Below are 115,948 nucleotides of genomic sequence, written 5' to 3' on the forward strand. Positions count from 1 at the left end.
GCTGGTTCCTTAATATATCTTTTGCTATGCTTTCCTGAACAGAGTGCGGACCGTCTGGCTGCCGGTAGAGTATGCGTTCACTACTGCGCATCATATCTGTATTCAACATCTGTTCACTACTGCGCATCACAAATTTGCTCTGTATTTCAGGAACTAAGGAGGCTAGACAAACCTATGTGGAGCATATTTAGTTTCATAAAAAAGTAACAAAATAATGTGAAAAGAGCATCATTTTATCTCTACACATAAAGGAGAAATTCCACAAAACACACGAAAATGGGATACCCTGTACAGATGTGATGCGCAGTAGTCAGTAGAGAACAGTACTTTGGTCAGGAGAGTACATGAGAGCATTGCAAAAAATAAATTTAAGAACAAGCTTTCTTAAAATTCTCTTTTTTTATATTTTTATTATGTTTAGATTAAATTTGTCAAAAAAGTGTCAAAATGTTCGTTATCGTACGATCTTTCTCCGGGCTCCTTGACGGGCTGGAGTAAAAAAATTACGGATGAAAAGTGGCGCAAAATCGCTATAACCAATCAGAGCCCCGTCGGACCATCGTATCAACGGATAACTTTAGCAGATATTGAATTGTATTTGCTATAGTTTTGTTCCAAACTGAAATGTATTAACCTCTTAAGGTTTTTAAACTCATTATCTTATTAAGAATTGTTTATATTGGAGTGATTGTAACAATAAAGTGATGATATTAAGAAATGTGTTTCATGGCAAAACAAATTATGAAAAGCTTTGGTAAAAAAATTTAAATAAAGTGCCCGGTGGTGTAGAGGTACAGGCTCTCGTCTACCAATCTCAAGGTAGTGGGTTCGAATCCCATACCCGGCATTTCATCAGCGGGCTATTTTTATTAAAGTAAAAATAGTTTGGGTACCTAGGTCGACTCAGCCTTAAATGAGTACTTGGGAATCACAATCCTGAGGTAGTAGTAGGCGGTTGAAGCGTAGTGCTAGCCACATTACCTTCCTTGTATACCGAACGGCTCTAGTATGGCAAGCTGTACCTTGCTACTCCCAAGGCGTTAAACGCTATATACGGGAGCTATTATTATTAAAAAATTAACAAGCATTTTGTTTATTATTTATTTACAATGCAGTGCCTTATGAATGTGGATTGTATCTGCTATAGTTGCTCAAGCTAAAACTCATTAACCCGACCGCTTTTGGCATTAATTGCCACGGCTTTGTTTGCCTCCTTATCAAAAGATGTCTCTATTACTTCTTGGAAACCTCCAGAATTAAACTTGCGTACAGATGGCACAACCACTTGCGCTCAAATATGTAACCAGGATTTATTAACAATCTGGCGGTTAGATTAAAGCAATTCCCTGTTAAACAATTCGATATTTATGAAAGTGCAGGAAACCGAGAACAAGACGGTTTCGGTTCTTCTGTTAGGCGATCTTAAAACTTTGTTGTTTTGATACTCCGGATATTGAAATTTTTCGGAAAAGTTTATAGAGTTGAATATTTAAATATTTGATTGGAGAAAATTAAGAAGAATTAACTAGGTCAAATCATAAAAAATAAATGTACTCGTTAATCTGACAGATTTTTAAATTTGTGTGACTATAAACGTTGCTTAAAAAATATGTTTTTTTTCAAACGTTACAAAGGTATTAATTATTACCATGTAACAATATAAAAAAAAGTTATTTTAACGGCTAGGCATAAAAGTAAAGCACTTTTACGCCTAAGCATAAAAGTACGAAAATATATTATTAAACTGACATAAGTGTCAAATTCAACGAGCGTAACCATAGTTTCTTGATATATAATTACATACCATACACGGTATGACTTTTAAATATTTTTATGTTATTTGGAACGTTTGATATTGTTTAAAAAATTATTTGTGGTTTTTTAGTCAAAGTACAGTCTCGCCACGGAAAGTGTCATTTTTATTCCTAATAAAACAATATACTATTTAGTGTTAAAGATTCAAAATAAACTTATTTTAGATAAAAAACATATCTTAATTATTCATCTAACAACAGTATAAGGATAAAAAGGTCAACAGTATAAGTGTGGAAAAGTATTAAAAGGTTATATGTTAGGACAAAGCCAATATATTAAAACAATACTTCATTAAACAAAGATATAATCCACATAAAAGAAACATTAACCATTATACAGTATCTTTTGTTAACAAAATATTAAACAAAATTGAAACCATATATAGATCATAGGCCTAGATTACATACAATGAAGAAAATACACAATATATAGTATGATCGAAAAAAACATCGTCCAGTTGGTATGGAAATGACGATCCATGACACTTCCCGTATAATTTTACCTTTGAATAAGAAGACTAAGGAAGGAGCATATCAAAAATCTTAGGTACACCGCGATGGGCCTCAAATATGGCCGACTTAAATTCCGGTTTATCAGTGTCGTTCTAATTTTATTTAAAAAATGTAAAACTATGATGTAGGGTAGACGTGGGGTAGACTCAATAATTTGTTGTTTTATTTTACGTTGTGAATAAATGTTGGTAGTTATTAAAATTGTTATAAAAATATATAATTGTAATAAAAATAGATAAGTTATAATAAGTATTTATTAACACAAACATCCGATACGCTACTGAAGCAGGTAAGTCAAATTAACATATCTAAATTCTTTGACATTAAATCTTTGACAAGTAATAAATAAAAGCTAAAATGCAAGAAAAATATATAATTTAGTTAATTTAAGTGAATTTCATAAATGATCGGTTTACTACACGTATGTATATTATACCTATAGTCACTTACTAGCGAAAAGTTGTTCCATTATTTCACTCAATTTTTGCCGAGATCTACCGCACGCTACACAACCAACTATTTTAGAGTCTTTTTCGATAAATCCCGATAGTGTCACTGTTAATTTAAGTTCTGCCACAATTTCCATCTAGATTTACTACCTTTATACAACTATCAGTAGTAGAATAAATAATAAATAATAAAATAAGCTCGTAAAGACTGACAAATCCACAAAATTTCCAAATCAAATTCAAATGTGTCAAATGAATCGTCAAACTAGAACATCAAGGATCCCCACCTAGAGAGCTTTTATGGTGGCTTTTCCGCCCACCATGCATAATACATGGATAGCATTATGCTCCTTCCTTAGTCTTCTTATTCAAAGAATTTTACAGATAAAATGACAGCGATTTTCATTTTATAGCTATCGCTGACGCCGTATTTTTTTAGATCATATTGTACATTTTCAACTTACAATTCCATACATACTAGATGTTTTAGAAAAAATAAGAAGGTTAGGAAAACAATATAATAGAACATTATGAAATCAAGATACACTTAGATCCATCTAAGTAAAAGAATACTAAATAACAAAGAAAAAATGTGATATACAAAATATCATGTGACTAAGAAATATTATGTTGGTGTGCCATCTAGACCATTAAATGTTTGAATTAAAAAACATAAAGATTATATTTAAAAAGAGCGATTTTCGCCGATCTAAGATTTGTTAGCATTCATGGGACACATGGTACAGGGTAGATTATAGCAACACCATAAACTATATTGAAAGAACCGCTAGCCATTAAACGAAAAATAAAAGAGGCTTTTTTTAGTAGGTAATTGTCGAAGTTAGTAATAGCTTAATAATTATTTATTTATTTACTTATTTTGACTAGAACAGCACGATTGCTTACCACGTTCAAATAAATATTATTTTTAGCCAAAAATCACAAATAAAAAACACAAACAAACTATGCATCCGCACTTTAATATTTATTATTTATATTTTATATTTTTTTTTTATTTTTTATATTTTTTTATTTTTTTTTTATTTTTCGTTACATAAAATTATAAAAACGCCTTTAAAAAAATATTCTTTTGAATTTCACAAATTAAATGTTTAAAACATAATCAAAAATGTTAACATGTTTTTAACGCAGTTTTTTCTTAAAAATCATTTTATTTCTATAATTATTTAATAATCCTATCAACTTCCTTTTTTATAAATTTCAACAAGCTTCGAACATTTTACATTTAAATTAATTATTAATTCCCAATGATTTTTAAACACCAAACAGTGTTTTCAAAACCTCTAAAACGTTTTCATTAAAATTTATTCGGAAAGAAAAATTCGTCGCATCGATAACTTCGGCACCCTTGCCTCCAATGGCGTGCATAATTAGGCAAAGAACGTTGCTTACCCCAGACAGAATCATAAAACATTTTATTTTATATATCATTACACTATAAGTCATTACTAATCCAAAAAACATTTGCAATATGTGTTTTTTTGATCATATTTTCATTCTAGAAATTACCTATTATATACAGGATGTCCCAATATTCCGTGGACATAGAACTACTATGTATTTTTGAAATAAAAATAAATTCATTCAACACAATTTACCTCTCTACAAAAGTGCTTCGTTTGTCCGCTGGAGGGCATCAAACTTAAAAACTAAAAAAATAAACACATTTTTTCAAATATTTTAAGAAACATTACGATTTGAATGAGATTTTGGGTGTCTATGTTTTGCTAAGTGTTTCAACATTTGACATTCACAAAAATCAAGAAAAAGTACGGGAAGGGCAAAAGCTACCCCCACCTCTACATAAAGGTTGGGGTAGGTACCCAATGGTACCGACTATTTAGTTATATATGTATATATAGCGGGGGTCCTACAGCTTCTGCCGCATCCCGCATTTCGACTTCCATATCGTTCGATTATACAATTCTTCCTCGCTAATAACTGTATCTGTCATGTACTGGTATACTCCATCTATCCACGTAGTTGTAGATCTGCCTCTTTTCCTTCTGCTTGGGGGACAATACTCCATTGCTCTTTTTGGCCATCTTTCCCATCCCATTCTTTTTACGTGCCCATACCATAGTAGCTGTCTTGATTCGATTTTGTCGGTGCTGTTATATATTCGCCTTGTTCTTTACCTGGTCTCCTCATATCTAACGTGCTCCATCCTTGCTATTCGGCATGCTCTTCTGAGAAAGTCCATCTCCACTGACTCGACCATCCTTCTTTCTTTTGATGTAAATTGGCCAGCATTCGGCACCGTATGTTAGCATTGACTCTACGCTTATAAATTATATTGTTATAATCTATTGCTTTGTAAATCCTTAGCTTCGTTTGAATGGATGTTTTATTTGACCACAGGAGATGATCGACTACTTTCTTGCCTTGTTGAACTCTGCTATGTATTTCTTGGAGTTCCCCCCCTTCTTCGGATATAATACTTCCTAAATATTTATATTCGCTGCATCTTTTAATTTCATATATTGTAGTTCAGGATCTTCAGTTTGTTCTTCTTCTACTTTCAGGTATTCGGTTTTTGTAAGGTTGATATTGAGTCCCCATCAAGTTTCCTAAATATATAGTCGGCATCCTCCTCACAACCTGCAATGATAACTTGGTCGTCTGCAAAAAACAAGGTCGATAGAGAGTGATTGTCAATCTCTATTCCCATATTCTCTCTATTCTATCTCTTCCTTCTCCAGTTTTTCAATACCTCGTGGATATATATTTTAGTATTTAGTTTTCGGTTAGGAAAATTGTTTCTGCTTTGTTTCTGCTTTGTCTTTGGAAGCACCAGTAAACCACGTTATGGTATGATCCTGCCGGTACCGTTGACCAGTACAGTGTTGTCAAATCTGAAAAAAATTCTCACAATTTAGGGTAAAAATTAATTACATCGAATACTTATGCTATTTTAATTTATTACTTTATTATATTTTGGCAATTTTTGCTACCCGCCTCTGCCTGGCTCAGCTTCCCTTTTTTTTGCCAGAATATAAATTGACACGTACAGGGAGAATACTAAATTTCTTTTTGACATGGTCCCGGTCTTATTCTCGCTCTGTGGTTTTAATAAAATTCCCCATCGAATTTTGTTATTTCTTTTTTTCGTCGGGACTTAAAAGGAAAACGTCTCAATGTGATTAAAAGAGTTTTTGTTTTCGTTGGTATTAGGCTGAAAATTACGACAACACAAAAAAATGTACTGTAATTAGATTTTTTCTTTGAGTGGGTAAACAATGGTTTGTATTGATTGAGGCTTATTTAATTTGTATTTGGCAGTTTTTGTTCTCGGTTGAAGCTTTATACCGGGTGTTTCTCAAACGTGACTGACCCCTATAATATGTCAAAAGTTACCATATTTATTTATTAATTTCCTGACATTGTCATTCGTTTTTGACATTTCAGTTTTGTATAAAACGAGTTTTTGATTTAAATAAATAGTGTTGTAATACTTTAAGCTTAAAAATGCTTTTACTAGCAGATATTGCAGTTGAACATTGTTTTTTTTTTTTTTTAGAACCTTGTCGTTGGTGAGGAAGCTCCTGGTCAGGTGCTGGGGGAATCCCCTCTAGCACTTGGCTTGGTCTAGAAGCATCTCACTCATCATCTTGTCCCTTACTGTAGTGTCGTAGCCAGGGAATTGCACCAAGACATATAACGATACCGGGCGGGGCTACGGACAGCCTCAACATTGGGGCACCCCATTGTATTTTTACCCCCTTACTTCTACGCAGGGCTTCCTTTAGAAACGGACCGATTGTCCCTAGCGACTCATAGGGACACTATGAGATCTGGTAATAATAGTAATAAAAACATCACCGATGAAGCTGTGGGGAAACCCCCCTAGCGACATTGGAACAGTAACAATGAAAAGTTCCAAGGGGCCAAACCCAAAGAGAACCACAGGAGAGGTGGCTGACACTTGCGTGAGACCATCCTCCGCAAGTGGCATACAAGCTACCACCTCTCCAAGTCGGGGAGTCACCTTACCTCTAAAAACCCAACAGGCGACATTAAGCTACTGCTCTCTGTCTACCCGGCCTGGGTCGTAGCTCCTCGACTGTGGGGGACACGGGTCTCCGTAGAAAGTCCTGGGACTGTATGATGAGTTATAACCCAAGAAAGGGGACACAATAGATCTCTAAGGTCGTAGAGATTAACCCTCCCACTTATTCTAATTCTAATTCTAGTGCAAAGTGTACAAGAAAGCTTAATAACCGTAAAAAACTCATCGCAAATTTATTAGAATATTTTGAACAGGAAAAGCGGTAGTAATGACCCTTTACGTATTTTAAATGCTGTTAAGAAGGTGAGTTTTGTTGATGTAAATAATAACTGTTTATATATTTATAATTAGTTTGGTTTTTGTTTCCTGCAATATTTCGATTAAAAGAAAATATAAAAAAAAAAAAAGTGGGCAACGCTGTGCCGGTCAAGCTTAAACCCGTGACTAAAAAGTTTATATGATATTAACTGTATAAACTATTATTACCTACTATCTAATGAAATATAAAAACTTGGTCAACGAGAGGAAAAGCCAATAAGGTATTTTAAGAAAACTTTAAAATTAAGAAAACTGCTAAATTCTCTTTTATTATTCCATAGCTTCCATAACACAATTTAAACAAGATATGAATAAAAGGCACTCTAGTTTATATCGACTATAAGGCAATTCCGAATATCGAATCTGATTGTCTAAAGTGCTTCACTGTTCCAGTTTTATATATATTTGGAAATCGAGTACAAAAGCTCGACAAAATCTACACGTTCGTCGGAAAGTAGCTCTTGAGCTCTCGCTATTTGCGTTTAAATTGATTCGAAACCGGGCAATTGTCGTATTCGTATTCGAACGGCGTCATCGATTCGCACTGTGGAACAGTTGCTTTTATTTAATGGTAGATATTCTAAACTCCGCGCTATTGGCAAAGAATAATACCGCCAGAGTTGTTCTTTGCTTCCTACTTTTGAAAGGTATACTTTCTATTCAGTCAAAAATACAATGAACGGCACCTTTATGTTTTCATGTAGATATTTGTTCTGACCACTGGAAAGTATGAAGCAATACTACTGTTATATTAATCAATTAAGGCCGTAAACAAACACATCAAATACAATTTTATATACTAATTCATTATAATAAAAATTAAACCTATAAAAAATATTGTAATTTTTTTTTTTTTTTTTTTTTTTTAAAAAGTTTTACCTTTAAATATAGCAAATAAAAAATATACAGGGTTGTTCACCACATAATACACGTGAGTATTGTAGCTAAACGATTATATTTTTTACAAAATTTCAAGTTTTGGGATCGAAGGATCATTAGAGGCACAATTTAAAAATACTTGATACATACAGAGTGTCCAAGTCTTTTGATTTTTATCAGACACTTTACCCACATTAGGAGTATGTACCAAAGTAGCTGGCAAATAATTTAGAGTCGTAATATTTCGATGAAGCTCGTTGGGAGAAAACCCTGTTGATTCGTGTACTACGGAGTTCATTAGTTCCGAAAAATTTTGTATTTCATACGCCCAGCGCGTATGATGTCCCGCACAGTAGACACGACAAAGACGGCCGAGTTCTCTCATAACTCTCTCGGATGCATTTGCTTGCGGATGACGAACAGAACTAAAATAACTTTGATGCTTAGGGCTTCAAGAGTTTCCCGCCACCGTTTAGCGGTAAACTGCGACCCGTGATCTGATAAGATTCGTACAGGGCGCCAGTTCTTGGGAAAATAGTCTAGAATTAATTTATAAGACCGCAATGACAAGTACTTTTTATGAATAAAGAGCAACGTATTTCGTAAATACATCCAACACTACGAGAATATACGATACACCTCCACGACTTTTAGGTAATGGCCCATACAAATCTAACGCGACGAGATCTCCCTTTCCTTCAGGAATGACAGGATTAAGCGGTGGCTTTGGCATGATGGACGATTTTGATTTTTGGGATGAGTCGCAACAACGTAGTACCTGCTTTATAGTAGAATGCATGTTTGGCCACCAAACCTCGTGTCTCAGTGCCGACCAAGTCTTGTACACTCCATAATGACCCAACATGCTATGAAAAGCTTCAACAAATTCACGCTGTAAATGTTTAGGGACACATACTAAGCATGGTTCGTCCGCTGCTTGACGCTTATATAACGTATCTTCATGGATCAGAAAACGTTTCTGCAATTCCGAATCTACTTCTAACTGTGAAATAATATCCGCTAATTTTTTATCCTCGCGTTGCAGCTTAGAAAAAGACTTTAGTTTGCGCTGAAAATCAAGAGGTAACTTGATAGTAGATAATATTTAAACATCTCGAGTCAGATGACTCTGGGATAGTAAAGGCATCGCGAGACAACGCGTCGGCAATTATATTATTCTTTCCTGGAAGAAACTCGACGGAAAAATCATATTCTTGAAGCGCAAGTGCCCATAGAAATTCGTGGCGATAGAAGACGACAAGATTTTATATAAGTCAGAACTCTATTGTCGGTATGTATCGTAAAGTGACGACCTAAAAGATAAATGCGCCATCGAGTAAGAGCAAAAATACAGGCTAGTACTTCTTTTTCATTACTATGATAACGAGTCTCTCTCGGCAATAATAAACGACTAGCCCACGCAACCGTGCGTTGTTGATTTTCAACAATTTGAAAAAGATGCGCGCTCAGTCCGTATTCGCTAGCATCAACACTAACATGCCAGTCGGATGATAAGTTTGGGTGATACAGAATTGTAGCTTGAGATAATTCATGCTTTATTTTGTTAAACGCTTGTTCTTGTTCGTCTTTCCACTCCCATTTTATCTTTTTTCAAAAGTCTCGACAAAGGTTCACAAAAACCCGAAAAAGATTGGCAAAACGATCTATCAAAATTGCACATCCCTAAAAATCTCTGTAACTGCTTAATATTTTTAGGACGCGGATAGCTGGTTATTGCCGCTATTCGCGTTGGATCCGGTTTAATTCCTTCGCTATTTAACATATCCCAGAAAGGGCAATTCCGTACAAAAATGCCACATTTTTAAGCTTCAGCGTTAATCCTACTTCATTTAACCGGTCAAAAACAAGTTTTAAATGGCTAATATGTTCATTAAATGAATTAGATATTATCAAAATGTCATCAATATAGGCAATTAAAATGAACTCCTGGGGCAAAAGTAGTAGAGAGACCGAAGGGAAGAACGCGAAAAACGTAGGTTTTAGAGTCAATCATAAAACCGGTATATTTCCTTGACTCCGGTGCGAGTGGTATTTGCCAGTAGCCGTTTGTCGCATCTAAACGCGAAAAATATTTACGATTCGTAGTTCCATCAAAATTAAGTGTATTCAAAATTTGCTCTATCGGTCGCGGCGCCTCATGATCCCTCTCCATTTGACTATTCAAGCGTCGCGCATCTAGACACAGTCGTATCGTACCATCTCTTTTTATTACTGCAGCTACGGGGGAGATATACGAAGTAGCGGCCCGTTCGATAATACCGAGACGCTCCATTTCTTTAACCGTTTCATTTACCGACACTCTATATGCAACTGGTATAGGGTATGGTTTAATAAAAAAGGGATTTTTATCAATCATTCGAATTTCATGTAATGTAATTTTTACACACCTACATTTAAAAAACAACTTGCTTTTTTGTTCAATAAATTTTGAAAAATTTCTTGCTCAGTTTGACTTAAAATAAAATGCTTGATAGTGTTATTTGAATCAGTATCTTTTTCCACCGAAAGAGTAGCACAAGCTAATACTTCATATTTGGGTATACACCTTAAGTTAATTTTTTCATACTCTGTAGTTCATGAAAAATATTTTTCTCAGGCAGTTTAACAATGTTACTATTCAACATACAAGCTAAAAATTATCTTTAAATCAATTGTAACTTGATATATTCTTAAGAAATCTATACCTAAAATAATAGGATATATGAGATCGTTAACCAGAAAAAATTCTTGTTTAAACAGATTGCCATTACAAGAAAATATTATAAGAGATTGTAATTGAATTTTTCTGTTTACATTAAATGCTCCTGTTATTCTTACACCTGTGCATGGAAAACATGGTATATCTGCTTTTAAATTATCTGGAAACGATTCCATACATCTCCGAAATAGCGAGATATTTACCTGTATCAACGAGGAAAGCAGGAAAAGAAAAATCCATTTTATAAACTTAATTCTAAAATAGGCGAACGATTTGATACACTGAGATGATCGAAATTACAATTTCCATCGTCCAACAAATCATCCACCGGATAATTTTCTAAATGAATGGCTCTACTTTTGCTATCTACAGGCGAGCCAGATTGCGATAGCATATTTAGTTTTCCGGATTTTCTCCGTCTAAGATTGTATCAGGTGTTTGAATATTTGATACATTTTTATCGTGCTTTTATATGTATAATTCGTATGATTTACTATTTTTTGGCTATAATGGGGTCTGACTATTTGTCGATGAACTTTCATCAGGAGAAAATCTGCAAAATTTTTAGTTGCACCAAATAATATTCTGCTTGGCGCAAGCGTTCCAATACACCTTGAAAAGTTGTAGTTCCTACCAAGGTGCAAGATACACTAGGAGGAAAGTGTCGAGCAATTATCTGAATAAGTTGTCTTTCGGTGCAATGGGGGTCTAAATGTTTTACATAGCTATTATTTATTAAAATGATCTGTAAAACTTAAGCAGCTATTTTCTCTATATACATCAGAGTCTAACTTTATGCGAACTTCCAGCTGTTGACTGTGATTCCAAAATTGTGATAGAAAATGATGTTTAAAATCATTAAATTTGCCAAATGTTGATAGAAATGCATCTGCCCAAGTTCTAGCATTATTTTTAAATATAAATGACCCATTCCATTCAAAATAAATTGATCTACTGGAATTCCTTCGCATCTATAAATAGATTCAATTTGTTTAAAATCAACTGGATGTAAATTACTTTCTATCATCAAATATAGGAAAATCAGACTTTGGTTTTACAATATTGCTATTTTGAAATTATTACTGTTATTTAAATTTAACTGTTGGACTACATTTGTTATTATGTGGCTTAAATCTTCGGCTCTACAAAACATAGTTCGTTGTTCAGGAGCTGCCATATTGACTAAAGGTGGGGGCGGATAGTTTGTGGTGCCTCCCTGACAAATTTCCCATGCTGGTACACCGCTAAGTGGTGCAGAAAACGAAAAAGTTGGATGTATCCTACCTTGATGTAAAGATGGAGTTGTAGGTACGGGATTGGAAGTTGCTCTCTCCCTGCTGTCCTCCGATTGTCTCGGTGGAGCTGTATTCTGCTGGTTTTGGAACCGTCTTTGCAACCGGGTTGAGAATGCCGGTCCACTTCCTGCAGGAGTGTCCTGTTCCATTTCCACGTTCGTTTTTCTGGATGTAAAACCAGGATGTTGTGACCAGTCCCGCTAGTTGGGCGCCAAGATGTAACGTAAGGTTCTGAAGACTGTCAATAAAACAAACTGCTGCAGGAAATATTAGCTTTTTTTATTTTCCACGCTGATGGTTGTAGGGGTGGTTTATAAAAGTTCTAACAAAATTCTAAAATAAACTATAATTAATAGGGAACCAGTTAAGGGTTAAATCAATTTCTTACCTAACACCAGGTTTATACACAAAATAATACACCCAATATATTTGATAATAAATCCAAAACCAAAGGCTGTTAGCACTTGTATGTTATAAGTAAATATGCATCACCCGAATTATTATTATAAAAAAGGAATTTATAAATTGAAACTACCAGGGCCATCTATATATTAGTTTATAAGAAACCTAATGTTAAGATCCAGAAACCTGTTTTACTATTATATTAAATTAATGCATTATATCTAATATTTCCCGCATATTTTATTAATTATGCTACAACATATGCCACACTTCCTAGTGTTCGGGCATGCGTACACTAATTTGGCAGGAAGCAGGTATAAGTGCGGCAATTTAAAATTTAAAGAAATTAAAATAATTAATCTTAATCTAAGAAATTACATAAAAGAAAATAATTTTATAAAAAATATTAAGTTTCCTTAACACTTACTTTCCAGGTGCTTTAAACGCTGGATTGCTGTGCTTACTGATTCACCTAATTCAGTATGATTGCTCTTCAACGGAAGTTGTACTGTGTAACGACCGGTAGTGTCCTGTTCAAAATGTTTTCGAAAATGTATTTCACAATCAAGTTCTTCATTTGATTACTTTGTATTATCAGATGACAGATCTTCAATTTGCCAAAAACGCTCGAGTTGTTCGTTTAGAAGATTATCATTTTGCGTAAAAAGACAATTGGAAGCTACATTAGAACAAGAGATTATTTCAGAAGAGTTTGACTCGGGAATTTGTAATGGACCGGCTAATATCCAACCTAATTTAGTTTGCTGTAAGATAAGACCATATTTATTTAGTTCGATTTTGCCTGATGATAGTAGACAAAAGAAAACTCCGCTGCCTAACAGCATGTCTATCTTACCTGGTTTATTATATTCTGGATCTGATATTTCAATATTGTCTGGAATGTTCAACTCGGAAGGACTAAAATAATAATAAAAAAAAAAAAAAATTATTTTGTTTAAAATTAAAATGACAGATTTGAACTCTACGAGTTATCAGTTGACTTAACTTTGGCAAAACCTTTGGTTAATATTTAATTACTTGATTAATTCCTGTTACCGGTATTTGAATCGGTAAAGCGTCTAGTTTAAGCACTTTGAATAATTCATGAGTCATAAAATTCGATTGAGAACCTGAATCTAATAATGCTCTACATTTGACAGGCTTATTATGTATATCAAAAACATGTATTTGTACGGTGGATAACAATACCTGCTCATTCACTGATTTAGAATGTAACAAATTTTGTTCTAGAGAAGTCACGTTCACGATGGAATCTTCTGAATTTGACAGAACCTGACGTTCTTGTGATATGTGAACACTGGGATGTGATGGTTGAACTGTAGATAATTCTGTGCCATTTGATGTAGGCGATTCTGTAACGTTTTTTCTTTGACAATGTAATTATTAAAATGCAGTACAGTGTTATGTCGTTTATGACATTGCTTACAAGCACTACTACTTCGACATGTATTTACTGAATGTCCGAATTTTAAACAATTACAGCATATATTTAATTTGTTTAATTCCGTATATCTTGCCTTAGGAGAAAGGGCTAATAATTTATCACATTTGTAAATCATGTGATTATCTCTGCAAAACCTACAATCAGTTCTAAATTGATCATTGGTTTTGGTGACTAAATGACTTGAGGAACGCTTAACTCCTACTACCCTATTTGTTTCACGAGTGTCTAATGTTTCGAGCAATTGTGCTTTAATTTAAAAAACGTAATTAAAATTTTTATTAAGAAAATTTAAAAAAATAGTTATGTCTGGTAGCTGATCTGACTTTAAAGATGCTTCCCATTCGCGTCTTGTATGATTATCTAATTTATTGTTTAAAATATAAATCAATAATGTATCCCAGGTACTGACTGGTTGTCCTAATGACTTTAAAGCTCTTTGATGTTTAGAAAAACCGTCTATAATTTTTCTTAACATACCTTGATTTTCTTTCCTCATAACGGGGAGCTCAAATATGCCTTTTATATGATTCTGAACAATTACACGTTTATTCTCATACCTGTCCTTGAGCAATTGCCATGCTATATTAAAATTGTGATCGCTGATTTCTAGTGACTGAACTACCTGAATCGAGCCATTCTTTAAAGCCGAAAGTAAATAATAAAAGCGTTGAATATTGTTGAGGGACGGATTATCAAGAACAAGTGCTTTAAATCCCTCATAAAAGGGTAACCAGTTCTCGTATGTTCAATTAAAATGCGGCAGGTCGATTTGAGGTAGTTTTATGTTCATTGGTGGATTTGGATAATTATTAGGAACTACTTGATTGTTGTTAGAGTGTGTTTTATTAGTGTTAATTAAATATCTGAATCTTGAAACTAAATAAAAATATTTATCTTATAAAAACAATAAAAAAAAAAAAAAATTGTCAGAATTGTCAATTAATTCTATAGAAAGTTGTACAGATTGAAATTCGTTCCATGTTTCATCTAATCTTTGTAAACGAATATCAATTTCATCGATTTTCATATGATTCGCTGCATCATTTAAAAATTGTTCAAAACCGAAATAATCGATTTTTAAGCATATTGCATTGAACTTTTAATGTTTTGAGTTCTTCGTCCGACATTGTTACTATTTATTATAATTGTTTAAATAAGTATGAAGTATGTAACTAATTTATGTTTAAATAATTATATTTCTAATTATTTTACCTATTAAATTAAATTTTGACCCCCCATGCAAACGCTAGCGTGAAAATTATTCGGAAGTCGTTTTGAAACCGACATGTAAACGAATAATATCCAGAAATAACCGGCTAAATTGAATGCTATGATTTTGTTATGATTTTGTTTAAATAATTCACACTTTGTATGTCAAAACTACTGTAAATGCTTGAAATTATGTTAATTGTACAACTATCCTACCTGATACTATGCTAGTTTAACGACTATGTGTTTTCTATTATATATATGAGATTAAATTGACTTTTATTGTAAAATCAAATATTAGCTTTGGTTTAAATTATTGTATGAGCTAGGATATAAAGGAATGGACCTACTTTATGAATTGCTGTGTCTTGCTGAATGAATTCTGTTATGATTTGGTTTCTTTTGATTGTTGTAAAATGTTAGGTTCAACTCCTGTTGTTTTTTTCTCCTCCTTTCAGGCTATTCATCATAGTTTCTGCTGTAAAAGGAATGTTCATAGCTATATAGTACTGATGTCTTAGTACCGTCCATCTTGGACATTCGAACAAGGTATGTTGAGCATCATCTAACTCGTTACAGTATACACAGTGGTTTGTTAGTGATTTCGTTCGATTAAATAGATAACTTTTGAAACACCTATGGCCTGACAAATTGGGTGGTATAATAATCTACTTCACCATATGGCCCTCTATCCATTCCCTAATATTAGGAATTAAACATACGTCCATCTTCCATACTTGCCGTTGACCCATTCTTCTTGCCATTTTATCCATAGTCTATTTCGAGCTTCAGTTTTCAAAGTTCCTTGGTAGGTTTCAACTCGTTCTTGAACCAAGAGATGCATTGGGGGTATACCCGTTATAACGCGAACAGCCTCTGCAGAAATGGTTCTGTAGGCACTGCTGACTCTTATAGCCGCTGTATGCTGTATACTGTTTATTTTCTGCCTATATTTATTATTTTCCATTGCCTTGTATAGTATAGGTGCAGTATATAGAAGTTGAGAGTGAATGACCCCCACTAGAACCCTTCTCTTAGAAGCTCTTGGTCCAGCGGCATTTGGAAGTAGACGCGACAGTACAGCTAATGTTTTGCTTGCTTTGGTTACCGTTTTATCAATGTGCTCGCCAAATTTCATTTTGGTATCAAGCCATACTCCTAAGTATCTAATGGATTTGCTGAGTTTAATTTCCACGTCTTCAAGGTTAAAATGTATTTCTGAAATTTTCCTTTTGGTTGTCAACAAAATTGCCTCTCTTGTGTGGGGGCTAATTTTTCTATTTTTTTCATCCAATTTAAGACTCTAATCAAACTAGTGTTGGCAGTGTTCATCAGTGCCTCTTCAGTTTTTGTCACTTCCACCATTGCCAGATCGTCCGCAAATCCAATTAGTTTTGTATCCTCAGCCATTTTGGTTTCAAGAAGGTTGTCGTATAAAATATTCCACAGGGTGGGACCCAATACCGAGCCCTGTGGTACCCCACTATTAATCTCCAGTTTTAACCTGGTTATCTGCTTCTAGTGTCAACTTCCTGTCTGATAGATATGATGCGATAAGTCGCATTAATCTCTTCTCGATGCCTCTCTTTTTTAATCTATCTAGAATAATTTGCCAAGATGCGCTATTAAATGCGTTTCTTACATCTAGAGTTAACACAACACATAGCTTTCGGTTGTTCGGTGCGTAGTCCGCTGCTTCTAAAGCCTTTTTTAGCAATTCAGCAATTGCTCCAACCGTTTGTCTGCCTTTTCTAAAACCAAACTGATAGTTTGAGAGCCCTCCTGTTCTGTCTAGTTCTTCATTCAGTTTATTTAGTATCAAGTGCTCATATAGTTTACCCTGTGTATTGAGAAGACTAATCGGACGGTAGGCTGCTGGACTTCGAATTCTACTTTCACCCTTTTGAAGTAGGATCAGCTTTGATTTTTTCCATTCCTCTGGGAAAATTTGTGCCATTACTAATCTATTATATACTTTTAATGTATATTCTGGTAGGCATAAAACTGCTTCTTTTAGTATCTCAGCGGGTATATTGCTTGGTCCTGGAGTTTTGCCATTTTTAAGTTTATTACAAGCCCCCAGTATTTCGTCCTTATTAAAGCTTAGTATTCTATCACAGATCGTTTATTATCACTATTCTCACAGTTTACGGTTTGATTTATATCACAGACGTTGTTATCACAGAAGTTATCACGGACTTTTGGGTGTATAGGGAAGAGGTAAGCTACTACTTCTTCCATACAATCCATATCCAAATTTGGTCTTGGTTGAAAGCCATTTATCCATCTCATTGCTATTTTGTAACCATTTCCAAAAATATCTCTGTCAAGATCTTCGCATAGATTTTTCCAGCTTTTTTGTTTTGATCTTTTAATCGCATTTCTAAGATCTTTTTGGATTTTTATTTTCCCAGAGTCTGCTTTTAATAATGGTAAGACTTTTGTGCGCTTTTCTTGTATATATGATCTCTTCCTAAGCACTGACTTCTAAGATTCGCAATCTCCTCATTCCACCAATATACTGGTCTTCTTCTTTGCTCTTTTTTTTCTCTTTGGCATTGTTCTATCACAGATTCTGGTAAGTAGTTCATTGAAACATTTGACATTGAAACATTGTACTTTCAGACTTCTGGTCAATTTTCCCTAATTCATCTTTTAGCTTTTCTTTATTTAGTTTATCAACACGCTAGCCCCTGTTATAAGTTTTAATACTTTTTGCTTGTACATTGTTAACACATTCAAACGTAATATACTTATGATCGCTGAGGGACTCTCTGTCCAAAACTGTCCACTTTTGTATTGAAAAAGATTTAAATATTCCGAAATGTATGAAGATGGATTCAATAGATATTTTTAATTCAATTAAAACTGATATTTTGTGTAATTCTAAAGAAAATTGGAAATCTCGTATCAAAGGAAAAAATTGGCGCTGGGAGGCACGTATAGCTGCCCGTACTAAAATATGTTAATATCTCGAAAACTGCAACTTTGACTGATTTTGATGTTATTACAAATTTTACAGTTGAGCGTTGGAACCTTTGGTGTTACACAGCAAAATAAAAACACTAAATCACCACAATACACCAAAACACTTTTACTTTTACACTGGACGCGCGTTTCGCTAACCATGTTAGCATCATCAGCAGATGATTATAAACTAAAGTAATCTACAAGTTGAGCGTTTATATACCTCGCTCAGTGGGCACCGAATGGACGTGGCAAAATCTAGCTAACCGAGTCAGAGCCAACTGAGCGTAACAGTTAGATTTCCGTCACCAGAGTAGTAGGAACAAAGAACTTGAAGGAATTGACCGTTGACTCTGTTCATACTATCTTTACATTTATTAATTCTGATGCTTTCATATGCATCTAATTGCCTGTAATTTGAGACTTGTTTAATTAATTTTAAATTATTAAGATCTATACAATGTTCTCTATCAACAATATGTTCGGCAACGCATATGTTCGGCAACGCAGTTCGGCAACGATTTATCCGGTCTACTATATCTTATCTGAGCTAAATGTTCTTTAAATCTAGTTAATATTGATCCGAGTATTGATCTTCTAGTTTGCCCAACATATTTCTGATTACAATCTTTACAAGAAACTTGATAACTACCCGACCTTTCCAGTGGAGGTGTTTTATCTTTTGGATTACCTAATAATTGTTGTAATTTATTATTAGCACTATACACAAGTTTATAATTGACATTCTTAAAAATTCCTTTTAGACCACGGGATAACTCTCTATCAAACGGTATCGAAAAATATTTAGACGTATCTTTCTCCACTTGAAAAGTCGAATTTTCTGAAATCATTGGCCTATACCTACGTTTTCAATTAATTTATCAACTAGTGAAGGAGAATATCCATTACACTCAGCTACATTCCTAATGTAACTTCTTCTATTTCACATCTTTCATTGGAAAGTGGGAAACTAAGTAATCTATGAACTAAGAAATTTAAACTAGTCATTTTATGTTCAACACTATATGATGTGATTCATTAGGGATATATCTGCGTGTGGTCGTATTTTTCCTATAGATATCAAATCTAGTAATTATTAGTATTTCTAATAACTAATACATCTAGAAATGGTAATCTGTCGTTGTTCTCAATTTCATGCGTAAATTTAATGGAAGGGAAACGATTATTTAACTTAGAAATAAATTATCTATGGTGTCTGAATGTGTGTCAAAAACAGCAAAAATATCATCCACATACCCAAACCATACTCTTGGAAAATACTCAAACTGATCTTAGCTTCCACTTCAAACCTGCTCATGAATAAATTAGCCAAAATGGAGACAATGGATTACCCATTGCTGTACCTTCCCGCTGTTCAAAAAGTTGTTATTAAATTGAAACAATTTTGTTTCATATAACGATGTAGCTCAATATATTCACTGACAGTTTTGTTGTCGAGACCATTTATTTGCGTTCAGTAATTCCTTAAAGTATGTGGAATTGGAACACTTGGGAACAACGAAGATACATCAAAGGAGACCAAAATTTCACCTTCATGTAATGTTATATCTTTAATTTTGTTAATGAATTCAATATTATTTTTAACTGGGAAAGAAAGTTCATGATTAGGTAAATTTAATAAATTTAATAAACAAAATTAATTATATATCGTGTTAATTAGTTATATATCGTGTTACAGACAGACAGGCAGACGGACAGACAGACAGACAGACACCATGAAAATATTGTGTTTTTAGGTCATTTATGACCCAAATAACTCATTTTGAGTGAAATTAAAAAAAAAATTTTGCCGATCTTAATAGCCTACCATACAATAACGATAAAAGACTTATAGAACTATTTACAAACGATTTATAACTAAGAATTTATTTTGAATTTTAGCGCGTCAACTGCACTGGTATATTTATAACTGCCCCCTGTAGGCCACCGCCGCCGGCTTTTATGCCGACAGGTAAAGAACTCTTGAATTGTCCATAGATCGTTAGGTGCGTAGAGAAGGTTTTCGAATGTTCGCGTATGTACTAGTCCATTCCAGTGGGACTCGATTATTCTCGAACATTCGAATGAACCATTACGGTGTCTATTCTATAATGCGATGTTAAGGTCATCTGAGGCGGGACATATAGTTAGGTTAGGTCGATTCACACGGGTCCGCAACACTGCCCCCTTTTTAGGCACATGCTCGTCCCGAGATGTGCACGGTGAATGAAGGTATTTGCAAATCTGGCCCCTGGTACATTGAAGTCTGGTAGAAATAGCAGTCTACAGTTTTTTCTCCCGATCTCAGCTTTGGTTGTAGCAGCAAACGAGGATCTCGATTCCCGTAAATCTAAATAAGATTTCAATCATGTTCCGGATTGTACGCCAACTCAAACTATCGAGTCCACACGCCAGCTTCGGAATAGCTAATCGTGCAATGTTGTTGTTTAGAAGGGCTTCTCTCAGTTCAATCAAGGTCTTCCATAGATTGAGATAGTCGGCTTACTCGGGGACCATTCCTTAGTGACTAGGTAGAAAATGTGCCTTGCTTGACCATGTTCATTGTCGGTTAGTCTCAAGACGCTTCCAACCTCTGGATCCTGTCGGCGTAGTTCTTCGAGACGCCCAAACCTCTCATTGAACGTCGCAGCGATTCCTCTGAACATCCGCAAATCTCGAGGCACACAATGAGCGAGCGAATCAGGAGGCACGGAAACGAGGTCTCGTTGATCTTCTTTGGTTACACCATAGCGAGCCTTCTCACTGCTGCTGTATCGGGCCATGAAATCGTCAAAGGACATTTCCGAATCAGGGGGATCAAAGCTTCAGGTTCTCACGGTCCCAGCACGATCTTCTATTTCGCCCTGGTAGGGGCTCAAACGCTTGAAATGGACTACCCTCGGTTTTCCTTTGGCAATTTTCTGATACGGTATACGTCATTAATCATATCCATGACTTCGTATGGCCCTTCCCACGAGGATTGAAGCTTCGGAGATAACCCATGACGTCTCTGCGGGTTATATAGCCAGACCAACTTCCTGGTTGGTATCCTCCATGCTCAGCTTGAATGTCGTAGTGTTCCTTCATTCTGTCACTAGCACTTTGAATATTTAGGCGGACTCTCTGATGAATGTCGTCCATCCTTGACGTAGTGTGTGGACATAATCTTCTCCGGCGACTTTTTCTCCCGGTCGGCAACCAAATTTGAGATCACAGGGTAGGCGCACTTCCTGTCCCATAACGATGCTGGCTGGAGTTTGCCCCGTAGATTCTTGGACGGATGAACGATAGGCCAACAGGAACAGGTAAAGAAATTTGTCCCAGTCTCTTTGGCGGTCAGAGACTACTTTGGCCAGATAACGGTTGATAGTTCTGTTCATGCGTTCAACCATCCCATCGGATTGTGGATGTAGAGCAGTCGTACTGGTCTTGCGGATGTTCATGACTTCACAGACGCCTTGGAACAGATTGGACTCAAAGTTTCTTCTCTGATCTGAATGAAGCTCCATGGAACACCAAACCTGCAGATCCATTCTTTAACAAGGACATCAGCAATCGTGGACGCTTCTTGATTTGGCAACGCGTAGGCCTCGACCCATTTTGCTGAAGTAATCCATTACTACCACAATGTATTTGTTATCATCGTTCGTCTCCGGGAAAGGACCAGCCACGTCGATCGCCATTCGTTCGAAGGGACTGCCAACATTGTACTGGCGCATAGGGCTTTACCACGCTTTTATGGCCCATTGATGGCTGCGCAAAAGTCACATTTCTTACACCAGGCCCTCACGTCTTCTTTGCAGTTCACCCAGAGAACCGTTCACGCAGCTTGCCAAGCGTCTTGGTAACACCAAGATGTCCTCCGCTGGTTCCATTGTGAACTTCCTCAAAGACTTCTGGGACCCTCCTCTTTGGAATGACGATCTACCCTCTCTCTTATTGTCCCTCCGGTCTCTCGACCACACGGCGAAGTAGTCCGTTATCTATTACCAAAGAATTCCACTGAGCCCAGTATGACTTTACGTTCGGCGAATATCTGCAAACTTCTTCCACGTTGGTCTTTGGCCTGCGTTTTTCCAGTTAATTACTAAACCTAATTCTGGTCACTGGTTTGGTCATTTGTAAGATCTTCGGGTTGCCAACTATCATTAACCACAGTTGTTCTTAGGAGTTTCACTTCTTTCTCTTCTGCTCGGGAACAATGCTTACAGTCCTTAGCGCAAGGTCTTCTTGAAAGTGCGTCGGCATTTCGATGGATTGCCCAGCTCGATGTTCTGTGTCGAAGTCAAATCTTGTAATCGTTCAATCCATCTAGCTACCTACCCTTCAGGATTCTTAAACTGCAACAGCCATTTCAAAGCAGCATGGTCTGTTCTTAACAAAAACTTCTTCCATTGAGATACTTGTAGAAGTGTTCCCCTGCTTTAACTACTGCTAGTAATTATCGTCTGGTTACACAGTAGTTCCTCTCCGGTTTTGACAAGGTCTTACTAAATAACCAATGACTTTTTCTTGACCATCCTGGATCTGAGACAGAACAGCGCCTAACGCAACATTGCTATCGTCGGTATCCAATATAAAGTTTCCGTTGCCAAGAGGGTAGCTAATTATGGGCGCACTAGTCAGGGCCTTCAATCTTCGGAATGCCTCATCAGAATCTGAGTCCCAAAAGAAACGCCTCCCCTTCGGTAAGTCTGGTTAATGGTTTTGCGATGGTGGCGAAACCCTGTACATATCGGCGATAGTATGTGCATAGTCCCAAAAGCTTCGTAGTTCATGTTTATCTTTAGGTATTGGCCACTCTTCCACTGTCTTGGTCTTCATGGATCTACCGCAACTCCCTTGGGAGGAGACTACATGGCCCAAGTAGTGTACCTTTTCTTGACACAGATGACATTTCTTGGGGTTAAGTTTCAAACCAGAGCTCCCTAGTCGTTTGAAAACTTCTTCCAAATTCTTCAGATGGTCGTCAAAGGATTTCCAACCACTATGATGTCATCCAGGTACACCAAACAGGTAGTCCAGGATAGTCCCTTTAACACAGACTCTATTAGTCTTTCGAAGGTAGCTGGCGCGTTGCACAATCCAAAAGGCATGACGGTAACTTGCCACAGTCCGGAGCCAACCGAGAACGCTGTCTTCTCTCTCTTTCGGCGCCATGTCGACTTGCCATTGACCACTCTTCAGATCTAACATAGAGAATATCGTTGACCCTGCCAGCGTGTCTAGAGTATCGTCTATCCTCGTCAGGGGATAACTATCCTTCTTGGTAACATTATTGAGCTGTCGATAATCAACACAGAACCTGGTGGTACCGTCTTTCTTCATTACTAGTACTACCGGCGATGTCCACCGGCTGTTAGATGGTTCGATGACAACCTCTTCTTTCATTTCTCGAAGGATTTTGTCAGCTTCCTCACGTTTGGCGAGCGGAAGTCTTCGCGGATTTTGTTTGATTGGTCGCGCATCTCCTGTATCAATTTTATGTTGTACAAAATTGGTACGACCTCTCTGTCCTGCTTTTCCTTTATCAAACACATCTTGATACTTGATTATCAGGTTTCTAAATTTTCTACTATTTTCGGGAGATGATCCTTTAACGTTTACTAACTCTTTCACTCATTTTGTCCGAATTTTTGAAGTCGAAACTTGGAGGCTTCCACGCTTCGAATGACTGAGGAGACGGAACAACAGTACCCTAACAAGGTTCCCTTCGCTGACACACACTGTTCATTACTCTCACCGCTACAGTTTTCTTCGCTCGCAGCAGGGCTTTTCCAACAGCGATCCTCGTCCTATTTCGCTGACATGGTTCCTTGGCTCCAACAGAATAATACTCCCATTATTCATTTTACTTTCCAGGCAACCATCCAAAAATATCTCACAGCGCTCAGGGATCGAAACATCTTCTGCTACCAACACGCGAAGCGTCTCCTCACATTTTCGATGAACCACTTTTCTTCATTTATTTTCAAAATTCTGTCGAAGTTTAGTTCAAAACCTTTAGTAGTCATGATGTCCATTCCGAGAATAAGTTCATCTTCGATATCTGCTACTAACACTGGATGTTCAAAACTGGTGCTCCCAATAACAAAAATTAAGGTTTATTTCTCCATGGACAGCAGCGGAGCCCCTCGTAGCAGTACGTAGTCGCCATTGTTTTGTTTTAACCTTCTTCGATGTTTTAAGAATGTCCGATCTGATGATAGTTTTCGTCTCACCTGTATCCAACAGCATGGTCCAGAACTCTCCATCAACAAAACCATCCACAAAAATGCTGTTGAATTTGTGTTGTAGCGAGGCGACTTGAGCAGTTTTCGTTGGGGCATGTTGGGTACAGGTCGACATGTGCCCCTTCATTTCGACCCATAGTAGTTTTCCGACCTCGACGAAGCCGGTTCCTCGTTCTTCTCCTTACAACGGCTTCGCACGAGTCCCACCTGTCCGCAGTTCCAGCAACGAATCGGTCCCTTCTTGCCAATGTACTGGTCCATTACCTTCCGAACAATACCTTCCACGGATTCGTCGGAACATTCGTCGATGGCCCGTACTTTTCCTAAATACCGAGAACTTTGTTTCGAAGCCTCGAATTCTAGGGCACGTACTAAAGCGTCCACCAAGTGCGTTGGGTGTGCTTAGAGAAGCGTTTGTCTGTCTCATTGTCACGTAAGCCATCGGAGAATGCCTATACTGCCAACCGCTCCATAACACTCTCTGGCGTAGCAGGGTACGCAAGGCGAACGAGGCGGGCTATATCGGCTTCAAACTCCTGCAGAGACTAATTTGACTTTTGAATGCGATTTTTTATTTGGGAATGATAGACATGTTCCAAATGAGCCTGGCCGTACCTTATTTCTAAATCTCGTACCAATTGCTGATAATCTCCCTGTTCCGATGGTGACAGTGTCTGCAGGATGTCAGTCGCATCTCCTCGAAGTGCGACAGTCAAAGCGGTAGCCTTTTCAGCGATTGTCCACCCGTTCGCTCTCGCAGCGGCCTCAAACTGGCAAAATAATTGGCCCAAGCGGTTTTTTCCGTCAAACTGTGGAGGTTTAATAACTGACTTTGAGACATACTTATTTTCAACCAGTGTCGGGTTCTCCGATGTTTCTTGACAATTTGCGAATTTGCTTTTGCTATTTGTTCTTTCAAAATTTGATTTTTCATTTACATCGTCCTCAATTTGTGTTTTTTTGTCTTGTAGTTCTGTAGACTAATTATAATCTTTCTTCTAATTCCCTGAAGATTCCTTGTATTTCTGGGCTATCTTTCTTCTAAATTGCTATTTTATTATTAAAGTTGGCCTGTATGTCTTTAGAATTTTGCGCGATCTTCTAAAGAATTAATTAAAAAAAAAAAAAATTTTATAATTTTATCAATGATTTTATCTTCTAAAATATTCATTTTATCATTTAAAGTTTCTTGCAAATTGTCGTTTAAATTGTCTTGCAAATTTGATTTGCAAAAAAATGACGAGTCAAGGTCACCTTCCAACTCGAAGTAAAATGTGTCAGGATCCTCATCTTCCTCCACCAAAACGTCTCTCAGTCTAGCTTGCAAAATGCTTTTTTTCCATCTGTCTCGCACTCTCTCTCTTCCAAGATGCATTTCAGTTCAGACACTTTCAAGTCTTTCAACAATTTTTTCAGAGCCATGGTCAGTCTTTTATTCTTCTAGTCTATCACACACGCCAAACTTGACACCAATTGTTATGTTTTTCGTCGGTTCCGTGTGATAGAAAGTCACAATTTATTTAAACACTATTTATTTAACACTAATTAACAAAAACAATAACGATAAAAGACTTATAGAACTATTTACAAACGATTTATAACTAAGAATCTATTTTGAATTTTAGCGCGCCAACTGCACTGGTATATTAATAACTGCCCCCTGTAGGCTACCGCCGCCGGCTTTTATACCGACAGGTAAAGAACTCTAGAATTGTCCATAGATCGTTAGGTGCGTAGAGAAGGTTTTCGAATGTTCTCGTATGTACTAGTCCATTCCAGTGGGACTCGATTCTTCTCGAATGAATGAATCATTGCGGTGTCTATGCGATGTTAAGGTCATCTGAGGGCGGGACATATAGTTAGGTTAGGTCGAGTTCACAAGGGTCCGCAACAATACAAACAATCTTCCCAGATAAACAATGGTTTAAAAATTTCCAGTATATAGATAGAATTACAACGTTAATTAGAATGCGTACAGGCCATTGCTTATAAAAAAACATTTATGTAAAATTAGAGTGAAGGAAGATCCATGCGGTGAGTGTGGCTCTGTTGAAGACCTAAATCCTATCTTTTTAGAATGTCCTATACATTTTTTGTTTAATTTGGATTTATTCAAAAATTTATTGAAATTTATTTTCCTACCCCACTATCAATATTTACAGTTTTGTCTAAGCCAAGTGAAAAATTAATAAAAACTATTATGATATTTTTAAACATTAATAGAATTAAATTATAATACTCAACTTTCTATTTTTTTATTTTCTTTTGGTTTCAGTTTCCGAATGCAGTCTGTTTGTGTGACCTCTACCCTATGTGCCTTTGTTTGTGATAATCTTCCTTTCAGCACCTCATTTATATATTTAATAAATAATAATAATAACATTTTACAGTTACAGGTTACATTCATAGAAGTTCTTCTTCTTACAGTGCCATACTCTATGTATCGCAAGTACAGGGTGTCCCACTAAGAATAGCTCTCGGCTGTATCTCGGAAAGTATTAGCCACAGGGGCTGCGGAAAAAAATATTTAACTAAAGAGGCTATGAGAAATTGCTGGAAATTATTTTCAAGTTTGTAGAACTATCGCTAGGGGGCGGCAACAGCAACAAAAAAGAAAATGGAGTTTTTACACAATTTTGCCTAGATAAGGTGTACTATAAGTAATAGCTTCTTAATTTTCAGTAAATTTTGAATATTTTTTTAGAGCCATTTTCCCCTATCTACCAAAAAAAAGTGGTGGGGCAAGGTTAGATCTGTTTTTATTTAAATATTAATAACTCTGGACTGGATGATCGGAATCCAACAAGTGAGAAGTCGTTTAAAAGAGCGTTTCTTACTCTATATTATACCATATAAACAATAATAATAAGCTTTTGAAAGTAGACGCTAGGGGGCGTTGTCTTACAATATAACAAGCGCGTTTTTTCAAAAGAAATGAAATGCAATAGTATATGTAATTTTAGCTGATCGGAAAGAGTAGAAAATGCTTAAAAAGTTAGCAAAAACCGCATCTTGATATCTTCTTTCAAACCGAAGATATTAGCAAAATTATAATAAATACCAAAAAATAAGCCTTTAATTACCTTACTTTTACAACACGGTATCAGTAGCCCTCTTGATTATGCTCATTCTAACCTAAAAATAAGATAGAAATAGTTAGTTTATTTTAAATCGACGATATACCAGAATATCATAATATCAGATTTATTAATATCTAATAATTAAGATATTAATAATAGTGATCAAGAAACTATGATTCAGTGAAGTCATGGTAGGCTTTGGGAAAAAGTTGCTTTTGACATAATAGTATAAACGTCAAATTGTTATTAGATCAACATTTTGATAGTGTTAGCAGCGTTTTTGATCTTTTGATTGCTTTGTCAAAATGCCAATAACTTCAACTACTTCAAATAATAAAGGCATTTTGAAAAAGCATTTAAAAGATAAAAAAACGCTTCTAAGACTATCAAAATGTTCAACTTTTTTCCAAAGCCTACCATGACTTCACTGAATCATCGTTTCTTGTTCACTATTATTATTATCTTAATTATTAGATATTAATATATCTGGTATTGTGGCATTCTGGTATTTCGTCGATGTTAAAATAAACTAACTGTTTCTATCTTATTTTTTTGTTAGAATGGGCCTAATCAAGAGGGCTACTGATACTATATTGTAAAAATAAGGTAATTAAGGGCTTATATTTTGGTATTTATTATATAATAATAGCTCACGTATATAGCGTTTTACGCCTTGGGAGTAGAAAGGTACAGCTTGCCATACTAGAGCCGTTCGGTATACAAGGAAGGTAATGTGGCTAGCACTACGCTTCAACCGTCTATTATTACCTCAGGATTGTGAATCCCAAGTCATTTAAGGCTGAGTCGATCTAGGTACCCAAACTATTTTTATTTTAATAAAAATATGTCGGCTGATGAAATGCCGGGTGTGGGATTCGAACCCACTACCTTGAGATTGGTAGACGAGAGCCTGTACCTCTATGCCATCAGGCACCTGGTATTTACTACAATATATAATATACACATGGTATTTATTATAATTTTGCTAATATCTTCAGTTTGAAAGAAGATATCAAGATGCGGTTTTCGCTGACTTTTTAAGCTTTTATTACTCTTTACTACCAGCTAAAATAGCACATACTATCGTATTTATTTTTTTTTTGAAAAAACGCGCAATATTTCTTAAATTGTAAGAAAGCGCCTCCTAGCGTAATGTTCATAACCTTATTATTATTATTATTATTATTAATATGGTATACTATAGAGTAAGAAACGCACTTTTAAACGAGCTCTTGTTTGTTGGATTCTGATCATCCAGTCCGAAGTTATTAACATTTAAATAAAGACAGATCTAACCTCCCCCACCACTTTATTTTAGCTGATATGGAAAAATGGTTCTAACAAAAAAAATCCAAATTTTAATGAAGATTATGAAGCTATTATTTATAGTACCCATTATCTAGGCAAAATTCTGTAAAAAATCTATTTACTTATTTTCCATAGCAGTTGCGCCACCTACCGGCCGTTTTACAAACTTGAAAATAATTTCCAGCAATTTCTCATAGCCCCTTTAGTTATAAATATTTTTTTCCATAAGCCCTACGGCTAATACTTTCCGAGATACAGCCGAGAGCTATTCTTTAGTGGGACATCCGGTACTTGTGATGTGTGTCATCAGTGTTTCACAAGTACACGGGACCTACAGTTTATTGCCGAATCCGAACGGCACTATTTGAGAGGCTGTACAAGGCAAATATACTCAAGGTGGTTTGCCATTGCCTTCCTTGAGGTGGCGGCTCGTTGGTCGCTCTATCTAGATAAATAAATATTTTTATTTAAACAAATAAAGCGACCGTACTGGCTGGGGATCGATCATAGAAGTTAGTTATATTAAAATTTACCCATTATACATTTAATCAGATAAGAATCAGTGGTCTTGATATGGTTTGGAGCCAGTCAACATCGTGGTCACTCTCAAATTGTGCTGGCATGGCGGTTGCCTTGTAGCATAGCCATCATAAAACAAGAAGAACTTTGCTTTTGACAAAGTGGCAAATAAATTTTTCAGAATGTCAGCATGACATGAGTAGAGAAATGGGGGACTGGTATCATAGAATATACTGCCCGAAATAATAAAAATATGTTTTAAATCGTACTCAATTTTATTGGAACCAGCTGCACATAACTACTGTAATCAACTGTCTAAAAACTGGCTTTGGTAAATTCAGAATTTTTTTTCGGCGCTGGCTCTTAGACTATATTATGTATAAGGGTAATAACAAAAAATAGAATACAATCAGTCATGTCGATCGATTTTTAGACCCTAGCGGAAGTTATACAGGGTCGTGGACATAGAATTTCTACGTACTTTTGGAATCAAAATAAGCTGATTGAACACAATTTACCCATATAAAATATAACTTCGTTTGTCCGTTAGATGGCATCAAACTTTAAAAAATAAACACTTTTTTAAGATATTTTAAGAACTGATATTTCTGCGTTTTACATTTGACTTTCATAACAGAAAAAGAAAAAGTACGGGAAGGATGCAAACTACCCCCACCCCTACATACATTTTAGTTGAAATATTTTCCAACTCTATCGACCATCAATTTTTTTTCTTAAAATGATTTCATATTTACTACATTTTTGTCTCGAAAAGAACGTCACTACGCGTACTTTTTTAGAGAAAAAAATGTTTTTCCGAAGCTGACTTGTAGCGAACTATGTAGGCGCATAAAATCTAGTATGCTTTAATAAACTATTTTGGCAATTTTTTGCCAAAATATACGTAATTTTTGAGACTGCTATAAGTTAGGTTAGGTTAGGTTAGGTTGTGATTGTGATAAAGTGTGTTAGGTTCTGATTTGGAAAAAAAAATCTTTAACATTTTTTCTCAAAAACTATGCGATATGGTTTTTTTTACAAGACAAAAAATGTAGTAAATACTAGTAGGACCATTTTACGAAAAAAAACAGTCGTCGGTGGAGTTGTAAATATTTCTACTAAAATTAATGTAGGTGTAGAATATTTAGACACACCTGTATACTTTAATTGATTAATTGAATATGAAATATTGCCTCTCAAACTATTACATAAAATTGTTAATGTTTTATTTGGATTTTTAAGGGTTGTTGGTTACAAAGAAGTGGACAAATCATTTTTCTTTACTATGAGCCGAAAGGGTGTAATGCAGCATTCTGGTGGTGAAGTAGTTTTCACTTCTTTAGATAAGTGGGAAGCAGAATACAAGATGTATAAAAGGCTAGTTCAAATTAAAACGTTTAAAAATTTTAGATTGTGGAAAGTAAGTTACCAGTATAACGATATATGGTAGATTAGATTTTTACACCATACGATCGAAAAAAAATGCATCAAAAAGGGCTGGGGAATGACAATCGCTGATACCTACATTTGGCGAGGTCAATTTCTAGACGTTATTTACTTGGCCCGTACTCGCCTTTACTTTTTAATGGGACTTACGCCAGTTGGCCTTAAGAAGGTTGTAATTTTTTTATAAATGTTACAGCTAAAATGGAAACTTGGCAAGTTTTAAAACTAGCTAGCTATTTTTCAAACTAACTAAAAGCGCTCTTATTTTGAAGGAATGCGCCCATTCTTGCTAAATAGCAGACAGCAAACAGCTAGTTTACAAACTAGCTGGTTAGTTTGCAAACTATATATTCGTATTGGGTAATATCATAATTTTATATTTTTGTTTTCATATTAACCAGTTATTTCAGTTAGTTTGTATAATAATCATTTATAATTTTGGCTAATATGATACTCCATTAGTTTTAGTCACACAAAATAGCAAGATTATTGGGTAGTTTACGAACTGAAATCCTTGCAATTTAAGAATGAAATTATACCAATATATTCTTCAAGTTGAAGAGCTTACTTGTGTTTCTGTATTTGTACGCGTATTTATGTGATTTTGTCAATTTAAGGTGGATTCAAGTAGCAAAATAAAATAAAAAAAAAAACATAAAAAGAAGAAATAATAGTTCTAATATGGGAGCATTCAAACAGCCAAATAAAATAATAAATATACATTTGCAAATGAGTAATACGTTAAAATTGGATAAACATTTAGTTTTCAATTTAGTAGTTTTTTATAATAATTTTAGTATTGCAATGTACCCATTTATTCAACGGCAATGTACAGGGTGTCCCACTAAGAATAGCTATCGGCTGTATCTCGGAAAGTATTCCCAAGTAGCATCTATCTGACTTCGAACTCAATCTGACTTGAACCGACGTCAGAGTTTGTGCAAATTTAGTCGGGTGCTGGTGATGCGACCGGTGACGTCGCTTTCCTATTAAAAGCAACGTCGTTGGATCCGAGTTGGTAAATCCAACGATCTGTCAACGTACAAAATAACAACGTACCATTTTAATTAATTTCCCAACGTCGTTCTCGCGTTGGCATGCACGACGTACATATACTTGAACTAGCCCGACGTCTACCCGTTGTCCGAATAGGATACGTCTCACTGATAATCCCTAAAGTAACGTCCAATTATATTTTGTTGCATTTTATGTTCATATTTATAACCTAATTTACGTATCTCTATTTACGTCCTAATAAAAAGTTTTTGTAAACAAACTTATTTTTTTTATTATGCCTAAAAACACACTAAAAAGGCATTTAGACATTCATCTATACTCTACAGAAAGAGGTCGAGGCTTTTGCAAAATAATAATAGTAGTAGCGATGTGTTGCCTCCACCCATAAATGCTTTTTATCCGGAAGAGATGCTGTATTACACTGGTGCATCTTAATTTCATTTTTTAGCTTAGGAAACCAGCACACCCCATCCTCCTCCCACATGTGAGGTTAGGCTTAAAAAAAGTGGTTGCCCATTTTTTTAAGGAGAAAAAAAACTAAAATATAGTTGCACAAATCCACAAATCACTGATACGCAAAGTGAGGTTACGTGGCGTACGTTGGAATTATATACGTCATAATACGATTGCTGGTCGTCCGGTTTGATGACTTCGGTCGTGTGAGACGACTAATGTTGGAGACCCGGTCAGAATTGATATATTGTTAGTTCATATTAAGTCGGACACAGAAATCCAAATTTTAAGTGACTGAAATCCAACGTAATATGACGTTGTTAATTGGTAGAATTACATTCCCTATTAGGTCATATACCGACGTCAAAGCGACCCGAATCTGTATTCCCCATTTAGGTTTGGTAAATAAGGATCGTCAGGTCGCGCGTCGAACCGACGCGCGGTTTTGGTATTTGTAGAACGACCGCTAGGGGGCGCCAATTGCAACAAAAAATAAGAAAATGGAGTTTTTACGGAATTTTGCCTAGATAAGGTGTACTATAAGTAATAGCTTCATCATCTTCAGTAAATTTTGAATATTTTTTGTTAAAGCCATTTTCCCCTATCACCAAAATAAAGTGGTGGGGGAAGGTTAGATTTGCTTTTATTTAAATATTAATAACTCTGGACTGGATGATCGGAATCCAACAAGCAAGGGCTCGTTTAACTAAACAATGCTAATGAACCAAATAATATAATACCAAACCAAACAATGCTAATGAATCAAATAAAATCAAACATGTTTTGGCCTCATTAATGGTCATAATTGAATTAATAAGATATCTATTGATTTTATGCATATACTCGTACATATAAAACATACATGATCATTGTCATTGTTAGTGGTATATCAGATTTAGAATAAAAATGCTGCCTATTTGATTTAAAGAAATATACATTTGTTTATTAGTGTTTTCCCTTTGTTTTTCAAATACATTCCTTTTATTTCAAACTTTACTCTTTATATTTTCAAATGCAATGCTTAATGATTTATTAATATGTCACATTGTTTAAAGCTTGAGTTGATTTTAATCGAATAGGATCAGTACTAACAATTTAAATGAAATAAATATCAAATTTATTAGGAAAATAACTTTATTTGGGAATTAATCTTTTGGTGGTAAGTAGGTAAATGCAATTGTATTGAATGCCTTCCAAAATAAAAAAAGTAATAGATATAAGGGTATCCTGGGGCGGCTATTCTGTACACGGCATCGAAAATCGTCGGTATCGGTAAGTTACGACAGCTCTCGATACGTATTTGTATATAGTAAAAATGTGTTAATTGTTGTTGTCATAGTTACCGATCGGTTCTATGGCAGATATCGCAAATTTATACCGACGAAAATCGGTATCTCTACCGTGCCCTTGTTAACCTCACGGTAGAGATACCGAGAGTTGTCGGTACAAATTTGCTATATGTCCTATTAATGACAGCTAAAACTATGATAACAACAATCAACACGACACTCATTGGCCGTACGTACGAATAGCTGTCGGTAACTTACCGTTATAAATATTTATATATTTTTTTATAATTATAAAGTATAAAATCTCAGGTTATATCGGTCTGTTTTTTATTCAATGACACTCATTTATTCATTAAACCCTCTATATTTCGTTAGTAGTTACTAACACCATCAGGAGGTACCAAGCTACAAGAAACATTATTCTTTACAACAAAGCAATCCAGCAAACAATACAAATATACAAGATAAGAGTTAACATAATAAAGACGAAAATCAAAGAACAAAAATTTTCGTCACAAAGTACAATGAGATAAAAAACATAATAATATATGGCAACTAATTATATATAAGTAAAAACCAGAAATATTAATTAAATAATCTAAAATAACTTACAATTAGAGTTAAAATATCGGTACGTGCACACCACACATTATGCATTTATTCTGTTAAAGTATGTAGGGTATATCAATACGCCGAGATAAAATTCATTTACATGTATTCAAAAAATCTTTAACAAAAAACCTACTACCACAATCAAAAACACTAATAATTATTTCTTTATTAACAAGTAAAAAAAAATTTTTTTTAACATTATTTAAATTAAGATATATTAATATTAGTATATAACGATATTAATTACTATTAAAAGTACAATTATTATTCTAATTTATTTTAATTATTTTTCAAAACATTGCAATAAATCACACTCAGTTTGTCAATATCCGATCTAAAATTAATGGAGTTTACTTTATTAATATGTGTTATTTCCAAGAACAGTCTTTTATTATAATTAGTTTCACGGTCTAAAACTGAGACATTTTTGTAGTCGAAATTATGGTCTTTATCCTGAAAATGAATTGCTAGGGCACATGAGCGTTTGCCTAATTTGCTATCACTTTTGTGTTGTGCTATTCTTCTTTTTAAAGACTGGGATGTTTGGCCAATGTAGCATCCCTCACAGCCAAGACAAGGGATTTTGTATATAACATTACTCTGATTAAGTATTGGAGTCCTGTCCTTAACGTTCGAAAATATTCTTCCTGATGTTAACATATTGTTACGTTTTTCGTCGGTTCCGTGTGGATAGAAAGTCACAATTTATTTAAACACTATTTATTTAACACTAATTAACAAACAACAATAACGATAAAAAAAACTTATAGAACTATTTACAAACGATTTATAACTAAGAATTTATTTTGAATTTTAGCGCGTCAACTGCACTGGTATATTTATAACTGCCCCCTGTAGGCCACAGCCGCCGGCTTTTATACCGACAGGTAAAGAACTCTAGAATAGTCCATAGATCGTTAGGTGCGTAGAGAAGGTTTTCGAATGTTCTCGTATGTACTAGTCCATTTCAGTGGGACTCGATTCTTCTCGAACGAGATGAATCATTACGGTGTCTATTCTTTAATGCGATGTTAAGGTCATCTGAGGGCGGGACATATAGTTAGAGTTAGGTTGAGTTCACACGGGTCCGCAACACTGCCCCCTTCTTAAGCAAATGCTCGTCCCGAGATTATACGGTGAATGAAGGTATTTGCAAAGCTGGCCCCTGGTACATTGCGAAGTCTGGTAGAAATAGCAGTCACAGTTTTCTCTCCCGATCTCAGCTTTGGGTTGTAGCAGCAAACAAGGATCTCGATTCCCGTAAATCTGAACAAGACTTCAATCATGTTCCGGATTGTACGCCAACTCAAACCATCGAGTCCACACGCCAGCTTCGGAATGGCTAATCGTGTAATGTTGTTGTTTAGCAAGGCTTCTCTAAGTTCAATCAGGGTCTTCCATAGATTGAGACTCACTTGGGGGCCATTCCTTGGTGACTAGGTAGAAAATGTGCCTTGCTTGACCAAGTTCATTGTCGGTTAGCCTCAAGACGCTTCGAATCTCTGGATCCTGTCGGCGTAGTTCTCCGACTCGCCCAAACTTCTCATTGAACGTCGCAGCGATTCCTCTGGACATCCGCAAATCTCGGGCCACACAGTGAGCGAGCGAATAATCAGGAGCCACGAAAAAGAGGTCTCGTTGTTCTTCTTTGGTTACACCATAGCGAGCCTTCTGACTGCTGTTGTATCGGGCCATGAAATCGTCAAAGGACATCTCCGAATCAGGGGGATCAAAGCTGCAGGTTCTCACGGTCCCAGCACGATCTTCTATTTCGCCTTGATAGGGGCTCAAACGGTTGAAATGAATTACCCTCGGCTTTCCTTTTGGCAATTTTCTGATACGGTATACGACGTCATTAATCCTATCCATGACTTCGTATGGCCCTTCCCACGAGGATTGTAGCTTCGGAGATAACCCACGATGCTCAGCTTGAATGTCGTAGTGTTCCTTCATTCGGTCACTAGCGCTTTGAATATCTATGCGGACTCGCTGATGGATGTCGTCCATCCTTGGCGTAGTCTATGGACATAATCTTCTCCGGCGACATCTTCTCCCGGTCGGCAACCAAACTTCAGGTCACAAGGTAGGCGCACTTCCCGTCCCATAACGATGCTGGCTGGAGTTTGCCCTGTAGATTCTTGGATGGATGAACGGTAGGCCAAGAGGAACAGCTGAAGAAATTTGTCCCAGTCTCTTTGGTGGTCAGAGACTACTTTGGCCAAATAACGGTTGATGGTTCTGTTCATGCGTTCAACCATCCCATCGGATTGTGGATGCAGAGCAGTCATCCTGGTCTTGCGGATGTTAAGGACCTCACAGACGCTTTGGATTGGACTCAAAGTTTCTTCCCTGATCTGAATGCAGCTCCATGGGAATACCAAACCTGCAGATCCATTCCTTAACAAGAGCATCAGCAATGGTGGACGCTTCTTGATTTGGCAACGCGTAGGCCTCGACCCATTTGCTGAAGTAATTCATTACTACCACAATGTATTTGTTGCCATCGTTCGTCTCCGGGAAAGGACCAGCCACGTCGATAGCTATTCGTTCGAAAGGACTGCCTACATTGTACTGGCGCATTGGAGCTTTACCACGCTTTTGTGGTCCATTGATAGCAGCGGAAACGTCGCATTTCTTACACCAGGCCCTCACGTCTTCTGTGCAGTTCATCCAATAGAACCGTTCACGCAGCTTGCCAAGGGTCTTGCTAACACCAAGATGTCCACCGCTGGTTCCATTGTGAACTTCCGCCAAGACTTCCGGGACCCTCTTCTTTGGAATGAATCTGCCTTCTCTCTTCTTGTCCCTCTGGTCTCTCAATCACACGGCGAAGTAATCCGTTATCTATTACTAATGAATTCCATGGGACCAGTACGACTTCACGTTCGGCGAATATCTGCAAACTTCCTCCCACGTTGGTCTCTGGTCCGCGTTTTTCCAGTTAATCACCAAGCCCAACTCTGGATCACTGATTTGGTCATTTGCAAGATCTTCGGTTTGCCAACTATCACCAACCACAGTCGTCCTTAAGACTTTCACTTCTTTCTCTTCTTTGTAACGATTTCCCATCTGTCCGCAATTCCAACAGCGAATCGGTCCCCCCTTCTTGCTCATATACTGATCCAGTACTTTCCGCACAATCCTTTCCACTTTGGAATCGTCGGAACTCTCCTCAACAGCCCGTACAAATCCTAGAGACCTAGAGCATTCTTTCGCGGCCTCAAATTCCAGGGCACGTGCTAGGGCATCTCCCAAATGCGTTGGATGAGCTAAAAGAAGTGTTTGCCTTGTCTCGTTGTCACGTAAACCATCAATAAAAGCCTGTACTGTTAAGCGCTCCATAACATTTTCGGGCATAGCAGGGTACGCAAGGCGAACGAGGCGGGCTACGTCGGCTTCAAACTCCTGCAGAGACTCATTTGACTTTTGAATGCGATTTTTTAGCTGGGAATGATAGACATGTTCCAAATGAGCTTGGCCGTACCTCATTTCTAAATGTCGTACCAATTGCTGATAATCTCCCTGTTCCGATGATGACAATGTCTGCAGGATATCAGTCGCATCTCCTCGCAGTTACGATAGTCAAAGCAGTAGCTTTTTCAGCGATTGTCCAGCCGTTCGCTCTAGCAGCGGCTTCAAATTAACAAAAATAATTGTATTCAAACGGTTTCCGTCAACCTGCAGAGGTTTCATAACTGATTTTGAGGCACACCTATTTTCTACTAGTTTCGGTCCCTCCGATATTTCTTGACATTTTGGTGAATTCGACTTCGCCATTTCTTCTTTTAGAATTTTGATTTTTCTGTTAACATCGTCCTCAATCTGTGCTATTTTGTCTTGTGTATCTATTATCTTTTCTTATAATTCCCTGGAGTTTTCTGTTATCTTGTTGTATAAACTTTGTTCTAAATTCAATATTTTATTATTGAAGCTGGCCTGTATGTCTTTAGAATTTTCTGCGATCTTATCTTCTAAATTAACTTCCAAGTCAGTTATTTTACTATTCAAATTGTTCAAGTTGTCGTCTAATTTTTTGAAATTCTCTGTCATTTTATCATTCAAAACTGTCTTCTAATTTTTGTAAGGACGAGTCAAGGTCACCTTCCAGCTCAAAGCAAAATGTGTCAGGATCCTCACCTTCCTCAATCAAAACGTCTCTCAGTCTGGCTTGTAAAAATGCTTTTCTTTCCATCTGTTTCGCATTCCCTCTCTTCCAATACGCATTTTAATTCCGACACTTTCAAGTCTTTCAACAATTTTTTCGGAGCCATTGTCTGTCTTTTTATTTTCCTAATCTATCACACACACGCCACATTGACACCAATTGTTTTACGTTTTTCGTCGGTTCCGTGTGGATAGAAAGTCACTATTTATTTAACACTAATAACAAAAACAATAACGATAAAAGACTTATAGAACTATTTACAAACGATTTATAACTAAGAATTTATTTTGAATTTTAGCGCGTCAACTGCACTGGTATATTTATAACTGCCCTCTCTAGGCCACAGCCGCCGGCTTTTATACCTACAGCTAAAAAAACTCTAGAATAGTCCATAGATCGTTAGGTGCATAGAGAAGGTTTCGGTTGTTCTCGTATGTACTACTCCATTCCAGTGGAACTCGTTTCTTCTCGAATCTTCGAATGAATCATTACTGTGTCTATTCTTTAATGCGATGTTAAGGTCATCCGAGGGCGGGCTATATAGTTAGGTTAGGTCGAGTCCACACCGGTCGCAACACTGCCCCCTTCTTAGGCACATGCTCGTCCTGAGATGTATACGGTGAATGAAGGTATTTGCAAAGCTGGCCCCTGGTACATTGCGAAGTCTGGTAGAAATAGCAGTCTACCGTTTTCTCTCCCGATCTCAGCTTTGGGTTGTAGCAGCAAACGAGGATCTCGATTCCCGTAAATCTGAACAAGACTTCAATCATGTTCCGGATTGTACGCCAACTCAAACCATCGAGTCCACACGCCAGCTTCGGAATGGCTAATCGTGCAATGTTATTGTTTAGCAGGGCTTCTCTCAGTTCAATCAGGGTCTTCCATAGATTGAGATAAGTCGGCTTACTCGGGGACCATTCCTTGGTGACCAGGTAGAAGATGTGCCTTGCTTGACCATGTGCATTGTCGGTTAGCCTAAAGACGCTTCCAACCTCTGGATCCTGTCGGCGTAGTTCTCCGACCCGCCCAAACTTCTCATTGAATCTTCGCAGTGATTCCTCTGGACATCCGCAAATCTCGGGCCACACAATGAGTGAGCGAATAATCAGGAGGCACGGAAAATAGGTCTCGTTGATCTTCTTTGGTTACACCATAGCGAGCCTTCTCACTGCTGTTGTATCGGGCCATGAAATCATCAAAGGACATCTCCGAATCAGGGGGATCAAAGCTGCAGGTTCTCACGGTCCCAGCACGATCTTCTATTTCGCCTTGGTAGGGGCTCAAACGATTGAAATGGACTATTCTCGGTTTTCCTTTTGGCAATTTTCTAATACGGTATACGACGTCATTAATTCTATCCATGACTTCGTATGGCCCTTCCCACGAGGATTGTAGCTTCGGAGATAACCCACGACGTCTCTGCGGGTTATATAGCCACACCAACTTCCCTGGTTGGTATCCTCCATGCTCAGCTTGAATGTCGTAGTGTTCCTTCATTCGGTCACTAGCACTTTGAATATTTAGGCGGACTCGCTGATGGATGTCGTCCAGCCTTTGGCGTAGTCTATGAACATAATCTTCTCCGGCGACATCTTCTCCCGGTCGGCAACCAAACTTCAGATCACGATGCTGGCTGGAGTTTGCCCCGTGGATTCTTGGACGGATGAACGATAGGCCAACAGGAACAGGTGAAGAAATTTGTCCCAGTCTCTTTGGTGGTCAGAGACTACTTTGGCCAAATAACGGTTGATGGTTCTGTTCATGCGTTCAACCATCCCATCGGATTGTGGATGCAGAGCAGTCGTCCTGGTCTTGCGGATGTTAAGGACCTCACAGCCTTGGAACAGATTGGACTCAAAGTTTCTTCCCTGATCTGAATGCAGCTCCATGAGACACCAAACCTGCAGATCCATTCCTTAACAAGAGCATCAGCAATGGTGGACGCTTCCTGATTTGGCAACGCGTACTCTCGACCCATTTGCTGAAGTAATCCATTACCACAATAATGTATTTGTTGCCATCGTTCGTCTCTGGGAAAGGACCAGCCACGTCGATCGCTATTCGTTCGAAAGGACTGCCACTACATTGTACTGGCGCATTGGGCTTTTACCACGCTTTTGTGGTCCATTGATAGCAGCGCAAACGTCGCATTACACCAGGCTCCTCACGTCTTCTTGCAGTTCACCCAATGGGAACCGTTCACGCAGCTTGCCAAGGGTCTTGCTAACACCAGGATGTCCACCGCTGGTTCCATTGTGAACTTCCGCCAAGACTTCCGGGACCCTCTTCTTTGGAATGACGATCTGCCTTCTCTCTTCCGTTATCTATTACCAACGAATTCCACTGGGACCAGTACGACTTCACGTTCGGCGAATATCTGCAAACTTCCTCCTACGTTGGCCTCTGGTCCGCGTTTTTCCAGTTAATCACCAAGTCCAACTCTGGATCGCTGATTTGGTCATTTGCAAGATCTTCGGTTTGCCAACTATCACCAACCACGGGCGTCCTTAAGACTTTCACTTCTTTCTCTTTTTTGCAACGATTTCCCATCTCTCCGCAATTCCAACAGCGAATCGGTCCCCCCTTCTTGCTCATATACTGATCCAGTACTTTACGCACAATCCTTTCCACTTTGGAATCGTCGGAACATTCCTCAACAGCCCGTACAAATCCTAGAGACCTAGAGCATTCTTTCGCGGCCTCAAATTCCAGGGCACGTGCTAGGGCATCTCTCAAATACGTTGGATGAGCTAAAAGAAGTGTTTGCCTTGTCTCGTTGTCACGTAAACCATCAATAAAAGCCTGTATTTTAAGCGCTCCATAACATTTTCTGGTGTAGCAGGGTACGCAAGGCGAACGAGGTGGGCTACGTCGGCTTCAAACTCCTGCAGATACTCATTTGCCTTTTGAATGCGATTTTTTAGCTGGGAATGATAGACATGTTCCAAATGAGCTTGGCCGTACCTCATTTCAATGTCATGTGCCAATTGCTGATAATCTCCCTGTTCCGATGTGATGACGGTGTCTGCGGGATATCAGTCGCATCTCCTCGCAGTGCGATAGTCAAAGCAGTAGCTTTTTCAGCGATTGTCCAGCCGTTCGCTCTCGCAGCGGCTTCAAATTGGCAAAAATAATTGGCCCAAGCGGTTTTTCCGTCAACCTGCGGAGGTTTCATAACTGATTTTGAGGCACACCTATTTTCTACTAGTTTCGGTCCCTCCGATGTTTCTTGACATTTTGGTGAATTCGACTTCGCTATTTCTTCTTTTAGAATTTCGATTTTTCTGTTAACATCGTCCTCAATCTGTGCTATTTTGTCTTGTGTATCTATTATCTTTTCTTCTAATTCCCTGGAGTTTTCTGTTATCTTGTTGTATAAACTTTGTTCTAAATTCAATATTTTATTATTGAAGCTGGCCTGTATGTCTTTAGAATTTTCTGCGATCTTATCTTCTAAATTAACTTCCAAGTCAGTTATTTTACTATTCAAATTGTTCAAGTTGTCGTCTAATTTTTGAGAATTCTGTCATTTTATCATTCAAACTGTCTTCTAATTTTTGTAAGGACGAGTCAAGGTCACCTTCCAGCTCAAAGCAAAATGTGTCAGGATCCTCACCTTCCTCAATCAAAACGTCTCTCAGTCTGGCTTGTAAAATGCTTTTCTTTCCATCTGTTTCGCATTCCCTCTCTTCCAGTACGCATTTTAATTCCGACACTTTCAAGTCTTTCAACAATTTTTTCGGAGCCATTGTCTGTCTTTTTATTTTCCTAATCTATCACACACGCCACACTTGACACCAATTATTACGTTTTTCGTCGGTTCCGTGTGGATAGAAAGTCACAATTTATTTAAACCCTATTTATTTAACACTAATTAACAAAAACAATAACGATAAAAAAAACTTATAGAACTATTTACAAACGATTTATAACTAAGAATTTATTTTGAATTTTAGCGCGTCAATTGCACTGGTATATTTATAACTACCCTCTGTAGGCCACAGCCGCCGGCTTTTATACCGACCGGTAAAGAACTCTAGAATAGTCCATAGATCGTTAGGTGCGTAGAGAAGGTTTTCGAATGTTCTCGTATGTACTAGTCCATTCCAGTGGGACTCGATTCTTCTGGAACGAATGAATCATTACGGTGTCTATTCTTTAATGCGATGTTAAGGTCATCTGAGGGCGGGACATATGGTCGGTCAGGTTAGGTCGAGTTCACACTGGTCCGCAACAATATTATATTTTGCTATTTTGAAATTTGAATTATCATCGATTTGTTTAATTATATTGTTAGTCAATCCCTGAATAAAAGGCAGTTTTTTGTATTTTATTATTGCTTGGCCCTGTATATCTTCTATAGGGCCATCAAAACAAGTCGTATTATAAATTAATTTTTTTAATATTTTATAAGGATATCCATTATTAAGGAAGATCTGCAGCAAAGTTTGGAGATTCTTTTTTAGAAATATCTGATCTGATATGTGTCACGCGATTCTTCATCGTTATGACTATATTGTATTTTTGATTAAGTGGATGGTTGGAAAAATAATTAATGTACCTTCCAGAAGATGACGGTTTTTATACCAATCTAATATTATGTTGTTTTCCGGAGAACGAATAGTTAGCGTATCTAAAAATAGCACACTTCTGTTAGTTTCAGTCTCCATAGTGAACTGAATATGTATGTTAACTGAGTTGAATATGTTTAGTGTTGAATTCACTTTCGTGATTGGAACCGCACACAAAATATCGTCAACAAATTTATATAGAAATGGCATGTGACATTTAGAAAACACCCTTACTCGTGCAACGAGAGAAAAATTATTAGGTGGTCATATAAAATTACATTTACAATTCAAAAGATGTCACCAAATGTCCGCAACCAGAAAAACATTAAGCGCAATCCGAAAAAGAATTTTCTCTAAGCAATTGTACAAACATTAAGATGTATTGAAATTTAGAACGGGAAAAAAGAGGTACATTGCAAATACTTAGAAAAGGCTACATGTGAAAAAGCTAATGACGACAACCATCTGTCAATAATTTTCTTATTTATCAATGTGCAACAGCTGTCAGAAAAATTAGTTTGTAAAATTTTTTTGTAGGAATTTTTTTGAACAATCTTTTACGTACTATTGGTAACATTTCTAAATTACATAAGGTATAAAACTTAAAATAAAAACACTCTGTAAGGGGGGGGAACAAACAACATCAATAATTGAGACTCAATTGAATGACCAAAGTAAAGACAATATGCGGCTTGGACAATCTAAGAAAAGCATGCACCAAACTATCAGTGCAATCCACGCAAATTGCTTATTCTTGAAATAAAAAACATTTAATCAAAGATAAAACCACTGTTGGTTCTGAAGGAACCAAGGGTGGGTGAAAACACAAAACAAGTACAAACGGGCACCTGTTATGGTGATATGCACTGGAAAGTATTAGTGCATACACCTTGAAACAGTCCGAGAGGGACTGGGAAGGGGCAATTAACAAAATTCATAGCATCTATAAAAGATATGGTCAACATTCCGTTGCATACATAATCAACGAAATGAGACAAAAGATCTCCGGGTGAAACAACTGTCCCATTCACCACCTACGCAACAACTCGTCACCACGCGATGGGTGCGAATTGTATGAGTGCTCGAAAGTCGACACACTGTTGGTATGAGAATTCTTAAAACTTATACATTTTTTAGCTTAGGATACCAGCAGACCCCATCCTCCTCCGACATGTGAGGTTAGGCTTAAAAAAGTGGCTGCCTATTATTTTTAACTAGAAAACAAAAACTAAAATATAGTTGCACAAATCCACAAATCACTGATACGCAAAATGCAAAGCGAGGTTACGTGGCGTACGTTGGAATTATATACGTCATAATACGATTGCCGGTCGTCCGGTTTGATGACTTCGGTCGTGTAAGACGACTAATGTTGGAGACCCGGTCGGAATTGGTATATTGGTAGTTCATATTAAGTCGGACACAGAAATCCGCCATTCTTAACACGTATCCGATTGTCAGCCATTTTAAAATCGTTTTTTGTTTTTAAAATTTATATTCACATTTCGATTTCTAGTAGAATAATATTGATAAGGTTGAGTTTGGGGGGAACTACAGTACAGTTTTATGATTAAACCAGCTAGAAAATTAAAAAAATATTCTGCGAGTAACTTTTTTATAGCTATTTTTAATTTCATAAATCTACCTAATTTTGAAGGCGCTCGTTGTTTTCCGGAGCATTTTAATCAGATATATCAAAAAAGTGACTTCCGTTGACAAAACTGATGTCTGGATTAATGATTCAGAATTATTATAATATGAAATTAGATAGGCACTTATAGTTATATTCGAGGAGTGATTATGAATCCATTTGTAATTAGGTAGTTTGGTTAGGTTTTTATGTATTCTTGGTAGCGAATATGAAACCAAACGTAACGCAAGTGCTTAGCGACGAATTTTAAGTGACTAAAATCCAACGTAATATGACGTTGGTAATTGGTAGAATTACATTCCCTATTAGGTCAGATACCGACGTCGTGGCGACCTGAATCTGCATTCCCCATTTAGGTGCAAATAAGGGTCGTCAGGCGGTCGAACCGACGTTGGTACCTGACGTCGGGTTTATTGAACGCGACGTATACCCGACGTTAGATAACGTCCAAATGCTACTTGGGCTGTTTCTTTGATATTATCAGTACATTGCGAAAAAAGAACCTAAACCAACCTAAACTAAAAATTTACATTTCCGTATTAACATACTGTTGCGAGCCGGTGTGGACTCGACCTAACCTCACAATATGGCCCGCCCTCGGATGACCTTAACATCGCACAGACACCGCAATGATTCATTCGTTCGAGAAGAATCGAGACCCACTAGAATGGACTCGTACATACGAGAACATTCGAAAACCTTCTCTATGCGCCTAACGATCTTTGGACTATTCTAGATTTCTTTTACCTGTCGGTATAAAGGCCGGCGGCAGTGGCCTAGAGAGGGCAGTTATAAATATACAAGTGCAGTTGACGCGCTAAAATTCAAAATAAATTCTTAGTTATAAATCGTTTGTAAATAGTTCTATAAGTCTTTTATCGTTATTGTTTTTGTTAATTAGTGTTAAATAAATAGTGTTTAAATAAATTGTGACTTTCTATCCACACGGAACCGACGAAAAACGTAACAATACGTTACTTATATCCTTCTTATATTATTAATTTATTTTCAGAAAATCTTGTTTATTTTTCAAAGAAATATATTTGGCAACAGACAAAATGGGACTTGATGGGACCTTTAAATTTTAATATATCTGCGTCTCTCTCGCGAAATTCGACTTCTTTGTTCACTGTCGTCTCTTGTCTTATCTACTCTTTGATATTGTCTTTACTTTTGCCATTCAATTGAGTCTCAATTATTGATGTTGTTTGTTCCCCCCTTTACAGAGTGTTTTTTTCAAACCTTATGTAATTTAGAAATGTTACCAATAGTACGTTAAAGATTGTTCAAAAAATTTCCTACAAAAAAATTTTACAAACTAATTTTTCTGACAGTTGTTTCACATTGATAAATAAGAAAATTATTGACAGATTGTTGTCGTCATTAGCTTTTTCACATGAAGCCTTTTCTAAGTATTTGCAATGTACCTCCTTTGCGCTCAATGTTTTTCTGGTTGCGGACATTTGGTGACATCTTTTGGATTGTAAATGTAATTTTATATCACCACCTAATAATTTTTCTCTCGTTGCACGAGTAAGGGTGTTTTCTAAATGTTTTTTAAGTGTCGTGCCTTGATCACTCCACTTTTTTACATGACCACCCACACTATTAATTTATACATGAATATAATGATTGACATGCCACAGCCCTGTCCGGCATCCATAGATCACTTTTATAAACTTGACGTTTGACAATTGACTGTTGACATGTGGATGTCACGGTTGTCGCCTGTCGGTTACTTTGCGCCTTCACGCCTTAGTGTGCGAACACAGTGCAAGCAGGTTTGCCGCTTACTGGTAGTCAGCGCCAATCTGGGCACCTATTCTTGACATCGTTCGCAACTTTGCGTAAACGCATCACGTGTATTGTTATAAACAGGGTATCCCAGAAATAAGTGCAAGTATTTTAAGGGGTGGTAGATCTCGATTAGAGGTGGGAATTCTAGTTCCTTGGGCGGAACTAGTTCCTTAGTTCTAGTTCCTCTAGAGGAATAGTTCCTTGAACTAGGTCCTTAGTTCACAATAGTTCCCGACTAACATTGACATCCCCGTTGCTTGCTAATGGATTTCATTTTCAGCCAGAACTATTCACCCCCCAGATTACTATTCAAAATTATACAGATCATTATAATTTTTATAATGTACGAAATATCAGAAGACGTGTAATTGCATATGTTAAAAACATTTAGGTAAGTTTTATAGCAGTTAAAAAAATTAAAGAAACTCAAGTCAGAGTTTAACAACTATATCACAAATCAATTGGAGGAAATAATACGAAAATATACGAAAAATGTATTTTTCCCCACTTCAAGCTTTTTGTTTTGTCAAAAATTCAGAATATCTACTTCATTTTATAAGATATTTCTTAATTTTAGGGACCTAAAGTGAAACATTCCCATAAAATATTTAAAAAAATGTGGTAATTACGCCGCGCCGGCTGTGGCAATAGACAAGGCCGAATCCATCGTCGTCTCCTTGTATTATATCGCGGATCTGCCAACTGAATAGATTCCCGTGAACTAGTCTTTTAATAGTTCCTCTATGTCCGGATCCGATAACATACGGCTGGCGCTCCCCACGCCTGCCTAGCATCAATCGCGCTGGCTGATCCATACGTAAACTAGTCTTTTGTTTAGTTCCTCTAGTTCCTTTAGGTCCGGATCCGATAACATACGGCATACGGCTGGCACTCCCCACTCCTGCCTAGCATCGATCGCGCTGGCCCGATCCGTGCCTACGTAAATTAGTCTTTTATTTAGTTTAGTTCCTCTAGGTCCGGATCCGATAACGTACGGCTGGCACTCCCCACTCCTGCCTACCATCGGGCTACGCGCGCTAGCCGATCCGTCGCCGTCGCATATTATTCTATATCGGTCACAGTCTCGATCCCGGAACAGGTTCTGAGGAACTAGTTCTTTGAGAAACCAGGAACTAGTTCCTTTCATTCCGGGGTCGGAATAGTTCATTGGAACTAGTTCGTTCACGAACTACACACCTCTAAGCTCGATAAAAGAAACATATTTTCTCATTATCGTTTTTCTAATAAGTCCAAAATAACGGAGTCATTTTATTTTGAAAATTTCCAAAAAAATGATTTTTTGCTAAAATTTTGAGAACCACTGTATCTTTTCTGGATTTTCTTTCTTGTAACTTTAATCTTTAAATAAAAACTAAAAAAATTCCAAAAAAATTTCAAAAATTCCGAATTTTCAAAAAAATATTATATTTAGAAAAAACCTCATTGGCGTGTTTCTGGGGGTTGAACTATACTAAAATACTTGCACTTATTTCTGGGACACCCTGTATATGGGTACATCGTAGCCCCGCACCGCGCCGCCTCACGCTTATAACCTTGAAAAATTAAAGCGTGTTATCAAATCGGCTAGTTCACAGTGAAAGCAGGCGTTCTCGCTTTTACCGGAACGAAAATTTATTTATTTCTGTTTTTGCACGCGCCGACGGCTACAAAGGGTATTAAGAGCTAAGAGTTGGCCAAAATTATGTTTTATGATTTTTTTACTTTTTGCTAGTAATATTAATTATTAATTAGAGGAGAGGTTGCTAATATGGAACCCCATTTTGTTTTTGCTACATAATATTTTTTCCTCTACTCTGAACCCTTTTCCACCTATCAAATAGGGCCATTCTGTGCAAAACCAAGCAATTGGATGAGGATGCTAGAACAAGAAAGTAATTTGTATATAATAGACGATATTTGAGCGAGGATGGGTATTATAGGGTAATGACTATTTCCTTTAAAGAATCTATTTAAATCGATGTTTTTGGCAGTGGCAAATATTGGCAAGATTTTTGTACATATTCCAAAGCTGGAGACTTTAAGCATTGAACGGATACTAATTTCCATGCGGAATATTGCCGAATAGTCTTACACCTTATAAAAATGCCTCTGATTTTTTAAATATAAAACATTATAAAGAAATAGAATAGAAAAACGTTTCAAAATAAAAATATGGCATAAAACAGGACTTGCCAGCTGGCTCTGTATCCATGATGACAGTTATTATAAACAATTTGCAAAAAAAGCACTACAAACAATTCCACTATTTTATAATCTTAGAAATATTCAGAATACACTCAAGAAAATTCATACTTATAATTGAAATATATTATTTATTTGATAGTCAACTTACGACTTAAAAAAGCTAATAAACGTGCTTACATTTAGTATTTATAGATTTGTATTCAGTTAAGATAAAAAATGAAAATAAAAAAATATCACTTTTGGCCAGGTTTATAGACCAAATACCCCTATGTGCGGGCGTGGCGTTTAAATATGGTTAGGTTAGGTTAGGTTAGTTAATCAGGTAAATTTCCTCTTAATTAACTACTTCCGAACCCTGCTCGCATCTCCGAAAAAGCCATATAACAATTCACGTAATGCATATACGCAAAGTTACGCATCACGTGTATTTTTATATGGCTTTTTCGGAGATGCGAGATGTGAGCGATATTTGAAGATGCGAGTGATCAAGAATAGGTGCCCAGAGACGGCGCTGGCTGCCGGAAAGCAGAAACCTGCCTCCACTATGTTCGTACCCTTTTAGATTGAGACGCAATTGAATTTTTAATTGTTAATCGAACATTTCTTAATTGTTCCAATGTTCTAAACTAATATCTGGCGGCTTAACCGCCCTATAGAGTCCTTTTGTGGTTGACTGGTCAGCGATGCTTCACGGTGGAGTTATCAACACGAACACGAACATGTTTAATGTAGTTTTTTATGAAGGTCTTTTCTGTACCACGTTAAGTAAGTCTTATTCTTAACTTTTAGAACAATAATTGTCTAACATGTATTTCCATTTTAGTGTCCTGAGGAGGGAATAAATAAATTAAGTTAAATTCAAAATCACAATGCATCATTTCGGTCGGCGTCGTTTCCATCGCTCTTCAAGAAAACCTTTGGCCGCCATAATGCTGAAACAATATTAACGTTTGATCGGTATACCGATCATTCTAAACAACTACTTGAACAACACATTACCTGTAAATGATACAATTCTCCTTTTTGTCACTAACAACTGTCATATACAATAAATATCATTGTACTATTCAAAATAATTGAACGCGACAAAAATCATACAACAACGTGTGGCTGATAGGGCTTATCCCGTCAATACTGCCAAACACCATCTTTCGATGTCCACCTCAAATGCATGACTTTCTATTGGCAAATATTAATCACGTGGCAAAAGCCTAACAGAAATGTTAGCAATTCTTATAGAAATAAAATACTTTCGTGCTTAAAATAAATTTATTATAAGGATGTCTTATTGGAATAAATAGACAAGCAACACTTTTCAAAAATAATAAGGCAATGCCAGTTTATTTTAAACGTGGTTCTTTTGAAATATATAGAGTAATAATTACTTTAAAAGGACTAAATATTAGATATCCGATAAAACAGTATTCACTTTATCTCGAATGCTTTAATTTTTATTATGTATATAAAACAACATTATATTATCAGCAATCGTTTAGGTAAATCGAATTCCATAGAACGAGTTAATTATTTTAACGTGATTTATTGTGCATTTTACAATGCATTTTATTTCTGAGTGTAACAACTTCAACTATTTCAAATAATAAAGGCATTTTGAAAAAGCAATTAAAAGATAAAAAACGCTGATAAGACTATCAAAATGTTGATCTAATAACAACTTGACGTTTATACTATTAGATACGTCAAAAGCAACTTTTTTCCAAAGCCTATACCATGACTTCACTGAATCATTGTTTCTTGTTCACTGTTATTAATATCTTAATTATTAGATATTAATACCTCTGGTATTATGGTATTCTGGTATTTCGTCGATATTAAAATAAACTAACTATTTATATCTTATTTTTTTTTTTGTTAGAATGGGCATAATTAAGAGGGCTACTGATACCGTGTTGTAAAAATAAGGTAATTAAGGGCTTATTTTTTGGTATTTATTACAATTTTGCTAATATCTTCGGTTTGAAAGAAGATAACAAGATGCGGTTTTCGTTGACTTTTTAAACTTTTACTACTCTTTACTATCAGCTAAAATTACATATACTATTGCATTTAATTTTTTTGAAAAAATGCGCAATGTTTGTTAAATTGTAAGACAACGCCCCCTAGCGTCTACGTACAAAAGCTTATTATTATTGTTTATATAGTACAATATAGAGTAAGAAACGCTCTTTTAAACGAGCCCTCGCTTGTTGGATTCCGATCATCCAGTCCAGAGTTATTAATATTTAAATAAAAACAGATCTAACCTTCCCCCACCACTTTATTTTGGTAAATAGGGGAAAAGGCTCTAACAAAAAATATTCAAAATTTACTGAAGATTATGAAGCTATTACTTATAGTATACCTTACCTAGGCAAAATTGTGTAAAACCTCCATTGTCATATTTTTTTGTTGCAGTTGCGCCCCCTAGCGGTCGTTCTACAAACTTGGAAATAATTTCCAGCAATTACTCATAGCCTTTAGTTATAAATATTTTTTTCCCTAAACCCTACGGCTAAAGCTTGATTTTCATGCATCCGTTGTCCGACGATACGTTGGTACGATATTAATTTTATTAGTAGAATTTAAAGACTTTGATTGGTTAGAAAATAACGCAGTTTTTAAATTTATTGCATTTTCATGCCTCGGTTTATCGGATATATGTTGGTGTTATTTTATATTTTCGTTTCCATAACGATTTTGCTATTTTACTTATATTTTTATTATTGTTAGATTAAATTTGTCAAAAAAGTGTCAAAACGTCCGTTATCGTATGAACGGGTCCGTTGACGGGTTAAAGTAAAATATTTACGGATGAAAAGTGGCGCGAAAACGCTATGACCAATCAGAGCACCGTCGGACCAACGTACCAACGTATAAAGCTTGATTTTCATGCATCCGTTGATACGATGATACGATATTAATTTTATTGGTTGAATTTAAACACTTCGATTGGTTAGAAACGGTTAACCAATCGAAGCTTTTAAATTCAACCAATAAAATTAATATCGTATCAACGTATCGTCGGACAACGGATGCATGAAAATCAAGCTTAATACTTTCCGAGATACAGCCGAGAGCTATACTTAGTGGGACACCCGGTACTTATTTCATATTGAAATTATGCAATAAAATAAATACAAATTCTAAAAGTATAAGTTTCAAGAAGTTATAGGTTAAAAACTCTTATTATTATAGCCTTTCACTTATTTTATTTTGTCTGTATAAACACAACTACTCATGTTCAATGTAACCAACTTATCTCTTATATTATTTGCTACCATTCTCATTTTATCTTATTTTATTTCTATGATATTTTAATTTTCAGTAGTTATGTATTATACGGCTTTCCGCTATATATTTCGTTATGTACTATACAGTTTGTGTTTAAAATTTGTTTTAAACATTTATTTTTTATAAATCATTTTTTTTAAATGAAAATTCAATTTATTATTTTATCATATTATCCTATCCATCCTAACACTGTAAGTAACAAACAAGAACAATTAAAATAAATTTTGTAAAATATCTGGTAAGTATGTAAACTAGCAGCTATTTTAGTAAATTGTGGTAAAATCCCCATCCTAACTAGGTTTTGTAAATAGTTTGCATACTAACCAGTTAAAATATAAACTAGCTGCGGTTGTCTCCTATTTTTATTTATTTATTTATTCTGCTTATTAACAGTGCTTTTAGTTAGTTTGCAAAATAGTTGGCTAGTTTTAGAACTAGCTAAGTATCCATTTTAGCCGTAACATATAAATATATTGGATCAAAATTAATTTAAATTGTGTAGTTTAAAATTCTATAAAATATAATTTTTGGAAATAGTTTTGTGTATCTGGAAACGTTTTATCCTTTTTTAATCTCTTGATAATTTGTATTAATTTTTGACAAGTTTTATGTCAATTTTTATTATTTAAATGATGTTTAGAGATTGACCTCCCTAGAAAAAAAAATTATCAGCGATTATCATGCCCAGCCGTCTTTGACGCCGTTTTTTTCGAACATACTGTATTTGTGTAGTTTTGTGAGTTTTTTTCATTACATTTTTTAATATATCCAGTGCAGCAAATTGGTTGTTAATTTTAATTGTTATTATATTTATATCCCAAGGTATATATTTTTCAAAAAAGGTACTGAAAAATATGTTTTCATTTACATAATATTTTATTTTATATTTATTATCTTAAGCCGGGTTGGGTAACGACATGTAGAAAATTAAATTTTTACGTGTATGTAGAAAAATGCGTAGAAAATGTCGAATATGTAAAATATTAATTAGAAAATGTATAAAATTCGAGTACATGTTTACAATAATTTTGTACATATAAAAGCTGTTATTCTCTTTACCAGTTTTCTCCTAGGTATTTTCTTTAAATTCTATAAGTGTTATGCTATTATGGGACGGTACTAACTACTGAAGATAAAGAGACAGTAATCGATCTGAAGACTATTAGATTATTTTATTCTATTTAATCTGAAGACCGTAGAAAAAAGTCTGATTTTAGTACATAGTGCATGTTTTGGTTGTTCTTTTTTAAATTTTACTAAAGAACCCTGGTTTTTTAAACTACCTTAATGTATAAATATGATAATAATTATTGTAGTTTGTAGTTCTTATTTTTATCATTATGATAGGTTTTATCATTTATTTTTCTTGTTCTGTTTGAGTTTTACATTTGAGAATTAGTTTTTGTTAAATCTAAAATTTACTATACAGGGTGGCGCATCTCATTCGCCTCGGTTAATTATACCAGAACGGGAAAATGTAGAAACAAAATATTTTATGGGTATATGTGGGAAGGGAATGTGGACAATTTAAAATTATTTTGAAATGTAGAGGGTGTTTCAGAACTAAGATCCATACCAAAGTTATATTTTTTCTTATGGAACACCCGCGGTATTTTATTTTATTTTTGGATTCTTGGGCCCAAAAAAAGGTATTTATTATAAGGGTTAAATATGTTTAAAATCTTTGGTTTTTGAGATATTTAATTAAAAAAATGCATGCTACATTAGAATAGATCATTAACACCCTGTGCATTGCTTCTTAGAACTAATTCCTGTTCTGGCTTTTAAGCCAGAGAAATAAACTTTTTTTAAAAATTGCTGGTCTATTTTAACTATTTAGTTTACATAAAAACTTCGTTATTTCAAATACAACACCCTGTATTTTTTAAGCAAATCGAAGGAGATTCAAATGCTCTTTCAAACTATATTAGGGTTTCTATACCTATCTAGCTCAGATTTGAATAAAAAGCGATTGTTAAATAAAATGGCAATCAAGATGGCCGGTGTCGCCATGGAAATTTTCTAGGTAAAGTTAGTAACTCTTTTCAAAATCGACATTAGTTTATGGACATTATTATTTAGATTTATAACAGTTTACTCAAATTTAGTTACAATAGTTTAATAAGCAAGTATTCATTATTTTATCAAGAAAAATAAAGCAGTATCTGCTGGCGGAACGAATGGATATGTTTGTTACTAGTGATTTTCTTTTGTGAGAAAAATTGCTTCTTGGTCTCAAGGGCTTATGCTCAAAGATATCCAAATAAGAATCTTCCTGATAAGCGTTCCTTGAAAAAATGCTTTTCTATTTCACAGAGTGTGGTTTATAAAAAACCTATTGTTTGAATCGTTTGAATATCGTTGGAAGTTAAGAAAATGAATTTGTCGTAATTGGCTCTTTTATAGAAAATCCATATATCTACAATATCGTAAAATAAATGAAAGAACAACTTCTTCGTTTTTCTTGATAGAATAATAAATACATATTTAGTAAATATTATTTATTAAACTACTGTAGCAAATTAAATAAAAGTAAACTGCTATAAATTTAAATAAAGTCCATAAACTAATTTCGATTTGGAATATAGCTACTAACTGTCACTAGAAACTTGCCATAACGACACTAGCCCTCTTGGTTGCCAGGTTATTGAAAAATTGCTCTTAATTCAAAATCTGAGCTAGATGGGTATAGGAAACCCTAATATAGTTTGAAAGAGCATTTGAATCTCCTTCGATTTGCTTAAAAAAATACAGGGTGTTGTATTTGAAATAACGAAGTTTTTATGTAAACTACATAGTTAAAATAGACCAGCAATTTATGATACCCCTGTATACACTAAACAAAGCAATCAAATTTTTCAGTAAAGTTTATTTCTCTGGCTTAAAAGTCAGCACAATAATTAATTCTGAAAAATAATGTACAGGGTGTTAATATAATATATTCTATTGTAGCATTCATTTTTAAATATCTTTAAATATCTCAAAAACCAAAGATTTTAGACATATTTAACCCTTATAATAAATACCCTTATAATAAATTTCAGGTTCCCGGTGGCGTAGAGGTACAGGCTCTCGTCTACCAATCTCAAGGTAGTGGGTTCGATCCCCACACCCGGCATTGCGTCAGCCGACTATTTTTATAAAAATACTTTGGGTACCTAGGTCGACTCTGTCTTAAATGAGTACTCGGGATTCACAATCCTGAGGTAATAATAGGCGGTTGAAGCGTAGTACTAGCCACATTACCTTCCTTGTATACCGAACGGCTCTAGTATGGCAAGCTGTACCTTGCTACTCCCAAGGCGTTAAACGCTATATATTATTATATTATATATAATAAATACCTTTTTTTGGGCCCAAGAATCCAAAAATGAAATAAAATACAAGGTGTTCCATAAGAAAAAATATATCTCTGGTATTGATCTTAGTTCTGAAACACCCTGTACATTTCAAAATAATTTTAAATTGTGCACATTGCCTCCTTATAAATACTCATAAAATATTTTGTTTCTACATCTTTCCGTTTTCGTATAATCAAACTAGGCAAATGAGGTGCGCCCCCCTATATACAGGGTGAGTCTTAAATAAGTGTAAATATATTTAGGGATAGTATAAATATTTTGATCCCAGAAACACCTCCATGAGGTTTATTCCGCGAACTATAAAATTTGCAAATTTGGATTTTTTTTAAAATGTTTTTAATTTTTAATTAAAAAACATATCTTTATAATACAGGGTGAGTTTTCTACGATGTTCTCTACGGGTATCTCGGAAACTACTGGAGATAGAGAGTCGGTTAAATGGGGAAAGAATTGCAGTTTTGTTGGGTCATAAATATGTGCCTTTGAGATTTTTGGAAAAGTTCATTACTAGATATTTCGAAAAAAACAATTTTCGGCTATTTTAAAATTTGACCCTAATTCCATTATAGGTAATCTATTTTAGACAAAAAGTTTTCAGATAAAAGTTGTAGATAATTAAATCCCTAATGAGTTTGTGTCTAATGTGTTGTGAAAGAAAACTAATTAATAACAATAAACAAAAAAATAGATATTGGGCGCCAGGCATGTACAGAGAAAGAAAACACAGTTGTATATTACTTAAAACTAATGACTATATTTATTCATGATGAACTTTGATGGTAAATAGCATTGTACAATTAATATAATTATTATAGTGGTTACTTGTTGAGTAAAACTATATATGTAAATAATATTAAATACGTTCTATGAAAAGACTATGAAAAAATACAATGCGTGTAACGTTATAGAAAATATAAGAAAAGTAGCATTACTTTATTTAAATTGTTAAATTTTATGCGGTGTTAAATCTGATGTGTTGCAACCTGTAGATTCTAGAATCTATGTCTCGTTATTCATCTGTTAATATAGCGCAATAATAATATCTATAGAAAGTAATACTATTACAAGGCGTAATATAATGAAACCTAAGATCTAAATCATATTGTAACTACTAAATCGACATAAATGTTCTTAATAATCTAACCACTAAATATAGTCCGTACGATATTATTTAAAATGTACGTTACTGTTTAAGACTGAAAATATAGAAAATCTAAAACATAAAAACTAGAACGTAAATCTACACTTAGCTGTTCTTTATGTAATCTTGCTTCAAACAGTAGCAGCGTGAGGTGGTCTCGCATCTCTGTACTGTCTGTCGGCGATCCAGGCTTAGAAATGGGGGTGAAGCAGCACGGGGCTCAAGCCACATCCACGCTGGGGCACTCTATGTGTAAGACAAATCAATCCTACTGGGGACACTTGTCCATGGGACATCCGTCCATAAGATAGTGGCACAAGAGAGCACTACTAGGACCTTGAAAAATAGTCCATACCTTGGACACTTGTCCGTAAGACAATGTCCGTCCGTAAGACACAGTCCGTATCTTGGACCCTAAAAATATGAAACTCTTGTTTAAAACCAAACAAGGTCTACTAAACAAAATAAACCTACCTCGAAATACTTCCGAGGTCTCAATAAATAATAAACAACATGTCCTTTCTTCCATGTGACATTCTGGAGGACAAAAGAAAAGGGACGCCAACGTGCCAGCAAAACACAAATACAAGTTGGGACATCCGTAACTCTACCCTAAAAATATTCAATAATAATATCGAATCGATAAAAGGTAATAACTCTCTTTACCTGTAGCCTCGAAATAGCAGCTGATTCAGATTATACAGCAAGATTTAAATAATCACCATTTCTAAAAGCTGGGATAAAACAGAGAGTCAAAACAAAGTGAGGTTAAGCACGAAGAGAGTTGACAGAAGCGACGTTGACAGCGCGCGCCTCCACAGAATAGTAATAGGGTTGTGTCGAACGATAACAGGGTTGGCGACTAGGGAACGTAAAAATTACGCGTCAAATAAACTATCCGGCCTGAAGAGAGGGAATCCGGTGATGACAGGCCAGACCATCATCATATTATATATATAAAAAGACATGTAACGAACTAAAACGTTACACTGCCCTCCTCCGAAAGAAAAAAGAAATGGACCTGTAAGATTTACACTTTCTTTTTCACAAATCTGGAGATGGTAAAAAAAAATCAAAAGAAGAAAATTATTTCGTGAATTTCAGAATAGACGAAACCCATTTGAAAATTGATCAGGTTCTCAAAAAGAAAACGGCAAACCAAAAAAACGACAAGTACCGGTAAGGAATATATGACGCAGGAGATCATAAAAACTAAAGGTGTAAAATTACTAAAGTTGCTGGTCACTGGATACGCCGTAAAGTACAAAGATACTTGAGCCACTGTTCGCTAAAATAAAAAAAATAAAAAATACGGAGGTACATGTGTTCTAAAACGATATAGGTGTAAATTATCGATAACTCAGGCTAGACAAGTGCAGACTCAAAATTAATAACGCTATGTTCTAAAACAACGCGACTCAAAATAATTAAAGAGAACGTCGATCGATTCATGGTATCGATACGTCTCGGTTTATAATCTTGGTGATAGTTTCTGAAACCAAAATTCTAGTTCATATCAGATCAACTACGCCAGAGAAGTAACACTACACTACTAGAGCAGCTAGAGGTATATAACGGCCGGTAACCTAAAACCAAAACACCCAAACAAATTTACTGTGCAAGTACAAACCTTCTCTCGGACGGAATGAACAAACAACAACTGAGACAAGGAATTATATGGAACTACAGAGCAGTTAAAGGTTGACGACGGTCGGTACTACAAGACCAAGACAACCAGACAAATATACTGTTCCAGCTCAAACCTTCTCTCAAACGGAATGTATCATACTAACAACGTCAGACAAGGAATTACAGACTAAAGCAACAGAGGCTGAAGAAGGCTAACCGAGCATAAACACCTCAACAAAATTTGCACTAGCTCAACCCTTCTCTCCAACGCAGTGACTGGAACCAACAACAACAAAAACCAGAGATAATCACCAAGAGACAGAACTGTAAAGAAAGATAAAAATGAAATGAATATGAAAAAATACCCTACATCTGTCAGCATGAGGGGATGCACTGTAGTGTACATCAAATAAAATGGGATAAATAGAGCATATCTATAACGATACTCCAAAATGACTCTACATAAAAAAATACAACTAAAAACCTTCTGAGCCTTAGCTCAGAGAGAAAAAAAACAAAATACGCATCGCCTAGGGTAGTAGACGGAAGGTCAACGCCCTGTCAAGCAAATGCGACGGAACCCTAACAGGTATCTCGAATCAAAATCAAAATAATAATCAAATCAATTTAATAAAATGAATAAATATAAGTTTTACTTACCGAAGTAAAACCTATTAAATAGGTATTACGATAAAGTAATACTATACAGGTAATACCACATACGTAATACTATTCACGTAGTACCACATACGTAACATCACCCATACAACACCACACACGCAATACCATATACGTAGTATGTGGATAAGGTGTTCGGAAATAATTTCCGACACTCTCGATGTTTTGAGACTTACCACATACTACGGTGGCATTTGACGGACTCTTACCGTCACGAGGAACCCGTACATGGCTATTCTTTACTGTTGAGTATGCAACTAACCAGTAGCACACTCAACTCGCCCACCATGTAAGGCGGATATAACCTGGGCCACAAACCACTTACTCATAGGGCTAGGTAATAGCCATAGATCGAAACAAAAAAAATACATCTAAAAATGACAATCAAACAAACTCAAAGACTTACAGAAAACTGTAAAGTCAAAAATCACAAAAATGTCAAACACGACACTGGTCAAAGCCAGACTCAAAAAAATCACAATTGCAAAACGCAAGTAAACTCTGGGGCTAAATAAAACTAACGAGCTAAACCAAACTATACATGAGGGACTAAAATGATGAAATTGTCTCCATGACAACTCATCGGGCAAACCCAAACTAATAACTATCTCACTGATAGTTATTCTAAACCAAAAAAGTGGTGTAATTGCTCGCGAAACAATACACCTGGACTAAAAAACCGGAAAAACTAATAAAACAGAGCAATCATCATCTCGCTATGCACGCCGCTAAAAAACTCAATGCATCTGCACATTCCATACAGACACTGCCAAAATTCACTAAAAAAACTAAAAATGATATAGATGTCACCAAGACAAAAATATCTCACAATACAAAAAGATCTGAACATGACACAAGTGTCATCAAAAAAATATCTCTCCAAATAACGAGAAAACTAGAACTCCAACTAAACTCAAACTATTGACGCATTTTGACACAGATATATTCTTCGGAAACACTGCATTGGCTATCAGATCTAGTAAAAACTATTAAAACCAGGCAACAGAATCCGAGAACAGAAATGTCAAACGTCAATCCTCCATAAACTTGAGTCACAAGCGCTAAATCGCTCAAATAACTCAAAAACAATCATCATATCAAATGATGACAATACGTTAATGATCTTGGACTTCTCCAAAAAAAATCATTAACAACCAAAATGTTCACAGAAGCATCCTGCTAACTGTAAACCATAAATACGACAAGTGCTCCCGCATATGTCGTCTGCAACACTGCAAAAAATTTAATGTCCTCCTGACATTAAATCACTAAACGGTAAATGTCTGTATGAAAAGTTATTCGGCAACTATCATAACAGAACAAGTACCAAACATTCCTTTGACACGGCTGTCAAAAGAAAACAAAACAATACCTCACGTATCAAATATGACAAGTCACCCTCGCCATACACTCAAAAAACTCAAGGATACACTTCCTGTATCAACATAACAGTCCTAGTATAACTGTCATGACAAAAAAACTCAAAATGTACCTAAAGTACCAAACAGGACAGTCTAACAACTGTCGATAGAACTGACAACACTGAAGGTTCAGATGGTGAAAATAGTGAATGCGATACTAAACAGATAAAATATTGGCATAAAAAATATTGGCATAGAAACCTGAAGGTAAACTAAACAATAAACGAGATGAGATTAACTCTAACGTACTTCTATACAAAAAAATAACCCTAAATGTAAGTTTAGCAGCTCGCCCTAACAGTTATCGATAATCACAAAAACTTGTAAAATTAATTGCAATCAATTAATCAACACAAACAAAATCAAAATGGTCAAGTTGTGACCACCCTGTATAGTAAAATTATCAAAATAATCTCAACTAAGTATAACGTTCAAAATTTATATCAAATTTCAAACACCCAGAGATATAAACAAAATCAAAGTCAAAAATTTAATGCTTGTCCACCCTGTTTAGGGAAAATACAAACCAAAATGTCTGTAAATACAAAGCTTCAAACCTTATCAAATGTCAAACACCTTGAAATTTAAAAAAATTTCAAAGTCACAAAAAAAAATATTGACCACCCTGTATAAGGAAGTCCCAACAATAGATAAACTTTCAAGTTTATCTACCAAGAAAAATTTTAAACAACTATTAAAAAAAAATTTTAACCCCAAAGAAAATTCAGGTCCAAGCATTAAATCTTGACCGCCCTGTATACCAGGTTCAAAAATATATCAAAATATCAAAAATATCAAAACACACAGCTGACACATCTCCGTTATATGAAATTGTCCAAATTCCATAGACCCAAATAATAATAAATAGAATATCAAAAATAAGAAAGAGATAAAAATTTCAGTCTTAAATCATTACCAAGAAAACAACTGTTTCCTCCTCTGTATCATGCCAAATAAAATTAAACTACAAAATTAATTTAAGAAAGTTAATCAGGAAAATTGTCAGACTCCCGTGAAATACATTACGAGTAAAAAATAAAACAGACTGTCAAACTAAAAACAATAAAGTGTCAAATTAAAGGTTGTTTTATTTTCTCGAGGCCCCACGTTGGGCGCCAAATAAGGTGTAGCGTTTTTTAAACAACTACCACTGCGAACGGCAGCTTTTCATCGGAGAGCAGTCGTGGATAAGGTATTTTACTAGAGAGAAAATTAATCAATAGTAATAAACAAAAGATATATAGATATTGGGCGCCAGGCATGTACAGAGAAAGAAAACACAGTTGTATAATACTTAAAACTAATGACTATATTTATTCGTGATGAATTCTGATGGTAAATAGCATTGTACAATTAATATAATTATTATAGTGTTTACTTGTTGAGTAAAACTATATATGTAAATAATATTAAATACGTTCTATGAAAAGACTATAAAGAAAATACAATGCGTGTAACGTTATAGAAAATATAGGAAAAGTAGCATTACTTTATTTAAATTGTTAATCATCTGTTAGTATAGCGTAATAATAATGTCTATAGAAAGTAATACTATTACAATGCGTGATATTATGAAATCTAAAATCTAAATCACACTTTTACTACTGCATCGACATAAATATCCTTAATAATCTAACCACTAAATATAGTATGTACGCTATTGTTTAAAATGTACGTTACTGTTTAAGACTGAAAACATTTTAGATGTTAAATGCAAAACTAGAACTTAAATATACACTTAGCTGTTCTTTTATGTAACCCTGCTTCAAACAGTAGCAGCGCGAGGAGGTCTAGCATCTCTGTACTGTCTGTCGGCGATCCAGGCTTAGAAATGGGGGTGAAGCAGCACGGGGCTCAAGCCACATCCACGCTGGGGCACTCTATGTGTAAGACAAATCAATCCTACTGGGGACACTTGTCCATGGGACATCCGTCCATAAGATAGTGGCACAAGAGACACTACTAGGACCTTGAAAATAGTCCATACCTTGGACACTTGTCCCTAAGACAATGTCCGTCCTAAAGACCCTAAGAACATTTTGAAACTTCTTGTTTAAAATCAAACACCGTCTAATAAACAAAATAGACCTACCTCGAAATACTTCAAAGGGCTCAATAAATAATAAAACAATCTGGTCCTTTCTTCCAAATGACATTCTGGAGGACAAAAGCAAAGGGACGCCAACGTGCCAATGCCAAATACAAATACAAGTTGGGACATCCGTAACTCTATCCTAAAAATATTCAATAATAATATCGAATCTAAAAAGGATAATATTTCATCTTTACCTGTTGCTTTTGAAATAGCAGCTGATTCAGATTATACAGCAAAAGATTTAAATAATCACCATTTCTAAAAAGCTGGGATACAACAGAGCGTCAAAACAAAGTGAGGTTAAGCACGGAGACAGTTGACAGAAGCGACGTTGACAGCGCGCGCCTCCACAGAATAGTAACAGGGTTGTGTCGAACGATAACAGGGTTGGCGACTAAGGAACGTAAAAATTGCGCGTCAAATAAACTATCCGGCCTGAATGAGAGGGAATCCGGTGAGGATAGGGCAGACATCATATATTATATATAAAAAAACATGTAACGAACTAAAAACGTTACAAAGAAATTTGGAATAGAAATTTATGTCATATTGAGTAGTCAGTTTTGTTAGCGTTTTTGGTTGTCTGTTTTACGGTTTATGTGTTTGTTAGTGTACTTTTTCTATTTTAATTTTACTGTTGTTGGTTGAATTTTTTACTATTTATGTGTAAATTAAATTTAGACAGCTAGTTTTTTAGCGTTTTTGGTTGTCTGTTTTGCGGTTTATCCCTTTCTGTTTGTTAGTATTTTTGTCTATTTTAATTTTATTGTTGTTGTGTAGAGCGTTTTTGGTGGTCTGTTTTGTGGTTTATGTGTTTGTTATTGTAGTTTTTCTATTTTAATTTTACTGTTGTTGGTTGTATTTTTTTTACTATTTATGTGTGAATTAAATTTAGACAGGCAATTTTTAGCGTTTTTGGTTGTCTGTTTTGCGGTTTATCTGTTTGTTAGTATTTTTTGTCTATTTTAATTTTATTGTAGTTACTGTTTAGTTGTTGGTTGTGTTTTTTCTGTGTTTTTACTGTTGTTACTATTTTGTTTATATTGTATAATGTTTATAACGAGTTAAATTTGAAGAATGTTATTTTTATTTTAAGTGTAAAATATAACTAAAAACTGGACAAGTTTTTGAATAAAAAAGTCTTAATTCTATTAGATGAATAGGTATAAAACTATAACCTACCAAATCTATATATTAACTTTAACTGTGCCACGCGTTTCCTTTGAAGGAAATTGATTTAAAAAAAAAATGTTAAATTGTTAAATTTTAAAATTATTAAATTGACAAGAAAAATTATGAAATTAAAAATTTATAGAGAACCGAAAAAAAATAAATAAAAAAAAAACGTCTTATTAAACTGTGGAGTGTGCGTGCAAATAAGCCCTAGCTCTGCCGAAGAGATGGGGTGGGTTTTAAGCGCCACTGGCTTTGCACAGATAAGCCAGAAAACCCCCAAGATATTCTTGGAATCTAACAAGACTTGTTATTAAAAAAAAATATTAGAAAGATAAAAAATTAAGGGATGAATGAAACACTAAGATAAATTAATAGAGTATTGTATAATGAATTAAATTAAAAAAAATGAACCAATTTGATGACGTTGTATATACTAAATTTAATTAAAATTGAAAACTGAACATTATGTATGTACCTTGAACTCTGGAACCTTGAATCAGTATAAGATAAAAAAAGGTAAGTACAAAAGGGAAACAAATAATAGGGAAGATAAAATTTTAGTAAACGTTTACTTGTTTCTGCTTCAAAACCTGATCCAGCGACGTAGTTGCCAAGCTCAGTGCTTCAGAAGGGATACCACTTCCAGAGAGACGTACTGGAAAAAAGTCTGTCAGAAAAAAGCAAAGCCAGAGAAAATGCTTCCGTAGAAAAATCCTCATTATATAAAAGAAAAATCCTGGTCCAAAAAAGTTCTGGTCTCAAAGCCTGGTGGAAAAAATCCCTGGTCTTAAAAGCCTGGTCCAAAAAAAAGCCCTTGCTGGGCTTCACAAAAATCTAGCTTTTTTTTCTAATAGATGGATGTTCAAATTGCTGGATTCAGAAAGCAGAAATTACTGGAACAGGTGGTGGTTTTAAGTTCCTCTTCCCAAGAAAATCGACGATGACAAAGAAATAAATCAAAAGGCTTTCCCAGCCACGAGCAGATTAAAATCCCGTATAAAACGGCTCAGAGATTACAATTACTATTAGTATTACTATTACAATACTATTAGGTACAACTCAAACAGCAAAAGTATCCCTTATAGTTCTAGTCAGTGATTATCCCCAACAAACGGGTAAAACAGGAAAATTCCAACAAATTACACTGACTAAAACACCTGCTTTGAAGCTGAAGGGAAAAATGGGAAACCTCCATCGATCAGATAGAGTTCCGCTCCGAAGAAATTTGACTTATACTGCAAAGTTGCAATTTAATATTCTGGGAATTTAGAAACATTGCCGAAATAAACATTACTTAGAATTAAAAGAAAATTCCAATAACCATTCAAACTCAAACATACCAAACCTTATGCCGGTGACGATGCATACACAATATTACGGAAAGGATGTCGATTATGCAATCAATAATTATCAGAAAATACAAACATCAGAACCTAAAGGAAGTACTGCTCAACCTGACAACAGCGTTTGTGCGCCGAATACAGTAATCTCAACTGATCTGAGCAATTCAAATTTAAATGACATGATTAATAATAATTGTTAACCTTACAATTTGCAGAAAATAAACAAATGATAAATTTCAAAAAATATGCAGGTAAATAACTTCATTTTGGGCTCTATAATGAAATATAGGATCAAATAATATTTTAAAGACCAATCCACACTTGTTAATAAATCTTCTAAGATAATACAAGGGCAAGCAGTACCGTAGAACTACTAGAAATTACGGCAAATAAGCCAACATTCAGAAACATAAACAAGTCCAGAAATTAAAGGTAATATTTTGGTGAATTTGATTATATTAGCATAAGATAATACATTTTAATTATATTTTAGATCATTACTGATTGATTACTGACTGATATATGGCATGGACAGCAAAATAAATTAAGCAAAGGAGAGTAAGAAAGATAATGAAATATAGCTGTAATGAATATTTGTTTATAAAAATTAAATGCAATAAATTTATTTATCAGCATAAATAAGAGTTTGATCTAACTTGTAAGAAAAATTGGTATATATTTTTAAACCTAGTTAAAGCTAAATTTGGACTGTTACAACTGACACAGATAATGTTTACCAAAACTTAATTGTAATGGACGCGAAATTTAAGTATCGTTTTTTGTCTTTCATATGAAACAAAGTGGTACGACTGAGAGTTTTACACCTCGTCTGGCAGGTCTGCCTCCTAGCTAACAGGTTGACCCTGAGATCGTTGAACCTATCTCTTCGCGGTACTGGTTTTATTTTTTAAATTTTATATTAGAGATGAGCAATGTTTTAAAATATCGATAAAATGTGGTGATAATATATTAAACTAGTTGTGTTGTTGTTTGCTTGTGTGTGTGTGTTTAGAATTAAATGAAGTGTTTAATTGATGGGAAGATTGGATAAAATCTCTAGAACTTATTTTTTAAATAATATTTATTGTATAATCAATTTTTACATTATTATTACATTTTGCATGATATGAAATAAAACTGCAAATATTTATAGTCCCTTTTTATACTCTGGACAAAGTAATATCTAATTATATCTTTTCGAAACTGCACTAAATATTTATAATATGAACCACATAGTGGACACTTAGTTGTCATTTTTGAATCATAACGTACATCGTTCCATGTTAATATACAGTTTAAACAAAAAAAATGGGAACAAGTATTTGGCACACAAGTTTCGAAGCAATCAACCATGTCGTGACAAATTGCACAAAACAGTCGCTTAATTTCCTCTATATTTTCTTTTTTGTATCTTGTTCTAAGGTTATAGATTCTTCTTCCCTAGGAGAGATTATAATACACCCTAAGTATAGATTGATGTTGAACAGTAAAACTGGTCTGTTGAGAGAGGGGTTCTAAATGATTTTCTTCCGTCATTCTGACCTAATACTTACTATTGGATGTTTTTACTATATATGACTGGACATTGATATAGTGGGGGCGAAAGTAAGTGGGGATAAGCATTTTTTAATATGGAAATATATATTATTTTCAATCAGACATCTTTACAAGCCTGTAGTAGAGTGGGAGGAGGAGGGTGTAAAGTTACTTGTTTTAATATCGAAAAGTTGTATATCGATATTTTTTTTACGTCCCTATTGAGTGAACGCTCCCTTACGCTACTGGGTCCTTGAGAGACACTTTCAAATGAGGAGTATGTCCCTATTATTCACTAATTTATGTACAAAGTGGATAAAAATACGGCGTTAAGTTACCTTAGAAATGGTGATCGATGGCTTTTACCATATACCGTATGATCGAAAAAAAACGGCGTCAGCGATGGCTATGAAATGAAGATCGCTGTCGTTTGATATGTAAAATTATATGGGGAATGTCATCGATCGTCATTTCCAAACCAATCGGATGCCGTTTTTTTTTCGATCATACGGTATAATTTAACACATTAAGAGTTGTCCATCGTTATATTTCTATATCTATGCAAAGTTTACGATGGATAAATCAAGTAATATTAAGTGGATACAAATTATAAATGAATCAGTGAATATAAACTGTTATAAATTATAAGTAGGTAATGCAGTTAGTGAATATACCGTACGATAGAAAAAAAAGGCATGGGAGTGGGCTTGGAAATGAAGATCGCTGTCGTTTAATAGGTATGTAAAATTATATGATAAATCTTATCGATTGTCACTTCCAAATCAACATGACATGCATCTGTACATCATTAATCTCACGACTAGAGTTTCCTGAAATCCCGAACTCCCAGGATCCCGGCGGCGTGTATGTTTATCTCCGAAATCCCGATATTAAATTCCGGGATCCCGAAAATCCCATAAAATTTAAATGTCCAATCTAAAATGATTCGACTTTATACACCTTTCAAAGATCAACAAAATAAAGTAAAATTCATATTTAGTAAGAAAAAAAATACAGTTACAGACAATAGTTTGGTTTGGTTTGGTTTGGTCGAGTTTTGTTAGCACTGTCTAGTCTGGGCTTTTTTATTTAGACTAGATAAAATCAGGCTAGATAGAATTAGGAGCTAACTAATAGAATCATGTCAATTCTCTCTGATGTAGGATAAGTTTCTATTTTCGGAAAATTTCTTAGATTTTTTTTTGTTTTAACTGACACAAAATGATAACTAGTTGCTAAAGTTGAACTAATTTGACAGCTATGTTGAAGTAACGTCAGACATATCACAGCCACCCTAGATTTTATCAAACAATAAAGATCTATTCACACTAAATCATAGAACTGAAAATATCCGGGATAATCTTTGTTTAAGGGGTAGGCCGGCAACCTTAATATTATTTTGAAGTGACATGAATTTCCCATTGAATATCGGAATAATATTCTGGGTGATTCAATTAAACTAAAGGAGTTATACAGGGTGGGTATTAAAGGAGTTATACAGGTTATACCAATGTTCAGCATTAATTTTGCCTCACCCTGTATAACTTTATGGGTCGGTTTTAATTTGATTTAAAGTACAATAGGGTATATTTCAATTTAGGTAGTTTTTCATGAAATTTAAAAATTGTTCTTCATTTTTAGAAAATCTTAAGTAAGTCTAAAACTTTACATTTCAGTCATATACTTCCCTAATAAAACTCACCTTTATTTTTCTCTTAGAATCTAAAAATTAATTAATAAAGGGGGTATTCCATTACAAAAGAACACAACTTTGATGTACATTTTTTGGGGACACCCTGTAGAACTTTCTATATTTTTAAAACGTGCTCAGAATTAACTTACATATGCTCACAAAATTTCATTTCAATACGAACTCATCGTTCTCCTTGGAGCCTCCGAGTCGTATGAGAGGCGCCACCCTGTATAATTTTTATATTTTTTATATAGTTGCCCTTTAATAAATTGTTAGTTGAAACTAACAGTCCTACGAGTGTGGAATTTTGTACAGGTGGATTTTGGACATTCATCTCCTAAGAGAGTGAAATAAGGGATGAAAATTTGTACAAACATTTGTTAAAATCGGGTTTAGAAGTATGAAATTATGTTTGTTCCTTATGTAACGTAATTTAGCAATAACAAGCATTTTTTTTCAGAACGTCCACAGCTCATTTCACCCCCTTAGAGGGCGAATTTCCAAAAATTGTTCCTTAGTGCTAAATTTCGTTACAAAAGGGACGTCTGGGCAAAATTTCATACTTCCAAAACCGATTTTAATGAATTTTTGTACAAATTTTCATCCCTTAATTCTTATGGGGCGAATGCCTAAAATTCGCTTCTGAGTACTCACTTTCATCACTTGAGGAACCTCTGTGCAAATTTTCATACTTCTAGGACAGATTTTTTTCAGAAAGTTCACCCCTCATTTCACCCCCTTAGAGGGAAAATTTCGAAAAATTGCTTCTTAGTGCTAAATTACCTTATATAAGGAACGTCTGCGAACAATTTTATACTTCTAAAACCGATTTTAACAAATTTTTGTACATATTTTCATCCCTTATTTCTTAAGGGATGAATGCCCAAAATTCGCTTCTGAGTATAACTTTCATCACTTGATGAACCTCTGTGCAAATTTTCATACTTCTAGGACAGATTTTTTTTCAGAACGTTCACCCTTCATTTCACCCCCTTAGAGGGAAAATTTCCTAAAATTGCCTCTTAGTGCTAAATTAAGTTACATAAGGAACGTCTACGCAGAATTTCATACTTCTAAAACCGATTTTGACAAATTTTTATACCAATTTTCATCCCTTATTTCTTAGGGGATGAATGTCCAAAATTCGTTTCTGAGTACTCACTTTCGTCGCTTAATTAACAATTTCCAAATTTCAAACTCCTCGGACTAATTTTAAAAAATATGCAAAATTTCACCCCCAGTTTCACCCCTTAGGAGAAGAATTTCCTAAAATCGCTTTGAACTGTTAAGTTACGCTACTTATGCACCTCTGTGCAAAATTTCGTAGTCCTAGGACATGCTTTTCTTGTATACAGAAGTACCCCTCATAGAACCCCTTAACGAGCGAATTTCCAAAAATTGCCCCTTAGTGTTCAATTACGTTAGTCAAGTAGCACTCGTGAAAAATTTCATACTCTTAAACCCGATTTTAACAAATTTTTATGCAGCCTTTCATCCCTAATTTCACCCCCTTAGCGGTCGATTTTTAAAAAATACCGTCTTAGTGTTCATTTGCATCACTTAAGGAACCTATGTGCCAAATTGTATTTATTACTATACAGGGTGTCCCAGAAATGAGTGCAAATATTTTAACTGGTGGTATAGTTCAACCCCAGAAACACGCCTATGAGTTTTTTTTTGCGAAAAAAAAAATGTTGAAAATTTCATATTTTTCTTGACATTTTCCGGAAAATTTTGAAAAACTTTTGAGTACCACTGTTTATGGTACCGGAAATTCGTTTACCGTGCATGGAGAGAATCTCGGAGATAATGCAATGTTGCCACTTCCTACCATACCCACACTCTAAATGTTTATAAATTCACAGTAATAATTTTAATGGGCTGCAACATAGTAGTAATCATAATCATAATTTTTGTATTAAGCATAAGCACAGTCACAATCAAAATTTTAATATGCGTTTATACAACATGAGTCGCATAACTTGGAATGTAAATACAGCTGATAAAGTAACCTAATTTTCTTATTTTTCTATTTCATAATCATTTTAGAAGTGTATTTTTGTTTAAATTTTATTACTCAGGTTTTTTAAACACGAAAATTATCATAATTATTGAACATTAATTATTGGACATTGCTAATACTAATTTTAGGAAAATGCGCAATGTTTTAAGTACTTTTTACAGTTGAGTAGGCTGAAAAAATAAATTATAAGAGCTTCTTTTTTCGCCATATTAGGAATTTTTTTCAATCGTTTCAATCTTTAAATATTAAGTTAGAGCTTACCCTTTTGATGAAAATTGATCAGTATTTTTATCCAACATATACCATTACACATACACCCCAAATATCTAATAATCTGAACATCACAAATCAAAATATTATTTAAAATGTTTCACATAATAATTAAACACTAAACTCACAAATACAACAAAAAGTGTTAAAAAACTTGCTTTAATAACTACTTAAAACCTCTACTGAACTCTTCCACAAAAGAAAATTAATGATTTTACACCAAAAGTGCCAAAACTTTACGCGATACACGCACGATACAAGAATACACGTACAACATACGTTGATTTTGGTTTGTTTACATTCTTTAAATGATTTTGGGAACCCCCGACACATCGTAAATACCATAGACTTAAAATAAAATATAGACTACACTATTTACATCTCAACGCGGACAAACATTCTTTTTTGTACACATGTTTACTTCTGGGTACAGTCAACCGAGCCTTCCTCATCCAGCCTATGTTGTCACGTCTTTAATATTATATACTATTTTTTCTTGTTATACACATATATTGAGATATTAATACTACAGTTTAATAAAGTAGGTTTTAATATTCCATAGATGTATTAAATAGTCCTTATACTACTAAATTATAAGTCGGATACTGTTTAAAAAGGATAAGTTCTTTACAATATGATAACACCGATTAGAGGCGAGGGAGCCTATTCATTCATTTATTACCTTGTAGTACGCGTGGCAAGTGTGCGGTAAAGCTTTGATGCCGCTATGTCCCCGGCTGTATTAACGCATTTTCTTAGTTTGTAGTCCTTAAGTGTTTATTTTATTGACTTTTTCTGTTCAAGAACTATAAAATATGGTTCGCCAGTGCCAAATTTGCAAGAAATTTGACTTAAATAATCCATTTAAGTCTTGAAACGACTTTCGACCGGTAGACAACTCTCAATTTGCCCATTGGGAGCCAGTGGCGTTGTTGTAGAAAGGCGCTTATTTAGATAATATTTTAGTAAAATGTAAAATCTGAATTTTTTCTCATTACATTATTTACTTACTTACATTGTAACAAAGTCATAATTATAACCCTGTTAATAATTAATAATGATTTTATTAAAAATATGGTTTATTCTAAAATTATCTTGAGCATATAAAATAACATACAAGAATTTTAAATTGATATTACATTATGAAACAATATTTTTTAATATACCGGGTCGTCTCAAAAGTGGCTCACCCCCTATAACTTTTTTATTTTTTCAGATAAAAAAAACAGATTTGTATGTTATAGGTATATGACATAAATTAGGATTTATTGATGTATTCAGTTGTTTTTGGTCTCTTCCTGTTTCACCGAAATGATTACATCTTTTTATTTTTAAAGGCAACCTCGGTATATTGCTACTTTATTCGATAAAAAATGACACTCTGAATAGAATGACATATCATATGTCAACTTTTGACATTGTCGCTGAAAAACAAATCGTATTTTAAATTTCAATCCAGGGTGCCATGGTGTTGTTAAAAACACTAAGTTTTAATCAAGGAGCCTTGGAAAAATAGTTTTGATCGTCTAATAGGTTTCGTGTCTTGTCTAAGTCGGTTAAAATATGTACAAATCGTATTTTTAATCATACATATGTCAATTTTTTCAAATGGAACAAGGGTGACTCATTAGCATATTTGGAAAAAGCATTTTTTTATGAATATATGATACCACACACTTGGTATTTCGAGTCAAATTGTCGTTATGAACCGCGTGTTACAATTACAATTAAACCATATGCGAAAATGTCAAAAGTTGACATATGATATTTCATTCTATTCAGAGTGTCATTTTCTATCGAATAAAGTAGAAATATACCGAGGGTGCCGTTTAAAAATTAAAAGTTATAGTCATTTCCGGTGACACAGGAAGTGACCAAAAACAATTGAATGCGTCAATCAATCCTAATTTATTTCATATACTAACATACTAAATCTTGTTTTTTTATTTGAAAATATAAAAAAATTATGGGGATGAGCCACTTTTGAGACGCACCCGGTATAATAAAGACAGTACCGAGTTAAATAAATGTAGTTTTTATTTTATCCACTTCCTATCACCTTCCTTGCTTTAATGGAACAGATTTATGTTTTCTCTAATTTACATAATAAGACATCACTTAACCAGAAAAAAAATTACAACAATCATTTTTTTTTCTCTCCCTGTCGCCGATTCTATTATATCTGTGGAATAGATCCGGTTTTGATTAATATTAGGGGTTGTAAATGTTTGACTAAAATTAATAATTTATTATTAATTTCAAAAATTACGTAATTTCGATTATAAAATTTCTTCTATAACGTGTATTTTATTATGTTTATCCTTTTCGGACTCTAAGACGTTTTTTCTAAACTTTTATGTAAAAAACCTGTCCTAAATCTTAATAAAATATAAAAACGTTTAAATACGATATATTTTTAATTTACTTATAGCTTCATTAAAATAAAAAAATTACCCGGCTATGATACGGAGAGTTCAGGTGTACTTGAGAAACGAAAGACAGTGTTGTGTTTCTCGGCAGAGTCGTCAGGGAACGACCGTTACGACAGGACAACCTATCTATCGCTCGTCAAGTCGCACTCGTTATAACCTAAAACAATAACACAACAATAACAAGACATTGTCTGACCGCATGTTCCAGCTATTTATGAATGAGATGCTCAGTCTATATTTTATTTTAAGTCTATGGTAAATACCGTTAAGAGCAGTAGGGCCCTCTACCGCTCCCGTATAATACGACTTGCCTTGCGCGCCACAGTGCCGATTGTCCGTTCACAAAAAAGCTCAATCCGTTATTCTATAGATGTCGCTGGTTAATTGATTTGAGTTTAATTTTGGTAAATAAGATGATCAGCACAATCGACTATCAGAAATCGTTCTAATAGTATCTAGCTATTAAAACTCCAGAAAGCTATCCATATAGTTATTTTGGGAACCCCCGAAAAATCGTGAATACCGTTATGAGCACTAGGGCCCTCTACCGCTCCCGTATAATACGACTTGCCTAGCACGCCACAATGCCGATTGCCCGTTCACAAAAAAGCTTAATCCGTTATTCTATAGATGTCGCTAGGTTATCGATTTGAGTTTAATTTTGGTTATTGGTTAATAAATAAGATGATCAGCACGTTCGACTATCAGAAATTGTTCTAATAGTATCGAGCTTTTAAAACTCCAGAAAGTTATCGGCCATTGTGTTTAAAATGTTTGTTAGTGCAGATTCCAACTATCAGAAATTGTTCTAATAGTATCGAGCTTTTAAAACTCCAGAAAGTTATCGGAGATTGTGTTTAAAATGTTTGTTAGTGCATATTTTTGTGTTGGTAATCGGTATCGGTATCGGTAAATCGCGATGGCCTATACAAATCCGAAGAAGGTGGAACCGAAGAAGCTTCTAAACTCTACCTAAAGTGTGAATTTTGCATACTTCCTCCTGGAAGGAAGGTGTAGGGGCTGCGGAAGCTATGAGGCTTTATTCCGAAGAGTATTGGAATAGACAGATCACGAATGCTCGAACCTTTGTGAGTATATTGAAAGTAAAAGAATTTCGGACTTCCATTGTCTTTATTTATTTTGATTAACCTAACATGTCGGTCAGAAGGATCACTTACCGTTATCAAGTGTAAACTCTGTGAGCTGTGAGTATGGTTCAGCATTTGAGGGATTTTGGAAGTTTGGGTCCTCAGGTGGCATCAAAGTTCAAGTGTTGTTAAGAATTGTAGTGAAGTTAAGTGTAGTGTTAAAGGCAGTTTTAAGACTGGTAAAATGGAAAAAAAAGAAAGCTTTGCAATTATATCGATCTTCTATCGGGATATCCTTTTTTAATGTTTGGTAATTTAAATTGGGAAATTGCCGATTTCCCCCGGCGGCTCTCAAAATGTCGCAATTTATTTTTAAAACTTTCAAAGTTAAATAACTCGGTTATTTTCAATTTATTTTAAAAATGGTAAAGAGAAAATATGTTTCTTTTGACCAGATCTACCACCCCTTAAAATATTTGCACTCATTTCTGGGACACCCTGTGTAGATAACCTTTACCCTTATTTTCAGCTAATGAATATTAAGAGACAAATATTAAAAATAAAATCTAAATTATAAATTTCATGGCCATAAATAGCAAACATAGGCATCTAGAAATTCTGACTTTCAAACATCCACTGCGACTAGTATTTTCATATCCAATTGTCTAGTATTAAACGTCCGAATATACATTTTCCCTGGGTTTGACCGGGTATTTGCTTATAAATGTGAACAACCGGCTACGTCGCTTCACATCGCGTGGCCGTGGAGTGGATCCAAATTCGTTCGTTTTAAAAATATTATTAGATTTGGCTATAGGCGCCCTCTGTGTCATTAATAGGGAACTGTCTCATCGAAAACATGCTGTTCCGTAAGCAATAGCCATCTGGATTATGTGTTATCGGTACTACAATGGCCTATATTATCTTATTCTACACATTTAAATTAGTAAATAAGAGCAATTTTAATAAAATGACAAGTATCGCTAATTTTCGTGACTATATTATATCTATCTTTATATAGTATGAAAAAGAGTCAAAAAAATTACCATTTTTGGCTCGTTTTTTACTCATTTTCAGAGGTCTTAGAAATATAGTAAACAGAGTTCTAAAATTATGAACATTTTAAAGTTTGTAGAACATTTTATGTAGATTCTGAATATATACACTACTGAATGCTTAGATGCCTTAGTTTTGCGAGAAAATTAATTTTTTGGACCCTTCTTTTGAGTTATTTTTGATGATGGTTAAAACGTCTCCTACATCCATGACTGTTCTCGTAAGACTACAATGGCCTATATTTTATTATTCTTAATTAGTAACTAACAGCAGTTTTAACAAAGTCGGCAGTGTGACAAAAATCTCATTTTCTGTACTTTTAAATTATATAAGTATACTTTATTAACAATAAAATTAAAGATTAAACCGGAAAGAAACATTAAAAAATATTTTAAATTACATATTTAGTTGCATATATTTTTCTATCACGAGATATATTCTGCTTAGCAAATATGGTAAACTACGTATATTTGCTCAATGTGGTTAATTTATACTGGTCAACATATTAACTTGTAACATCTACAGCTCGAGAACCAAATACGAATGCCTATCTAAAAGGATAAATGAACATATATAGACACAGCGTGACTAGTCTATGGCATAGGGCGTAATTGAGCTCCTTTTTATATGGGTTCATTGAAGCTTTAATTAAAGCATTTTCATTTAATCCTCTAGTGAATTTATCATCCTTGTATGTGTTATCACTCATTGTTCTTTAGTATTTATTGAACTAGAAAATCTTGTCTGATGAATTTTAAATTCTAAAAGTTTTTGGTAGGATTCTTTAAAGATCAACATCCCATTTTTTCCATTACATTACTTTAAATTTTACTCAATCTAGAAAAATAAAAAGAACAGATTAACTGTGTTTAAAACTTGGAATTTTATTGTATCGATTTCAAAATCGAATTCTAAGGCTCAGGGTCTTGTGTACTTCAAGATGTGCTCCAGTTTTAGCACCGTGAATTTCTTCCAATACCTGGGCAATCTTCTTCCTTGGTACCAATAACTGAGTTGTTACTGTCCTGCCATCCTGCTACCAGAGCCCTGACCAGTGCTTCGCAGCTTGTAGAAAATCGGGATATTTGCAGGGCCCTCTGTAACTCGTTGTCCTTTAATCCACTAATAAAGCACTGAGCAGCGCGTTCCTTCCTAAACCCTTCCGGTGCTTCTGGATATACTAGGTGTACCAGCCGACGTAAGTCTGCTTCAAATTCCTGCATACTCTCTCCGGACCTCTGCAGGCGTGTCTTGATCTTAGCCTGGTAAAGTTGGCGTCGAAGTTGGTCGCCATATCTTCTGTCCAATGCAGCAACCAAAGTTTGGTATTTCTGCTGTCTGAGGCTGTTCTATTAGAGACGGCATTGGTCTGGTATTTAGAAATGTCAAAAGCTTGACTTGAAAGATGACATTTTACTTTTGACAATTATGACATTTCGTGTTGATTTTTGCAAGAAGAGGAAGAACTGTCACTTGTATTATTATTTTCCTTTTCTATTTCACGAAAGTTAAAAGAGTTACCTATCTGATTCGTTCAGGTACTCATTTTAAAGAATATCAGTAACTTTTTTGACAGAGGGATTTCATATCTGCCATGTTAGTAAAAAATAACGGTCAAAATTAAAAGTTATTGAATTTATAGACTATACTATTGTATTTAATTTTTTTGAAAAAACGCGCAATATTTGTTAAATTGTAAGGCAGCGCCCCCTAGCGTCCATATTCAGAAGCTTATCTTTTAATTTTATGGTGTCATATAGAGTAAGGAACACTCTTTTAAATGACCCCTCGTTTATTGGATTCTGATCATTCAGTCTGAAGTTATTAACATTTAAATAAAGGCAGATCTAACCTTCCCCCACCACTTTATTTTAGCAGATCGGGGAAAACGGTTCTAACAAAAAAAATCCAAAATTTATTGAAGATTATGAAGCTATTATTTATAGTACCCATTATCTAGGAAAAATTCTGTAAAAATTCTATTTTCTTATTTCCCACAGCAGTTGCGCCCTTTAGCTGCCGTTTTACAAACTTGAAAATAATTTCCAACAATTTCTCATAGCCCCTTTAGTTATAAATATTTTTTTCCGTAGGCCCTACGGCTACTTTCCGAGATACAGTCGAGAGCTTTTCTTAGTGGGACACCCTGTACGTAAGTCGCATTTCATATAGCGCCGATGTTATTAACATGAATATCGGGATGACGAATTTGAACGTATTATCAAAATATACGGAAAGTATGTTTTTTTTCGCCAGGACGATGTTATGAATCGGATCTAGATAATTCACTATTTACTCAGAGTACACTCAAAATTATTTAGTATAATTTTATTAGCGTAGAAACGCGTAAAAACACACATTTGTTGCGAAACTAACGAAAACAATAAGATTGTTTACGACTACTAAGTAATTTTCGACCACTTCAGTAGAATTGTCAAAACAGTCAGGCCTTGAATATGACGTTAGCTACAAAAAAAGCATATGTTTGTGTCATATGTCAAAAATGACAGGCTTTATAAAAAATCGGAGAACACAGACTCATTGGACAATCTCATTAAGGATGTGATTATCTGCAACTTTTATCTGAAAACTTTTTGTCTAAAATAGATTATAATGGAATTAGGGATAATTTTTAAAATAGCCAAAATTTGTTTTTTTCGAAATTTCTACAAAAAAAACCACAAAACTGCAATTCTTTCCCCATTTAACTGACTATCTCCAGTAGTTTCCGAGATACTGATAGAGAACATTGTAGGAAACTCACCCTGTATATCAACATAGGTAGTAGATAAAATTTACAAGAAAGAAAACCCAGAAAAGAACAAGGGGTTCCCAAAATTTAAGCGAAAAATAAAAATATTTGAAATTTTCAATGTAAAATAACTCTTTTGGATTTATTTGAAAAACGGTAAAGAGAAAATATGGTTTTTATCGAGATTTACCAGCACTGAAAATATTTGCACTTATTTAAGACACCCTGTATAATCTCTTCAACGAATCACAACTTGCTGTTGGATCCTCCCATGAGACAGACTATATCTGTTTCAAATAATATAAAAATTCATAGTTAAGATTTTATTACATATTATTATCCATTTGTTAAATAATAAATAACAATAATTATTATTGATTACTGTTATTAATTTTTATTTCTTGTACTAATCATTGTGTTGAAGTATTTAATAGAAATATAAACGCAAAAATAGCTTTCAATATACAAAACTAATTTTCTATCTATGGACATGTACAAAATTAATATTCTACATGTAGAAAATACGGAAGATTATGTAAAATTTTCTACTTACCCAACTCTGATCTTAAGTTGATTTTTTTAGGGTTTCTATGTATGGAGGAAGAACATAATTTACAATAAAATTCACCTAGCTAAAAGAAACTTAACACAAAATATGTTTATTCTAAACCCTTTGTTGAGACAAGGCTTGCTGGATATTCAATATATGTGTTATAAAATGTCGGATTCATCGTTTGTAAATAGCATTGAAAGAGAAAATATTTGGTTGTTTTACTTCATTGAAAATCAGGTCATTATCTTAATAATTTTGAATTTAAGTTATTTTTAATTATACACGGTTATGTTATTTATGTGTTGTATCCTAATGATTATTTTTTTTAGAAATTGTAAGTAATGAAATTGTTGGAGGACTACTAGAGCTACAATTTAAAATTATTTACAAAAAGTACAGAGTGTCCCAAATAAATAAAAATATATTAAAGTTGTATTTTTTAACGAGACACCCTGTATATTATTACATTTTTAAGAATAGAAAGAACAGCAAAATAAAACACTAAATCACCACAATACACCAAAACACTTTTACTTTTACACTGGACGCGCGTTTACACTGGAAACTCTTTTTTTAGTTTTAATCATCTGCTGATGATGCTAACATGGTTAGCGAAACGCGCGTCCAGTGTAAAAGTAAAAGTGTTTTGGTGTATTGTGGTGATTTAGTGTTTTATTTTGCTGTGTAACACCAAAGGTTCCAACCCCCCAACTGTAATAGAAAGAACAGAAAAATTAATTTTTGGAATAATACATATAACTGTCACTGCTGACATATTATATGTAAATTGTTTAGCGATGAAAGATCTATGAGGGTCCAATTTTATAATTTATTATTAACTCATAATTTGTACATTACACAGTTATTACCAGAACATACATTAATTCAATTTTTATTATTTCAGATGGATAAACTAATAGTAATAAAAGATAAATTAAACGAATTCCATGATCTGGTGAAAGAAATTGTATTTAATGCATGCCACGGTGCTCTTCTTTTAAAAGGATTCGTTGTAGATGAACGACTTATAGAAGACACAAAAGGTATACTTTACATATAATTTTATACCGTATGTTGCATCGTCGACTTGAACATAGAAAATCCCATGCAAAAATTATTAATAAGTTTTCCCCATTTAATTTTACACAGAAATGTATTTCAAACTATTTTAAGGACTTAAAATGAAGCACATTGCGAAAATTTAAAATAATCCGGTCCTGGTCAAACAAACATAATAATCACAAGGTGTTTCACTATTAGAATACAAGCCCATCGAAAAAATTAACCTGTGAAATGAACCAACGTGAATAAAGCTTAGAAGGCTGTTACTATATTATAAAATAACTCTGAGCGCTATGCCGTCATTTCTGAGACGTACAGGTGAGTACGTGAGTAAATGGAATTTCTCAGGTACAAGTGAGGAATTACGACTAATTATTAATATACGGGTTTTTTATAACTTATAGATGATTAAAAATAAATGTCTAATGCCGAAAAACCTAATGCCGTACTAAAGTGGTGATGCCGGAAGTTAGTGCAAATTTTTAATTCACCGGTAATTCTAGAAGCAATATAGGTAATTTATTACTGTACGGCATTTATGTTATTCTTTTTGTATACACACGGAAAAAAATACATTTCTACTTTACACATTCTTTATTAAACTAGAAGATCAATATTAACTAGATTCAAAGAACATTTAGGTCAGATAAGATATGGTAGACCGGATAAATCTTGCGTTGCCGAACATATTGTTGATAAAGAACATTGTATAGATCTTAATAATTTAAAATTAATTAAACAAGTGTCAAATTACAGGCAATTAGATGCATATGAAAGCATCAGAATTAATAAATGTAAAGATAGTATGAACAGAGACAACGGTCCAATTCCTTCAAGTTCTTTGTTCCTACTACTCTAGTGGCGGAAATCTAACTGTTACGCTCAGTGGGCTTTGACTCGGTTGACTAGATGTTGCCACGCCCCCTCAGTGCCCACTGAGCGAGTATATAAACGCTCAACTTGTAGATTGTACTTTAGTTTATAATCATCTGCTGATGATGCTGACATGGTTAGCGAAACGCGTGTCCAGTGTAAAAGTAAATGTGTTTTGGTGTATTGTGGTGATTTAGTGTTTTCATTTTGCATTCTTTAAGGATAGTATTCTTTCCATGAGTACAACAAATATTTGGATCTATTTTACTTTTACACTTGCTTTTTAAATATAATGATAGTCACTGTGTATACTTAGTGGACTGTATTTAAATAAAGATTATGCACTTTTTACTTATTATTTATTGTTTAAAACTGCAAAATACATTAACAAACTGGGTTACGACGTGAACGCTTCTAGGGGTAGCGGAAGAGAGAGAGAGAGAGAGAGAGAGAGAACAATATATTCTTCTTCTTAAAGTAAAAATAGGTCTAAATCGCCAAAGGCACTGCCACATTACATATTTAAATATTGCGTCTTATGACGGAACAATCACTTTAAGAAATTTTGCATCTAAAAAAAGAATAAAATTACTTATATTTAAGAAAAACTTATATTACTATCAAGTGAATAAATTATTTTGCAAAGAAGAAACTATTATTAAATGAAGTATAAATACTTCTATATAATAAGTATTCTTAACTTTTTTAAAACTTTTACTTGAAATCGGTGTATACTTTAAATAAGAACATTATTCTCGGCGCGAGAATAACATCCCATTTCCAAGAGTTACTATTCTTATATTAAGTGACCATCCTCAACAGCAACAACGCAACGTGCATTCCTGATTCCTACCTTTATTTCATTGGGTATCTGTTTCTCTCATGCGACACGAGACGCGCCGACTAGCCGGGTAGTTTATAAAGTTTTTCTGTTATAGTTTGTGTTTGTGATATGTGAAAATGGAGGACTTTCTTCAGGCATGGGAGATGACGGATTTGATCCCAAAATTTCAAGTTAAGTTTAGCAATAATCTTACATTATTTGATGACATTGGTTTGAGGTTAGGGAGACTCCATTTTAATATGCATTATTTCTTATACACTGGTGGTAAACTAGGTATGTACGCGTTTAGAATGATTCAATTATGTTTTACCAATTTTTATTAACGTTTCTCGTTTTTAATTAGCGATGCCGCTGTTCAATATCTACCTATGTTGGGTAATTACACAGTTTTATTGTATTTTCTTATTACGAAAAGCATATAATTTGGTAAGTGATGTTTGGCTAATCTAATTTAAAAAGTATTAACCCTATTCGGCCGGGGCTATTGTGGTGATATTTCAATATTCCATACCTATTGTAAATGGAAATTAAAATTTTTAGCATGTCCCAACTCTATGATATTCATGTATGTTACCGAACAAACCCGATTTTAGGATAAACTAATTTTTTTCCAAAGAGACGCGGGTTTGAAAAACTATTATGCCGCGCTTAAAGACTTTAGATAAGGAAAAGATTTTACCAAAACAAGAGTTTCTAACAAGATCGAACCCGAACCACCGAAAGCATAGGGTTACAACACGTTACCGAATTTTGTGAAAATTATATAGTTTTTCGAACCCGCTTAATATTCGGCCTAGGAAAAACTAGTTTATCCTAAAATCGGGTTTGTTTGGTTCCGAAATAATTCATATTAAAGTGGAGTCCCCCCTAACTGCAACCAATGTCATCAAATAATGTAGGATTATTGCTAAACTTACTTTGAAATTTTGGGATCAAATCCGTCATCTTCCAAGCCTGAAGAAGGTCCTCCATTTTCACATATCACAAGCACAAACAATAACAAAAAAATTTATAAACTAACTAGCGTGTACCAGCGACTTCGTTCGCGTCGAGTTAATCATTTATAGTGGTGATGATAAAGCAAGAATTTCCATTAACATACAAACTGGATAAAATTTTCTCACATTTATGTCAGCATGAGAAAAAACAATATGGCGATATTATTATATAACTTGGTAATATTTGAGGGGTAGTTTCATCTCGTTGGAATTTGACTTTCGAAAAATCCGTTTGCCAAAAATAAACTTTTTACCTCAAGCAGTTTAAGCAGAATCGTGGTTAAGAAATTACCCAACTTTAGAAATTACCCAAACCAAACCAAACACCCTGTATGATTTTTTAAAAAAATTCAAAATATGTAAAAAAACCAAATAAATTATGCTTGTCCAAGCGTTTTCCCGAAAGACTAACCGTTTTTTAAATAACAAATATTGTAATATTTGAGGGGCGTTTTTACCCTAATGGAATTTGAGAATCGAGAATCCCCTCCTTATCGAACCTCTACACCCCACAGTCAAAAAATTAGCTTTGAACGTCAAGCAGTTTCAGCAGAATCGTGATTACTCAATGGTCATATTTTATGAAACACCCTGTATAAATTTATAAAAAATCTTAAAATATGTAAAACAACAAAAATTAAATATACGTGTTTAAGAGTTTTTCCGAAAAACTCACCAGTTTTTAAATAAAAAATATTTTAATATTTGAGGGATGTTTCACCCCCTTAGAATTCGAGTTTAGAATTTTTAGAATTTAGAATGAGTGGGAGGGGGGTTAATCACTTCGACCTTACAGATCCATTGTGTCCCCCTTTCTTGAATCGTAACTCATCATACAGTCCCAGGGCTTTGACAAAAGCCAGTATCTGGGACGGTTTTATAGAGGGTAGTTCTCCATCTCCAATATCAGTCGTACCAAAGTTCATGGCACGAATGGTTGTCGTCTCGGCGCACTCAGTGATGAGGTATACTGGTGTTTCACCATCTTCCCCACAGAATCTGCATTCGCCGTTTCTTCTTAGTTTCAATCTACTGAGGTGTTCATTGAGGAGACAGTGCCCTGTTAAAAACCCCGTGACAATCCGAAGATTGTTCTTACTCAGACCCAGGAAGATCTGTGATTTTTCTTGATCATAAGCCCTCAGATTCGAGTTTCGAAAAATCCCTTCTTATCGAACCTCTGCACCCAAAAATCAATCTGTTTTCTAAAAATCAGCTTTTTACATCAAGCGCTTTAAGCAGGATCGTGATTAATCAATGACTAGATTTTTCGAAATACCCTGTATACATTTTAAAAAATATTAAAATATGTAAAAAAAACAAAATAAAATATACGTGTTTAAGCGTTTTTTCGGAAACTTGACCGTTTTTTAATAAAAAATATTGTAATATTTGAGGGGTGGTTTCACCCTCTTGGAACTGGAATTTCGATAAATCCCTTCTTATCGACACCCTCTACACCCTAGAATCAACCTGTATGCCAAAATTGAGCTTCTTACGTTGAGTGGTTTGAGCAGGATCGTGATTAATCAGTATGTCAGTCACTTAAGGATTTTATATATTAGTATAGATCATTAGACAGTACGATATACTCGATTAGAGATCACTATATACTTAAAGTAGGACTAAGGCTCCGCGCGCACTGCATCGGATCGGACCGACCAGTAAAAGCTACTGCGACCATCGTACATATAGACGGCGTCGGCGTCCACTAAAACATTTCGGCCTGTAGAGGCCAGATTCCTACCTCTACCTATCTACGATAGTCGAGTCACCGCCTTCGTCGTTTCTCGCCGGACTGGTACCGATTCAGTGCGCGTACACCTTAAGGGGATTTGAAACAATAAAAAGTAAAGTTCAATAAAGATTAAGTATACCTTTTTAGAAAATATGATATTTTATATGCAAAACTTACTAATCTCTAGTAGTAATCTCAAGTCTAGTCAACTCTTGTAACGATAGTAACTAACCTAAGAGTAAGAAGAGGCTTTATTTCAGAACAAAGTAATTATTACATGTACACAAAGAATTTCTATACTTAATGCAATAATTTGCTAATTTACAAATAAGTATAAGTAGTACTCGAAACAAGATTTTATCTAGAATTGTCTGGAGTGTAGTTATACTCTTAATTTCAATACTAGGCAAATCTTAAATAAAAGATAAATTTTCTTAGCTTCTAAGGATAAGATTATCTTGAAAAGAAGTATAACTAGATTTGCGGAATGGGGAAACTAGCATATCGTTGGTTCAAGATTAATAATCTTTAAGCCAGTTTAGCTTTTTTTCCGTGCATATACAGATACTATACCCATGAGTGATCTTCAGAGTACTTCATGAGTAGATAATATTTTCGAGCATGTCGTACATTTTTTGTGGAACACATAGGTGTATGGGGTAAATTACTTCCCTCCGAAAAGAGTGACTTTTCGGTTACTTTTTTCTGTACGGCAATAGGTTTTTAATTCTTTATGAAATCTTCGATAACAGATGAATGCCGTACACTTTTGATAGTCCGCTACTCTTTGAAGTAGTAGATTATTCCACCCGCTCAAACTGCTGTCTGTAACGTGGCAGTATACCTACCCTCTTTTAACTTTTTTTTAATATTTTTCTTTTACCTCTGATTGGTATTGTATATACTGTTCTTTGCAAAATAATTTCTAATTAAAAATAATGTTGTTAATTAAAAATACAAATAAGTACAATATTTTAATTTATTTAACACCTTCCAAATAACCACGCTAACCATTCCGCCAAATAACTAACATCACAAACCACGTGGCTAAAGAAATTCACTTAGTCTTTGATACGTATCCTGAGCCCAGCATAAAAGCGACTACGAATACAAAATTCGGAAAAATATAAGGCAAACAGATTTCGTTATAGAAAGATCAGAGATGAAAAGACCGAACAATTTTTTTGCGGAATTAAAAAATATCAAATTCAAACAAGCATTTGTGAAATTTTTGATCAATGATTGGATAGCACAAGACAGAGTTTCATTGATTAAGCCTACGCAAAAAACTTTTATAAACTACGAAATTTGTTATTCCTACAGAAGAGTAACTGATTCGATCGCAAGAGAAATGTCAGATACGTTCACTTGTGGTGGAAGAAAACGAGCAAATTGGAAGCTACAGCTTTTCCTCCTTGATGCCGCGAGTTACGGCAACAGATGAGAAGAGCAACTGTAATGCTCTTATTTGGGTTCACAATTACATGCTCTGAAGGAAACTCTAAGACTATATAAAAAACCAACTTTATTTCGAATAACTATTACAATATGTTCTTGTGTAAATCTTAATAGTAATTGAATTCGGTTAACCCTAATTAGCATATCGCGCAACATCCAATAATGCATAGTTGCCTTCCTAATATTATATAAACAACTAATTCTAAACATATAATATAAACTGATCTCAATTAACTTAACATAAGAAATACTTATATCGAAAGTATTATGTACAGGGTGTAATAATATTTATACACTACACCTCCCAGAGGTGAAAAATAAAAAAAGTTTTTTGGACTGATAAAATACTTTTTTTTCATACTTATGTCTTAACAACAAAATTAAAATACTACTAAAAAATACTACTAAAATTAAATTTCCTATTTATAATACAGTTTCACTCTGTTTTTATGTACTTCTTTACACTTCCCGTTCACTTCTATCACTAAATTTGTGTCTTTTACTTCTTTCACTTTATATGGGCCCACAAATAAAGGATCTAGCTTATTATCTACAGTCTTATTTTCTAACAAAATCATATCTCCTACGTTATAATTACAAATTTTACAATTTTTATCAAAATTTTCTATACGCTTATTTTTTGATGCCAGCAAATTTTTCTACGCGTCGCTCCATGCAGTAAGCGAAATTTCAATTCTTTTGGATAATCATCAAAATTATACATTGGGTCAATATTATTATTTACATTCGATGGATTTTACCGAGTTTTCCGAAAACTAGCTCGTATGGCGTGTAGTTAGTTGACATATTTACTGTATGATTATATGAAAAACACCAATATGAAATCCAATCTGTCCAATTATTTTGACTTGAATTTGCTAATCTGATACGGAGATATGCACTCAAATGTTTATGTGAATTTTCTAGTGCACCGAGTGTTTCGTGACGATAGGCTGTAGAATTTAATTGATTAATATCGAGTAGCTTACATGTTTCTCTAAAAATATTAGAAATAAATTCAGAACCTTGATCTGTAACAATCTCTTCCGGGATACCATAGCGTAAAATGAAATTATTTACGAAAGATTTTTCAACCGTTACGGTTTCTTTATCGTACAAAGGGTAAGCTTCTACAAATTTAGTTAAATCGCATTGTATAGTTAAAATGTATCTATTGTTTTGTATATCAACCGGTAAAGGACCTACTAAATCTAAAAATATTTTCTGAAATGCTGAAGTAGCCGTTGTTGTTATTTTTAATGGTTCTTTTTTGTTTTTAATATGTTTAGGTTTTTGACAATCGTCATATTTTTTAACAAATTTTTCGACATCTTTTCCATTTCCAAGATTAGGCCAAAAATAATATTTTCTAATATTTTTAAATAAACGTTGTATGCCTGCGTGACCTCCAGTCGGTAAAACATGAAAATCATTAATAATAATTTTCTGTAACTCTTTATTTTCTATTCGTTCCACGTCTTTTATGACATTTATTTTTATTGATAATTTTTTAATTTGTCTGAACTAGCCTGAACAAAAGTTTTTAAAAATTTGCCACTTTTTTCATTTTTTATGCAATATAATTCCGGAATATTATTTTCTTTGCATAGTTTTTCCAGTTCTCTCAATGACGTACCTAAGTCATACACTGATCGGTGGTTCTGGTTAAGATATCTTATTTGCGCATCTATGTCATATATAATATTTTTAAAGTGTGAATTAGAACGATGTATTAGATTTCTAGATTTTTTATCTGTCTCATCGATACGTTTAAGCACTTCCACAACAACAGGGTGATCAAGCCTTTTGCTACTGGACATGTCAGAAATGCACCGATTTCCACAAGTTGCCTTTTTTGTCTGAGCTCTTGTAATTACATTCACCTTTTCATTTATACTACCATTCATTTCCTTAAGTTCACTCGATTCTAATCTCAGTCGTGATAAAGCATCAGCTGTTACATTTTCAGAGCCTTTTACATAATGTACTGAAAAATTATACTCTTCCAAAGTTAACCTAAATTTTGTTAATCTGCTAGACGGATTAGTCATATTAAATAAATAAATTAAAGGTCTATGATTAGTTAAAATTTTAAATTTCCTTCCTAACAAATAAGGTCTAAAATGCTTAACAGCCCAAACAATGGCTAAAAGCTCCTTTTCAATTGTACAATAATTTCGTTCTGCTTTATTTAAGACACTCTAGATGCAAACGCGACTGGTTTGTCGTTAAAATTTGATAAAATAGCACCTAAAGCATAACCACTTGCATCAGTTCTTAATATAAATTCATTGTTTTCCGAAAAATCTGGATACTGTAAAATTGGTGGATTAATCAATGCTCGCTTTAAAATTTCAAATGATTTTTCACAATCTTTGTCCCAATTAAAAATTGTTCCTTTACGAGATAAGTTATTAAGAGGTTGTGCTATGTCCGCAAAATTTTTAATAAATTTTCTATAATAATTTGCAAAAGCTACAAAACGTTTTACTTAATCCGCATTTGTAGGAATAAGATATTGTGAAATAACTCTACTCTTTTCTGGATCTGGTAAAATACCGTTTGAAGAAATGACATGACATAAATAAAGAATTTCTTTTTTCAAAAATTCACATTTTGATGGATTAAGTTTTAAATTAACTTTCTTTAAACGTTCTAAAACTTTAATTAAATTTATGTTATGGTTTTGCAAAGAGTTGCCAAAAACTATTAAATCATCCAAATATACAAAACAAGCATCATAATTTAAACCTGCCATAGCCACAATCATAAGTCTGGAAAATGATGAAGGACTAATTTTCATCCCCATCGCTAACCGTTTCAACTGAAATTGACCACGTTCCGTTGTAAATGCCGTAGTAGATAAGGTCTACTTTCTGGCTCTAGTTCTAATTGATAGTATCCTCGAGCCAAATCCAAATGAGAAAAATATATAGCCCCTGATAAAGAATCTAAAATTTCCGTTATGTTAGGTATTTTCTCGTTTTCTTTAATCTGTCGATTTAACAAGAGATAATCCAACACTACTCTATATCTTTTCTTTCCGCTTTGATCTGCTTTTTTCGGTACAATTAATAAAGGCGAAGACCATTCAGACCTTTCTTCCTCAATTATACCTTCACACAACATTTTGTCTATTTGAGAATGAATTTCTTCTTTCTGTGCATGCGGAAGCCTGTAAGGTTTTACAAAAACAGGACTTGCATCCTTTTGCAACCAAATTTTTTGTTTATAAAGATTTGTAACTGATAAATAGTCACCTTGTATATGAAAAATATCTGCATATTTAGCACAAATTTTATCTACCGATGATTTTTCTTCACTATTTAATGATCTTGTATCTATCAAATCAAAAATTTTATCGACTCTCTCAACTGAAATTCGTTCCTTTCCAAAGCTACACAAATCATACTCAGCAAAATTTTCAATTTTTGGACAAAAATTTCTAATTTTAACCGCCTTCTCATTTACATTTAAAATTTTCACTTGAATTTTATTTTCTACTGGCTTAACAATTGTACTTGTAACAAGCACTACCTCACACAATTCTTCATTCAAAATAATACATTCCTCAAAATTACTTGTATTGCAGAAAGTTATAATTTCACATCTAGGAGGTATAATAAGATAATTGTCTATTTGAGACTCTAAAGGAACTGAAACAGTTCAATGTTCAGTATGTAGTGATAAAGAAAAAGTTTCATAATTAATTATTGCATCATAACTAGATAAAAAATCTGAACCTAGAATATCATGTATATTGCTATCAAATTTATTAATAACTGAAAATGAATGAGTTAATAGAAAATGTGGAACCAAAAACCGGAGCACATTAAATTTTAATCGATTTTAATAAATGTAAAAAAAATATAAAATAAGCATTGGTAAATAAACAAAAACTTAAAAGAAAACAAACTTTAATTTGAACGGCTATGGGTAAGGCAGGTTCTTGTTCAGAATGGTTCATGACATAGAGTTGCCTGAAAAAAATAAATCTTTGTGAGTATGCCGGTCCTACAAAATTCCTGATACTTATTATTAAGGTAAAATATCACAGTTCAAATGTTACAACGGGTATTAAACGCAAAACACCCTTTCACAAATGTCCAAAACATATTACGGCACTAAACGTGAAGTGCTCTCTCTAAACAACTGGTGAACCCTTGCCACCAGCCTAGTGAACACTTGCCACTAGCTCTCCTAAACAACTGGTGAACACTTGCCACCAGCCTAGTGAACCCTCGCAACTAGCTCTTTAAACAATTGGTGAACCCTTGCCACCAGCCTAGTGAACCCTTGCGACTAGCTCTTTAAACAACTGGTGAACCCTTGCCACTAGCTCTATAAACAACTAGTGAACCCTTGCCACCCAAATAGTGAACCCTTGCCACTACTAATAATAACTTAAAAACAATATATTTACCCTGTACTAAGAAGTGCAATGACTCCAAACGCAAGAGTCTGTTTCAGTTACAGATACAAACAAATCATTATAAAGAAGATAGCTCTTTAAACTAATAACTCTTAAATAAATCAATTATAAATTAAAACAGAACATGTAGAGAATGCATACTCAGTGAATCAACTCACCCTATAATGTAGCTTTAACACTGCCACAACACTGTCACAATTTTATAACTATTTAAATTAATTATTTAGCTCGTATTTAAATTAACGTTTAGCGACACTCCACTTCTTTAAAAGATTCAAAGCAACTAAATGCCAACCTAAATATTAAACTGAACCTCTCCGATATTGTGTGCGTCTTTCATAAAAAACTATGAGCCTTAAGATATTTTTTTAAGTGCCGTGACCAGCGTTCTGTTTAATATAAATTAGTAGTGGGAACTATCGAATGAATACTATCGAAACATTCGATAGTTGCAATTCATTCGAATAATTCGATAGCTGGTAAGAAAACATTCGTTGAAAACTATTCGAATAAAAATTATCGAATAGATGCGTCATCTGCCTTGAAATATTGTATTCTAGTAATGCGGCAGCAAAAACCATTCATTTATAAAATTCATTCATTTATGAAATTCATTTATTCGTCAGGATCGATTATAATAAAATATTAACTCGATTTTTTAGTTGTCGCCCGGGGACGTAGGTTTCTTTCCGAGAAACCCGACAGCGGTCGGTGGCAATGCTATGATAAGAACACATTATTTTTTTTATTGAGGTGCTAGTATTTACACAGAAAATACATTATGAAGGGCGCTGTTTCCATATATTGGTATTAGTTGATATTAGCAAAGAATATTATTGTTTGGCTTTAGTTAGTTTAGTATGTCTATATATTTTGCATTTTTTTTATTAATATTCTGTTGTTACACTGCAATAATACTTGTTATTTTGGATATAGGAAAATGATTTTTAATGTTTTTAAGCAAAGACTGGTTTAATAAAAATAATAATAACCGTAATAATTTGTTATACCTATTAACAACAAAAATTAAAATAATTTAATATAAACATTTTTTTTACGTAGTAGCAAAATATAAACAACAAATTAGATGTCAAAATTATTTATATTAGATCCTATTTAAAAATAATGTCTTTAAATTTTTTGGCAACATTGGTTTATTAAATAATAATAATTACAGAACTAATTTGTTATATTAACAACAAACTTTAAAAACATGAAATATAAATATTTATTAATTTTCTAAGCATGCAGTGTAATGGAAGGAAAATATAAATAAAAAATTAGAAATCAAAATTATTTATATTAGGTACTTTATATTACTTTTTAACAATAATATTTACTTTTACTGGCATTTACTTTAAAAAATAAATGAAATATTTCTTTGCAAAAAACTACATGTAAGAGAATTAGCATAAACAACATACAAACATAGTTAACGTTTTTTTTTAAATTGGCACGTGTAAAACTTTCAATTTAATTTTCTCACCCCATAGTTTGAGTTCGATAACCACACATTTACTTAACCACATTACTTAAATATGATTGTTAAGTTCAACTAATTCATATTATTAAAACATCTAAAATACAAATATGTATTTTTAAAATTAATTCTAAGTTCATCTCATCTCTCTTAAAAATTGCTACTTTTAAAAATTTCCCATTAAAAAATAGACCATATACCATATAAAATAAAATAATTGAAAGATCGGGCTACGGAAAATCACACAAATTTTCGGAAAAATTTTGACACCTGCACACGCACACAATCGTCAATTAAAAAACTACTATTTTAGTATTTTAAATATTTTAATAAACGCAAAAATAGTACAGTATTTATAAGGCGAAGTTATAAAAATTTGGAAGAACTAATAATGCACTGACGCACACAAAAATCAAACGAATACTAAATTTCATTTATCAAAAGCATTCGATAGTCGTGGCTCGTGGCGCAACGATAACCATTTAGTCGCGCGGCGAGGTTGTCACATATGCTTTAGTATACAAATGAATGAATGATTTTATTCGAATAAAACCATTCGATAGTTGAAATCATTCATTCAATAACCATTCGATAGTCTAATTCATTCGATAGTTCCCATCGCTAATATAAATAGGCGATAATATATCGCCGCTTGCCCTTACGTAGTCTAAACAATCTGGAGCGATAAGCTTTGAAGCCTCGCTTGACAAAATTGGTGTGATTTTGTTACGGCGTTTGAAATATATCTAGAATATTATGAGGTAAAATATACAGGGTCTTACAAAAAGAATTTATTTTTAATGCAATATTTGCAGTTCCTTTCGTTAAAGTAAAACTGACAATACCTTTAACATTAATTTTCCTAGTTGTATCGACAATTTCACAGTCATTTAAACTTTCAGTAAAAATACAACTAATACTAGCCCCGGTATCAATTAAAAGTTTTATCTTATTTAATCCATATAAACCAGAAATGTAATTTAGTGAATTTATATTAAAACTTATTGCATTAGTGGAATTATTATTTTTATTGTGAGGAACGAAAAAACTGCTGATCATTATTTACTTCCTCGCGACGCTCCTGTGTGTTATTTGCATTGTCTGCAAAATACGCTTGACGCGTTGGAAATCGTCCCCGACCTTGCTGACCACGATTATGGGTCATATTACCGCGATAATTATTAGTGTTATTTTTATTGTAATTTAGTCGGCTTTGATGAAAATTTGACCTATTAAAATGATTGTTATTTCCATGATTAAATTTTCGCACCGGCCTGCCACGATTTCCCTGGTAATATCCCCTATTATAATTTTGCTTATTTTTAATATGATAAATTGAAGAAGAACTAACGTTATTTGAACAGATTTCTTCCTTAGCCCCGACAATAGCATCATTTAAAGTTTGGTAATTTCGCGACTTAATAATTGTTCTTAATTCTGCGTTTCTAAGACCATTTGCAAATGTACTGATAGCGATTTTCTCATTTACTCCTCGTAAGACTGACAAAGCATCATCGTCATTATTTGCCGTTATTTTGAGTTAAAGTTAAGTCAACTATAAGCTTCTCAATAGACTCCGCGTACTCATCAATAGATTTGCCGTCTTGTTTCGCATAATGCAATTGAGTGGATAAAGCCGATACAGATTTTTTAGGAAGTAAGAAACATTTCATGTCTTCAATTAAATCAACAACACTATTATAAGCTTTATTTAACCTGCACTTAGCGTTTTGGTTTAACTTGGCCTCTAAAATATATTTAATTAGCAAAGGTTTACTGGATTGATCTAACATTCATAGAGGGTAACAAGGACGCTGCTGTGCGTAAATCAAAATTTTCACCCATATTTTCAATATTTTTATCACTACTATTCTTAATAACTACACAATTTTTTATTCTACTAGTTAGGATTGTACGGGCTCGAAAAAGAGTTTGATTTGTTGCCTCAAAATATTCTTTAAATTTTTTGTCAATATTTTCTGGACTGCATCCTTCTTTTAATTTACTAAATTGCTTTTCTAATAATTCTAATTCAGATAATATTTCAATATTTCTTTCTAAATTTCCCCGTCTCTCTTCCGGTTCCTAAGTAACTTTTTCACAAAACTTTTTCACGATCACGTACAATTCCTTAACTACTTCTAAACCTAAACTACTCATAAAAATCTAAAATCAACTCATAATAACTAACTTTAAAACCCGTATTACTACTTACTAAACTAAACCAGCTCTTGACTTCTTCTAATTTCGGAACTTATTTTCTTCTCCAAAGTTTTCTTTAATTTTTGGTATCCATATGCAAAAACTACTGCCAAAACTAGACAGAAGGAGATGATTCCTAAAATTTCACTCTAACTTAGTGAAAAACCACTCTTCATACCATTGCTAACGCCACCACTGTTGCCGGCTTGGTTAATAAATACTTCCTCTTTGGATTGATTATGCCCCATTCTTTTATACCATAGTCTTCCTAAAATATCCCCAAAGCATGCAATGGCAGGATCGCCATGTAATGTTCTTATTTGGGTTCGCAATTACATGCTCTGTTGTGGTCCTCTTCAGAAGGGCCAACTTGTTGAGGGTCTTTTCGGGTGTGGAATTAATGTACACTGTTGTTTTTTAATATAACTTAACTTTAATTATGATAAACTAATTACAATAGTTACCCTGAGGGAAACTGTGAGAATTAATAATGTGTTGAAGAGTAAAAACAGAGTTGAAGAGCAAAAGCAAAAGAGTGTTGAGCAAAAGAAGGTTTCAGCAAAAAGAGTGTGTTATGACTGAAACAGGGTTTTAGCAAAAGAGTTTCAGTAAAAGAGTGTGAACTGCCTGTTTTGCAGTTCCTTAAATATTATCTAAGCTACAGAAATGCCAGAGGCGTACAGTACAATTTATATGTCCTTAAATCTAATATTCAGAGCAGTAGACGACACTGCCCTAAACTTACATTGTTTAGATAGACAGACGTCTGCGAAAGCTATATAAATTTATGCTCAAAATTCCCCAAGGTAATAGTAAAACTTATCAATTAGAATTATATTGTAGGGTCGTTTATGGTCCCAAAGGTATGAAGGTTTTTATGATGGGACATTCCGAAACTAATATTACAAATTTAATTAAAATGAGGACGGGATTATAATACCTCCCCCCAAAGAAAAATTTTTTTTCATAACAAAAAAAATTAAGAGAAAAAAAATCGTCAAATTAAACAATAAACAATACACACAATAACTACACAATTCTAAGAGTAAAAGTTTGAAAATAAATAAAAAAAGTAAAAATTACAAATACACTGAACATTTAGTCTAGTCTTTAATTAGTCCATATGAACTGATGGTGTTCTTGTAGTGCGTCGACCACTTAAGTTTAAAAATTCCACGGCTGAACGATTACTTGGGAGTGCACTTCTTCCAGCTTCTTCTTCCAATATTTGTTCGAATTGGGCCTGAGTTATTGGATTTGGAGTATTAATATTTGTATTAAATAGTTAAATACAGCAACCTTCAGAGAGGGTCCTGGGCTCCTTGGTACAGCATAGTAATCTTCTTAGCAGGTTGAACAGTCCACACCATTTTAGAATATTATACAATAAGATCATCGTTACAATTGGACCAATTGCTGATAGTCCAACAGTATACCAGTGTGAATGTTGCACAATAAATGGTTTCTTCAATTGTATGTCTAAAAGATCGTCCAACTGTTTAAGCTTGTGATTAGCGAAGTTCAGTTCATCTACTTTCAAATTCGTTATCTTCACTGGCTCGAGATTTGATGGGGTTAAGTTAAGTTCTTGAATTCTTATAACTTGAGGATGCTTGCATATGAATTCGTTTTCGGTGGTTTTCGTACAACTTGATAGATCCCACATCGCTACGTGATATATCTTACTAGTTTGATTACTGAATTGATTAAAGAATTTTGTATTTATATTTAAAAATTGTTAATTTAAGTTAAAACTTGTGAATACTGGCTTTAAAATTTTGAATAGTATTTGAAATAATTCTTATTTGTTGTTTCATAGTAAGTTGAGTTTCGTAATTAACGGTAAATAGTTATTTTATGGCTTGATCATAAAATTTTGCATCAGGTATACAAACCATCAATTAAAAGCGTATGAAGCGCCATTAAAAATTCCTCTTTTCAAATTATTATATCAAAAATTATTATCAAAACCTGAATCTTCATTGCTATGATATAAATTAAAAGATCTTTGATATGTGTGAGAGAATTTAGTTTATCATTATAATAAGATAAATTTAGGTGTGTGAAAAGAATAATTTCAGAATCGGATATCTTTGCATTTCCCAATTTATGGTAATATATTCCCGTTTGTCCGGGTAGATGAGTTATATGATAATTAGAAGTGTTAGAGGGTAATGGAAAAAGTACAATAAGGTATAAAAATAAGGCGAACATTTTAATCTGAAACAAAGGGTTTTATTATGTTAGTATGATAAATAATATGTCTTTTCCCAATTTGAATTTGAACATTTTTTTCATTAAGTACTTTTGTTATTCTATACGGGCCTTTAAAATTAGAGGATAATTTTTTGCTTCAGCCTGGAGAAACATGTTTATTTAATATATATACTAGGTCATTAGGTTTATAAATAGTCGTTTTAATTTTTTGATCGTAATATTCTTTTGATTTAAGCTTTGATTTAATTATATTTTCTTTCGCTTGGGTTTGTGTTAAATTAAGTTTTTGTTTGAGACTAGTTACATAATCGTCGTATGAATAATTAAATTCTGGTTCTTGAGTTAAGGTAGTTGGAAGGTAAGCTTTATTACCGAATAATAATTCATACGGTGAAAAATTTGTTGAAGTATGAATATGCGTATTATACGCAAACATTGCAAATGGTATAAGTTCATCCCAATTATTTTGTTTCTTATTTATATAATGTTTAAGATATTCCTTGAGCGTAAGATGCGATCGCTCAAGAGCACCGTTTGTTTGAGGGTGATATGGGCTAATCGTTAAATGCCCTATTTTAAATAATTTAAAAAGTTCTTTAATTAATTTGGACATGAAATCACTTTCCTGGTCAGAAAGGATTTTAGTTGGTATTCCGAACAGAACAATGATTTTAGTGAGTTCATTCGCTATAGTATGCGCTTCGTGATTTTGAACTGGAAGAGCGTACGAGTATTTAGTTAGGTCGTCTTGCAATTTAAGAATAAATCTGTTTCAATTCTCGGTAATGGGTAATGGACCAACTATATCAATCGCTAATTTTCGAAGGCCTTTTGGCTGGTGGATGTAATTTCCATAGGGGCCTTATTTGGTTTATAATTAGTTTTATTCATTTGACACGAAGGACATCGTTTAATATATTTTTTGATATCTTTTTTCATATTGTTCCATTTATAACTTTCCTTAATCCTTTTATAAGTTCTGGTATATCCAGAGCGTCCGGCTAATTTATAATCGTGATTTTCTTTTAATATTTGTTCAATTTCTTCCCTAGTCTCAGGTTTATACTTTTCTCTATTAATGACATGTACGTTAATATTCGTATCTTTAAATAAATAATGAATTATTTCGGAGTACATAGATTTTTTTAAATGTGTATGTACAACAAAGTAAAATGTCAGGTAAATTTATTGTTTTCATATTATCTTTTATTAATTGAGTTCTTAAATTACGCAGAGAATAAAATACATGCTTATAGCTTAATTTATCAAAATGAAAATGTTTTGTAATCATTAAATAGCATAATTTATTATGATTTTTTAATTTGTAAATTGAATATAAATTAGGAGATATTATCTGATTAATATTGTAGTCGAAATTATCTTTAATGTGTTGCGAAAATGGATTATTTTCGTCCAGATCTGAAGAAAAATAAATAGCAGCAGGTAAATTATCGAATAAATTTGAATTTTTAATATCAAGTTTCGGAGTAATTTCTGAGGTTTGATAATGATATTTAATAAAATGTTGATAATTGTCGTCTTTAGATATTATATTAATGTTGATATTTCGTGATAGAGCATCTATATTAGAGTTTATTCTGCCTGGTTTATAAACAATCTGAAAGTTTTGTTGTCCAGATACATTTTGTTTTTTAGGAACAATCCATAAAGGTGCAGACCAAGGTGAAATCGAAGGTTGTATAATACCTTGTTTCAACATTTTATCTATCTGATTATTTACTTCAGCTTTTTCCGGATATCTATAAGTTTTTGCGGATATTGGTTTTTGATTAGTTAACACGTTGAGCCCCGGCGCGGCGTGACACTGAAAAAAATGTTTTGTTGGGGCCGGTTTTTTTCTGCTTCAGAACTTTATATTTGGTCTATACATGTGCAGGTAAGGTTTAATATACGCCGAAAAAGGCATTTTCAAGGTTTTTTTGTTTATTTATTTTTGAGTCATCGCGTTGATGCCACCCCGTCCTAAGGATGAAATATTCTTATTTGTACCGTGAGTACCCATAGTAGTAAAAGCATTTATAGACCTATCGGACTAAATGAAAGCATACCACCACTGTTTGAGAAGAGGTACTAAATGGTACAGGAAGCTGGCCATGGAAATTGTGTTTGGATCTGCATTGGTCAACGCATTTGTTCTTTTTAAAAAAATTACCCACAAAAAATTTTCATATACTGAATTCAAAAAACAAATAGCCATGAAATTATTGCATCTAAATCGTCTTGAAAATATAGATACAGAAATATATAGATATTTAAAAAATATAAATAAATAGATATATAAAAAAACTGCTAAAAAATGATCGTCTGTTTTACTATGCGATAAAATGTTTGGTTCTAAAATTTTCCCAACCCGCTAACATGCATGTACCCTTTGGACCGCAGATTTTCAAAACCGACTACATTTACACAGCAGCGTGCAATCGTCTTGATGCCTCGGCGTCCGAAATCAAATCTTACTGTGTGGCATCATTGTGATATCACGCGGTCCCAGGGGTACACTAAAGTGAGGCATCAGTGAAATGCCACCCGGGGCTTAACGTGTTAAATTAATTTCGTGTTTCATAGTTTCAGTACAAGTTAATTTATCGCCAGGTAGGTGAAAAATATAATTATTTTCCGTACATAAATTTAAAATCTGTTCTTTTTCCTCAATATTTAAATGTTCTAGTCTAAGGTTTTGATTTAATAATTTATTTCTGCTAAATAAATTTGGTGAATTAGTAAAGATGTTAAGAGTTTTAGCATTATAAATATTCATTTTTAGATGTAGCGGAAAAGGTAGCGAGCCGAGAGAAAATAATTGCTTTTTTAAATCAATTTGTGCGTTTTGTGATTTAATAAAGTCGTATCCGATCAGACCGTCATAAGGAACATTTGTTTCCTGATTAAGAATATGGAACTTTATTTTCAATGTATGATTTCTAATATTAAATGGGATTATAGTACTACCTGCCGTTAATACAGGAGAATTTGTACTTAAACCGTGGAAGGTTAATTTCTCGTTAGGAAAAAATTTAGTAATTTCAGGATTTAACTTATCTAATTTGATTAAAGATACACTAGCACCTGTATCTAATAAAAATCGAAATATTTTATCTTTTCTATTAGAAAAATCAGACTTAAGTTCTAAAAATATAGAGTTATTGTTACTGAGAATTTTTAAGTTTGTTTGAGTAGCTGTGAATGAACGAATATTTGATGTTTCATTAGGTATTTGATTGGGTATATTCTGATTCGATACCCGTTGAAAATTTTTATTTTGTATTTCATTAGAATTTGGGTTTTGATTCGATACACTGTGATAATTTTTATATTGTAATTTTCTACATTCTTCTATTGTATGTCCGTACTTTTTACAATATTTGCATTGTTTAATATTATTATAATGTTCACTAGTAGATCGATTAAATGTGTGATTAAAATTATGATTATTGGAATTATTAGAATTGTGTTTGTTAAAATGAACTCGATAATTTTCATTAGATTGCGGATGATTATTTGTAGAATGCGAATTGTTACGACATATTTTACAGTACTGATTGCTTTTTTTTAATATATTTAATATTCTTTCTTCGCAGAGAGCCGCATTATGAGCCTCCTTAATACAATTGAATACTTTATATCTTAACATTTGTGAAATTTCTGGTTTAGAATGGTAAATGAATCTGTTTAAAGTTAAATCGTGTATAGTTTGAGTTTTACCCTGTAATTCGGCATTGTTTCGACAACTCTGCTGAGCAGAAGAAATTTTACGATGGTTTAAAATTTCTAAACGTTGAAAGAAATCATCTACGGATTCATTAAAATTTTGCCTACAGTTATTTATCTCTTCTATTAATTGGACATAATGTATTCTCTCTTTATATAAATCTTTTAACTTTTGTCGTAGATTTTCCCAAGATTCGAAGCTTTGTGATCTTAGTTGCTCTTTTGGTGTATCTGATATTCTTGATAATATAAAATATAATAGAGGTAATTTTTGATTTTCACTGGCTAACTCATTAGCACTATTACAATTTGCTAAAAATTGACCTAATTCGTTTCTATTACCGCTAAATCCGAAAGGAATCAACCTACATATGAAATCTAACGATAGTGAATCGATATTTGAATTGGTATTCATGATAAATTTTGTTAATAAATTTAGTTAAAAAAAATGATTAATAAAACTTAGTAAAGTACTTTTTAACGAGGTTAAAAAAAATACTAGTAAGCTATATACGCTCGATACAAAATCTAAACAAATATACAAATTCCACTTACCAACGGTATTCTCCTGGACCAGTTTCCTGTTTTTCCTCCTTGAGAATCCTTTTGTCCCGTACTATCCAGTCTTGTCCTGAATCGGCCTAACCAATCCTGGATCCTGTCCTGGATTAACCCAATCCTGTCCGCAGCGCCAATTTTTGTTGTGGTCCTCTTCAGAAGGGCCAACTTGTTGACGGTCTTTTCGTGTGTGGAATTTTTGTACACTGTTGTTTTTTAATATAACTTAACTTTAATTATGATAAACTAATTACAATAGTTACCCTGAGGGAAACTGTGAGAATTAATAATGTGTTGAAGAGTAAAAAGAGAGTTGAAGAGCAAAAGCAAAAGAGTGTTGAGCAAAAGAAGGTTTCAGCAAAAAGAGTGTGTTGTGACTGAAACAGGGTTTTAGCAAAAGAGTTTCAGTAAAAGAGTGTGAACTACCTGTCTTGCAGTTCCTTAAATATTATCTAAGCTACAGAAATGCCAGAGGCGTACAGTTTTTTTTTGGTGAGAGGGTGGTTGAAAAATCTTTTATAGACGAATAGTGATCATTTCCATAACCATCTCGAGAGAGACGGCCCTAGAAATAACCCCTAGACAGTGTGGGACTCGGTTGATACCCACTAAAAAAGTCCACCTCCGAGGAATCAGCCGCCGAAGAATGGTCAGCTATTATTTCTGCTAATATGTGGGAAAAAAAAAGGGAGTGTTGTGGGGTGATGGGAGGACTATATTATGAGAAGGGGGGACAAAATTAATTGTCTAGAAGAATGGTTTTAAGATGGGAGTATTTGAAGTTTCTATAGTCCTCCGGGATTGTAATCGAATATTTTAGGGTACTATTGGGGGATAGTACCGATTTTCTCGTAGAACTTCAAGGCACGATCTCGAAGGTATTTGGGGATGGGGTCGATGCGTAGGTCGGTACGTATGTCGGAGTTGCGTATATACCAGGGAGCTCTGGTGATATAGCGGAGGATTTTGTTTTCACAAACTTGGAGTCTGTGGATTTGGCTGTCAGAGGCTCTACACCATACTAGAGCTGCATAGAGGAGCTGAGGGCGAATGACTGTTCTGAACAGTAGGACTTTATTTGAGAGGGAGAGGATGCTCTTTTTGCTGAGGAGGCCATAAAGGCTAGCATAAGTGGCACGGGCACCAGAAATTTTCTTGTCGATATGAGGGATTCAGGATAGCCGTCGGCCTATGTGACTCCGAGCAACTTGGCGGTTTCCCCCCAAGGGATCTCTTCGTCGTCTATGACTAGAGGAGGAGGTAGTGGGAGCCTCATCCGTCCGAAGACGAACAAGGTTTGGGTTTTTGCTGCGTTGATTTTGATTTTCCAGTGGGAAAACCAATCAAGCAACTGGGCGATGTAGGGTTGGAGCCTGCTCTGAATTCCATTGCTCGAGGCAGTGGAGTAGAGACAGTTGTCGTCTGCGAATAACGCAAGACGAGTCTCCAGGGATTTGAGGATATCGGATGTGAACGTATTATAGAGTGTGGGCGACAGGACAGAGCCCTGCGGCACCCCCGCCTCTATAGCACGAGGAGTGGAAAGAGAGTCTCCGATGCGGACCTCTGGAATCTCCTATCGACAAGAAAGGATTTAATGATGAGAGTGATCTGTTGGGGAAAGTGGAAAACGTGGTGAAGTTTGTTCACAAGGCCTTCGTGCCAAACCCTGTCAAAGGCCTTCTCGATGTCAAACATGACAAGACCAGTGGCCCGCTTGGCGTTTAGACCCTGCGTAACATATTCCACCACGCGTGCGACTTGCTGTTCGCAGGAGAGGGATTGGCTGAATCCGAACTGCTCCTGAGGGATGATCTCGGCACTAGCCAGGAAGTCGTTAATTCTAGAGAGAATAACCTTCTCGGCCAGTTTCGAGAGGGAGGAGAGGGGGCTGATGGGGCGCCAGTTTTCTGGGAAAGTGAGGTTCTTATTTGGCTTTGGGATTAGAATAATTATGGCTAGTTTCCAAACGTTTGGAAAATGTCTGAGGGATATCAGATTAATGATGGTGGTAAGTTGGGTTATAAGAACCTCGGGGAGGTGTTTCAGTGCGATGTTGGTTACTTGGTCGTGACCTGGGGCTTTTCTGCTGCGCAGTGTGGAGATGATGGGTAAAATTTCTTTAGGAGTTGCTGGGGGATAGGGGCCTCGAGAGGGGGAATGGGGGCTACGAAGTTTTCGTAGAATTCTTCTACAACTTCATCGAAATCGATGTCGTCGTCGGGATTTCGGTTTAGATGGAATTGGCGTTCTAACGAGTCGGCAAAGGCCTCTGCATTCGCCTCGTCGGAATAGACCACTCCGTTCAGGCCGTGAATTGGGGAGACGTAGCGTGAGTTGGTGTTTCTCATTCGCTTTTGAACCTTCCAAAGCGAATTTTTATCGTCCTCAAGCGTAGACAGGAAGCTCTCCCACCTTTCATCTCTGAAAAGTTTGAGCTCTTTCCTAATCTCGCGCACTAGACTGTTAATCTGTCGCTTTAGATTGGGGTCGAGAAGGGCACGATATTGGCGTTTGAGCCAATTTTTCTCGCGAATGAGGGCTCGGATGTGAGGGGGGGGGCTAGAAAAGGGTTGTTTGGATTATTTGGCACTGTTGAAGTGCTACGTTCTATGGCTTGGGTTATGGCTGAAGTGAAGGCGGCGTTCGCGATGCGCGGTATGGTGGGCGGGTGTTCTTGGAGAGTTTTGGCAAATTTTTGCCCGTTGGTGGTTTTACGTGTTTTATGAGTGGAGATCGTGTGAGTATTGGTGAGTGTAAAGAACACCGGGGAGTGGTCAGAACTAAGCTCATCATGCACTGAAACTGACATGTGGGATGTTATGTTTTGAGAAAGTCCAAAGTCTATGGTCGATGGTAGGCCATGGGAGGGAAAACAGGTCGGGTCACTTGGAAAGTGGCCCTGAATGGGGAGGTCGTTGAGAAGTTCGGCTACTGCCGTTTCTCGGGGGTTGCCCTGCCGGGATCCCCAACGCCGGTGTCTGGCGTTGAAGTCCCCGGCAAGTAGGATTGGGAATTTGGTAGAGGAGAGGAGCACTTCGAGATCGTGTCTTGTGTCCTCGCGAGAGGTCTGGTTGGGGATGTAGATGGATGCCACAACGACAGGGCTGTTGGAAGTTTGAATTTGGACTATTGTTGCTTCGATGGAACGAAGCAGGGGTATTGGGAGAGGTGTGTGGCGATGTGAATTTTTGACGAGTATGGCGGTGCCTCCGCCTCGTCGGTCAGGGCGGTCGTTGCGGTAGACGAGATAGCTGGGAAATTTGAATGATGTGTGAGGGCGAAGGTAAGTCTCTTGGATTAGGATTAAGTCGGGACTGGATTGGGTGATGAAATCGAGAAGCTCGAGCCGTTTGGGAAAAACGGAATTTGCGTTCCAAGAGACTATGAGGAGGCCTTTTGCATGAGTGGATTCATTGCTTAGGCTGGGGTTTAGGGGAAAGCGAGCATGCCGGAAAGCATGTTCGCAACTGCGGCTTGGACTTGAGCTTGGATTTGCTCGAGTAAAAGCCGCTGGAATGCGGGGCCGAAGAGGTTTTGAGATGAGATTTGCTCAGCTAGAAGTTTTTGAAAATCTGGACTAGGGGGAAGGGGGGATGGTAGTCCAGACTGGTTTGGGGGCAATACTTTGGATGGAAGGGGTGTGTTATCTTTTGCTACAGTAGCATAGGAAGACGATTGGGTAGTTGAACTAAAGCCAGAGGGTTTTCTAGTATCAATTGGTCGGTCCTTATTAGAGGAGGATCGATTTTCCGGGTTGTTGGGATTTTTGGGGCAGAGAATGTGATTTGCGGGGTGTGGTCCGCCACAGTTCGTGCAAACTGCGGCAGAGTCCACCGTTTTTTCGCAGGATTTTGTGCTGTGGTGTCCGTCACACTTAACACAGCGGGGTGGGCAGAAGCAGTTTGTGGCAGAATGACCGAAAAGTTGACAATTGTGGCATTGGCGAGTGCCATTACCACGATTTTGGGGTTCGATTGTAACCCTGAGAAGGGCTACAGTACGGACTTGGAAAATATGAGTCTACGGGGGATTTGGATTTTTACTACTGGAAGAAGCTTACCTTTTCGGGTAAGGCGGTGAATTTCTTTGACTTCAAACCCTTGAGAGGTCAGGTCATCGATTATTATTTCGTTCTCGATATCAGTTTCGATGTTTTTGATTACGACATTTAGGTCCCTTTCTTCAGGGAGAAAATAAAAAATCGCTTATCTTCTGACTCTTGAAATAAGCTGTTATGAGCCTGTGATCGGCGATAGTGGCGGGGCTAATTTGTATACCGTGTTGCACGGTTTTGGAGCTTTTTATGGCGATTTTTTGCTCCTTTGGTCTGCGATTTATACTCGACCACAGTCGAGTATCTCTCAAGACTATCGGAGTGGTCTTAATGGAGGTCTGTTTGGTAGGTTTTTCTTGCTGCGCTTGAGTAGCAGCAGAGGGAGTAATTTCAGCAGGAACCTATCTAGCAGGGCTGCTGGGACGATTTGCTGGATCTTCCACAGAGGTACCAGAAGAAGATGGACCTGAGGAAGATGGGTCTGGAGTGGGGAGTGGGGGGAAATTATCATGTTTTGGGGAAGCAGCCCTCGCTGCTATTTTCTTATTGTTTTTGACTGATGAGAAGGAGTCGTCAGAATTACTCTGACGTGCCCTCTTCTTTCTTCTTCCTCTTTGGGCTCTCTAGAATTCTCTGACTTTTCAGATGAAGTTTTTGGAATTTTGGGGAGTTTACGGCCGTTTGACTCGAGAAGTTCGCGGAGGTTATTTATTTGGATCATGAGATCGAAGAATTTTGCCTCATATTCGTCTAATTTGTCTGGGAGGATGGGAGTACGCGTGTCACTCGAATGTGATACGTAAGAAGCATTTGAGGAATCGTCTGATTCCATTGGAATGTCGTTTATGGGAGATTGAGTGGAATTTATTGAACCAGTAGGGTTCATTTTTGGGGGTCCCCGGACGACGTCCCGGGATGTGGAGAGGTTATTCGTCGACAGAACAATAATAATATAAAATATTCACTTACCTGAAAATTTTTCCTGGGGATAAATCACTACACTAATACACTACACTGCCGGCGCGGTACAATACCAAGCACGAATTTGCTATGAGGGCTGCGATGTCTACTGAACGAAGCACGGTAGTCAACTCACTGACGAGAGACGTACAGTACAATTTATATGTCCTTAAATCTAATATTCAGAGCAGTGGACGACACTGCCCTAAACTTACATTGTTTAGATAGACAGACGTCTGCGAAAGCTATATAAATTTATGCTCAAAATTCCCCAAGGTAATAGTAAAACTTATCAATTAGAATTATATTGTAGGGTCGTTTATGGCCCCAAAGGTATGAAGGTTTTTATGATATTCCGAAACTAATATTACAAATTTAATTAAAATGAGGACGGGATTATAACCTCTGAAGGAAACTCTAAGACTATATAAAAAACCAACTTTGTTTCGAATAACTATTACAATATGTTCTTGTGTAAATCTTAATAATAATTGAATTCGGTTAACCCTAATTAGCATATCGCGCGACATCCAATAATGCATAGTTGCATTCCTAATATTATATAAACAACTAATACTAAACATATAATATAAACTGACCTTAATTAACTTAACATAAGAAATACTTATATCCAAACTATTATGTACAGGGTGTAATAATATTTATATACTACACAACAAACATTGCACAAATTTGGTGTAACGCGAATGTACAGAATCAATCTACTTTAACTCCAATCAATTACGGATGGACATTAATTGAAATGAAATATGAGTTTCATTGGTTCGACGGCGAGGAATATCTTGAAAAAGCAATTGATGTTATAGAAGCGGTTAGAGAAACGGATAGTGATGCTGATGAAAGTACAGGTAAAGAATAAATTTTTCCTTGCATTTGTAATCTTCTCACAATAATTAAATTACAAGCACATATTTGTATTTCAGATGCCGAGCGCGACGGTGAGGGAGAACTTGCTTCTGATGCGGAATCAACGGAATACGAGACTGATAACGAATCAGATGAAGATGCTGAATAAAATTTTTCATTTGTTATTAACCTAACCCCGAATCGAAAATGATTGTTATATGATCTATATTTAAAATAAATTAGTGTACAAACATTTCTTAAAAATAAATTATAATCAAAATTTAAATGTATTTTTTTTATAGATGAATCTTTCAAAACTGGAATGCTGAAAATAACAATTTTCACTTGCTAGGTTAATTATACGTAATGTGCCATTTAAAATGTACGGCATTACAATTTTTTTATTATTATTTAATATTAGAAACAAAATTTATCAAATTCCGTACAGTTATTAATTACCTTAAGGGATATCTCAAACGTTATCGAAGCTTTATCAGCTGTAAATAATTATCTGACGTAAAATGTACGGCATATGTTTCTTTTGTTTATTTATATTTGTTACCTGTAAAATAACAATAATCTTTGAAAATATTACTCCTCAAATTACTCCAGGAAAATTAAAAAAAATTATAAATCTCGGAAATTTCATTTTTTTTATCCTAATATTTTTATTTGTTACTATTTATAATGAACGGCTATAAGGTACAATGGTAATATTTAATAACATTATTTCAAAAAAAGTTGCCGTACAGAAATTTATGATCTTACAGCAGTAATGATTCGGTAAATCCTGAAATTTAGGTAATTATTTATTTATACAAATAATATTAACTATAATTTTTGGACGGCATAATTATCAAACATTAGTGTCCGTCTTAAATAACATTGTGAACAAGATGCCGTACATTTTACAATTACCTTATATCATATGGGTGTACGGAAAGGGTTGCAACCCTTGGCTTTCGACCCCTGCGCTGAAAATATGTACGGCGTTCATGGGTATAGTATATGTATAGGTATATGTATACAAAAAGAATAACACAAATGCCGTACAGTAATAAATGACCTATATTGCTTCTAGAATTACCGGTGAAAAAAAAATTTGCACCAACTTCCGGCGCCACCACTTTAGTACGGCATTAGGTTTCTTGACATTTATTTTTAATCTATCTATCTATAAGCTATAAAAACGCCGTATATTAATAATTAGTCGTAATTCCTCACTTGTACCTGAGAAATTCCATTTACTCACGTACTCACCTGTACCGCTCAGAAATGACGGCATAGCGCTCAGAGTTATTTTATAATATAGTAACAGCCTTCTAAACGTTATTCACGTTGGTTCATTTCACAGGTTAATTTTTTTAAGCACGATGGGCTTGTAGTCTATATATCACAAATCTATTATGCTTTTCTTCTGAGAGATCTGTCAAAATATCCTAAATTATATTTTTTATGTTTATGAACTGTTACCAAAAGTAGACTGTAAGCTGTAAACATAATAGAATCTTGAAAAAATCAAATATATTTTACTACTGCATAAGTAATACTGCTCCAAAAGAAAATTTATTTATTAAACACTAAATAATTCACAAAATTAAGTACTCGTTAATTATGAAATGAAGAAAATTTGAGTTCAGAATATTCAAATGACTTAAAATTATGCTTCAAAATTCGCCAAGTAGTGGTACGATGTTTTTCGACTATTTCTCCAAGTACTCTGGTACTTGTTTTTCATCTTCCACTTGTAACAGAATAGTTAATTCATTTTTGTTTATTATTTTTGATGATCCTTATCAATATTACTCTTCTTTTTAAATCTTCAGTCTTTAATAACTGTTCTTGTTGGAATTCTTCTTTTGACATTTATAGTCTTTAATAACTGTTTTATATTAAGATAATAATTCACAACCAAAAAGAAAAACGAATCAATCAATTATACAAGAAACTAAATAGCGTCACCTAGCACTGAAATACCGGGTGCGTCTTAAAAGTGGCACTATAACTTTTTAGCCGACCATACCAAAACGGCAGTTGATAAAATCTCCTAAATGCTTATTAGACTCAGAACCAATCGTAAAATATATTTGAAACTCTTTCAAAAATTTCTCTTCTAACATTTACCAAGACAGTTATCCCATTCTATAATAAAATAAAAATAAACTAAAATTTACTGGCTAACCAGTTTTAAGCTTCGATGCCGATACCAGAATGAATGGAGCTTTAATAAAGGGTAAGTTAAGTTTTAAGACTTATCGCAAGTACCGTATGATCGAAAAAACAGCGTCTAGTTGGTTTTGAAACTACGATCATTGACATTCCTTATATAATTTTACATACAAAATGACAGCTATCTTTATTTCCATGCTAGCTCTGACGCCATTTTTTTCGATCGTATATCTAGCATTCACATGAAAGCGCATAAGACTTTTGCGCAGTATAAACAAAATCTGTGCTGTTACTATTGTTACGTTTTTGTCGGTTCCGTGTGGATAGAAAGCTACAATTAATGTGTAATACTTTTTGTTTGTGTATTGAATAATATGTTCTAACATAAGATCACTGAAGAGTAGGTTCCAAATTGCAAACGCATTTGCAGCTTCGCCGAGCATTTTAGCTTTTGCTTTTAGCGTGGGGACTTTTACTACTATATTGTGTTTTCGTGTTCTAGATGAAGGACGAACTTCTGATGTGCACCACATGTACCGGTTTTTGCCATATATATACGACTTGCCACTTTCATTTTCTTCTACTTCATCCACTGCGTCGTTGAATTCGGAATCAGACAATTCTGAATTAGTATCATGGTCCGATTCAATAAAAAAATCCTCAGGCACATTGTCTATATTATCACTGTCACTTTCATAGTCCTCATCGTACCATTTTAGCAGAGTTTCCTCATAACTTGAGTCTCCTAAACGCACTCTTTTCGAAGGCCCGGCCATAATTTACAAAAATTGTCACAATACACAAAATGTTACGCAAACGGTCCGGCGTCGTCTGTGAGACTACGGCGTAAATAATTTCCGCCGGAACTTCTAAGAAACTAATCCAGTTTAGGCACAAATATGGCTATCGGTCGTTGATCGATGGGTGCAGGATTAGCTGGAACGCCAACCTTGTGGGCGGTTCCAGTAACCAATGAGAATGAGTTAATTATTTGGCGTAGTCTGTCAGACGACGCCGGACCAGTTAAGGGTTAAGTAAATTAAGCTCTGTGATGTTGAAGTCCGGAAATTGAGCTATTATTTGGTCGACAAATTTAAAAAAAAAATAGTGAAATTTGCTTTAATACTACCCCGTTTACGAATTAGCTTATCTAATTCCTGCATGATTATTTAGCGATTGAATAAAATGAAAAAATTAAAAAAAACTACAATTTACGTGCACAAATTGTGACCGCCCTGTAAAAGGATATCAGGAATATCGATAATAATGTGGGATTCACATGAAAGCGCATAAGACTTTTGCGCAGTATAAACAAAATCTGTGCTGTTACTATTGTTACGTTTTTCGTCGGTTCCGTGTGGATAGAAAGTCACAATTTATTTAAACACTATTTATTTAACACTAATTAACAAAAACAATAACGATAAAAATAACTTAAAGAACTCATTATAACTTATTTACAATTTATCTAATTATTTATCTAACAGGAATTTATTTTGAATTAGCGCGGCGATTGTAACTGTACGCGTCGACCGGTTATTTATTTCTATCTTGCTCAGGCCTCAGGTGTCTGCTTATATATGAGAGCAACAGACAATCCAGATTTGTCTCCACAATTCTTATTCGCTCTAGAACGTCGGCATCGCTGGGCGTATGAGTCATAGGCGAGTGGCCAGGCCTAAGGCCGAGTTCACACGGTACGGGTCCGCAACACTATTTATTTTATATTAATTATTAATTAAAGAAAAATTAAATAATAACATTACTGTTATTATTTAATTTTTCTGCAAAAAGCAGCAACTACAATTTAAAATCTGTTTTTATCAGTAATCTGCAACCTCAGTTTAATGAAGACTATTTATCAGGTACAGCTGGTAATGTCTTAAAATCCACGTTTTTGAATTAGCAATCTGCTCTAAATGTGCTAATCACTGGAAAACAATGAAAACCAATACAGGCGATTGCTGATTGATCATAAAAAATAAGAATACCCATTACAGACGCAGATCAAATTAATCCGATTTACAAACTTGCGAAGAAAGTAACAATATTTTGAGCGGATCGTAAATCACCGACGTATTAGTCTAATAAAGTCGATACTTTACGCAGCACCCGAACTATCCCGAGCGGCTAATGTGTCGGCAAATTCCGAATATGCTAGCCGGCCGGCTTCAATGATGCCTTGATATCACATACACAATACACGTTTTTAAGCAAAATAAATCAAAGTTTGGTACTCATGCGATCAATCATGAGCGAGTCTTTGATCACACTTCCGTTGATTCCTTGCGGGATGGGGTATGCGCCTATCTATCTAAATGTGAGGCAGTACCGCGGTCACCAAAAAAAAATTAAACTAGATTTTACGCATACCCCATCCCGCAAGGGATCAGCGGAAGTGTGATCAGAGACTCGCTCATGATCTGTCGAATGAGTACCACGCTTTGATTTATTTTCTTAATACGTGTTATTGTGTGTGATATCAAGGCATCATTGAAGCCGGCCGGCTGCTGGAGGAGAAGCAATCTTTGTGGGGTGAGTTCATTATATCTTATTGTGAGTTGACGCTATTTAATTTCTTGCATAATTGATTGAGTGTGTATGTTAATATAAAACATTGGTCCTTCCCCGTCACGTCTGAACAGTTTTATGCTTAAAAAATATTAAAATTCCAGTTTCAAAAGTTTGATTTTTAAATTTTGGATAATTTTCATTGTTAATTTTTTTTTATTTCGACGTATTTTGTACATCAAATACCAGCCTAGCAGGTTTCGTATGTGATTTTTTTGTTGCTAAAGAATTCCTTTCCATCGCAAAAATTGAGAACGCAAAAAAATAAGTGTTTACTATTATATTTACAGACAATAATTTAATATATAAATTGAATTGATATTTGAGAATATATTTAGTTAGAATAAAGTGCACTTTTTTTATTGTTTATACAATTGGACAATTTTTGGACATTTTACAACGCAAATAGAAAATTAATTTCCGTATAGCCGCCCATACTAAAATATGTTAATAAAAAGTTGGTAGGCAGTTCTTTTAGTTTCAAAGTAAAGGAATTTTTCCATTTTTTTATCTCAAAAACTGCGACTTTGACTGATTTTGATGTTATTACAAATTTTGTTGCAAATATTATTCCTAATCTTAAATTGAAAAGCGCGTTTCAATTTATACCCCCTTACCAACCCCCTTACCAACCCCCTTACCAACCCCCCACCCCCACCAATAACTAATGGCCAGATTCTCGGGTGCCTCAGTATTTTTGTGCCAAATTTGGTTAAAATCGGTTTAGCGGTTTTTGAGTTATCGTGTTACAGGCGGACAGACGGACAGACAGACACCATGAAAATATTTTGTATTTAGGTCATTTATATCCCAAATAACTCATTTTGAGTGAAATTAAAAAAACTTTTTTTTTGCCGATTTTAATAGCCTACCACACCTATTGGTATGGTCGGCTAAAAATAATTTGAACAAAATCTAGAAATTGTTTGTGCATTTGAATAACAGTAGTTTTTTATATAGTAGCAAATTATTTTGTTAATATCAATATGACTTTATTAATTAGTTTTACCCTTGATTATGGATGATATAGATATACAATCAGGGGTGGATGGGGAAGTGGAAACCGGCCGCGGCCCGGAAAAAACAGGTAACCGGCCCAAATCCACAAAAACAAAATGACCATAACGAAGAAACATATTTTATTTATTAATATACAGGGTTTCCCAGAAATAAGTGCAAATATTTAACTGGTAGTATAGTTCAACCCCAAAACCACGCCTATGAGGTTTTTTTGCGAAAAAAAAATGTTGAAAATTTAAAATTTTTCTTGACATTTTCCGGCAAATTTGAAAAAACTTTTTAGTGCTACTTGTTTATTCACCTGAGATTTCCCTACGGTGTACCTAAATCTTGCAGTGTTGCAACCTCCTATATGTTATCCACATTCTACATAGTTCGGCGGAACATAGTTCTGCATTTATGAATTCATAGACAAATTTCTACTCAAAAAATTAGGAATGTTAAATATAATCTTTTATCAGTGTTCATTATTAATAATTATAGAAAAAAAACACCTTAATTATTTTTAGTACTTACCCTTTCAATGAAAACTTAACAAAAACCACCGAAAATTATCTAAAACATTACGTTTATTACGTTTACGAAAATCTTTGTTATGCTGCAAAATAACTTTATTTTGGAATAAATTTAATAAAATTATTCATATTATTCACAATCAGGTCACAAAAAGAAATTCCTAAAATGTTTATCGTAATTTAGAATTCAATTCAAGAAATTTAGAAAACAGCCCAACGAAAAATCGATTCATTTTTGTTTTGTTCGTTTTCTTTCATGTTTGTCTGTTTTATTTGAACCACTGTTTTACAAAATACCTTATCAATAACCAATTCATTTGTGTTTTGTTTGTTTCCTTTCATGTTTTTCTGTTTTATTTTTAAAATTTAATAAGAATTTGATTGCTTCGAATGTCTTGAATTTGAAATTGTTGAAACTACGGCAACTTCGCATGACGCAAGCTCGACACGGCGCGGCGGCACGACAAAGGACCAGTTACCAGTGATGCGCGGCTCTATGGGCCGACGCGACGGTTGAGCTGTCGTTGGAATTGTTGAAATACATAGAAAAAATAGCGAAAAAACAAAATACGTATTTAAAATTGTTGAGTGAAACATGTATTTTCTTAGATTAAAAGTAGTTCGGAAAGTGGCGGTAAGAGACAATAATTCTCAACATTTATTCATTCAGAAAGGTATTCAAAGTTAATGTGTGCTTTTCAAGGTGTTTTGTAAATCAGTGGTTGAAATTGTGATAAGGCCTATATGAAAATAATGTGTTAATAAAAAATTGGTAAAAAAACGTTAAACGGTTTTATCTTATGTGCACTGAAAACTAGAAAATAATAATAACAATTAGGTATTTTGAACTTCTAGTTCGGAAATATTTTAGTACTAGGCAGAATAGCTTTTAGGCATATTAGACTAAAACAAAAACGTGGGGCCCCCCTGAAACCTGTGGCAAAGCATATCTTTATACTTTGGTAGATCATGAGCTCGGCGTTCGCTGGTGAAGCCGCCACAGCTGGTTATTGATTGTCAAAATCTCCAGTTACGATTATAGTAAGTCGATGCAATCCACACTTATAGAAGTATAGAACGTATAGAAGAAAGTATTACAGCAATAGTTAATGGGCCCCACGTTTTTATTTTAGTCTAATATGCCTAAAAGCTATTCTGCCTAGTACTAAAATATTTCTGAACTAGAAGTTCAAAATACCTAATTGTTATTATTATTTTCTAGTTTTCAGTGCACATAAGATAAAACCGTTTAACTTAAAAGTTTTTTTACCAATTTTTTATTTTCTAGTTTTTAGTATTTAAGGGAAATGCCTACCGAATATCCCTCATTCTATTTAATTCATTTAGTGCATCATTATTATTTTTGTTTGTTTTTTTATTTATTGTTTCCATGTTGTTCCCACGAGTAATGGACATTTTAACGGTCGACCTCCCAGAGGTCCAGTAGAGGGGTAAGGCTATAATATACAACAAGAAGCGCCCAATCTTGAGGGGAAAACGCTTGCGACATTACATTTTTAGCCACCCTAATGCCATACAGTCCTCAGCACGTTTTAACCTATTACCTTAACTTGGGTGGTAAAGCTACCGTTAACTACGTAGGTACATACATCGAATCACCTTTTTTTTTATCTGTCCTAACGTCACACAATCTTGGACACAACTGTTCTGGACACGACAGTAATTATTCTAATACGGGACTGCGACAGTCGGATGGCCAAGAAGGTTACCAAAGATTTTCACCTGTATTTTTTACGTGCTTACCTGTGGGTTCTTGTAAATTTACCAGAGGCTGCTGAAGAGGGCCTTAATTGTTGTGGTTTAGGTATGTAGCAGGTAAATGTAAATTGTGTGACGTCAGAGCAGTTTGGTGAAGAACTTTGATAGGTTAAAAGTTATCTCGAAATATTGTGATAAGTTATTATTGTGTACGAGAGGTTACTGGGGTCGGGTTTTATCAGTAAATATTGCGATAAGGATGTTTTTCGCTGTACTCATAGTGCGAGCCAAGCCTAGCCTTGTGAAATATATTTTATAAGAAAAGATAAATTAAATTATAAGCACATTTATTTTTATATTAATATTTTCCATAAATATTACAATATCTAATTTAATGAATATAGTTTTTGCAATAGTTTAATGTTGTAAATTACTGTATTTCTTTCTGTGTCTAAATATGAATTTTACTCAACAGTGTACTTATTTGAATAAGAACAATTAAAATAATAATTAACAACAGGATTTTTCTAAACAGGTTTATTTTATATTAATTATTCCAATGTAATGTAAGTTATTTAAATTGCTTAAGTGTTTTATTACCTCCACTTATAATGAGTATTTAGTTTTACAATAATTTAGATATGTAAATATAAATTTCTATGAATCTAAAATATAATTTTTAGTGAACAGTGTACTTATTTAAATAACAATTTATATGTAGATATAAATTACAATATTTCTATGAATCTAAAATATAATTTTTAGTGAACAGTGTACTTATTTAAATAACAATTTAAAACAAGATTACTTTAAACACATATATTTTTACAATAATCTTATATGAAAACTGATATGTCTGTAGATCCAAATCTCCACACCTTGTATGAGAAATGTTCTAATATTTGCTATATACCAGTAGATCCGAAAGATCCTTCTCCTCTTTCTGTATCACAAATGCTCTGAAAAATATAATATTAATTAAAATTTAAATTTACTTATATAAATGATTTAAAATACCTGTACTTCTTGCACTTCAGGATAGAATATCCTCTCAAAAATCAGCTGTGCGATGCGATCACCTCTCTTTATAATAAAATCGTTCTCAGAATGATTAAACAAAACAATTTTAACTATTCGTCTATAGTCTTCATCTACGACTCCTGCTGTAAAATAAATATCTGTTATTAGTTGTACTGGAAATTTTATAATTAAAATAAAATACCTCCAACATCGATAAAATTGTTTATGGCCAGTCAAGATCTGGATGCAATTCGACCATAACAAAGGGTGTTATGGTCGTTAGGTACTTGAATTTTTAAACCTGTATTTACTATATTTCTGTCTCTTGCTGGTATTATACAGTCATCTATACTTTTTAAATCGAATCCAGCTGATCTAGCTGAACCCTTAACTGGAGCATTTGCTGCAGGTGTTGTTCTAACATATTTTAGAACTGTTTTTTTTCCTAATTGGTACATAATTATTCACATTAACTTTTAATTCTAAAATTTGATAAAGACTCCAACCACTATCTCTCTCCTGAAATTCTTCAAGTTTATTTAAAATCTTTAATGTAGATAATTACCTATTATAAAATAATTTTAAATCTGTATTATTAAAAATAATTCTATTCTTGGTTTGAAAATGTTTAATATCTGTCTCACCACTTTGTGGTTTTATAAAATTTGCTAAAAAGGTTACATTAACTTTAAGTAAAGAATGTCTAAGTTCTTTTCTAATTTGAAATGCAAAAGATCGAAAAGCTTTATTAAAAATTCAATAGGGTCCTTAATATTTAAATTAATTATTGCTCCAGTTTTTATAAGACCATTGAAACATGATTCTAAATTTTGCCAAATTAAGTTTTGCTTTTTATTTTTTCTTATATTCTTATAAAACCTAAACCTTTTTTTAAAACATTTTAGGATACTATAATTTGATTCTAATTTAGAAAAACTTTTTAAATATTTTTTAATTTTATTAAGTCGAAATATATTTTCTTCAGTAGTAAAAGTGTCCGGCTGGTAAATTTAATCCACTTACAATAATCATTTTACTTGTTGAATTTTCATTAATTTCTGTAGCGGTACTCATTATAAGTGGAGGCAACTGTAAACTCTATTATAGGTACAATGAACAAAATAACATAAAAATTAATTCAAAATTGCTACCAAAGTCTATATTGCGTTTTCATTTAGCTCGATTGCAAAGTTGTTATCTTGTTTACTCTTTCGGTTATTATCCAAATGAAGGATATTTATTCTTACGCTGCATTATTTATATCTAAAATTTCTTCTTCGAAATATATTTCAATAACACACTATTTCTCTTAAATTAAAATAATTTTAAAATTAAACTGTTTTGAATGAGTTTATTAGTAACATGCCACGCCATGTTTTTATTATTCTGGAATATATATAGATAATTCCATGTTTCAACGTTAACGATTCCGTATTATTTAATGCTGTTACTTTGTATATATTTTTATTACCAATAATCTATCAAGCAATAATGCAACTGAACGAAGTACACAA

The 115,948-nt window shown here is 34.4% G+C and overlaps 1 protein-coding gene and 1 pseudogene across 1 annotated transcript; one reads left to right on the top strand and one right to left on the bottom strand.

The window, feature by feature from the left end:
- The first annotated feature begins 30,446 nt into the window (after nucleotides 1-30,446).
- On the top strand, nucleotides 30,447-79,005 carry LOC115888941 (dynein heavy chain 6, axonemal-like). Its single transcript, XM_030908830.1, has 3 exons — nucleotides 30,447-30,620; nucleotides 77,976-78,182; nucleotides 78,850-79,005. Exons 1-3 carry the CDS (start codon nucleotides 30,486-30,488, stop codon nucleotides 79,003-79,005), a joined length of 498 nt encoding a protein of 165 aa, XP_030764690.1. The 5' UTR covers nucleotides 30,447-30,485.
- Nucleotides 79,006-114,159: 35,154 nt separating this feature from the next.
- Nucleotides 114,160-114,973, bottom strand: LOC115888944 (annotated as a pseudogene).
- Nucleotides 114,974-115,948: the final 975 nt, after the last annotated feature.

This window comes from Sitophilus oryzae, unplaced genomic scaffold (genome assembly GCF_002938485.1).
Source record: "Sitophilus oryzae breed Bouriz unplaced genomic scaffold, Soryzae_2.0 scaffold_809_pilon_pilon, whole genome shotgun sequence".
Lineage (NCBI taxonomy): Eukaryota > Metazoa > Arthropoda > Insecta > Coleoptera > Curculionidae > Sitophilus > Sitophilus oryzae.

Coding starts and splice junctions, on each gene's coding strand:
- LOC115888941 (XM_030908830.1), top strand. CDS start 30,486: ATGAGCCGAAAGGGTGTAATGCAGCATTCTGGTGGTGAAGTAGTTTTC. Junction 30,621..77,975: donor AAAATTTTAGATTGTGGAAA/GTAAGTTACCAG, acceptor TGATTTTTTTAG/GGTTTCTATGTATGGAGGAA. Junction 78,183..78,849: donor TTTACTTCATTGAAAATCAG/GTCATTATCTTA, acceptor TTATTATTTCAG/ATGGATAAACTAATAGTAAT.